The sequence below is a fragment of the Furipterus horrens genome, unplaced genomic scaffold, assembly GCF_987537825.1.
Source record: "Furipterus horrens unplaced genomic scaffold, mFurHor1.1.pri manual_scaffold_3, whole genome shotgun sequence".
Taxonomy (NCBI): domain Eukaryota; kingdom Metazoa; phylum Chordata; class Mammalia; order Chiroptera; family Furipteridae; genus Furipterus; species Furipterus horrens.
Window position 1 is genome coordinate 25,119,682 of NW_028327173.1, and position 143,263 is coordinate 25,262,944.

At 48.9% G+C, this 143,263-nt stretch overlaps 1 protein-coding gene, 1 long non-coding RNA gene and 1 other non-coding gene across 5 annotated transcripts; 2 read left to right on the forward strand and 1 right to left on the reverse strand.

Moving 5' to 3' along the window:
- Positions 1–214: 214 nt before the first annotated feature.
- On the reverse strand, positions 215–2,348 carry POU3F1 (POU class 3 homeobox 1). Its single transcript, XM_090269156.1, has one exon. It carries the CDS (start codon positions 2,291–2,293, stop codon positions 941–943), a length of 1,353 nt encoding a protein of 450 aa, XP_090125282.1. The 5' UTR covers positions 2,294–2,348; the 3' UTR covers positions 215–940.
- Positions 2,349–2,512: 164 nt separating this feature from the next.
- LOC150014639 (uncharacterized) lies at positions 2,513–66,359 on the forward strand. Of its 3 annotated transcripts, none has more exons than XR_016509674.1 (5): positions 2,513–3,176; positions 35,221–35,324; positions 52,428–52,553; positions 54,680–54,776; positions 66,331–66,359. It is a non-coding gene; the product is annotated as an uncharacterized LOC150014639 (long non-coding RNA). The 3 variants fall into 3 exon arrangements; XR_016509675.1 differs by lacking the exon at positions 2,513–3,176 and adding an exon at positions 28,591–28,713; XR_016509676.1 differs by lacking the exon at positions 35,221–35,324 and having other exon boundaries at positions 2,516–3,176.
- On the forward strand, positions 36,086–36,215 carry LOC150014640 (small nucleolar RNA SNORA50). Its single transcript, XR_016510305.1, has one exon. It is a non-coding gene; the product is annotated as a small nucleolar RNA SNORA50 (small nucleolar RNA).
- Positions 66,360–143,263: the final 76,904 nt, after the last annotated feature.

Here is a 143,263-nt window from a genome sequence, read left to right on the forward strand (position 1 = left end):
AGGGCAGGGCCCCGCGGGGAGCACGGGCCCTGCTTTGCAGTGGTCGGTCTGCAGAGGGGCAGGAGCCCCTTCCCGTCGGGGTGTGCGTGGGAGCGCAGAACCCTACAGCGTGGCCGGAACCGAGCTGGAGCTCGGATAAAACGAAACGAAAATGAGCACTCAAATTTTTTTTGTTAGTTTTTTTGTTTTGTTTTGTTACGCTCTTTGGGGGTAGGGTAGGGAAGAGGAAAAAATAAATTAGGCTAGATTAAAGCTTTGGCTATTTCCTGCTTTTATACACAGACGCGGCTCTCGCGGCCTCCCCTCCGGGGCCCCGATAAATACAGTATACAGCGATTTAAATTAAGGGCGCGGGCGGAGTTAGAAGGACCCCAGGAACCGAGAGGCTCCATGAATAAATAAAAACCGTAAAAAACCAAGCCCGGAGGAAGGGTAAGGGGGATGGGACGCATCCTTATGGGAGAGAAGAGGCAGGGAGCGAATAAAGTGACAGTCCCCCACTCTCGATCCGCAGGCTCTAGTATCCGCGCGGCGGAGAGGGGACGGGGAACTCTCCTCTCTTCGTCCTCTCTCCCTCTCTCCCGGGGAATTCCTAACCCGGTACCGCGTTACCTGTCGCTGTGGGGAGGCCGCTGCCGGGATCCGGCCCCGAACAGCCCGGGGGTCAGGGGCGGGGGTCGTCGAGGGAATGGGGGCAGGGAGCAGGCGGCGGGCAGGATGCCCAGGGTGAGTTGGCGCGGTCCGGAGCTTCCCTTCTCTCCCTCGGGGTTCGGGCGACGCAGCTTTTCCGTCGTCTTCGCGCTCGTTGGAGATGGTCGTCCGGGTGTTTGGTTTTGTTCGAAAGTTTCTGGGCTTTTTGTAAAATCCAAAGCAACCGAACAAAAAGAGTACAGGCCGCGCGGCGCCTCGCCGCGCGCCGGCGGGGGCCCGGCCCGCGGGGTCACTGCACCGAGCCGGGCAGTGTGTGATGGTGGTGGTGGTGCAGCGCTGCAGACGGGGGCGGCGGGGGCGCGGAGGGCGGCGACGCTCCGCCCCCGCCCGGCCCCAGCTCTCCCGGTGCGTAAACATCGTCCATGGGTGGGTGGCCGGCACCGGCCGCGGGGGTCATGCGCTTCTCCTTCTGCCGCCGGTTGCAGAACCAGACGCGCACCACCTCCTTTTCCAGCTGCAGGCTGTCGGCCAGGCCGGTGATCTCGTGCGCCGAGGGCTTGGGGCACTTGAGAAAGTGGCTCTCAAGCGCGCCTTTGACCCCCACCTCGATGGACGTGCGCTTCTTGCGCTTGCGGCCCTGAGCCGCGATTTTGTCCAGGTTGGTGGGGCTGCCGCTGGACGAGTCGGTCTCCTCCAGCCACTTGTTGAGCAGCGGCTTGAGCTTGCACATGTTCTTGAAGCTCAGCTGTAGGGCCTCGAAGCGGCAGATGGTGGTCTGCGAAAACACGTTACCGTACAGTGTGCCCAGCGCCAGCCCCACGTCGGCCTGCGTGAAGCCCAGCTTGATGCGCCGCTGCTTGAATTGCTTGGCGAACTGCTCCAGGTCGTCGGAGCTGGGCGCGTCCTCGTCTGAGTGCTCGCCCACCGACGAGCCACCGCCGCCAGCTCCCGGGTGCAAGTGTGCCGCTGCCGCGTGAAGACTGCCGGCGTGTGCATGTCCGTGTGCGTGTCCGTGGGCACCCAGGTGCGGTGGAGGCGACGGCTCCAGCTGTGCCTCGTGGCCGTCCTCATGCAGTGCGTGGTGCAGGCCCGGCCCCGCGCCACCGCCGCCCGCCGCCAGCATCCCCGCCAGGCCGCTGCCGCCGCCCCCCGGGTAGGCCGCTTGCGCGTACAGCCCGAGCGGCTGGGGTTGGTGGCCCCCGCCGGCCCCTGGCGACGGCGACATAGCCGGGCCCAAGTGGTGCGCCGTGCCGCCCTGCGCCCATGCCGCGCCCGCGTGGGCCGCCCCCTGGTGCACCAGGCGTGCATGGAAACCACCGCCGCCGCCGTCGTCGGCTCGACCAGTGCCGCCGCCGCCCGCCTTGCCGTGTTCCAGGTGCGGGCCGCCAGCCCAGTCGCCGCCGCCGCCTCCTCCCGTGGGAAGCCACTGGGGGTGCGCTAGGCCCACGGGGTGGCCCGCGCCCGCGCCCAGCCACTCGTGGTGCATCAGCTTCTGCACTTCGCGGTACGCGGCCCCCGCGTGCAGCCGCTCGGCGGCCGCCGCTGCTGCCGCTGCCGCCGCGGCGTCTGGGTGCATGAGCGGTCCCGTGCCCCCGGCTCCGCCGCCGGGGCCCCGGGGCAGGTACTGCGCGGTGGTGGCCATGCCGCCCCGCGCCCCGCGCCGCGCCGCGCCGCACCTCGCCGCCGCTCCACTCCGTCTGCGGGCCCTATCACCGCTCTCCGCCGGCTTAAAGCCCAGACCCGCTCAGCGCTCCGGAGCCCCACCCCGCCCGCCGCCCATTGGCTGCCCGCGGAGCCGCCTCCCGCCCCCCCGGCCAGGCCCCCGCCCCCCGCGCCCGCCTGCAGCTGGGCCCTGCAGCCCAGAGCTCGCCATTGGGTCTCGCTCCCGGGGTCCCGCGCGCCGGCCGTGCTGATTGGCAGCTGGGACTTCATTCACGGCTCCCCACCGTCCGCGTACACACTCACGCCCCGGGGGCGCGGCCGCCACGTGGGGAGTGGCGTGGGGGTGGCACTGGGACCGCGCCCCCTCTGGTCCTCGCTGCATGGGCCCCTCTTTCCCGCTGCGCTGGAGGCTCGGAACCCGTAGGGTCCCACTCTCCACGCGAGCTGAATTCCCGCCCGTCTTCTGCCCGAGCGGCCACAGGCGGCGGCGATGACTGAGGGCTCCGGGAGGCGCTCGGGCTCCGAGAAGCTGCTCAGCCCCACGCTCTTCCCCCCGCGGTGCCGCTGTCGGCGGGCTAGGATTCCCGCCGGTGTCGGCGGCTGCGAGCGGGAGGCGGCGTCGGTCCCCGAATCCGTTAACGCGCGGCTGCTCACCTTGCTCGCCTTGCTCCCGCAGTTTACAGCGGGCATAGAGCTGCCCTTTGCGCACCTCTCGGCGCGTCTCCTCTCCCTTCTCTTAGACTCAGCGCCGCAACTGCGCCGACCTCCGTTGCTGTGACAGCGCATGCAGCGCGGGCAAAGTCGGACCCGAGGCGGTTTCAAGCCTCGCGCGGACTCCCCTTCTCCAGGGCACCGCGGCCCAGGTGAGTACTGTGTGGACTGCTCGGGGTGGAACGGTCGGCGGGAGCGATGTAATCAGGACGCGCGGGGTTTCCGGGTTTGGGGAGTGAGAGGTATTCGACTGCAGTTTCAGGGAAAACACCGTGGACAGCAGTGGTGGATACGCTGGGGTCACTGACATCTGTCCCACGCCGCCTTCTCGCTCCTTTCCCTCTCTGCTTGACCGGCTCATTGCCCGGGGTCATGGAGGAGTCACGCTCCGGGAAACTTGCTGTGGGTGAGGAATGGCAGGGACTTGGGGAAGGGCGTCTGCCACTTCACAAATCCAGCAAGCCTGCAGTCCGGGAGCTGTCCAGCCTGCATTGAAGCCCTGGGCTGGATCTAACCCGACTTGCTTGGGCTACTGAAAAGAGTAGGCCTTATAGGAATTCCGGGTGAGGCATGCAATTCGGGTACCTCCTCATCCCTCCCCATTTGAGGACTCTGAAGGATCCAGAGTGTACTCGGACCTCAGCGTTAGCTGGTCTGTGCTTCTAAACCCCACATGGGTTAGAGGCTGAGTGGAGTGAGCTGTGGCCTCCACCTCTTTCTCACACTGAGGTCTGGCTGGCACAGTCTTCCAGTGCTGGCCCACCTCTTTTCTCTCCCTGATCTTGTCTCAAATGGATTCACAGATTTCAGGCCTCTGGCGTCCCAGGTCACAGGACTGAGCTGGGGGTCCAGCAAGGGCTCTACTGGACAAGTCAGAACTGGAATAAAGCCTCAAGATGCGAAGAAGGATGATGGGGCATTTGGTGGTGGCTGCTGTGGGGATGACCCCAAGGTTGGCTGGGGCAGAGTCCACAGTGACAAGGGTCATCCTGGGCACAGGTTCTGCTCACCCAGGCTCTGGCACCCTATAGGACCAGCCAAAGGCTGGTTCCCAAGGGATGGAGTGGACAGGGCAAGGTCCTTGTCCAGCACTGTTCTGAGCAGGCTTCTTAGGTATCACCCTCACTGTAAGAGCTGTGTCTGAATCTAGCTAGGGATGCTGAGCTTTCTTGGACTCTGGCCCAGGAAATGGTCAGCTTGAATCACCTTTCCTTCATAAAATCATAAAGCAGCAGACCTCCTGGTCCGCTTGCCTTCCGAGGCTGGGAATCCTGTCGTGAAGCCTCATTTCATGCCAGCCCTAATCAGACCTGCATGACATTGAAGCTTCAGCTTTCAACCTGGACCTGTACTGTCCTGGGCAAGGATAACTTTGGTTCATCTTTCTAGCTCTTGCTTTTCCTACCTAAATTGGGAATAACAGTGCTGTAGGCAGCCTGCCTGTCTCACTACAGTAAGTCAGAAGGTGGTGCAAGACAATGGAGGTGAAGGGATCTCAGAAAGGGCTTTTGCTCTGCTTGTTTCTGTAGATAGTACTCAGTGAATAGGCAAGTTATTCCCCTGCTCTAACTAAATCCCAGTTTCCTCATTCGTAGAGTGGGGTTATGGAGGTTTGGGCCAGCTGACCTCTCAAGGCCCTTCCAGCTCTGATGGCCTGTGATCTTATGAATCTGTCTCAGTTTCTGCTGGAGGAAGGAAAATGTCTGGACAGTGGTCAGGTGTTGTGATGTCCAGTCTTTGGAATTGTCACTGAGACTTGAATAATGATGGCACAGGGCTCTACCAAGTACTTTTCATTCATTATTTTAGTTACATCTCTCAGCCCTCTGAGAGTGCACTGAGATTGTTATCACCCGTGCATAGCTGAAAGAACTGAGGCTGGTCCAAGGGCACAGAACCTCCTCATCATTCTCCCCAGTGGGATGGGCAAGGGTGCCTGTGGAGGCAGTGGCCTTGGCCATCGGAGCAGAGAGAGCCCACTGCCTGATCTCTGGTAGCTCTCTGGAAGAAAGCCAGGGCCGGCTGGAGCTCCTAAGCTGGGTTCCCAGGTCTGTGCTGAATTGAGAGGTGTCTGCAGCAAAGCCAGGCTCCTAGGTTACCGGCTTGTCAGTCAGCAAATCTCAGTCCCTATTCCTTTACTCCCATGAGCAGCCCTGTGACTTTGTGCTAGTTGCTTTGCCTGTCAGAGCCTTAGTTTCTTCATCTTAGAACAGGAACAGTAATTCCTGCTTCTCAGGATTGCCCTGAAGTTCCAAGGATGAAGCAAAGCATGCCATTTAGATGCCCTCTTAATGTTAGATGCTGTCCCTGGGGTTAGCAGCAGTGTGAACTAGGAAAGGATGACATCCCTTTGTCTGCTTTGGAAGTTTTAGATCCTCTACAATGATAAGGGTTTGGTCTTGAGTCAAAATTTTCTTGTATTTGAGAGTTTCATTCCTCAGGAAGTTTCTACATCCTCTTGGCTCTTGCTCCCAGAGATTCCGTGTGGGGCACCGGGGACTGTGGCATGGCCATTGGCAGAGACCCCTGCTGCAGGACAAACCCTTCTATCCTGGAGCCCTGTTCTCACAGACCCTGGGGAGAATTTGGAACACAAAAGTCAAGACACCCAGCTAATCCACACAGACATAGATTGGTTTAGACATGTGAGCAAATGTATGTACACACACACACACACACACACACATTCAGTTACACACATGCACTTTAGCCCAGGGACAAACATACAGATTCACAATAGGGACACACAGACTTGCACCATTAGGTAGGATATTTATAGATATTTATATTCATGCAAACCAACACACAATGATAATGTAGGCATGTGGTTAAGCAGGAACATACACAGAACCTACACATAGGCTGAAATAGGCTCAAGTAGGCATTCCTTCTTCAGCGACACAGAAATACAGGAGACCTACAGGCCCTTTGGGTCACAAGCATGGAGCCTCTCAACTGGTGTGCCAATTCACACAAATAGGCACACCCTTGTGTTCACACACATGAGCATAGAGCCAGCCACGGGCATTCACCATCTGCCCCAAACTGCACAGACACAAGGAGGCCCACCTTGCACATTGTGTAGACACACATACATGCACCTACACCCTGTAGGAACTATAACATCTGCACAGGGGATCAGAAGCAGAGTTTGGTCCATGTGGTTCAGCACTAGTCCCAAGGAAGCAGGAAAGCCCATTCTTTTCATATTTTTTCCCTCCCCTTGTCCGTGAGGGCAGCCAGGCCACCGCCAGTCTCAGAGGCTCCTAGGCCTCTCTCTCCAGCGGGGCCCCTGCCCAGCCCACCCCCAGGCCAGGAGCTTCCAGGGCTTTCCCAGAGTGGCTCAGCCTCCTCCAGGCTCTGGAGTGTGACCGAGCGCCTGCTCATTTGACACAGGTCACCGAGCCTCCAGCAGATGGGGCCCTCACTGTGGGGGGTCTCTGGGCCAGAGGGGTTTCAGGGGGAGGCTCTGTAGGGATGAATGGAAACTACACAAGCTCCAGCCTCACATCCTCTCTCTGCAGAGCCCCGAGTTACAGACACAAACCTCTGCCATCTACGTTCACCTTCCCTCCTGAGAGATTCAGAAAGGGCCTCTGGAACACAGCCACACTCTCCATCAGCACCCTTCGGCCACATATGCACTATGATAATCCAGACACACACCCCAGACAGGAGAGCCTGTGCAACGGTGTGCAGAGCAACATTTGGGAGGGAAGAGGGGGCAGCTGGGTCTGGCTGCCTTCTCCCTCTGGCCTGTGAGCCCCTGCACTGCGGTGTCTTGTCAGTTGGTCAGTGGGGACCTGGAGCCCAGGAATCGCTGAGAGCAGATGCAGTTGCAGACTGAAGGCCTTTTTAGTTCTGGGGAAAGACAGGCTCCAGGGCACTCCACTTGGATTCCTTGAAGTCAGGAGTGCTGAGAATAGCTAAAGAGAGGGAGATGGGAGCCCATGGGGAAGGCCGCTGGAGGATCTGGTGTCTTTAGGATGGCCTCCTGTGTGCTTGGGCTTTGAGTCTTTGGCCAAGGCTCGGGGCAGGGACAGGATGGCAGCTCTCGCAGCTCACAGCCTTTCCCTTCTGCCAGTCTTCCCCTCATGCCCTAGATCCTGCATTTTCAGAGTGTCAAGAGATCTAAGTTCCATCTTGGCTCAGACTCAGGCCTGCTGGATGACACTGAACCAGCCTCAGCCTCGTAATCCCTGTCAGCCTCAACATCCTCATCTGTAAGCTGGGCAGGATGGTCTCTGTTGGTTTCTTGTGAAGGCGGGGTGAGATCTCTGCCCAGATGGAAACTTGGAAAGGGAAAGTGTGGCTTGGTTTTTCTCCCCAGCTGCCTGGGGTGAGTAAGAGGCTATGTGAGCAGGATCAGAACCTGCCTGCTCCCCCAACCAGTTCTTGCTAAGCTGTGTCAGGAGTGACCACGCCCATACCCTGTTGTTCTGGACTGGAATGTGTTTTTGACTGGAAGAGTCTGGCAGGGTCCCGGCTGTCATAGATTCCCACGTGGGGCGGCACCGGGGTCTTCTTGTCTATCGGCTGCCTTGGTGCAGGTCGGTGTCAGCTCAACAGATTCATAGTACTCACCACCATCTAGAAAGTTCTTCCACGTGGGATGTGATTGTTGTTCTGAGCTTTCCAGTCCCCATCTACGCTCCCTCTAAACTCAGATCCTTCAGGGGTTTGTACCTCTTCTGTCTTTCTTGTGCTCAAAAGAGCCTGCAATAGAGGAGCAGAGTAGGAAGGGCAGTGCTGCGTTTGGCAGAGGAGAAAGAAGCCGTCTCCCTTCTTTAATCTAAAGTTCCCTGTCTCTGTCTTGCTGAAGGGAAGGTGAGCTGGAAGGTGAAGTATCTCTTAGGGATGAACCTTTCTTTGCATTTTCCCTCCTCTGCCTCAGTCCCTAGGCCTATGGTGGAGGTCGGGGTCCTCCAAGAGCATCAGTAGAATATTCAAATGAGAGGTGGCCAGTTGCTCTTGAAATTTACTTTCATTTTTAGCAGAATGGCAGCCTCTGAGCTGGTGTTAATGCCCACAATCCGGTTATGCAGAACACGCTCTCTGCAAATCGGTAAATCATTAGTGGGATTAATCACTCTGAAAGGCTGGGGCTAGGTTTGAGGGGCTTTTTTTTTTTTTGAACACTTTTTATCTAGATGACTGTAAAATTCACCACCACAGGGTGGGGTGGGAGCAGCGAGTGATAATTTAAGTCCTCGCCACCATCATTAGAAGAGGCCTTCCTGGGCTGGTGCTGACTTTGTGTCCCAATGATGATGGGGGGGGCATGGGGGGGCAGCTTGGGTGGGGTGGGAGGGGGAGTTCTCATGCTTTTGTGTGTGGTACAAGGTTCATAGTAGTGTGTTGGGGGTTTGCGGTGCATACATGGTGATTCTACGTTAGCATGCTTGCATGGGTTCCTGTGTTTGTACTTTATAGATGCCCAGAAGTATTTGTGTGCTTTTGTCAGGGTGTGAGTGCCTCGTTTGCATTAATGTGTGCGTTAGTATTTGTAACTGTGTCAGACAGTGAGGGCTTCCTTTTGAGAGTGGTTTTAAAGACCACCCCCCCAGGTAGCTCTTGAGGGGAAGTAGGTAGAAATAGAGGGAAGTCCCAATAGGACCTGCGGGGGGAGTGGCTCAAGGTTAATTTACATATTCATGAGCCATGCCTCCCAGCTCCCCTCCAGAAGAGACTGAGTCTAGTGGAGGCTCTCACTGGAACACCTCTCACTCCCCTACCTCAGGTCTAATGGCTGCCTCCTCCATAAGCCAGGACATCCAGCACCCCATGGTTCCTGAACCCCAATTTCTGCATCACTCCTTATAGGAGCTGTGTGGCCATGAGGGAGAAACCTCTTTTTCCTTCCATGTCCGGGATGCCGCTATGAGGGCTCTTGGGGAAGGAAGGTCATTCTTCCAGCCAGGACCAAGCTGATGAATGGGACTGTGTCCCATTTTATGTCCACATAGGGCCAGCTTCCTAATTCCTCTTTCTCTCTAGCTTAATGCAGCCTAGCTTTGGAGCAGTAATTACCTTCAAATGACCCAGTAGTGACATTCTTTGGTTACTGACCAGAGATATGACTCCCCTCCAGTCCCAGAGTATAGGATTTGAGGTAGGACTTAGTGGGCCTGGTCCTTACATCAAAAATCGCTCCTTCCTCTTATCTGCCCCCTTCCCCTCCAGTCCCCTCGCCTCCTGCAGGGTCAGTTCGGGTAGCTTGGGCATTACTATTAACCTCTCCACAGATGGCACGGATGCCCTGTACTCCTGTTCACGTGCCTCATCCACTGCCCCACAGCATTGGCCTTCTTCCTCTCCGTGCAGTAGCCTAGAGTCAGGGAGAAGATGTAGCTCCTTGACCGTCACAGGTTGGGAGAGTCTGGAGAGAGCTGGCTGGGCTCCATGCTTGCTTTCCTCAGCCTTCTTGGGGGTAGCAGGTGGAGGGTGAAAGAGGAAAGGAAGATTTAGGAATTATATTTTCCCAGGGACCTCTTAGCATCTTTATGTATCTCTGGTGGCAGACATCTGTTTGAGCTTAGGGTAGCATCTGCCTGGGCTGGAGACAACATCTGTTGGAGGCTGGGACACCTGGCTGAGCCCAGCTCATTATCTGGCCCTGGGACAACTTCCGTCTGGGTCCAGGACATGTGTCTGAACCTGACACAGCATCTGTCCCAGCCTGGTGCAACATCTTCCTGGCCTGGGGGCAATGTCTTTTGGAGCCCTGGACATCTGTCTGACTTGGGGATGTCTGCTGAGCCTGGAACAATACCTGTCTGAGCCTGGGGGTGGACTTGTCATTGCAGATAAAATTACCCTTGAGTCTCAACTTTGGTTTGTGGCTGAGAACAGAGCATTTGCCACACTTACCACCTTGCTCTCCTTTCTACCAGGAAAGGGCTTTTAGGTACAGTGCCTCAGTTTACCTCCAGTTGTAAGCCTACTGGCCTGCTTGCTTTGGGCACCTCAAGAAAGAGCCAAAGCCTACACCCCATCAGCTCCAGGAAACCAAAGTGAGAAGAATGCATCAGGGGAGCAGATAGGTCATAAAATCTAGGGACTGGTTTAGGACAATTCTCCCTTCTTCCAGTCCCTTTGTTGAGTCAAGTCTGAATGTTCCCCTAAGACACAACTCAGACATGGCACTTGCCTCCTGGGAAGCCTTCCATTGCTCCCTGTTGTGTATATCATCAGGTCCAGAGCCCCCAGTGTTCCTGCCCCTGTCTACTCTTAGAATCCAGTGGCACAGAGCTTTTATTCCCATGAACACACCAGGCCCTCATGACTCCCTGTCTTTGCACATGCAATTCCCTCTCTTCAGAATGCCCTTTCTCCCCTCATACATCCTTCAAGTTCTGCTTCAGGGGTCACCTGCTCTGAGAGGTCTTCTTGCTCCCTGTCTGGACTAAGCCAACGCCTCTGTCTTGTTTTCACACTGTCTTGTGAAGACACCTGTGTCAGCATTTATAGGCCCGTGTGATCATTACCCTTTGTGTGTCTGTCTCTCCCATGGGACTGTGAGCTCTTGGGGGCAGTTGGCTCTGTATTATCTCCGTCTCCCAACACCCAGCCCAATTCCTGTCTATAGTGGCACCAATAAAGAATACCTGTTGAGCCCTGGCTGGTGTGGCTCAGTGGATTGAGTTGCTGGCCTGTGAACCAAAAGCTCACTGGTAAGATTTCCAGTCTGGGCACATGCCTGGGTTGCAGGCCGGTCCCCGGCAACCACACATTGATGTTTACCTCCCTATCTTTCTCCCTCCCTTCCCCTCTCTCTAAAAATAAATAAATAAAATATTAAAAAATTTGATATCAACCTGTCGATTGACCACATGGTTGTGCCACTGTGATCTCATTTCCTTCTTCTTCTTCTTCTTCTTAAATGGGTTGAGGGAGATACTGGCTTTCAGTCTCAAAAGAAGCAAGCTTCAGAGAAGAGGCCATGTCTTCTTATTCATACCTGGTGGGTTGACAGAAGCCAAAGGGAGCTGGCAATGGGCCCAGAGCTCTCTGGGCAACGGCCTTTTGGAACTGCTTCTGCCCACGTTCATTATCAGTGACCAGGATGGAGGTGTGCAGGATCCAAGGATTTGATGCATTTGCTGCTGACAGGAGCAGGGAAGAGCCACGGAGGTCAGGAGCAGCACTGAATACAGACATAACAGCCTCTCTGGGGGCTGTGGGGATGGGACTCAATCTAAGAAAGAGAACCTCTATCTGGGTCCAAGCCCAGCTCCTTGAGGGCAGGTGGGAGCATTGAGGCCTGGCTTAGCTTGTGTGGAAATGTTCCAGGATTCCTAGGTTTGCTCTTCCTGCCAGAGAGAGAGACTCATGTAAGTTGTTATTAATACAAATGTCATGTCCGGAGAAAATTGCTGACCCTGGTCAGGACTACCTGGCGCCTGGCCAGGTTTGGAGGAACACAGATTCCCAGGAGAGCATATGGAGAGAGAGGCCAAGTAGGGCAGGGTACAGAACCATAGGAGGCAGCTGAGATGTGAATACTGGTGTTTATTCCCCAAATAGAAATAGCTTTATTTTTTTTGCTGATGATAAAAGCAATACAGCTGTGGCTGATGTGGCTCAATGGATTGAGTGCCGGCCTGCTAACCAAAGGGTCACTGGTTTGATTCCCAGTCGGGGCACATGCCTGGGTTGCAGTCCAGGTCCCTGGCTGGGGGCGCACATTGATATTTCTTTCCCTCTCTTTCTCCCTCCCTTCCCCTCTCTCTAAAAATAAATAAGTAAAATCTTAAAAGTGCATTAAAAAAAGAAAAAGCAATACAAGTTCATATGTCAAAATTCTTTTTTTTAAAAAAAATTTATTGATTGATTTTGAGAGAGAGAGAGAGAGAGAGAGATATCAATTTGTTGTTCCACTTATGCATTCATTGGATGATTCTTGTATGTGCCTTGACCAGGAATCGAACCCACAACCTTAGCATATGGGGACGGTGCTCTAACCAACTGAGCTATGTGGGCAGGGCTCAAAATTCTTTACCTTAGAAATACATGAAACAGAAAGTGGAAGTTCTTCCTCAATTTCTCTGCCTTGCTCCTCATAACTACCTCCTATTGGCTGTGTCTTTCCAGAACTTGTTTGTATGGACACACACTATTTAATAATAATGGCTAGGATTTATTGAGTGCTTACTATGTACAGGAATTGTGTTAAGTGCTTCTATCTGGGTTTACACATGCCATCCTCACCAAAACATGGGGAGTGTGATGGAAACTATTATTCCCATTTTACAAATGATGAAACTGAGGCTCACTGGTGATATTAATAATAGTAGCCCACACATTTTGTGTACTTATTATGTGCCAGGTACCATTCTAAGTACCTGACATGTTATTTCTGTTAATGCCTATGGAAGCTAGTGGGTAAGAGAATACCTGGCAGGTAGTAGACAGTCAATAAGTGGTGGTTGGTACTCCCAACTTGGAAGTTGGAGAATCTCACATGAAGAATCTGGGATCAGTGGGTCCCTAGATGGGGGTGGGGCTATTGTCCCAAACCTCCTGAGCTGCAGGCAGCCACCCCAGTGAGTGCCTGGAGATGCTAACTCAGCAGTGAAAGATGTAAATTCCTACCTTGGTTTGTATGTGATTTACACGTATTTATTTATGTGTGTCTTTGATTAATGGCAAAGTGCCTTGGTGATTTTTCTGCCAGGCTACAGGGCCCTGCAGAGCCATGGCTCAGGTGAACTGGCTGCAGGTTCTGAGTGTGCACGTGTGGGGACTATTGGGTGGGGTGTAAGTGACAGCTGTGGGGAGGTGGATGGTGGCCAGAGGGTTGAGTAGTGGGCAGACTGGAGCCTGGGATTCTGGAGTGGGTGATTTGGGCAGCTGGTGTGAGTGGGGGGTGTCTGTCAGCAGATGCCATGGTCCTGCTAAGTGGCTAGGTTAGGGTCAGAGCTGCAGGCACCGAGTGAGTGACTGGTGGGCCTATAGGCGGCCATGATCTTAGAGAAGCCGGGATGCCGGTAAAGCTTTCTAGGTAGAAACTCAGACCCAATGAACCAGGAGAGGATCTGGGGTCCAGGGTAGGACACGTGGTGGTGGTGAGGGCTTACAAACAAGGGAGAAGCTCAGAGGCAGGAAGGGGCCTCCCTCCAGAGCCCCTCCGCCTGGGCAGCCCAGGGCAGGAACCCCCTGCTTGGGTGCTCTGGGATAGGGAGTGCTCTCTGCAATTAAGGCCTTGGGAAAATTTGCCAATCAGCAAGAATATTCTGTCTGTGCTGGCTGTGCCCAGCCCTGTGCCTGGCACCATGGGGAGACCAGTCCCAGCCTGCAAACCTTGGCAGGGGAGCTGGTGAGATAAGGAGGGAAGGGCAGGCTCTGACCTTGATTGAAGATGCATGCCTGGCACCACACAGCACTTTCATCCATAATCTCCTTTGATCCTCACCAGGATCAAAGGCAGTGGCTGTCTTATCTTCTTATTACAGAGAAGGAAGCAGAGACTCAGAGAGCTGCAGTGACTTGCCCAAGGTCACACAGCAAGTGAGTGGAAGAGTCCAGATTTGAATGCAGCTCTATCTCATTTCATAACCCAAGCACTTGGCCAGTTTATTCTGCTTTGGCCAGGGGTAAAACAAGGAAAATACCTCCCTTGCTTATTTGTTGTGGGGGTTAAATGAGCTCAAGTGTGTAGGCAACTGAGCATGGTGGCTGGCACACAACAAGTGCTCAATAAAAAGTTTTTTTCCTCTTAAAAGTGTTAGAGCTAGGATTCTCAAGTCCTGGTCCAGTGGCTTCTACTGGTATAGTGATTCTTGCCAAAGCTAGTTGTGAACAGGATATCTATGTGGATTAGGAAAGCCCTTGTCATGCATGGATACTGGTGGCCATTAGCATATGGAAGGGATCATCTGCCAGGCCAGAGCCCTATTGGCTCTGGGTTGACTGGTTAGAATTGTCTGGATGTTGGATGTGTGTGTGTGTGTGTGTGTGTGTGTGTGTGTGTGTGTGTGTTTGTAGACACTTGGTAAGTGTCCTTTACTGGGGAAGGAGAGACAACTTGGGGGTGGGGGTTGCTCTGTCAGCAGGCAGTGTTCAGAGCCCTTTCTCATTTCCAGTGGCAGAGATCTGAATCAAGTAAGGGGGTGAACCATGTGAAAATGTGAGGGAAATCACTCCTGGCAGAGGGAACAGCAAGCGCAAAGGCCCTGGGTAGGCATAAACTTAATGTCAACATTGTCTTAATAGAGCTAATATTGATTTATATCTTGTAGTCTTTGAAGTAGAGGAGCTAAGTGGGTGTAGGATTTATTCACTCAGTCATTCATTCATACATCACGTCAACAAGTATATAGTACCCACTTGGTGCCGGACACTATCCTAGGTGCTGATGGCTCACATTTACTGAGTGCTTACTAGGTTTCTAAACATTTCACATATATTAATTCATCTAATCTTCACAACAATACAAGGGGCTGGGGAAGCTGGGCTCCCTTTGATTCCTCCAGTCTCTTCCTATGTCCCAGCCACCTTGGGGCACCCAATGTCTGCCACCCACAAAGACCAGGATCCCCACAATGGGGGAGGTGTGGTGTCCCAAAAACATCACAGCTCCAGAGTCTTTTGTGTCCTGGCTTGACCCTGCCCAGGATCAGTCCCTGAGCCTTCTGGAAGACACCAGTAGACTGAAACTAGACAGGATGGGGTGCCCAGGTTGACCCCATCCAGCTAGGCCTGCCTCAGAGCTTCCTCTCCCTGGGGGTTCCCAGCCACATTTTCCCTGTCTGCTTTCTTCCATTTAGCTCCTGGTCCCCCTCCAGGCCCCTGCATAGCTCCATCCTATGGGCTCTGTTCAGAGAGCCTAGTCATAGCTCAGGGCAGAGGCTCTCCGCAAGGAGAAAAGAAGGGTCTGTACCTGTGGTCTGATGAGACTGTCTCAAAACACTCCCTGTGCTTTGCTAACTCTGCTGGAGGCAGCAGGGGCAGTACTTACCCTGCTTGGCTCCCTCTGACCTTTCCTTACGAATGAACGAATGAACAGCAGTGCACAGGCCTTAGCCAGGGTGAGCTTCTTGGTTTCTGGCCACCCAGCCATGCCCATGACTTGGAGTTCTCACTCTCAGCTGCAGGAACAGGGATGGAGAACAGGAAATAGAAAAGTTGTTAAAAATTCAGGGGCCAAGGAAGGAGCCCAGCTCTTCAGTCAGTCTTTGGTAAATAGAGAAACCCAGCAAAGGGTGTTTTCTGGGTGGGATGAAGGAAAAGGAAGATCTTGTATGGATGGGCTATGCTCACCTGGAAACTGTGACTCCATCTGTCTTCCCATCCATCTGTCCATCAGTCCATCCATCCATCCATCCATCTGCTGACTGAATGCCTAACACAGCCACCAGTTCAGTTGTACTTATCGAGCATGTATGTTGAAGAGCTGGTCAGTGCTTATACATTTGTAACGCTTCCATTTTTGTATTTCCTCTCTCCACATGGTTCTTAGAGAAGCTCCCTGAGAAGCGGGGACCCCAAGATTCTGTCCTTGCTGTGGGTTGTCAGCAGTTGCCTGGCTTGGGCACCCTGGGGGACCAGGGTCGAGGGGATTTTGCCTGCTGGTCCCACCCCTGCTGGGCCCGGCCTGGAACCCTCACAGTGATCCAGCCTGGAGTATGCCCCGCTGCTCCAGGGGCAGGGCCTCGCTGCCTGGCAGGCTGCCTGCACTGCTGCAGGGGCTCTGGGCCCCCTGCCAGCTCCAGGCTTCGGAGCGGTGAGGTTGAGTCACCGCTGAACCTCCCCTCACTGCTGTAGTAAACAAACAGGCTGGGAACCAGGGTCTAGGGGGCTGCTGTGCTGGCAGCAGCAGGAGCCTCCTGGGGCTCAGAGGGGCGGGTGGGCAAATTTTGAGCTGACCTGCTGCTGTGGTCACTCTTTCTGCCCTCCTCCTTGCCCAGGACAGACCTGTGAGGTGGCTCTGAGCTGCCCTGGTGGGAGGTGAAGCTCAGAAGGAGGGGCCATAGACAAAAACCCAGAGAGGAGGTGGGGGGGATAGAGGGAGGGATGGAGAGAAGGAGGGAGGTGAGAGAAGGAAGATTCAAAGGGCTGAGAAGAGAAGGGGCAGGGAGGGAAGTCCGGGGCAAGGGGAGAAAACAGTGGGCCCAGGGAACAGCTCTTCCAAAGGCAGGAAGTCTGGAGCTTAATAACAGCCCCCTCCTATGTGGATGGCACCCCACAGTGAACAAAACTTTTCCACTTGCTTAAGCTCATTCAAGCCTCACAATAGCTGGGCTGAGCTGGGATTGGAGTCTTCCAGCAGGATGGGGGCAGGGATGGGCCCCTTTGTGGGGAGTAGTGGGGGAGGGGCAGCTGCAAAGCTGGGACTGGAACCCGAGGGCTGACTGTGAGATGGGTCCCATCTGTGGGGGGTAGAGAGGGATTTCGGGACAGAGCCCCCAGCTGGGCCCGCTTCCTCTGGGGCTGAAACTTCCCCGGCTGGGCTGAGGCTACGGAGGGACACGGCTGGCCTGTGCTTGGTGCTCCTGCTGCCAGGACATCATCGCTCCTCTTCCCTACCTATTGTCCCCTTTCTCCTGTCCCCTAGCTGCCTGTTTGCAGGAGTGTGGGCTGTTGAGTGCTCAGAGGAATTGCCCTTGGTGGAAAGAGGGCAGATACCTTGCCCAATGTTGTGCCCACTCCATGAGGGCAGCCTGCATCCAATGGCTGGTCAGTTGGTAGGGCGTGTGCAAAGGCCAGGTCCCCTTGCTTCAGCTTGGTGCACTTCTGAAGGGCTGTCCCAGCTGCGAGCTCTCTGTGGACTGGGAGAGGGGCGGAGGCGTTGGGTGTGACTGCATTGCACATCGGTTTCTCCCTTTGCCCAACGTTGCTTCCTTCTCTTTGCTGTTGGTCCTGAGAGTGCTCACCAATACATTGCCTTCATGCAAATCTCATAGTCTCAGGGCATTTCCAGGGAATCTGACCTATGACACTGACCCCAGCCATTGGGTCCCAGCTAAGTTTCAGCGCAACTGCCCCCACACCCCCATCTTTGTTTTCTTCCTAATCCTCACCCTCATCTCTAACTCTAAACCTCTCTTTTCCACACCCGGCAGCGGCCTCATCCCTGGTCTTTCTGTTCTCACTCCTGCCCCTCTGAGCGGTGCTGTCCAGCACAGTAACCACACGCAGCCCGCGGGCACCTGAACTGTGAATGGTCCAAACTGAGATGAGCTGCAGGTATAAAATAGGCACTGGGTTTCGAAGACTTGGTATGAAAAAAAGAATGTAAAATATCTCTAACATTTTTTATATAGATGACACATTGAAATGATAATATTTTGGGTGAAATAAAATATATTATTAAGATTAATTTAATCTATTTCCTTACCTTTAAAAATCCTCACCTGAGGATATGTTTATTGATTTTAGAGAGTTGAGGGAGTGGGCGGAGAGAGAAACATCCATGTGAGGGAGAAACAACGATTGGTTGCCTCCCATATGCACCCCGACCTGGGATTGAACCTGCAACCCAGGCATGAGCTCTGACTGGGGATCGAACCTGCAACCTTTTGGTGTACAGGATGACACTCCAACCAGCAGAGCCACCTGGCCAGGGCTCTTGACCTTCTTTGATGTGACCATTAGAAAACTTTAAGTTATATGCATGGCTTATGTCATATTTCCATCAGACAGTGCTGCTCTAGGGTCCATTATTTACACAGCAGCCAGAGGGAGCTTATAAAATCTTGGTTCGATCATGTCTCTCTTCTGTTCACAATCCTTTAAATGCTCCCACCTCACACAGGGTAAAAGCCAAGTCTTTACCATGGCTTTTAAGGCCCTGCATGATCCACTCTCTTGTTTTCTTGCTGATCTTCCCTCCTACCATCCTCTTTCTTGTTCCCTTATTCCAGCCACACGGACCACCCTGCCATTCTTTAAACTCTCGAAGGTCATTCCTAGCTCAGGGACTTTGCACTTGCTGTTCCGTCTGCCAGGAGTGATTCCCTCACCTCTTCACATGCTCACTCCTTCATTTGATTGAGATTTCTTCTCAAATGTCCCCTGCACAGGGTGGCCTTTTCTGTCTACCTTGCTAAAATAGATGCCTCTCAGTTCCTCTCAATCTCTTGGGTAGGGAGCATTTATATTCTTATGTAACGTTACGTTATCTATCAATTGTTTAAGGTTTGATTGTTTTCCCGATTAGAATGTAAACTTCAGGAAGTTAAGCTTTGGTTTGTCTTATTCTCTGAAATAGTCCCCATGCCTAGAACTAGGACTGGAATAGAATAGGTGGTCAGTAAATATTGGTCAAGTGACTGAATCTTACAAATGAAAAACTGAGACCCAGAAAGATGAAATTGTACCCAGGATTACACAGCTAGGCAGGGACAGAGCTGGAAATGGCTTGGGACTGTCTCAGGCCAAATGTACAGGCTGCCACTATAGGTACTGTCTGCAGCCTCTTTCCTTCCCTTTGGTCCCATCACGCAGGAAACACAGGTGTCACCTGGGGCAGAGGGGACCTGGCTGTAGAGAGACAGTAGTCTTCGTTTTTCTGGTATCTCTCATTTTCTGAGTGTTGGAGCCTTCCATGCAGAAGGACCCAGCTGCCAGTTGGTTCTTCATTCCTCTGTGCACCCAGATGCACCAGCCCAAAAAGGACCTGGGATGGGAGTGGGTGGAAACAGGGTAACTGTGGGAGAATAAGCGTGTGGTCTTCCCAGGCTAAGCCAAAGACACTCTCTGCCTAATGTTGAGTTTAGGGCACAGGGAGGAGGTCACGGCCATGAGTAAGGAGACAAAACTTCACAGAAGACAATGAAAGGGAGAGAGAAGAACCCTGGAAACCTCACCTGGGGGCTGGAGCAAATTGCAGAGTCCTCAGCCCAGAAAGCCACCTTGGGGTCTCTGCTGCTTTGGCACTCGGGGCAGGCAGCTCAGGCTTTGTGGAGTTTGCCTTTCACCCGCTGCTCACCCACTTGCCCACCACGATGCGGGCAGGAGCACTTTCTGGGCTCTGACCACATTCCCTCCCTACTGTATTCAGACGAGGCACCTTGTTCAGAATGAGCAGGACTTTGGAGCCTGGGATGCTAGTCTGCCTTTTGTCTGCTTGGCAAACACCTATCCATTTCTCAAGTCCCAGCTCAAATGTCCTCTCCCTAGCCCAGAGCCCTCTGGCTCTCAGGTGGAGTTAGTCCCGCCCTCCTCTGAACACCCCATAGGCTCATTGTTCCTACCAGTATATAAGCACTTATCGTTTGTTTTATAGTTATTTTCTTGTATCACAATCTCTTCTACTAGACTGCAAGATCCTTGAGGGCAAGCCTGTCTTACTCATTTCTGTGTTTTCAGCCTAAGGCTTGGTAGTGAATAGACCTTTCACCACCACCATCATCTTAACCACCACCACCACCTCCACCATCACCACCATCACTACCACTGTCACCAACATCACTAACCACTAACCCCCCCCATCATCATTATCATTATCATTGTACTTGGTGTTTACTGATGTGTTCTGGCATGTACTAAATGCTTCCCCAGAAGCAGACCATTTAATTCTCACCATGATCCTACACAATAGGGCAGGAGTTTTATCCGCCCCATTGCACATTTGAGGAAACCGAGACTCAGTGAGGCTCCTAGGGTGGCATGACTGAAAGTGCAGAGCCAGGGCTTAAACCCCTATCTTCCAACTCTAAGGCCAGAGTTTCCTTTGCTTTCTGTGGCCAAACGTTGAAATGACCTGCTTTCCTCTGCTGGCAACAGTTCAGGTGAGTCTGCAGGCAGCCAGGGGGAGCTGGATGGTGGAGGAAAGAGCCCAGTGGTTCCTGTGGCTGAAGCTCAGAGTGTGTGCAGGGCTCAGAAGAGGTGGAGGTGGAACAGTCAGAGGGACCAGGTCAGGGAGGGCCTGGGGCAGATGGTGAGTTGGACTTGGGCTTCAGTAAGTCTGAGATGCTTATGAGGCATCAACATGGAGATGCCCTGTGGGCAGTTGGATCTGTGGGTCTGGAGCTTGAGAGAAAGCTGCCCTGGGGAAGGAGGTCTTGGGTTGTTGTTGGCATAGAGACAGTTAAATCTGTGGGAGCAGGGCAGGCCCAGGGGAGTGTGTAGCATGAGAAGAGGAAATATCAGGAAGAGAACTCTGAGGACCCCTTAATTTAAAGGGTTGGATGATGAAAAAGAGTTGGTGAAGGACCCTCAGAGGGACAAACAGAAGGCAGAAGATCCAGAACAGACGGCTGCTACCAAAACCTCAAGGGGACTCCATGAGCTTCGTGGAATGAATGAATGAATGAGTGCAGGTGGAAAGGATTGGTGAGCCCCCAAGCTCTGGGCTTGTGCTTCTCCACTGATGATCCAGAGTCAAGGCTCTTTTCCTCTCCCCAGGACACACTACACTGCTCTTTCCTCTTTCCTCTTGGACCTGCCCTCTGCTCACCCTTTCCTAAGGGAGCAAAGATAGGATTACTGTTCCTACATCATAAGTAGGGCAACTGAGGCAGAGGGGACCAGAGCCACACAGGCACCCTGGGTCTTAGTGCAGGTGCATTCCAGGGAAGGGACAGCATTTCTGGACAGGGGGCTACCAGAGGAGTGGGGTGTCTTGGAGTCTTTTCAGATCCCACTTCTGGCCTGGAAATCCTACAGGCACTTAGAGGGCTCTTGGAGACCACCTGGTTTAAGCCCCTTATTTTATTGATGGGAAAACTGAGGCCCAGGGAAGGAGAAACTTGCCCAAGTGCATAGTCATAGAAAGAATAATACTGAGCTGCCATTTATCGAACACCTACTATAGGCATCTTTCACATCTTTTTTTGTTTGTTTGTTTATTCCCACCATCCCCTTCGTAGTCTCTGATTTTGCAGATGAAGAATCAGAGGTTCAGAGGGATCAAGTGATTTGTCTGAAGTCACGTGGCAGATGGGCCTGGGATAGGATTCAGACCCAACTCTGTTTGACACCAAAGCTTGGGTTGTTCCTCTGCCTTCCGTGCCTCCCAAATCCCCAGATCTCCTGCATCCTGGGCCAGATTTTCTCTATGGGCCACAGCTTCTGCAGAACCCAGGCAGAGGCTGAGGAGAGAAATGACAGTGAGTGAAATGGAGGGAGCACCAGGGTCTGGCCTTGAGTGTTGGATGTGCACGAAGCAAATGGGAGAAGAAAGAGAGGGCTTCCCTCCACCCCTACCCCATCACCCAGCCAGGCAGGCCCCCAGCAGCCTGGCTTTTTCCCTCCCTGGGGGCTGGAGCTGCCTCCCGCCTCTGCCTGCCCGCCAGATCAGGGGCAGAACTGGCTTCATGTATTATTAATAGCACTGCCAGCCTTCCTGTTTTCACGCTGATAACCTGCTGGGGAGGGCAGGTGGGAGGGAGGGAGCAAGGTGGCAAACCCTGGAGCTTCGAGGGCCCCTCCCCCCTTAGCAGAGCAGCTCTGCGGGGGCTGGCCCTGCCCCAAGTCTCTGAAGTTGGTTTCTGGAGCTTTCCTCATCTGAGCCCACAGGAGGGGACCAGGGCCCCAGAGGGAATTCATGTGGGAGGCTGGAACGTGTGGCTCTGGGAAGGGCCCCTCCCTCCCTTCTCCGTCTAGGATACCAAGGGCTCAGATTACCTGGCTTCCCCAGAGGCAGATATGCTCACATCCTGAAGGCCACCGGGATCATGAAGGCCACCAGGATCAGGACTGTGAATTTAGGTGGTGTGTGTGTGTGTGTGTGTGTGAGAGAGAGAGTGTGATTGGCTCCCAAGGTTCCCTGGGGCAGGGATCTCTGCAGTCCAGCCACCCATGCCCTTCGGGCCACATCTGAGCTGGTCTCTCCCTGTCCCTACCCCATACCCAATCTTTTTCCCTTCTGGGCCCAATTTGAGGGCTCAGGGCAGGGTAGAGATGCAGCTATCCCTGTTGGGGATTAAAGTAGTCTGGGGTGGACAGAGGCCATCCCTTTTGAGCCAGTCTACACCTGTATGCGACCCTGGCTGGTTTGGCTCAGTGGATTGAGCGTCGGCCTGCGAGCTAAGTGTCGCTGGTTCGATCTTCCAGTCAGGGCACATCAGAGAAGGAAAACTCTGATTCCAAAAAACCTCCGCTGCCTTGCGGCATACCTCTTCAGGGGAAAGGCTAAGGGAGTAAACCCCGACAGAAAATCCGGAGCCGGAGTCCCTAAGGCGGTTTGACGTTGTAGTCAACACCGGCAACTCCTGCGGCGCACCTGAAGCCAAGCTGTATTGACTTCGTCTTTCCCTTGGACCCTTCAGCTGCGAAGAGAGGGGGGGTCTGCTGCATGGGCAACAGCAGACCCTCCATATCACCCTGCCCAGGCTCTGTAGCTTCAGCTTCACTGGAGAGGACACTCCAGCGTCATCGCAAGATGTCGATTCAACACGGGAGGAGACAGACACCGTGTCACTCCCGAGTCGGACTGCACAGCCATTCTCGGCGGTGCAGATAGACTCTTAAGAAGCTACACCATCGTCTCTCGAGACGGGCGGCTGCCAACGACGACAACACCTGTATGGGCCTACAAGTGCCATTGTGCATCTCTTCCCAATTTCTTGTTCAGTGATGTCACTGTGGTTGTTTGATATTAACTTCACAGAAATTGGCAAATGCTGCAAATCAGGGTCCCCCCACCACAGAGCTCAGTATTAGACTTCTACTAGCACAGTCCTAAGACTGTTCTTCTCTAACCTTGAACATGCCTGTATTCTGCCTTAACTGCTGCCCAGGCTGTTCCCTGGAAGTCCTTTCTCATCCCCTTTGCTTGTCAATTTTCATTAACAATAATAAAAGCAATAATAACAACGGCTAACATTTATTGTATGCTTATTAATTATGTTCTGGGTCTGTTGGAAGAACATTGCAAATTCAATTCATGTCATCTCATAGCCATCTAATGAGTAGACTATATTATTTCCATTTTACAGGTGAAGTAATTGAGGCGCAGAGAGGTTGAGGAACACTTGAGGTCACACAGCTGGTAAGTGGCAGAGCTGAGGCCCATATGTGGCTCTGTGGATCTCTGCTGCCAGCTCCTCTATTGCCTCGGCGTGGCTGCGAGGGCTGCTTGTGGGTACTTCCTGCAGGAGTCTTTCTGGCAGTCCTGGCATCCAGGCCTCCCTGGCTGACTTCCTCTGTCATCTCCCAGGGGCTGTGCTTTGAACACATGAAATTCTTCTTCCCAAGTCTGAATTTCTCCGGCCTGTGGCCTGGGAGCCCCTTGAGTGCAGTGCCTGGGTCTGATCCATCTGGTGCCCCCAGTACCTGGCCCAGGAGCAAGTACTGAGGGCGCTTGCTGAACGAACCACTCACAGGTAATCGCAGTGCCTGGCACACTGCACATGCTCATACGGACACTGCTTCGTAAGGGGCAGTGTGGTTGTTAGAGACTAGCTCCACCGCCCACCAAGTTTGCATCAGTGCCTTCCTTAGGCCGGGCCCTGTGCTAGGAGCTGTGGGTTACAGTGGCAAGCAAAACAGACCAAAATCTTTGCCCTTTTGGAACTTATGTTCTAGTGGGGGAGTCATACAACAACAAGAAAAAGAAATAAAGTATAAAGAAAGCGTTTACTGATTTGCACTAAGGAGGAAAAAAACCAATAGAGCAGGGAAGGGGGATAGGAAGTATCCAGGGGATGTTGAAATTTTGCTGGGTAAGGAACCTGTCAGATTTCTCTGAAAATGTGACATTATGGAAGTGAGGGAGCAAGCTGTGCTGCTTATTAGGGGAAGAGCCTTCTAGGCAGTGCAAAGGTCCTGAGGCAGGGACTTGCTGGACATGCTGGAGCAACAACAAGGAGGCCAGTGTGCTTGGGGTGGGGTGAATGGAGGGAACAATAGGTCAAAGAGTTATTGGAGTCAAGAGAAGCAGGTGGAGGAAAAGAAAGGGCTAATGGGAGTAATGGGGGAGGATGCACAGAGAGGGTTATGAGGGTCAGCAGCTTTTTCCTCTGCCCGGGGGAGGGACAGCTGTGAGGGGAAGGAGCAGAAAAAGGCTTTCTGTAGCTAAAAACACTCTTGCAGCTCTTGAATGGGTCCTTGGGCCCTTGTGCACCCAGGTGAAACGTAGAATTGCCTCAATTTCTCCTCTAGACTCCTACCAGTTACTCTCCTGTCCTGACCACAAGAAGACCTTGACCTCAGGGAACTGCTGGTCTGAGTTTCTGCTGCCCCTCTCTGCCTGCCACCCTGCATCTCAGGGTCCACTTACTCCATGGGGTCAGGTTCATTAGATGCCAACCTCTGAACTGGCCACCCCTGAAGCTCCTGCTTTCCAGCTGTTCTCCGCTGTGTTCCTGAGGTCCGGCTTTCAGGCACAGCCTGCCCGAGAATGATGCAGTTATCTTCCCAAAGATGGCGAGAGATCCAGGCTCTGGAGAGACCGGCCTTACAGGAATGAGTGGTGAAGAAAGAAGGAGCCTGGCTGAGGGGATGGTAGCAGGATTGTGGGTTCAGTGAGCACAGCGGATGCTGCAGGGGTCTCCCACCTCTCAGGAGTCTAGGACGACTGAGTGGAGGCGGTGCCTGTGCAGGTGATGTGGGCTGGATTTATTTGTCCAATGCAGCTCTGCACCCCAGAGCCCTAAGTGCTCAGCATCGTAAATAAAACCCACCTAATAAATCTCCCCTGTAAATTTTCTGCGTAGAATTTCATTACTCGTCTCGTTTCCAGTCACTAGGTTTTAGTCCAATTTGGAGTTGTCCTGATGACTGTGTAAATCACGCCTGTGCTTTGGGGAGTATGAACTCCGGGGAGAAATCATGCCTGGGCTGTCGGGTGACAGCTTGAGCTTGAAGATCAGGACCCCGAGTGGTTGCCTGTGGGGTGTCGGCTGTTTGAACGGAACTCCTGCTGTTCTCCTCGCCCTGGAAAACGGAATGGAACTAATGTTAACAGAGCACCTCATGTGTGTCAGGAATTGACACACTTCTAGCATCTTCACACAAGCTCCACAAAGTAGGAGTTATGTCTTTATCTTACAGAATGGGACTGAGGCTCAGAGAAAGCAAGTTATGTGCCCAAGGCAACACAGCTTAGCTGGTTTGTAACTGGCTAGTTTGGCTTTGAGCCCAGGTTTATCTGACTTCACGTTCACTGCGTTCACTGGCTCTCTGTTTCATGGATGGAGGAGACCATGGAGAACTTAGCACAGTGCCACTCCTGTGAAGCGCTCCTTGGTCATTAGCTGGAGTTACCCTTTGTCATCCACTGGCCTTTCATGACTCTTCGTCTGCTGTGCTGCATCACACATGGCTTCCTGGGCTTTCCATTCAGAGCCCTTTGCACACTTGTAGTTATACATCTAGTTCTGTGATTGTCGGGTTATTATCTTTCTTCCCTTTTAAAATGTAAGCTCCATGAGAGTAGCAGCTACACCCCCTTGACTTACCAGTGCCTTTCCAGCACCTGGTACATATTCAGCGCATAATAGGTGATGGATAGATTTTTTATTGAATGGATGAATGAAATAATAAATGAATGAAGTAGGCACGCCAGAGGGAGGCATTGGAGGAGATGTTGATATGTTCATACCTCCACTGCGCAGGTCAGTTAGACTCCCAAAGGCCAGTGAATGTCTGAGTGGGCAGGGGAGATTCTGGAGCTTCATGTTCAGGCTCCGAGACAGCACTGATCTTAGCTTCCATCCTAACTTCAACCTGCAACCGCAGACCCAACTCAGCCTCCAACCCCAGCCTCAATCCCCTAACCCATTTCCAGTGCTGATTTCAGCCCCAACCTTCCCTTTCCAGCTCTAACTTCAGTCTCAATTCCAACCTATCATAGGCTCAATCTTAATCTTAATCTTAATCTTAGCCCCAACCCTACTTCAATCTCAAAATTAGCATCAGTCTCAGCCCCAATTTGAACGCAGATCCAACTCCAACCTTAGCTTTCAAACCAGACCTCAGCTGAACTTTAGCACCAACCCCGGCCTCGGCCCCATCCTAAATCTAATCTCAACATGAATTTCAACCACAATCTCATTGCCAATTTCAGTCCATTTCTAGCTCCAACCTCAACCTCAATAGCACTAGCCTGTCCTTGGGAAGGCACTGACCCCACCTCACATGTGGGCAAGGATCAGCCATGGTCACAGATGCTGGTTGTCCTGAAGGCCTGCCATCCCTTCCCCCACCTGCCTTAGAAAGGCTCCCTGTGGGAACTCAGTGATAATTTCTCATACATGTATCCTGGTTACAGTTTACAAACCACATCCATGTCCATCAGCCCGCCAGCTCCTCTCACAGCTTGGGAAGACGTATGCATTTCTTTAAGTTATAGAGGAGGAAGTGAAGGTGACATAGTGCTTTAGCTGGTTCGTGGCAAAGGGGGTGCTATAACCCAGCTCTTCTGACTCTGAGTTCCAAGCTGTCCCCAGTTCTTCCATCTGCAAGGAAGATGCAGTGGCTCCTAATGCTGTGCTGTGTGTGTGTGACAGCAGGGGCCCCTTGCTATGACCCCCAACACCCTGGGGTGGTCTCCATGAAGGGATGTGACAGGCAATCTGTGTTTCCCACTTTGAGTTCAGAAGAGCCTGAAGGGAGAGAAAGTGAGCGATACCGAGGATGCCAGAGTGTGGGTAGGTGTGTGGAGTTAGGGCCTAGGAGGAAACAGAAATCACCTCAGATGATCTACCTGCAGAGACTGTAATGGATCTGCGACTTACAAGGCATGGTGGAGTTCAGGAAGCAACAAGAGAGGGTGGCAGTAGTTGGAAGCCCTCACCATGTCTAGGGCTGATGGACAAGGGGAGGAGAGGGTGTTGTTATTGCAGCCCAGTGAGGGCTGGTGCAGGGGAGGTCTTGGGATGCCGGTGAAGGTGAGTCATGGAGAAACACAGCTAACAATGTTGCCCAGGAGAGAGGGAGTGGGGAAGGAATCCCCAACCTCCCACCCCGCCCTCCCTGTGGTCTCCGCCAATGCCTGCCGCCAGCTGAACCCAACCCGACATGCAGGCCCTGCGGTCCTCTGGGGTCAGCCTCCCAGAGCGCAGAGCAGGGCTGAGAAGGGCAGGGGCTGAATCTGGAGCAGGGGATCAAGCAGAGAATAAACAGCACAAGGGGGAGAGACCGAGGAGCAGGTGGTCAGGGAGAGACAGAGGAAGGGGAATGGTGAGAGGTGGAGAGCGTGTGAGAGACAGAGAGAAAGGGCTCAGCCTGTTTGTCTGGGCAGGTCTGCTGAACCCAAATCCAGCTCGTCTGCATCTCCTCAAATAAACTTCTGGGAAGTGAATGCCCAGAGCTGGCAGAGTGCAGAGAAGTCAGCAAATATGTGCGCGGTGAATTCCAAGTCTTCTGTTCCCAGCTCCTGGGAGGAGCAGCAGAGCCTGGGGTGTCCTCGCTCTCCCCACCGGACCCCCCATCTTACTGCTCCGATCCTGGGGAGTGACCTCCACCACGGGCATATGGAAATCAGGGGAGAATCTCTCCCCTGCAGGCCTGAGGTCCAGGGGAATACAAGTAACTGAGGAGTGAAGCTGGTCTCCAGGGCTGACACAAGTCTTCGCATGCATGACTTGATGGCGTCCTCCCAACACCTCCGGGAGGCACGCTGGGTGGGGACAGTTGTTCCATATTATAGGTGAGGAAACTGAGACTGATAGGGAAGGACTTTCCCAAGGCTGGGTTCTGAGTCAGTAGTAGAGCTTCGATTGGCCCAGGCTGAGCTTGAACTCTGACCTCACATGGAGCCTTACCCCAGGTCCAGGCTGGCCCTGAACTTGGCCTCGGACTGAGCCTCACACGACCTGGGCCAGGAGGTCAGACAGGCCCAGCCTGCCCTTGAGTGCTTGCATACTAATGCTGCTGTGGACAGACTCCTCCAATACCCTCGAGGCTTGGAATTTTTCCTAAAGAAACTTCTACTAAAGGGAGATATGTGAAACTGCTTCTTCCTGAAACGCTTGTTCTGTGCTGGGCACCATGCTAAGCCCTTTGCATGAATTATCTCATTTAAGCCACTCAACAACTTATAAGTTTGGTACTGTCATCATTCTCATCTTATAAATGAAGAAAGTGGGTCTGAGAGGTTACACAGCTTCTACAGTGTCCCACAGCCAGTACGTGGTAGAGCTCAAATTCGAACCCAGGTCTCTCTGACTGTAGGTTTCCAGGGTTATACTGCACTGCCTAACAGAGAGCAGAAGTGCTGGCTCTTCCCTCTTCTTTGAAAAACGAACACTACATATCTCACTAGGAGGGGCCACAAGTCAGCTTGGAGGGCCTGGCTCCCAGGTCTTCTGCCTTGCCCAGCTATGGCCTGTGATGAAGGACACAGGAGAGAGTGGTCTTCCTCAACCCCCAGGGGAAGGGGAGGGATCCAGAGGACCTGTGAGTCATGGAAGGAACATTCCCAGTCTTGCACAGGACAAAATATCTGTAGTCATTACACACGTGGGCACAGTCCACCAGGTATGGGCATGAGTACAAGGGGACACCCCCCAAAACTGGAATTATCCTTTGAAGGATGAGCCCCTTGTGGTACAGGCTTCCCCCACTAGGTGAGTGTTCTAGAAGCCCATCTGTATCAGTATACTGGCTGGCGTTGTTGTGAGAGGCTGTGTTCAGCTTCAGTGAATTTTTTTTTTTTTTGCAGACCCTTTCAATGCATTTTTTTGTTTCATGATTGGTGATTTATGAGCACACCTGGCCACACTGCGCTGAGTGTTCAGCTTTTGACCAAAGATGACATGACCCCTCCCGTGCTCCACCTGCCAGAGACGGATGATTAAGGTTGGTTGAGGCCCTGGGCGCAGAAGAAAATATTGATCCCCTTAAAAAAAGAGACACAGGGAAAATAAAATACATGTTAACTATATTTTATGCAGTGTAGTAATGGAACCAAACTTGGTGTCATTAGAAAAAAGTGTAAAGTTGGGGTTTTGCGGGGCCCTTCAGGAGTTGGGGCCCGGGCACATGCCCGGTGCACCCGCTGTTAAATCTGCCTCTGCCACCAACCCTATTAACCTGATTTTGCCCCAGCGACTTTCTTTTTAGTTTCCCCAGATGAAGAAAGTCCTCAAAGGGAAACATTTTGCTGATGTGGAAGAGGTGAAACAAAAAAAGGCAGAAGCTCTAAAAGGCATCAAAATTGACAAGTTCAAAAACTGTTTTGAGCAGTGGGAAAAAATGTCTAGTTAGGTGTATTGCATCCAGTGGGTAGTACTTCGAAGGTGACTGAAGTTTAAACATGTAAGAATAAAAACACAAATTTTTATACATGAATTCTGTTTTTTGGGTCCCTCTTTTTATTAGTCAGGGCTCTCCAGAAAAACAAGCAATATATATGGAAACAAATTCACTATGAGGGATTGGCTCATGTGATTATGAAGGCTGAAAAGTCCCATGATGTGCTGCTTGCAAGGTGGAGGCCCAGGGGAGCCTGCGGTCTAAGTAAGTCCCAGTCCAAGTCTGGAGGGAGGTCTGAGAACCAGCAGACCCTCCCATCTGGGGTGCCAAATTGTTACAGAGTCCCTGGGCTGCTCCAATTGAAAACAAACCCACAGGCTCTTTAGTTAGGGGTCCGATTGCGCGCCGCCAAAATTATAACTCTGAAAATTATAGTTGAGTGAAAAGAAAATTGTTTATTTAACAGTTACACATATCCTTGCCTCCCCTCTACCAAACCTAGCCAGTTTTAGGGGGGGTCAGAAACACCATTTCCCTACTTCCTAGGCACAGTTCAGCTTTACCAGCAGCTGCCAATCACTCAATCTGATTGGGGAGGGCCTTTCTGTGCTGTGGTGCCCTCCAGCTCTCAATGCAGGACCGCCTGGATTCTCAGCCTCCTTGCAAACTGTCTTCTTCCTGCAAACCGCGTGGATCTCCTCTCCTTCTCCAGAGCACCTCTGCGAACACCCACCAGCGAGGGAGACAGCCCCAGAGCGTGCCCCCCCTAAAGTGTTCGCAGCTGCCTATATATCCCTGACTGCATCCTCTGACACAGTGGGTGTTGCCAATAGTTCTGACCATTCACAGAACCCCACGTAGGCTCTGTGTGCTTTCCATACCATCCCCTGGTTCAAGACTCCTCCCATCCACTTGAGGCCTTGGAAGCATCCAAGCAATTTTACATAATGAAAGACACCAGCCATCAGCCTCAGGCATGTGGAGGCATTCTGAAAGCTGCTTCCTTCTCCCCATCCCCCAGCCACAAACTTCGGGGATTTTTGGACTCCCCTGTTTCTGTAACAGTGTGAGTCCTAGTAGAAATCTGAAGGCCCAAGAACCAGGAAGGGTGGTGTCTGAGGGCAGGAGAATATGGATGTCTGAGCTCAAGCAGAGAGCAAATTCACCCTTCCTCTGCCTTTTTGTTCTTTTCAGGACCTCAGTGGACTGGGTGAGGCCCACCTGTGCTGGTGAGGGCCACCCTCTCTAATCTGCCAACTTAAATGCTAATCTCTCTGGAAATGTCCTCAGAGACATACCTAAAATTATGTTTTACCAGCTATCTAGGCATCCCTAAGCCCAGTCAAATGGACACATGACATTAGCCATCACAGCATGCTACACGCCTGTGAGAGAAGGTGCTGGATGTGTATAAGGAGTCTCTCCCTACACTCCCAGTGCCATGCACAGGGCTAGGCACATGAATGATCAATTAAAGCCCCAGCTCAGAACTGTGGGGAGGACATAGGCAAAGGGTACTTTCCAGGAATTTTGGGCTAGGGAGAGCCCAGGTCTCCTGCAGCATCTATTCCCCCAAGCCCCTTCCTGGGTCTCCCTGTACATCTATACCTCTCTTCTTGTGTCCCTTGCCCTAGAAGTTCCCAGGAAGGAGAAAGAGGATCAAAACCCTCACCCTTGCACCCATAGGACAGTCTGAGATGTGGAGATGCTGAACCCAGACACCTGGCATCTCTGTGATTCTGGGCAAGCTCCTTGCCCTCTCTGGGCCTGTATCCTCCCATGCAAAGGGAAGCAGTGATTTTCCCATCGGCCTTCCAGCTCTGAGTCCTGCAGCATCTTCTCATTTTGCTCCACCCCTCCCATCTCCAACCTCTGGGCAGAGACTCTGGCCATGGTGCTGAAGGTGTCCGCGGCCTCCACAGGGGCTGGGAGCCCTGGAGGTGAACAACATACCCATCTCGGGATATGCGATGACAGAGAAAAACTACCCTAACTGAACATGTGCTATGTACCAACTTTTCTGCTGTTCCCTTTACATGTATTGTCACAGTGACTGATCGCAGAGGAAGAGATTATTATGGGAAACTGAGCTTCAGAAGCTGTGGGTTGCACACCTTCCAGGAAGCAGAAAGCTGCTCTTCTGATTTTGGGTTTCAAGTAGCCCTGGTTCCCAGAGATGGTCCTGGGACAATTAAGGGAAGCTGAGAAAACAGTGACATGCAGAAATGGTTGATAAAACTGTGAAGGAACGTCTGTTGGCATTGGTTCTGAGCCTGCGGCCAGAGATGAATGATTGAAGCACCAGGCTTGTTAAAGCGAGAGCACATTTGATTTCTCTCCCCTGCACTGCATGCGATTTTGCTGGAGGGAAGTTAGCAATCAGCTAATTGACATTGAATTAACCATGAAACTCAGCCCGTGCCTTCTCTCTGAAGCGCTCTCCAGCAAGACTTTATCAAGGCTTTGAATTATTGATTATTACTTATAGCTCTGATGGGGTGATTTCCTTTTTATTTGTTTTCATGTTGGGTGTCCTTCATAAGTGTCCCTGAGAGTGGGAGACACCCAGATGGTAATGTTCCTTACCAGAGGGCTGAGGCGTGGGAGGTGGTGAGGAGGCCAAGTCCAGAGAGGACAGGTCTGAATAGTCCATCCTGCCCCAGAAAAATAAGCCTGTATTTGTTAAACTATGGCACTTTTGTGTTTTGTTTTTGCTGCTGTCACTGTAGCAAATCCTAGCCTAACCTGACTAATTGGGGCCTTGAAGGTTGGAGTCCTTCCTGATACCTCATGATACCAAGTTTAGAGCCTGAATGAGCTGTGTTCCCTCCCCCTAAGCTCTATCTGTAAGGACTCTTACTGGACATCTATTTCAACACCTTCAGATACCTGAATTCTTCCACAACATCTAAACCCGTGGCTTTTTGGGCTCTGCTTGCAAATTCTTTCAACAGGAAAATCAGTTTGTCCTGAGGCAGTCTTTTAAAAAGTGCTCAGCTCTGACTTTCACCCTTGGAAGTGTCTGCCACTGCCCACTGGTCTGGGCTCTCTCGGCCCCATGGAGCCCCACAGAGCAGCTGTATTCTTCTTGTCCCATAACAGTCCTTCGTGAATCTTAAATTAGATATCTGAGGCCTCTTCTCTTCTAGACCAAACATCTTTTCAGCTCTTCCTTTTAAGTCTAGATCTCACATCCCCTCTTCAACTTGGTCTTCTCTTTTGTTGGGAATTCGATATGTTTGGAAGTATCTGAAAATACAATACCTGAAACTGGATACAGCACTCCAGACATGGCTTGAGAATGGTCCAACTAAACAGAAATATCACCTTCTTCAGGATGGATATTAGATCTTTAATGATGTAGCCCAGACTGGGTGAATAGCTTTGTTCTATAGCAGACACATTTACTTCTTATTGAATTTGTGTGCTCCTCGTATTTCCCACTTCCTTGTGGCTGTACGGGGCCATGTGATCAATCTGGCCAGTGGTCTGTGAGTTGAATTTATATGTGACACTCTGGAATGAAATGCTGAAGCACTGGTAAGTGACATGCCAGCTCTTTTTGCTGGCTTCGAGGACCTGGAAGCCATGTGTCTCAGACAGTGTGTGATAAGACAAGCAGCCTCAGACCTCTGAGTCACCGCTGGAAAGGCAGCTGTCCTGAAGAGCTGCTGGACCTACAGTGGGCTTTGTTTGAGCAGAAATAAACTTTCATGTGTTAAGTCAGTGACATTTTTGCTGTAGTGTTGCTGTTACTGTAGCACAGCCTAGCCAAACCTGACTAACAGACCCACCATGCTGCTCACTCACCATGCTGCCTGCTTTCAGTCTCTCTTGTCACCTATGTAACACAGCAGGTGAATCCTGTCCTTCTTTGACTAGACCTTGCAGTGCTTCGTATCTATCCATCCATATCTATCCACTCTGAGCTTCTTCAGGTTAGTGAGCAAGTTTTATTCTTTGTATCTCTCCCAGGGCTGGTGGGCAACACAGAGGGCATTAGTATTTGTAGGAGGAAGAGAGTAAGAAAAGGAATTCCATTGAGATGGAGGCAGAAAATATCATCTTCAGAATGAGGCAGTGCAGAATCGAATCTCTTCTTCCCTCATTGACCAGCTGTGTACCTCTTGACTAGTTACTCATTCTCTATGCATTTCTATCAAATAGAGGTAGTAGCCCCAGTGTTTCAGAATTTGAGTATGTAATAATATATTTTATTAAAAGTGCCTGACACAGTGTTTGTTGGAAGTAAGTGCTGCAGAAGTCATCCTCAGTGTCACCATCACTGTCATCATCAGTGAGATCAGGGGAAGTTGTAGCCGCATCCATCCAGCTGGGAAGTAGAGAGGAGTGTCATCCAGGAAGGGTCTTAGCCCAAGGTGGTACCAGGTGGAGATTTTTCAGATAAAGGACCAAGGAGACCCTCATGGGTTCAGGGCCAGAGAGCCCTCTGAGGATGCTCACACCCCCATGCCTCCTGCCCCTTCCTCACTGGTCTTTCACTCAAAGATATGTCTAGCCTGAGGTGCAGCTTGTCATATGTCTCTGGTTGGTTCCTCTAGGACAACTGTGCTTGGTTCTAGCCCAAACCTGGGCGAGGTGAGGGCATAGTGAAGAGCCATGTCTCTCTTCTGGCAGGTGTTCAGTGTGCAGGGGAGGGCGGGCAGCCTCTGGACAGATGCCACATTAGAGATGGGCTGCACACGTGGGCAGATGTCATCTAAAGATGGTGTTGGTGTGTCATACACACAGGTCACCCCAGACAAACATCACTGCAAAGGCACATTATTTTGGATGCCCAATGAGCTTGTGGAAGAAGAGAAGAGCGGGAGCTTATATTTTTTTGAGTTATATGTCCAAGCTTTAATACTCACAATTCCATGAGATAAGGATCATTATTCACATTTGAGAGAGAAGGAAACTGAGGCTTAGTAAGTGTTTCAGCTGGGAAATGAGTCCAGGTTTGCTTGACTTCAAAGCCTCTCCTCTTTTTAATAACAATCTAACTCCCAAGACTTGTCCTCTGCTCAATCTTTTGCTGTCTTTCACCTTGAAAAATATATAGTTTCCTTCGCTCCTTGAAATAGTTCAGAATCACCAGGCACTGTAGTATGTTCTGACCCTCAGTTTCCCCTCCTAAAAATGGTGATAATAATAACGCCTACCTCTTAGGATTGTTCTGAAAATTAATTGGGTTAACATACATAGATCATTTAGCACAGAGTTAGCATTATTTAAGTATCAGTCATTAATATAATAATGGCTCACATATATGGAATAGTATGTTTATTATGTCTCAGGCATGGTGCTAAGTGCTTGTTGCATTTCATTGAACCCTCAAAATGGCCCTTAGGACAGGGGTTCGTACCCTCATTTTCTGTTGGGAAAATTGAGAGTTAAGAGAAGTTAAGTGGATTATCCAAGTTTACACACTGAGGAAGTGGCCGTGCAGGAGTCTGAGTCTTGGTCACTTGAGGCTGAGCTGCATGAGGTCAGAGTAAGGAATGACATAGGAGTAACTTGCATGTGGTTATTACATGTCTGGCACAGTGCTCATGTGTATATAATCTCAACATCCAAAAGTTCTGTAATGAGCTGGATTTTTCACACATGAAGTTTAGAGTAAATAGAGGTGGGTAACTTACTCAAGATCTCAAAGCCAGGAAACTGCAGTCTGGGGACCTGAGCCCAGGTTGTTCAAAGCCCTGGCACCTAGCCATGTAATCACCTTAATATCTGGGAACATATAGGTATTATGTGTCCTACAACTATAATGTGGTACTTGGATTAAAAACTGTTTGCAAAATGCATACTGAAAACAAAAGGACTCAGGAAGTTTTACAAGGAAGGGCTACATCAAGATGTATTAGGTAAAGGCCAATGCAAGAGGTAGGTGTTGAATTGCTGGCCTCCCAAAGGCTCCAGGTGGTTTGAGCAGGTCACAACCAGTTTGATTCAGCTTCATCCAGTCTTGGCCAGCTCCACACATCTGAGCTGGCCCCAACAGGCCTGTCTTGATTTGAGCCAGCTTAAACCAGTTAGATCTAGTGGCAGCCGTTTGGGATCAGCCTGAACTGCATTGACCTAGTTTGGGCCTGTTTGTCTCTTTAGGTTGACTTTCCATTCAGCCTTAGAGTTTTGACTCCCTGTGGACATTCTTCTCTTGGACTCCCTGGTTGGGTGGCTTTGGTTGGGACACTAGCGAGAGAGAAAGTGTAAGTAAATTATTAACCTTACAGTGGCCTGCTCTTGGACTCTTGGGGGTCTGCAGCTGGAAGACCTCAGCTAGTGGGTTCTGGCTTGGCCAACTCTGCCAGAGCACCCCCTCTTCCATTTCTCTTCCTTCTCTGTCCCCATAGAATCTCCTTCCCGCATGCTCTCCCCACACTTCCCTGTCCTAGAAGTAGACTTTTCCTTCCATTTCTCTTTGAAGGTGCAAACCCAGGGTATCTTATGTCCCTACGCGGTGGGGCTTATCTGGGATGGCAGGGATCATGTGTGGATGGGCCCCCCTGTACTGGGTGACTGAGAGTGTTACTCACTTCATTCTCAGGCCCTGAACCAGATGTGACTTGCGCCACTACACTGGCAATTCAATTAAACATTGATGTGCGTGGGGGCTGGGGAAGAAGGTGCGCAGAAAAGGCAGGTGCTGGCTAATGGGACGCCACATTGCATTATCATCCTGCAGGAACCATGCCCCTTTAGGGAATGAGTACCAAACAGACCTGGGGATGGGACCTCCTTGCAGGCTGGACCCCAGCCCTGGGCTTGCTGCTCTGCTGGGGCTGGCCTGGCCTGGGTGGCAATGGAGCTGCGGGACAGGTGAGATGCAGGAAGAGGTGGAAATCCAGCACCGCCGGGACCTGCACCTCCCCCTTCCCTGTGAGTGCCATGCTGCAGGCTGTGCGTATGCTGGTTAGAGAAGGGGGTGCCACCTGGTTGGGAGTTTGTCTCCTTAGAATTAGAAGAAAGTAAGCACTGCCTTTGAACCTGATGTGTCTTGTTTGTAGCTTCACGGGCCAAGCAACAGTGCTAGAGCCCCAGTTATAACTGGGGCTCTTCAGCTCTCAACTGAACTGCTCTTTTAAAAACAAGGTATATTAAAAAAAAAAAAAAAGAATTAGAAGAAAGTTGTCTAATGCACTTACCCACGGTCATGCGAAGATTTACAGCAGGCCAGCCGGCGCTCCCGCCACAGACCTCTGGGGTCCATTCTGGGCATGGAGAGGGAGGAGGGCAGAGAGAAGGTGGGTCTTCTGCCTCCAGGCTGGGGCTTTTCTACCACGCTTTCCACCACCCCTCCCCTGCATTGAGGGCAAACCCTGCTCCCGAGAAGCAGCCCTTCCGTTTGCTCCCTCACAGTTCCATGCTGCCCCTTCCACTTGTTATGAAGCAGGCGATGCCAGGGCTCTCGGTACCCTAGAGGACACTTCCTTGCTTTTCTGTGGGCTTCAGTTCTCCAGGTCCTCTGAGGAGGGAGGGGACCACCAGAGAAGTGGGGTGGGGATGGGCTTATGCATGTTAATCAAGGGGGCGTGGGTCTGAAGGAAATATGTTAGGGATCTACTTTGTCCTAAGGTCAAAGACTGACCTTAGGTGCCCAGGGGACCAACTGACCCCAGAAACTATTATGTGCCCTGACTGCTGACCATACCTAGGGACCATGTGTGCCCAGGAACCAGATGTCCAGGGAATTACTGTGCCTGTGGAATGACTATGGCCAGGGACCCACTGTGCCCAAGGGCTGACTGTGCCCAGGAACATCCATTTTCAGAGACCCTGTGAGGACTCACTGTGTTTGGACGGGGCTCATCTGTGCCCAGGGAGTGACTTTACTTCCTGCGACCTGGGACTGATTATGCCAGAGAACATCTATACCCAGAGGCTGACTGTACATAGCCTGACTGTGCTCAGAGACTGTTTCAGGGACCAGCTGTGCCCAGAGACTAGCAATGCCCAGTGACTGGCTACGTTCAAGGACAGCTGTACCTGGCAAACCAGCTGAGCCCTGGGATTGGCCCTGCCCAGGGCTGGACTAGACCCAATGATGAACTAACTGTATCTGAAGATCTAAGCCCCATTGTGCCCAGGTACCAGATGTGACTCTTCTACATGGAAGTAGAGTGCTGCCCAGCTGCATGGCACCATGCCAGGGATCTTCTGCCCTCAATGCAGGCAACCTCAGACTCCCCATTTTGGAGCCTGGTGACTAGAGGGGAGGACACAGAGCTATTGAGCACCTATTATGTGTCCGCATATGCTTGGTCCTTCCTCCTGGTTATGTCATTTCACCCCCAGGACAACCCCATGAATTGATGAGGTTCACGGACGTGAAAATTCTTTCCTGGTCTTTCTGACTCCAGAACTCTTAGCTGTGCTGCTATTCTGCCCATAAGGCTATGGGCTTCCCATAAACCATATTGCCTCCCTGAGAGGAGGAGGGAATGGAGGCCTGTCCCATCTTACAAAGGGGAAACTGAAAAAGGAGCAGACCCAGACATCTAGTCAAGAGTTGGCAAGTTCAGCCTGCTCGTGCCAGTGGCCCTGGCTTCGCAGGCAGGAGAAGGGCACTTGGCAGGCCTGGGAGGAAGGGCTTCCTGCAGGATGCATTCCTGGTTGCTGTCTAGGAGGCGGGCAGGCTGGGGTGCGGAGGCCGGCTGCCTCATCACAGACCTTCTTTCATGATGCTCAACAAGGCTGCTTCAGAGCCCAGACTCGGCTGTGCAAACACGCACATCTGGGCTGCTGGCTGGAGCAGGGCAGCGGAACTCCCCACAGCTGGCCAGCTGCTCCTGACCTTCTGGACAAAGGGAGCTCTGGCCCTGTGGGGGCTTCCAGGGAACTTGTGGCTCCGGAGGGTACAGCCCTTACCCAGCCCTCCACAGAGAGCACCCCTCTCTGGCTGCCGCCTGTCATTTCCATCAGGACTGGAACTCTGATGCTGACAGCATTTCCTGCTTAGGGCCATGCTCTTCTTCTCCCTCTTGGGCCAACACCCAGCCAGGACAGGGGAGACTAGAACAAAGGCCGCAGGCAGAAGGGGACTTGAGCTGTGGGCACAGAAGCCTCTGAGCAGCTGTCCCAGTCTAACCCCCATCCTCACGGAGCTTATAGCTTCGTGGAGGAGAAAGTCACAAATCAAATAATTGCAAAAAACAATTGTGAATGACAACAAACTCTCACATTCTGTTTTTCCAATTCTAGGCCCTGTTTTTGGTACCCTACATATTTTAACTCATTTCATCCTAATAACAACCCTATGAGGGAGATACTGTTATTATTCCCATTTTACAGATTAGGCAACTGAGGCACTGAGAGGTTAAGTAACTTGCCCAAGGTCACAGAGCTAGTAAGTGGCAGACCCAGAATTTGAACTCTGGCAGTGTGCATTCTTAACAATGATGCATATTTACAAATCTCTATAAGGGCAGTGACAGGGAGTTGAGGTGGTGAGTGGGGACGTCATTGTGGGGGTAGGGGAATAGGGTTTGAGTTAAGGAAGATCACTTTGGCTGCTGGGTGGAGGGCAGATATGAGGGTCTAGACTAGAGGCCTTCACATAGAGAGATGACGGCAATTAGGGCAGGGCAGTGGGTGTGGGGCAGAGAGGACAGATTTGGAGAATGGTGGTACCAGGCAACTGAGTGGGTGTGAGAGGGAGGGGGAGGGTAGAGTTGAAGACTACATCCTGTGTTTGCAGAATGAGCTAGTTTGGTCCCAGGTGCCCTCTTCACCTGCCTGGCAGGACCACCTTGCCTCTCCTGCCTTGGGGAAGAGGGGGTGGCTTGTGGGGCCTGCTTTGGACCTCCTGTCGCTGTTGCTTTCCCACTGCCAGGAGCATCTCTGAGGTTCAGGGGGAGAGAAGGTGCGTGGTCCAGCACAGGAAGCCCTGAATTGGCATCGAGCAGGATTTAAATCCTGGCTCCTCCTCTGACAAGCTGTGAGACTGTGAGAGAATCTCAATTTCTTCTGGAATTGGGGAAAGGATGCCTCCCTCTCAGGGCCCATGTGAGACCGTGGAGGTGAAAGCCGACTGCCAAGGCAAAGGGCTGGGGAGCAGTTCTTGACTGCTGTTCCATAGCATCATTTGAGGCTCCCTTTCCTGTGACAGGGAGGACTCAGGAGGTCTGGACACTACTCTCTGAAATGTCATGTGATGCTGGCATGCATTCTACATGGGGCCTCCATCTCCTGTTCTGGACCGTGACCTGCAGGGGAAGTCGAAGTGCTGGGGTCATCCTGCCAGGTGGGTGGAGAGAGCTCTGCTGCCTGAGATTAGCACCTGGAGTGGAGCTGACCAGAAAGGGCATTTCTCGTTCATGCCAGTTCTTTTCCTCACTTAACAAGTGTTTAATTGAGCATCTACTAAGTGCCAGGCCCCATCCAGGGAGCTGCAATATAGTGATGAAACGAGGTCTGCAAAGTACCCCCAAAGCTCACTTTACAGTGGAGGCTGTGGGTGGGTATAGTACCAAGTAAAACACATCAACAAAGAGGATTGCAACAAGCTGTGCTCTGAAGACAAAAACTCCCAGTGACGTGAGAGAGTGATATCCAGGGACAGTCAGCGGAGGCCCCCTAAGTGGCCACAGGTGAGCTGAGACCTGGCTGATGAGAAGAAGCCAGCCTAGAGAAGCTGAGGGGACCACTGGTCAGCTTAGGTGACGAGTGAGAAAGCAGGAGTGTGGTAGCAGAGGCCTGGAGAGGTGGGAGAAGGGCCAGCTCTTGTTGGGCTTTGCAGGCCCTTTTAAGGGGTGTGAACTTTACTTAAGAGCAATGGGAAGCCTTTGAAAGGATTAAAGTCAGTGCATAATCCGATGCACTGGTTTTAAAGGTTACTTTAGTTGCCATGCAGAGAACAGATTGAATGGAGAAAAGAATTGTGATGGCTGCCCATCCATCTCCGGCTCCCACTTCTGCCACAGTTACCATGCACCCCACCTCCCCGCCCCAGAGGACCCCTCCTACCCTGCCTCATCAATTTAGGCATTACCTGCTCTCCATGTGCCCCTATCCCTCTTCCAGACCAGGGGCTCCTATGTGCCATGGCCCTCAGAGAGCACCAAGACTCCTGAGGCAGAGGTCTTGCTGGCTGACTCAGGCAGGCTAGGCTGGAAACCTACAGGTAGGGACCCAAGGGCAGGGACAAGTGGGCGTGGGCCTGGCTGCCCTGCCTGCCTCCACCCAACGTGCAGGGCAGGCCCCCGCCCCCACCCCACATGGGGCTTTTGAATTAAAAAGTCTTAACTTTTTCTTTTAAATGGCAGCTCTGTGTACTGTACATGGTAATTAATACATTAGCATTTATGCAAAATACCATCACAGCCAGGCTGGTATGTCAGCTGCCTTCCTGAGCTGCAAAAATGTGAGCGCCCCGAGGTACCTCAGACAGGCTCCCGCCCCTAGCAGACAGCTCCATTTGACCTGCGCCATTCGCTAGCATGTCTCAGGGAACGTGTCTGCAGGTGTGTACCTGTGCACGCCGGCCAGTGTATATGCTTCCTCTTGAGAGGGCCGGTGGGTATGCATATGTGTCCTTGAGTGTTTGTGCACACATGCTGCCTGTGTTCATATGAGTGTGTGCCTGTGTCTGTGAATACCTGTATTTTAGGCTGGATATGACTGCATATGAGTGTGGTTTTATACATGTGCATCTCTGAAATGTGTGTGTACATTTCTGTGTGTCTACATGCATGTCTGTGGATCTGTGTATTTGTGACTGGGATGTGTACATGAACGTATGTGTCAGTGCATGCCTGTATGCACTTGCACATGTGCGCCAGGGTATGTGTGTGTGTGTGTGTTGTGCACATCTGTGTGGGTTATGCCTGCATGTACACATGTGCACAAATATTTAAGTTGATGTTTATATGTGTACATCAGTGGACACTCATGTATAAGTGTTTATGTATGAGTCATTAGACACCCTGCGGGGTCTGCTATTTGTGTATGTATGTCTGTGTGTCAGTGGGACGATGTGTGTTTCTGTATGTGTTTGGATATACTCATGTTCATTTCTGTAGATGTTGAAGTGTGTGTGTGTGCATGTTGTATGAAGTGCTTACTGAAGTGGATCTGAAATGAACCTGTAATGCAGTGGAAGGAACAGCCCACTGGAAACAGTGACATCAGTGACATCAGGGTTTAAACCTTGCCTCCACCCTTTGCTAGCTCTGCGACCTTGTGACAATCTCTCTACCTCTTTGCCCCTCAGTTTACCCACCTGTAAAATGGACTGATGAAGCCTACCTTTCCTGTAACAACAATAATGAATATTCACTGGGCACTGGATGCCCTGCAGTTGAGGAGCTCAGGCTACAGGGGGAATGATGAACCCACAAACAGGCAGTGACCAGCAAGGTCAATAGGATGAAAGCACAGGGCATTTTGGGGACCGTCGTTCAACTCTGAGTAGTTGACAGGGATGGAGAGGAGTTAGGGATAGTTTCTCTAAGGCGGTGGTGGCTGAGCGGAATCTTGGAGGATGAGTAGGACAGTTCACCAGAGGAAGATGCTGAGGAGAGTGAGCCGGCAAGGAGCGCAGACATGGAGCCGTGACACAGCCTGACCCATCTTAAGTGGTGGCTGGAGACCAGGAGCGAGTTGCTGGAAAGGGGGAGCTGGAGGAGATCATCTGTGCATATGGAGGGCAGTGGGGAGCCAGTGAAGGCCTTTAAGAAGGAGAGCGTCAGGGTCAGAGCCGAAACATCACTCTACCATCTGCAGGGAGGAAGGACTAGAGAGGGAGGCAGGACAGAGACTGTATCACAAAAGACCTTGAGTGTCAGGCTAAGGAGCATAGATTCCCCTGTAGGTGATGTGGAGCCATAGAAGGCCTTTAAGCAGAGGAATGGCTGGTGAGTTTTGTGTTGCATAGAAATCACCCTGGGTACTCAATAGTGGATTCTGACCGAGGGAGGGCAGGGCTAAGGACAGAGAGGCCAGCAATGGGGTCTCTTGTGGCTTCGTTTGGGGTAATGACTCTCCGCCCTGCCTCTCAGATGTATGTTAAAGAAGGGGTACCAAGCCTTTTTAAGTTAAGAGATGCACAGAGCAGGCAACAGGGACCCTGGTTTTGACCCTGTGCTCTGCCATATCTTGCTCTGTGACCTTGGCTTGGCCAAGTCAATGAACTTCTGAGACTTTATAAGTGGTGCTTGGGTAAGGAGACCCACAGGATGTGTTCCAGGAAGAAAGGGAGGATGTTGGGAAGGACTTTGTTTCACTCACTGCCTTGGGGGAGGAGAGGCCCCTTAGGGCGTGGGAGGGCCAGGAGTGGTGTGTGTGTGTGTGTGTGTGTGTGTGTGTGTGTGTGTGTGTGTGTGTGTGTGTGTGTGTGACAGCCTCCCTCCTTCCCTCTCATTGTCAGGAGGGTGAGGACGAGGACAAGGACGAGCTCATGTATTTTCATGCTGTGGCCTCGACACTCAGCCCCACAGTCCCAGCTCACAGAGGCTGGGAGGCTGCTCTGGGGTGGGCTGACCTCGCCTGCAAGCAGACACTCTGCTATTGTTCAAAATGGAATTGGTCCCAGGAAGGCTGGAGCCTGCGAAAACTGCTATGAATTTTGCAAAACAGCTTGGAGGCGGTAAAACATGTCAGAAGAATCAAATGCGGAAATCCCTGTTTAGAAGCTGCACTCTGGACAGGCATGAGGTGCCTGGAGAAAGGATGGGACAGCGGGTCCAGCCCCCAATCTCACTCCCCAGTAGTGTGCTGGGGGGGGGGGGGTGGCGGTTTGCCCAGCCCATGCAGAGGGGAGATGGCCCTGAAGCTCCCAGGACTCAACTTCCATCCCGGTCGTCTGGCCTCCCCATCCTTTCTCAATATACCCATACTTTTTTTTTTCTTTTGAAAGCAGCTTTTTATTTCATAAAAAAGATACGGATGCTCATTGCAAAAAATTCAGACAATATTGAAAAGTTCAAAGAGAAATGAAAAAACCACCTCAGATTTCACCATCCAGAGATAACCACATAACATTTTGGCGAGCGTCCTTCCAGACTCTATCCATGCATAAATATACACAAATCGACTCCACGTATGCAATCCTACCCTGAGCAAGATCAGACGGCACATGCTGTTCTGTCACCTGTTTTTCCCCCACTCAGCAATATGTCATGGACACCCTTCATGTCAATACATATAGATCCACCTCGTAGTTTTAATGCCTGCATTACATGTATGGCTAACCCTCACTTTACTTACCCAGTCCCCAGCCGATGGCAATATGTATTCCCAATTGTTTTGCTCTTATAAAACAATTCTACAGTCAACGTCAATGTACATATATCTTTGTGCATTTCATTCATTCATTCATTCATTCATGCTACAAATATTTATGGAGTGTATTCTACATACCAGCCCTGTGCCAGACTGGGGATAGAAATGACGAATAAAACAACATGGCCGGTCCCTGCTTTTATCGAGTTTGTGATGGAGTGGGAAGACAGGACATCCAGCCCCTGTCAGCAGGGCTCACAGCAACTTTTTGCAATGGGTTTATGGCTTAAGCATTTATACAGATAACTATCCAATTAACAGGTGACATGGAGTACAAAGGAAAAGTACCTATAGTATGAAAGAAATGTATAGTCTGTGAGAGAGTAAGAAAAGGGAAGGTAACTTAGACTTGGGAGGCAGGGAGGGCTTCCCTGAGGAGGTGACATTCAGGTTGACAGAAGAGTATACAAAAGGCAGGGGAAGAAGGGGGAAAGAATGGGTGGGCATAAAGGGGAACTAAAAGAAGATTTCACTTAGAGGGAGAAGCATTTCAATTATGAACATACAGAAAATTCCTAAAAATGAAATTGTTGGGTCAGGGAGTAAGCAGAGTTTGCATTTAGTCACATATTGTAAATTGCTTTCCACAAAGGTTTTACAAATTTACAGTCCCATAAGAGGTATATAGGGGATTGTCATGAAGATTCAGCAAGAGTAGTGCACAGGGCTGGTGACTGCTGTTGCCATTATTATTATAATTATCTTTGCCAATCTAATTGGTGAAAAATGATATCTCATCTTGGTTCTTAACCATGTCTCTTTGCAACTCAGCAGGAAATTGATCTGTTGGGGGAAATGAACTATCTTTCTTTCTTAAGTCACCTTTGTCAGACACCTTCCTGTGCCCCTCGGAGAGGGAGGAAATGTCCAGGATCTCTGGCCAGTAGTCTTATCCTCCCAGCAAAGGTTCTGGGACTTAGGGGTGACTCCTAATTCCATGTGGCCCTGGGTTTCCAAAGGCAGCTGCCAATCAGAGAGTAGGGTGGCTTGAAATCTGTGTAGGATGGGCAGGATGCCCATGGGGAGGGACCTGCAGAGAGGTGGGGGCCCTGGGGGCAGAATCCACATGCTGTTAGGGGTACTTAGAGATCCCAGGTGCTCCTGGATGATATTAATGCCACTATATGAATATTAACAGCATGGCCATTAATATTAATGACAACAATAAACAAGTGTGAGGATTATTTTTAAAGAGGGTTGCTGCTCCAGCTGTTGCCTCCCTTCATTAAGAAGCTTCTGAGGTTCTCTGCCTTCCTCTCCCCAGACCGTGGGCAAGACTCAGTGGCATCCTCATGACCTCTACTTGGGCAGGGACTGGACCAAAGGGCACTTCCAGCACTTTGGGGTGAAGGAGATCAATGCAGAAGACCCTGACCTGTGCAAGGTGCTCTGCGCCATGTGAGCGTTGTGGGGCAGGGAGGGATGAATCGGCTTGTGTACGGGCAGTCAGCTGTGAAGACTCCACTTCTGACCCTCTCTCTTGGGCATAGGGCCCAGCCGTTCACATCCCCAGTGGAGTGTGGGAAGGGGGCTTGCAAGGGGCCAATCTCTTACAAAGGTGGCTGCAGGAATTACTGTGCTAAAGTGGTCATGAATTATAGAAAGGAAGAGGGGGGTAGGAAGGCCCAGAATATCATATGTGTAAATAAACCAGAGTGGCGGCCAGACATAAAAGCCAGCCACCAAGCTCTTGTACCCACAGCGCCCCTTCTCCTGCCGACCCACTTGTGCCAAGTACCACAACGAGTTGCTTACAACCTCTTTCTTCAAAGGATTTGTTAATAACTCAATGACGGAACATCTAAAGGGGAAAAATATTTCTCTTTATAGTAGGAGATAATTGTCCCAGGAAAAAAAAAAACACAACAAACCTTTAATTACAACTCACATGGAGAAAGCTTGATTTGTGGGCCGAGCCCAAATGCTGAGGAGCTGGATGTAAAATATTTGTAATATTTAGGGAACCTAGAGTTTTACATAAAAGTAAACAGCATTGCCTGAAGGCACAATTTCCAGCAACACAATAAAATGTGCAGTGAATTTATGGCGGCCATCCATTAGCTCTTACCAAGGCAACGTCGCCCCTATCTGTCGTCCATCATTATAATAGAGGGTTAATGCACCGAATTTACATAAAAAAGTCATATTGTCTGCATGAATTATTTACACTCGAAGCTGTTTTTACAGCTTGGTTTCAAGCTGGATTCTGGGAGAGATTCTGCCAGTAAATTACTCTGTGGAGACCTGGCTCTATAACTGTGCGGAGCCGGCAATGAAAAGAAAGGAAAATGGGCAGGCCCTGGCGGGTCGTTGTGCCGATGCCTCTCGGGTGGGGGCTGGAGGAGTGCGTGGGGGCTTTCGGAGGCTGTTGGACCTTTTGCTGCAGACGGGGCTCTGTCTCTGGGGCTGGGGCTTTCCGTTTGCTACCCAGCTGCCCGTGTGGGCAAAGCTGGTTTGGGCCCACGGAACCAGAGATCTCCAGAGGTGTCCGAGGGCTCTTGGTGGCTGAAGTCAGAGGTCTTTTAGGGATCGGGGTCCTAGGGAGGGAGAGGAGCTGCTGTGTCTGTTGGAGCAGGAGTCTAGCTCACCAGTGTGAGCATTGTAACCTCCTTGTCCCCGTTGTGCAGATGGGAAGAATGAGACCTCAAGAGGCACCTACTCAGGAAGCAGAAAGCCCACTTATCCCAATGCGCCTGGGAGATGTGAACTGTATGGACGCTTCAGGCTTGGGAGGGGGTGGGGTTGGGATGGGGCGTCCCTGGGAGGACAAACAGAGAGTCCTCAGGCCTCTTGTCTCAGTCCTCAGGTTTTCTGGGACCTTCAGTGAATTGAACTAAGGCAGTTTTAGTGGTTGGGCTGGGACAAGCTGTTTTATGGCACTGGGTTCTTACATTCTCTTTCCTTTGGGATGTGGGGTGCTGCGGAGAACTGCCCCTACTTATAGGTGATTTGGAGTTGTGGGAGGCTGGTCATTCATTGGAAACACACCTGAATTTTTAATTCCATGCCAGCTGTGTGGCCTTGGGCAAGCCTCCTGGGGACTCAGTTTCCTCATCTGTAAGATGGGGTTTCTATTCCCTACTATCCCAGGCCCCCTTCTCCTCAAAATGATGAGAGGGTCAAAGGTGATAGCACATCTGGGAGGTGTGTGATGTGTTGCAAGCAAGGCCACAGGTGGCAGGGGTCAGCAATGGGGAGTCTGGAGGTTAGGGTGAGTAAAGGGACCTGAAGAGTGCAAGACAGACCGATGGAGAGAGAAGGCCAGACAGTGAGACACAAAGACATAAAAGAATCCCAGGGAGAAACAAAGAGCAAACATACAGAAACAAAATAAAGGAAGGGACATGGAGAGGAGGGCAGGGGTTCCCAGGGGAGAAAAGAGTCGGGCGAACTCAGGGTGTCCTGGAGTCCCGAGGATGTTTTCCTGGCCAGTGAAAGGGTTAGCAGAACAGGGTCTATCTTGGGGCCAGGACTACGCCTTGCCTGGACCCTCTGTCTGCATCCAGGCCAAGAAGTACCTGGGCTTCTTTCTGGCCTGTGGGTTCCTCTGCTTTTCTATAGCCCAAGGAAGCCTGAGCAGAATGCCCTGCTCCTCCCCCCATCCCCCAGCACCTGCGATGGGCATGTGATTGTCGCTGCTGCACTCCCAGGTCTCCGGCTCCTGGAGCAGCCATCACAGGTCCCAGGGGCCCTGAGACAACAAATGACTCCCGGCTGACGGGTTGCTGGCTGCCTCCTGCCTGCCAGCGCGTTGTGCTACACTCCTCAGATAATCACGGAAGGCCAGGGAGCCCCTCCTGCCCGTGGTGCTGTGATTTAAACCAAAACTTTGCTTTGCATCCATCCCCTGGAGAAGCCAGATTTATATTATAAATTTCTCTGTCTTCCTGGGAGCATGCACACACACATGCACAGACTCACACCTGCATACACACATTGCAAAGTCCCCATGCGTGAATACTTGCACACAAACGTGTCCATCCCGTCTGCAAAACACATGAGTACACATTCACATATGACCCTTTTATATGCACACACATGCCATCTGAGGAATTCTTGGCCACAAGTTAGGGTGGGAGAAAAATGTGGAGGTGGCTGGAATAGCTGGGACCTGTGGGGTGGGTGGGAGAGGGCGATGTGGGCAAACAGTGCTGAAATTTTAAGAATCTCTCCAAACCCCACCCCATCTTGTTGCCTGGAAGAGGGGAAGGAGTGAATGTGTGAAGGTGGGTGTCTGCATGTGTGTTCCTGTGCACAAGACTGTGTGCTTATCTGTGGGTGTTCACAAGTGTGGGTGCCTTTGCTGGGTGCTGAGGTTGATGGTCTATGGACAGGGTGGGCCTGGAGTCACGCCCACTGTGTCGTTGGCCTGCTGCTGGCCTTGAGGGAACTTGTGTCTCTCTCTGGTTTAGTTCCTTCTGGCTACTGAGGGTCCTGCCAATTCTGACTCTAGTCTCTTTGTGTGATCAGGAGGGTGCGTGTCTCTTACATCTGAGTGAGCTGGGCTTGGGTGTGTGTGTGTCTGTGTGTGTTTGTGCTGAGTATGCCTACGTGCATGTTCATGCTTATGTGTGTTGTAGGTGTTTGTGTGTGCATGTGTGGGTGTGTGAGTGTACTTCTCATAGCAGAGGATGCCCATGTGCCTATGCTTGTGTTGAGTCTAGTGTGAGTGTGACGGTATGTTTGGGAAATAGTCTGTGGGTGTGTTTTACTTAGTGAAAAAATTCGAGGTGAGGGCAAGAGGCCATCCTTCCTTAAAATCGCACTCCTTTCCCCTTCTTACTCCTTCTCTGCTTTAATCTTTTCCATAACATTGATCACCACTGAACATACTATACATTTACTTAGAGTAGACCCCCTTTTCCATGGGGGATGCATTCCAAGACCCCAGTGGATGCCGAAAGCCCCGGATAGTACTGAAACCGATATATACTATGTTTTCTTGACCATATATATATGCATTATGGCCTTTCTTTGGCCTCTCTGAATGGCCAGCATCGCTACTCTTCCGCTTTGGGGCGATTATTAAGTAAAATATGGGTCACTTGAACAGAAGCACTGCGATACCATGACAGTCGATCTGATAACTGCAGCTGCTGGCAGAGGGTGTGCGCAGCATGGATGTGCCGGACACAGGGCTGTTTCAAAACAGCATGCAGTTTGAAACCTGTAAGTTATTTATTTCTGGAATTTTCCATTTAATATTTTTGGACCACGGTTGAGCACGGATAACTGAACCTGTGGAAAGCAAAACCTCATATAAGGGGGGACTACTGTATTTATTTTGTTCATGGTTTCCCTTTTCCCTGCCAGAGTGTGAACTCTGTGAGGGCAGGAATTGCAGCTGTGTTGTTCACGTCCGTATCCCCACTATTAGGACAATCTCTGGCACACAGTGGCATTGGGAATGTTCAATGAATATTTATTGAGTGAATGAATGAATGAATGAAAAACTGTGTCACCTTCTTCAAGAGTTCCCTTAGGTGCCACTATTTAGTCCCCCTAAAAATGTGGTTAATCATAAAACACCGTTTGCAGACCGGTAGGAGTTGATATCACCAAAGTGCAGAAAATACATGGAAAGCAAGGTGAAAGGGGAAGTTACTTGTAAAGAAAGAGAATGTTGCTTATCTTTGATGGCGTTCTGAGGATGGACGAGCAGATTTTAGGGTGCCAGGAAGGGAGATGGAGAAGACGGAGCAAAGGCCGTAGGTTTAGACAGTATAAGGAGAAATCATATTGGCTGGAAGAGGCAGTGCTTAATCAATATTTATTAAATGAGTGGATGGCTTTCTGTCTGTGGAGTGAGGGTAGAAGTGGACTTGTGTGAATCTTTTATTTTATTCTTTAATGAATAGTCTTGTAAAGTGAGTGCTCGTGATGGTGTGACTGTCAAGGGCTGTGTTTCGATCATGGGGTGATTGTGTTTGGGAAGAGAGTGAGCTTGCACCAAAACTCTGTCCTCTGAGGCCCAGGGGGCAGTTCTGATGGGGGCTTCAGGCTCTGGGCACCCTGCCTGGACACTGTGAAGGGTTTGCAAACAGATCCATGGATGGCCTCCTTCAGATTCGCTAGGAATCATTTCCTTGACTGGCTGCCCCCTTGGTGGCCACAGGCCTGAGCCCCAGCCCTGGCAGCTTCCTGGGTTCACTCCCTCCTTTCCTCGTGGGCAGACCTGGACCCCAGGCTTAAGGAAGGGTGAGGACTGGTGGTCTGTGGTGGACAGCCATGCTGGGTGGCTGGACTCAGAATCTAAATAGTCTGGACACATGATTGGGAAAAGGGGCTTTGGGGCGTCCCTTGGGCAGGTGGGGATCCTGGTAATTAGGGGTCTAGGAGGCAGCGGGCAGTTCAGAGGCATCAGGGCTCTGCAGCAGGTGACTGGGTCCTGATGAAGGGCTGGGGAAGAGGGTCCAGGCTGGCCTTGTGCTTCGGAGTCAAGGGCCCAGGTGTCAAGAAGTGCAGGATGTGCATGTAGAGGTCAAGCCACTGATCCCAGTCTTCAGGGAGCAATGGGGTCTGTGCCTCAGTCCAGTCCTTTTTATGTGAAGGTGATGGGCACAGAGCTGCTGGGAGATGGGGATGAGGAATGCCAATGCCTGTGGATGACAGTATCAGGATCCAAAAGGCACTCAACCAAGTGGACTTCGGGCCGATGTCCATAAAGCAAGTGCAGTAGGGCCAGAGACAAAGGCCCCCCTTTAGGCCAATATTTATGAAATAATGCTTACTGTTGAGAGTTTGGTGTTTAGGGTCAGACAGAGCTCTGCTTAGCTTTCACCTTTTCAGCTGTGTGATCCTGGAAAGTCCACTTAACCTTTCTGAATCCCAGTTTCTTCGTAGGCAAAATGGGGCTACTTTTTATTTTATAGTGGGATTGGAAGGACTAAACTGTTATTACTATTTTTATTATTTTATTTAAAAAATCTTCACTGGTCCAGGAAGGGAAGCCTTCCTTGACAGGAATTCACATAATAAAGACCCAGGGTTGTGGCTGATGTCAAAGTCGTGTGACATCTGTGACAGAGAAGAAGGCAGTGATCCCTGGAGCCAACATAGGTTCGCCAGGGCCAGGCAAATCTTCTCAGTCCCGGACAGCTTAATGGCTGGTGGATGAAGAAAATGAGCTTGAGTGGAGTGGAGCAGAATGTATTTATTGAGCACCTGCTGTGTGCCAGATACTTTAATACATTGTCTTAATCTTCACAAGCACTGGACGTGACAGTCTTCATTTTGCAGATGGGCAACTGAACCTCCAGGAAGTTAAATGACGGGCACAAGACCAGTGGAGCTGGGATTCAAGCCTGGATCCATTTGATCCTTTCTGCAATATCACGCTGCCTCCTAAGACACAGGCCAGGGTCTTTCATGACTCTTGAAGTCATGATAGTGGCTGTTTGGGCACAGAGGGGACTCCCATCTGGCTGAACAATAGCCATAGAGTATTCATATAAGTGGAACCAGGTCAGTCTGTGAAGGTCTTTAGCAGCTGCTGTGGGGCTCTGCCTTCTACCCTGTTCTGACCAATATATACCCAAGGATCCAGAAGAAGACATGAGGGGGGCAGGTCTATGACAGTAGGAGATGGTAGCACAAAGAGAAAGGACAGAGAAAAAGTCAGAGAGTAGAATGAAGACCCAGAAGGATCTCAATGAGCTGGAGTGAGAAAGTGATGAAATGTCACAGGGATAAATGCTGGGACCCATTTCGGCTACAGAAAAACTTGTAGAGAGGAGCAGCAGCTCAAGAGAAAGAGATTTAGTAGTCATGGGCCATTAAATTCAGTATGAGTCAGCAGGATATATTAATAGAGGTATGAGGTTTGGGACAAGGGAGGAAGACCACCATCCTGACTTGGCCTGGGCAGTCACTATTTTTTGTATTTGAAGGTCATGGGCACTTTTATTTTTTTTCAGATCTTTCTCTGTGTGTTTTTTTTTTTTTTTTTTTCTTTTCTTTTTTTTTGGCAGGGGTGCAGGCAGGGTTCTTGGAGGAGCAGAGCCCTTCTGGAGTTTGACCCTTAGATTTCATCCAGAGCAGCCCTCTATGTCACGCTGCCCTCATTTGGGGGAGATGGAAGTTCTGATCCCTGAATGTTCTGAAGCTGGGAGAGGTCCTGGTCCCCTTGGCCACTGGCCAGGTGTAGCCCCCACCCCTTAACCCCACCTTCCCATCTGTCTTCTTCCTGTCTGGGAGCCCTTATTCTGGTGGTCAGTGGTTTGCCAGAGGCTGGCAGGGCTGCTCCTCCTGTGTGGGAGGCGGGGAGGCACAGAGAGCCTTGTGGTTGCTCACAGCAGGGCTGGATCCCCACATGAGCTGGGGTGCCACCTGCCAAGCTGAATTCGGCACGGGAAGTGAATGTCTGGCTCAAAGGTGTACTGTTTAATTGGGAGGTTCTGTTCCCTCTGAAATGCACTTCTGGCAGCTGCGGTGAAGTGAAGCTGTTGAGCTTCCCTCTCATGCCGGAATCACAGCCACTTTTTCCTGAGAAAGAAGCAAGGCTGCAGACAGTTTTACCCATTAAATACTTCCTTTCCTCTTAAATCTGTTTTTGTAAAAAAAAAATTTTTCATGAACGGAAAAGTAAAATGGATGATACTGAAAATAAACAGGGCATTTGTGATAGGAAGATTAAAGCAGATTGTTGGGGGTGGGGGTGGGGGTTGGCTACACCCCCTGTTTCTGTACACAGGCTGCTCATAGCCTGTTGAGGATGGGAGTAAGAAGTGTTTGTGACTCTGTCACCTCCCAGCCCACAGGAGCTGTCTTCTCCAAGTGTCTTGGGGATTCACTTGGGAAGGGAACTATATATATTTATCAGGAGCCTACTAAGTGCTGGGCCTGTGATATGGGTGAGCTCATTCATCATCATAACCACCCTGGGGGATATGACCCATTTTTAGATAGGAAAAGTTGAGGCTCAGATGGATTAAGCTCAACCAGTCAGGGCTGTAGAGAGCTGGGATTTGAACCTCCATCTATCTGATCTCAGACATCACCCTCTTTGCTCTATACTTTATTACCCTGAGCAGTTGTGTATGGAGCTGGGGATGTGAAAGGAGGCGGAGGCAGCTGAGAAGAAAGAAGATGCAGAGACATCAGCCAGCTCTGAGGAGAGGACATTCTACCTGGTGACGTAAAACAAGACACTGACCACTGTGAGTGAACTAAGCCCCAGCTGCTGGGTTCTGATAAATATGGGTGATTTGAGGGAGGATGTGGGGTGTGGATGGGTTTGGTTTTACAACCAGGATGGGCTTTCTGGAGGTGGAGGGCTCTGGAAGTTGAATGAATGTGAGGGGATGGCCTTGCTGCAGCGGAAGCAAAGGCAGGAAGGGCAAGAGCTAGGCTTGCATGTGAGGAGGTAAGTCAGGGTGGGGCAGTGATGGTTGTGGGGAGAATATAAGTGTTGACATGGAAGGGGGGTGGTCAGGTGGGCATGTGTGTTGCAAAGAAAGAGCCCTGAGCTGGAAGGCAGGTATCTGGGTCTTGTCCTGGCTCTGCCACTGACTTGCTGTGTGATCTTGGGCAAGTCCCTTTCCCTCTCTGGGCCTTAGATTTTCTGTCCCTAAAATGATGGACTTGAACTAATGATCCTTACAGCGTCCCATGAAGAGAGAAGGTGATGATAGAGTGCAGAAGGTCTTCTTCGCATTAGAATAATGAAATGTTAGAGCTAAAAGGACTAATCTATTGAACCATCTTACTTTATGGCTTAAAGGATAAAGTATGTAGAGGAGGGAGATGGGGGAGAGAAGAAAAGGCATTTCAGGCAGAGGAGATAGCATGAGCAAAGGCATGAATGGAGACAGGACGTTTGTTTGGTGGTGTTGAAGAATAAATAACAACGTGGGTAGAGGAAGAGCTAAGTGATCAAACGGGCGAGGGAGATGCCACCAGACGTGGGAGGCCCAAGGGGCTTTGATTCCATCCTCTGGGTTGTGGGAAGCCATTGAAGGGATGGGACACACTCAGAGGGGCAGTTTTGAAAGATCACGTTGGCAGCTTCCTCGATGATAAATTTGACAGGAGCTAAGGGTGGGTCTGGTCCAGGGACGAGTGTGGAAAGACATTAGGAAGCTACGCTGTCAGCACAGTGAGAGATGGTGACCATCTGAGGCAGGGAGCAGAGTGGGTATTTTGAGGCGCATCGGTTCCAGAGGAACCAGGAAGTGGAATAGATAGGACTTGGTGATCAATTAAATGTGGGAGGTGAGTGGCAGGGAGAGTCAGGGACACCCAGGTTCCTGGCTTGGTGATATTCACTGAGACAAGAAACACAGGAGGAGGGATAGGTGTTTTTGAGAAAGCTGATGAATTCAGTATGGATTTGGTGAGTCTGAGGCATCCACGGAACATGTACGTAATCCTTTTTTCTTTCATTTATTTATTCACTCATTATTTATTGGGTCCCTACCATGTGCCAGGCAGAGCTGGACCCTGCCCTCCTGGAGCTGTCGTTCTAGAGGGCATTCAGAAAGTTTCCCTAAGCTGAATCCCGATCTGCTGAATTCCTACCCACCGGTTTTCTTCTGCTCTTTAGGACCTCTCAGGAGTCTACTGTCCTTCAGGGATCAGAAACCAGTGAGCATGGCTCCCCACTTCGCCTCTGGTTCAGGGAGTGTGGAGCTGTGGAGAGAATGTGAACTTTAGAATATTGTAAAGAAGTGAATTTTAGCCCGAGTGCCTTTCTGTATGGTCTCATTTATAAGTGGGTTTAATAAAACCTCTCATACAGGCAGTGGTGTGCCGGAGTTGGTGCCTTCTTGCTTTTTGCTTTGATGTTCACTATTAATATTAGTTTTAGGTATACAGCCTAGTGGTTAGACGTTTATATAACTTACAAAGTGATTCCCCTGTTAAGTCTAGTACCCACCTGGCACCATAAATAGTTATCACTGCACTATTGACTCTATGTTCTATGCTGCGCTCCTGTAGAACTAATTGAGGACATCTCTTCTCAACTCTGTGTTCAGTGACATCCCAGTGCTAGCTAGCAGCTGCCTGTGGTAGGAGTTATTCACACCACAGACATAGGGCTCGCTTTTTCCTCCAGAGTGCTGGCTGGTGAGTACTTACTGGCATACCACCGCTTACACTGTTAAGGTTAGCGTGATGGTGCTGAGCACCTGGCACCCAGCACGTACGTATGCACACACAGGAGGTACCACATAGTGTGACCACCTTCTCTTGTGACATTTCCCTCGTAGGCGAAAACTGTTGTTTCCTTTGTTCAGAGTAACAACTTCCCTTCAACCAGGGACTGTCCCCTCTCTTTTATCAGATGACGCGGTTCCAGTGAAAGCTGCCATCTTCCCACTTCCCTTGGCCTCGACGGAGGGCTGAAGTCAAAAGCATGAGGATTTTGGAGTCTTGCGAATGTAGGTTTGAATCTTGGCTCTGCCTCCTGCTACCTGTGTAATAACCCTGGACAAGTTATTTAATCACTCTGAACCTCAATTAAGCCACCTGTAAACTGAGGATGGCCGTGCCTCCCTCATTAAGTTGCTGTGAAGATGAAGTGAGGTAATGGGTGTGTGGGTGTGCAAGGACCTGGCATCGAGGCGGCAGTTTCAGCGAAAGCTTGACCAGTGCTGGCCTCCTCCCACTAAAACAGTCCAGTATGGACTTGGGAGACTGCTCTGGCAATGGGGGGAGGAGGTGGGGGCAGGGTGGGAGGAATTAGGGCTGCATGCTTCCTGGTGGAACATGTAGGCCGGGAGAGGCTGTGGGCCACAGGACCCTCCAAATGTATTCCGAGTGCAGTGGAGGGGAGCTCCCCAGGCCGCAGTTCACCTGCAGATCACCAGATAGACTCCTCTCATCAGCTCGGCTCGTGGCTTTCTGGGGCGGCTGTGGCAGCCTGGGCTGAGCTGATTTACCACCCCAGCCCCAAGCAGATTAAATCTCCCAGAGTCATTTGAATTTTACCCGGCCTTGTCACACAAATCTTAGAAACTGCTGTCTGGCAAGAAAACTTTGTACTTTTTGGAGGAAGTCTCAGAGCTCTAGAAACTGAGGTGAAGTAGGAAAAAGGAGGTGGTGCCTGGGGGTTTCTGCATCATCAGGTCAGGCCTGAGCTGGGGAGTGAAGGAGTAAGGTATGTGTGTGAGTGTGTCAGTGTGTGTGTGTGTGTGTGTGTGTGTGTGTGTGTGAAAGAGAGAGGGTGGGGAGAGAACTTGTAGAGGCCTCTGGGGCAATGTCATCATGTTGTCTCCGGCTGTGTGACATAGAGCAAGTCACTTAACCTCTCTGAGTCTCAGACAATTGTGACAGTCAAAAGAAATAGATTGTTTAAAGTGTTTTAATCAGTTCTGTGATTATTAATTGGGAAGAACAAATGAATCATTATATAAATAAGTTACATATGGCCATGGTCGCCATGTGTTGAGCAGAGAGTAAGGTCTCTGGGGCTGAAAAAGAGGGAACACATTATCAGAGGCCTGGGCTTGACTTGGGTCTTAAAGGAAGCCTAATGCCCAGAAAAGTGAAGCAGAAGAGATTGTAGTGCAATCAAGGTTGTCAATTCCCCATCCAACCCCAACTGTGAGTGCATGTGGCTCTGGAGATGAATCCTGATTGGTTTCGCCAGTCAGAATAATCCACCCACCCCTGCCTTGGCATATTGGTTGATTGTAAACCAATCAGTACGCATATTCCCCTGGTCATGGGGCTCAGTTTAGGATGGCCCAATCAGACAGAGGCTCAGGACTTTTGTTAGATGGCTGAGGAACGACATCCAATCTTTCTGTCTGTATTTGAATAAAGCAGCATGTGGTCCTAATTCCTGGCAGGCATTTGGTGACTAGGACACGATGCAAATCTATTGTCAACATAGGGAGATAGGAAGAGCCTGGAAAACCACAGGAAAATGGCGTCCCAGCCCTGCTCAAACTGTGCCTGAAGCCTGTTGCATTTGGACTATTTAGTCAAGGGAGCTAATAAATCCAGTTTTTAAACCAGTTAGGATTTCATTTTCGTATTCCTTGCAACTAAAAGCTGATGAAAGGGCTGGTGAAGGGCTCTGTGACAGTAATCTGGGGAGGGAGACCTGTGCGGTATTAGGCAGCCATTGGTGAGGAGAATGTCTTGGCTGCAGTAGGGGGCAGGCGGGGGTGTGTGATGGGCAGGGGCAGCAGGTGGCTGCAGGAAATAAGGCTAAAAGGAAGTTTGTGGTTGAATGATGGAAGGGCTCAGACACAAGTTTAAGAATTTGGGCTTGATTCTGTTGGTAATGGGGAATAATTGAAGATTGTGAACAGCAGAGAGGGAGTGACAGAGTGACGGGAACAGTGCTATCTTGGGAAGATCAACCTAAGAATGGGATATGGATGAGATTGGAAGGGGAATTTGGGGGCTGAAACTTAAAAAAGAAAAGATCATTTACTGATACTGTGTACAGTGTATATATTATCTCACTTAATCCTTCCAACAACCCCTCTTTCTATTTTTTAAAACTGTGTTTCAAAGATCCGGGGTAACTTGACCAGATCACATAGTTAGTAAGTGGCAGTCAGCACTTGAACACAGATCATCTGACTTCAAAGCTTGTACTCAAACTCCTTACTTTTGTGATAAAACAGGTGACAAAGTAATATGGGCTAGATTAGAATAGTGGTCATAGGAATGGAAAGGATAGACAATAGACATTAGGTTGGTGAAATCCTAGATATATTCTTATTAGAGTAAGAAACTAGACCAGGGTAGCTGTTGTTATCAATGTTTCAAAAAAAGGCTTTCCCTAAAGTACTAGACATTGTAATTAGACAAGAAGATGAAATAAAAAGTATAAATATTGGGCAAAGAAAGCAAATAATCATAGTTTTCTGATAAGATGATTATTTATTTGGAAAACCCAATGTCCTCAAGACAATTAAAAGATAGTTTTATAAAATAACCAGTAACAAAACAATGAATAAAAACAAATAGTTTTTAAAATTTATAAAATGACTATCTAGAAGGTAAAATAAAAGGCTTCGTCCACAATGTTAAGAGTAAAACAATAAATGGCACACAAGTTACCTGGAAATAAAATTTATAATAAATATATAAAATTTACATGAAGAAAACGGGAACATTTTTCTGAGAGATGTTAAAGACTTGAATAAATCTGACATATACCTAGTTCTTGAGTGGAAAGATTGAATACTATAAGGATGTCAATTCTCCTTAAATGAATGTACAAAATTAAGCAATACAATCAAGACCCCAACAGGATTCTTTTTTTTATTTTTTAATTTGACAAAATTATTATAAAACCAATCTGGGAGAATAAAAAATCAGAGTAATCAGGAAAATTTGGAAAAAAAAGATGAATATTTACTCTATCAAATATTAAAAGGTTTTATAAAAGGACACTAATTAAAATTCTATGTAAGAATGACAGATCATTGGTACAGAATAGAGTCCTAGAAATGGATCCAAGGATTTAAGGGAATTTAATATGTGATAAAATGGTGTTTCTATTGAGCTGGGGAAATACGGGCTATTTTATAAATGATGTTGGGATAATGAGCCAGCATTACAACACAAGCTGGTTTTCTACCTTATTCCAATAAGACCAAGCCACAAAGACTGTAGAGATATAAATAAGAATGGATAATTTGGTCATCTTAAGGTGGAGACGGTCATTTTATGTATGATGTGATATCTAGAAACCATAAAAGACTGATACATTTAGATATATAAAAATTAAAATTCTAATATCTTAAAGACCATTAAAATGAAAGTAAAAAAGAGAGAAAACATATATGACAGACAAATGTTTAATCTGATCTCAAATGTACAAAGACCTCTTACAACTCATTCAGAAACATGTAATTATCTCATTAGAAAAACGGGTAAAGGACATGAACAGGCTATTCACAAAGAAAATCATTACAAATGACCCAAACACATGAAAAGATATTCATTTACTCTCACTAATCTAAGCAATGCCAATAAAAATGAGTGTCATTTGCCTTCTGTCGATTTGGCCAAACGTTAAAACCCAGGGTTGGCGAGGGTGTGGGCAGACAGGTGCTGGAGCACTGCTGATGGGAAGCACATTGTCGTAAGTTTTCTGAAGGGCAGACTGACAAAATTAGAAATAGCGTACTTTTATTGCAGCAATCGCATTTGTAGGATTTTATACTAAGGAGATAATTGCAAAAATGAGCAAGGAGATGTGCACATGGCTATTTATCACAATATTGTTTAGGAGAATAAAATCTTGACAACATTCTAAATGATCAATAAAGACCCACTTAAAGTATGATACATAAATACAATGAAATACTATGGAGGCATTAAAATAATTTTGTAGAGTTCTATTTATTGACATAGAAAGATGCCTGTGACATATTGTTGAAAGGAAAAGTAGGTGTCAGTGAGAACAGTATGTATAATACAATCCCTCGTCTACAAAATTATATACATAGATTTCTATGTGTATATATGCATGGAGATATGTCTGGAAGGCTGTTCACCAAAATGCTAGGAGTGGTTCTGTCTGGGAGGTAGGATTTGGGGTGATTTTTACTTTCTTTTTTGTAAGTATTGATTTGATTTCTTTAAAATAATGAGGATATGTTTTTCAATCAGAACAAATAATAACACTCTTTTCATTTTGGAAATCTGATAAATATTAAATAAGAGGAATCAGCACATGGTGATTTAATAGATGTGGGTAAGGAGTCAAGATGAAAGCCAAGGATTTGATTCTTATGCATGGTGGGAGCCCCAGCAGGAGCTGGTTCTGGAGGAATGGGGAGCGCTGGCTTGTGGCAGCTGGGCGGGTGGGCAGCAAGGGCTGTGACTTAGGAGACTGATCACCGAGGCAGAGGCCAGGGATGTCTTTTCCCAAGGACCAAGCTGTGGATGAGATCTCAGAGGGAAGGAGTGCTTCAGCAGGCACAGGAGTGGGCCGAACGGGGATCTGGACCTTAGCCACGTTTATGAGATACAAGTAGTAACAGGAGGAGTGGTCAGGAAGATGAGGGCTGGCCAGAGGCATAGAAATCCCCTGTCTCAAAATTCCATGGGGGCGGGGGCGAGTTTCCAGAGAAAGGTCAACCATAGCTAATGCTGCAAAGGCACTGAGACCAAGGAGGGGGCACAGGACTTGACAAACAGGAGTTTGTTTGGTGACTTCAGAAAGGGCAGTTTTGCAGGGAGACTGTGTGTGTGTGTGTGGCGGTGGGGGGTGGGGCTGGGGACAGTTTGCCATGGGAGAAAGGAGGATTATAGCTTGGGGGAGCAGATCTGAGGGAAAGAGACTGAGCCACCCTGCCTGCTCCCCACCACAGGCAGGCATCACTAATCATTCTGCCAAGGCCAGAGGAAGCCCCAACATTTTTCTCCCAACATCCAGGCCAGGGAGCCATAGCAGTTTAATGGACTCGGCCAGTGAGAGAACATGTTTTCCATGCCTGGGCTTGAACACATACTTGCAGCATGATGAGAAGGAAGACATGGAAGCAGGGATCAAAGGCACAGAAGAGAGGAGGCCTCGCGAATCCAGGGCCTCCCAGTGCAGGTGTGGACAATGGCCCCGGTCCCGGAAGACTTCTGGGCCTGGAGCCCAGGATTGCTGGAGAGCTCTGTCTGTGAATCTGAGGTGACGAGATGTTAAGAACAAATTTATGCTTTGGGCGATGCTGTGAAAAGAGCCCAACTGGGTGTCAATTACTAGTTGATGGACAGATATTTGGGGGCTCAGTATGGGCCACCATCTGGCCGTCCAGGGAAGGCTGAGCAGGAACCCCATTGTCTGGAACACCTGGCATAGAGGGTATCTGCCTGAGGGTTCCAGTGCAGGGCTGGAGAGCAGAATAAGGAACCGAAGCTCCATCGTGGCTTGTTGAGAGGACTTTCAGGAAAGACAGTCAGTGTGATTCAGCTGCTGTGTCTCCAATGGTGTTTTGATCGCATAAGTGGGAGCATGGGGTCTGGATATAGAAGGTGAAGGCTCCTCTGCACTCCAGCAGCCAGAGCTTGTCTGCAGTAGTGGGGGAGCACAGACATGTGGACAGAACTCACCTACAGAAATTGACCAGGATGGGTAGAGGCTCAGGCGTTATGTCCAATCCAGGAGAAATGCTTGAAGCAACTCAGGCCAAGGACATTTGCTTTTAACTTACTGAACCAGTGTTTCCTAAAACAGCTCCTTGGAGTCCTAGTTTCTTGAGGTTGTTCTATGGAAAAGGGTTTTGTGAGCAAATATGTTCATGAACTGCAGCACCCGCAGCTCAGTGCGCGTGTGCTCGGGAAAGGCTCTGAGAAGTCCCGCAGCGGAGAAACTTCAACATAAAAAATTTTCAAACTTATTCAGCCACAGAAACTTTTTACATTTTATACCAATTTAGCTCCTGCAGGACTAGTGATTGACCTGGGGCAGAGGGAGTGACACGTGCCATGTGGTCCCCAAGGAAGTGTTTGCGCTGATGTGGGGATGTTGCAGAGACAAATTTTGGCTCAGTTCAAGAAGGAACTTTGCAACAATTACAAGTGTTTTAACCATAACAGAGGCAGGAAAGGAATTCCAGTCCCTGGAGGCTTCCTTAAGCAGAGTGTGAACTCGTCAGGGATACTGCAGAGGGGAGCCAGGCTCCACGTGGGTACCATCATTGATTTCTGGGGTCTCACGAGCCCTGGCAGAGGGGCTCTTTGCCTAAACAGAGGTGGTACTGTTCCCTTGGAGCCTGTCGCCTGGCTTGTATTGCTGCATACTTGGCCCAAGAATACTTGGGATGCTTGAAATGAACAGCCTGTGAAGGTAAGATGTGAACACATAAATATTCTCATTAAGTCCCAAATACACATCCCAAACTTTACATAACAGGAGCAGCAGCTGGAGACGCCCACAGCCCTAATTGCTTTTCTATACTAAGAGAACATCCTCTCTCCAGCTCCGCTTCTTCCATTCATTTAGGTAATTACTGGAAGGAGCCAGCTGTGGCAGACGGGCAGACAGGCGGGTTTGTAACACCACTGAATGGGTGCCACCATGAGCATGGGTTGCCATGGGGAACTGGAACCTCTCAGCTTTCTTCACGGGATGTGTGGCCTAAGGATGGGAGGCCAGCCTGTCCTGATCCCAATGGGCCCCGGCTGAGCTGCCGGGTCAGGATTAGTCACCTTCTGGGGACTTGACCAGAATGATTCAGGGCAGCAGAAAGGACCCAGGACCAGGTACAGGCATGGGGGTGGAAATGGACAGGACACGGGGACTGATTGATCAACCACAGCCGTTGACCTCAGAACTCACAGCTGGGTGGGAAGCAGCCACAGCAGGGAAAGGGCTGGCATTGAGGCAAACTTTCAGGACTGAAGTACCGAGGACAGAGAGATGGACTCTGGCTTGGGGGAGGTCATTGGAGACTTCTTGGAATAAGACACATCAGGACTGGGCCTTGGAAGTGAGTGTGAGCCAGCAAGGCAGGTGTCCTCTGCCGCCGGGGTAGTCCCTTCTACAAGATTGCGCCCAGGTTACTGTGGACTTCTAGGCCCCCAAAGTGACACCTAGTTTGTCTCCTTGCCTCTTGGTCTTTAGTAACCACTCAGGACTCATGAGGACACTCTTGAGGTTTCATGAAGGGTGTCCCAAGCATGGACCCAGGCCCTTGGTGGTTGGCCAGGGTGGGTGACCTCGATTGGTAAGGTGTGAGCTCTCTTCGGAGAGGCTGTGGCCCAGGCGCCCTACCCACCAGGCTTCCCGTGGGTGGCGAGTGAAACTTTTCCTCCTGGTTCCCTCCCAGAAGCCAGCTCCGTTCCCTCAACCCCAAGTGGCGGCTCCCTGGGCCGGAAACAATGTGCTTTCTCCATGCCTGGGAGTGGAAGTCAGCAGTTTGGCACCGTCTGGCTGGCAGCCTCCACCGGCTTCCTTTGGCACTTTATTGGCAAAGGCGGTGACATTTCTTTCAGTTGGGTGGGTGGAGCTGTTATGCAAACTCCCGCTCTCCTTATTCACCAGATGAATATTCATGACTCAGGCAATCTGTAGCAGCCAGACTTTCCTGAGGGCGGCAGCTTTTCTTCTCTTCCTCCCTCTCTTTTTCTCTCTCCTTCTCTCCTTCCCAGCTCTTTGGAAAGCTGGAGTGCAGCTATATTTAATTTACAAATACGGAGCTATTTAGCTTGCCTTTTGAGATGCAGGCATTGGAGAGGAGGTGCTGGCAATGGGAACAGTGGTTGAGGACATTTGGTCCCTGACCCTAAGCGACCAGGCCCCAGAGTCAGCACCTGGACCCCCATCTTGGGAAGCCTCATGGGTATTGGACTCCCTTTGAGCTTGGCATCTTGGCGCCCACATGCCTGACAGTGCAGCAGCTTGTGCCACCCATTCCACCCTGGCCCCTGAGGTCAACATGGAAATTCCAAGGCCCCGATGAGGTTTTCCCACTCAATGCATGGGCCAGGCCCCACTCCCCTGCCCCTGCCTCCCATGCTCTCCTGTTTTCCAAAACCCACCAGACCCTACTCCAAGCCCTAGACCAAAGCCCAGAAGGCACTGGGGTGTTCCCTTGTCATTGCTTTCCTAGAGAAGAAATCAGTCCCTACTTGAGGTCCGATTCCTTGGGGACACACCTGCTCCCTTTCTAGAAAGGATGGCTACCTAGCTTCCTTTGCGTTTTTCCACAGAGGCACCAGGAACTCTGGCAGAGGGGTCAGAATTTCCAGAATTTGCCTGGGAATCTGGCCTTAGCAAGGATGTGCTCGTGTATGGCTTATGTGTGTGTGTGTATGTAAATATTTACACACAGCTTTAGTGAGTCTGTATGCCTACATCTATGTTCAAGTGTTTGAGTGTGTGTCTGTATGTGTAAGGGCGTGAATGTGTATGTGGTGGGAAGTCTGGGAATGTCTGCATATGCGAATGCGCCTCTCCAGTTAGAGTCGCATGTGCATCTCTGTGGGTCTGGGGGTGCTGTGAGTGAGGATGCTCCTGGGGAGGGGGTGGAGGTTTGTGTGTGAGTATATGTGTATGTGAGTGTGCATGTGTGAGCTGTAGGTCTATGTCAAGTGTGTATGTGCCTCTGAGATTCGGGGGTGGCGGGAAGAGGGGAAGGAGTTAGGGTGCAATTCTTCCTGACCTTCATTCCCTCCCAAACCTTTTCCTCTCTTGTGAGGTGGAGGGGGACGTCCCCTCCTTTGCAAGTGTTACAGATTCTATCCAAGGACGGGAACAGAAGGCTTCCCAGCACAGAACGTCCTGAAATTACTTTATAACCCACCCCCCTTGTTTCATCTAATTAAAATAGCAGCATTAGGCTCACCATTCTCCATGCCCACCCCTCAGCCCCAGGGGAGTGGGGGAAGGCAGGCCAGTCTTGTCTGGCCCCCTCTGAGAGCCCCTCCAGCCCTGAGCCAAGGAGCTGTCTTCCAAATCCCCTTGTTCCGCGGCCCATGCTTCAGTGGCAAGAGCCAGCTGCCTCCCTGCCTGCCAGCAACTGCCAAGCTCTTCCAGAACCCACATCCAGGCCCGGCCTCATTTACAAATATGCAAATTTACATCTTTTCTGGTATGCAAATGGAGACATGACAAATAGCTAATTAGGGTCAAAAGAAGCACTCTGAACCAATTAGTTGTAGGGTCAATTCCTTTCTGCTGGGAAGAGACCGGGCCCTCCTGTTCCCCTCCAGGCCCTGGCTTCCATGCCTGCATGCTCTGGCCTGGCCTTTCTGGCTGGGTCTGGGGACGTTCAAAGGGCACAGAAATGGGAGCCGATGCTTGAATCCCCGTCCCACCTCTGACTCCTAGCTGTGTGGCTCTGGACTCACTTGCTCAAGTCCTCAGTCTCTTCCTCTGAGAAATGGAACAAGGATAGTGACTGTCTTGTCTCTAATCCTCTCCCTGGTGTAGTGGGGACTTGAGAGGACTTGGATGTGAACAGCCTTTGGAAACTGTACTAAAATTCCTCTGATGGGCATGTCCCTTGTGCTTTCTGCCCCTGGTTTCATGGCATCATCACATCCACCCTCTGAGTTTGATGAATTAGATGCGGTGAAAGGGTGGCAGTAGGTTTCAGCCTGGATGCCAACTCTGGCCAGTTAGCAATGTCTGCCTGGAGTGCTATGTGCGGAAGGATTCTGAGGCCAAGTCTGGATCCCCACCCAGGAGACTGATCGACTAGTGATGTCTGCTGTGGGCAAGTGATTGGACCCTGGAAGCTTATGTGCTGCATATTTACTGACCCTGAAAGATGGAGCGGGAACCTGGGTCCCAGTCTTGTCTGCTCCCTTGAGTGAGTGACTTATGCTTCCGGAGCTCAACTACGAAGTCTAAAACAGGGGAAAATAAATGCTATGCGTTAGTTATTATAAAGATAAAGCAAGGGAAGGTCAGGCAACATCTCTTTGCCATCTGGGAGCTGATGTGCATATTGAATTGACGTGTCAGTGGGGCAGGTATATTGTCCCATTTCAGAGTTGAGGAGTCCGAGGCCTGCTGAGGATGGGTGACTTGGGTAGAGAGGAAGCCTGCAGCCTTGCCAGGCAGGCCTGCATGGCAGCTGGAGCTGCTCTTGTCTCTGCCACTACAGGATCCTGGCTCCTTCCCCGTCACCCTCTTGCTGATGCCCCAAGCAGGCTGCAACAAGCCCTGCTGGCCTGGCTCCACTTCTGGGTGTAAAATTTGGCTGAGTCGGCACCTGGGAGAATGGGGCAATTGCCATCCTGGAGCCCGGGGCCTGGGCCAGGGCCAGTGGGCAGACAAAGGGGTGGTGGGAGGCCCTGAGCACCAGGGAGCTAGCCAAAGCTTGGCAGCTGGGGCAGGAGAGGACCTGGCTTGAGGACAGCCCGCTCAGGGATGCTGAGAACTGGGACCTGAGGTCCAAACAGAGCCCAGTCATGTTCATATGCCTGGCTGAATGTGCCTTTGCATGTGTGCATGTGACTGAGGATACATCTGGGAACATGTATCCTTATAAAGGTGAGTGTATGCATCACATACCAGTACAAGAATGGGTGCATCCATGTACTTGTGCACATCTGTGTGTTGAGGTATGTCTGCTGTGGGCAAGTATGTCAGTGTATACCTACATATGTGTGCTCTGTGCCCACACATCTGTGTATAAGTGAACTTGCAGGTATACATCTGCCAGTATCTGTGTATGTGTGCCTGTGCGTTTCTGCTTGTTTTTGCGGATGTGCTATTGTACACATCTCTCAATATCTGCACAGGCGTGTCCATATTGGTACATGTGTTAACATCTCTGTATCTGTGGAAGTGGGCCTACATCTTTCTGTTGGCATCACAAAAGCCCCACTATGCGGCCTGCGTGTTCTTCCCAGAGCCTCTGTGCCTCTCTGTGTGTCATACACATCTGTGAGTCTGTCCATGACCACGTGCCAGTTAGTGGCTATGCCCAGATGTTGGTGCATTTCTGGGTGTGCACCTCTACCTGAGAGGATGTTGCGATCCCTTCAGGATGCAGGCACAGCTGCATCAAGGTGAGCAGTGCCAGGTCTTCACTTCAGTCTTTCCCATGTGGCTGGAGCCTCTCGGTGCTCATGTCCCTTTGCTATGTCCGAAGGCAAGCTTTGTTCCCAGGTTCCCAGACCAGACCAGGGCTTGGTGCTTCTGGACGATCTGCCTGCCCTTTGGAACTTATTTATCTCTCCTTTTTCTTTCTCCTTATCTCATTTTCTTTCCTTTTTTTCTATCCTTCCTCCCTCTCTTTTTTTCTCTCCTTTCTTTTTCTTTCCTTCTCGCAACTTCCTTGAAGAGACTTGGCCCTGGGCTGCTGTGGAGGTGACAGATGAGCCTTAGAACCTCACTTCAGCCTCTAGAGAAGGGCTCCCCATGCCTCTCCCCCAAGTGGACTCAGCTACAGAAGCACACACACTCCTGGGGCTCTTTAAATTAAGGTCATTTCACCCTGCACTGCATATTAATAATTGCCCCAGAAGTAATGCAGAGCCAGTACCCCTGACTTTTTCTCCTTTCTTTTTTAGGAGTTCCCTACCGAGCTGGAAGAGAACAGCCCCACCCCCTGCTGGAAGACCCGCTGGCTCCGACGTCAGAGCACCTCCGCCCCAGCACGCCTGTCTGTCTGTCTGTCGACGGCCTCTTCTGCCATGGCTGGACCTTTTCTGGGATTCAACTTGGGGCTCTTTGCTTCCTCTCCATGCTCAGATCCCAGCCTTCCCTGGCTGGGCCTCCCTGCTTCGTTACTGGGGTCACTCCCAGGCAGCCTCACTCTGAGTATGGCTCTTCTCACGTGCTGGTTGTAAATGTCTCTTCTAGTCCACTCTGCAGGGACTGGGTCAGAGTCATCCCTGTCTGCCCCAGGCTCCCCGGCCCAGGGCCTGGCGCGCAGCAGTGTTGGAACAGGAGTGCTGGCGGATGATTCCGGTAAGAAACAAGGTGCTCTTGCTCATATCTTCAATTATCCTCCTTTCTCCTTATAGGTTTCTCCATCCACTGAATGATTTTGGATGGAATTTAAAGCAAACAGATTGATTAAAAGTTGGGAATTGTATAAATAAAAATAAAAACACTTAACACCAATATGGATCATTTGAACTCTAATGTAAAGAAAAAGCATGTTATGATGACATTCTATGGACAATTCCAAATCAGCATGACGTTCTCGGCTGGTCAGTGTGCTGGCTTTGTTCCCCTCTTGTGGGGCCTGTGGCTGGGTGTTCTCCTTGTTGGAATCCTGGCAGGCAGGCATGCGGTGAAGTGTGAACTTGGGCTTCAGGCTTAGAAAAAGCCTGGGTTGAACCTCTCACTTACCAGCTACGTTATAGTTCTGAACTCTGTTTTCTTTTCGGTATAATGGGGACAAAGGACCTACTTCCTCAGGTAGCTGGGGCAATGCCTTGTGAGTATAATTCAAGTTTCAGAATATACCCAGAATCCACTACTTCCTTCTACCTCCACCACATGGCAGCAGGCTGAGCACCATCACCTGGCCCCACTCCCCAGCGGCTTTTTGCTATACTGCAACCATAGTGGTCCTGTTGACATTCAAGTCACATCCCATGATGTGTCTGCTCAAAACCACCAACGGTTCCCATCTCACTTGGAGTAGAAGCCAAGGTCATCACAGGGGCCTCAAGGCCCTACATGATCAACTTCCCTACCTGTCACTCCCTGTCTCCACTATTCTTCCCCATCTCACTTCCCTCTAATTACACTGCCCTCCTGCTATTCTCCCAACGTGTTAGCCACATTCCTGCCCCAGGACCTTTGCGTGTGCTCTGTCCTTTATTGGAATGTTCTTTTTCCACTTATGGCTCCCTCTAACATTCCCCTCAGGTCTTTACTCAAATGTCACCTTCTCTGTGAGGAATTTCCTGCTCTTTCTGACTTATTTTCATCTATGGCACCTATCACATTTTTACTTCTTTATTTTTCTGTGTTTCTTGTCTCTCCCCAAGAGAATGTAAGCTCTTTGAGGGCAGGAATTTTTGTCTTGTTTCCACCCCCGGGAACAGTGCCTGACAAATAATGGGCACTCAATAAATCTTTGTTGAATTGATGAACTGCTCATCATTTTGGAGAGTACCAGAATAACAAAGCTTAGGAGTGGCTGTTTACCAATACAAGCAATCAAAGGTTATCATTCTCCTGCAGCTCTGGAGCTGATTCCTGACCCAGTCTGAGAGTCAACAGTGTGTCCTCAGGGGCCAGCCAGGGGCCGAGCTGCCTGCTCCCTGGCATTCTCTAGCTTTTCTCTCCATACGCCATGGCTGCAAGGGCATCCAAGGCCAAGGTGCTCCTTCCCAGAGGCTCCTACTCAGCTGGGCCTCATCATGGAAGTAAGAGAACTCAGACAAAGGTAGGTGGTCCAGCTGGATGCTGGAGGGCTGGGGGGTGGGTAGCTACTGGAAAGCCTTGGGGTGGGCTCTCAGCCCAGGGAGCAGCATGGACAGACCAAGCATGTAGGGGGTCCCTGGGGGGCAGGGAATGGAGGGCAGTAGAGTGTGACTGGAGTGTGTCAGCCTTACCTGGTGAGAACTTTTGGAAGCCAGGATTGGGTTTGATCCGTCTTTGTCTGCCCTTCTAGAACAGAGCTCAGCCCTCACTAGGTGCCATTAATGTCTGTTGGGTGGTCTGTTCAGCTCAGGAGTCTGGGATATGGGTGGTTTAGTCACCTCCGGGCACAGAAGAAACATGGTGGTGAAGGTTAGACTTGGAGCAGGTCTTGGTCATACCCACCTTCATTTTTAAAGCAGTTTCTTCAAGACGTGGGAGGAGGGGTTGTCCAGAGCTGTGAGATGTGCCCAGGCCAGAATGATCTCCTCAGACCTGACACATTTATGGTTAAGGTGACTTTGCTTGGATTTGAGAACAGACTTTAAAACCCATGGACTTGAGCAGTCAGGTGAAGCCTATGGACCCTCCTCAAACAGCGTGTTTAACTGCATAAAATAAGATGCATAGGATCACAGAGGAACTTCATTGCATCGAACTGGAATCCTAACTGTGGACTCCAGGGGAAAAGGCTGTTATGCTCTTTGACGACAAATATTCCACTCTCTGAAAACAGCACAGACCCTGGCTTCTTCTCCAGCAAACTTTGCCAGGGTGCAGGGGGAGTCAGGGGAAGGTGTTTGTGCATAACTTGGCAGGGTCCTGGGACAGAGTGGGCAGCCATGTCCCACAATGCTCAGAAGGTGGATTTTGGGCCCTGCGGGGGGAGCCACAGGGAGGGAGATGGCTGGGCTGCTGGGGGAAGGGGTGAGCTCCCCATCCCTGGAGGTGGTGAGCTGGAGGCCCATCTTTGAGGGATTCTGGGGGTGGTGGTGTGGGTGATTGCTGCTGGGGGGCGAGGACTGGGATTGATTTAACCCAAGGTCCTTTCAGAGGTGAATCTAGGAGCGACCTGTGACTATCGAATCTTTCCCCTTCACTAAGCCCACAGCCACGCAAGCCGCCCTGGGAATGAGCAAATGGGCACTGCCTGCTGGCTGCTGCTTGCCTGGCCTGAGCAAGGAATTGGCCTCCAAATCCAGGAACTGGCCTTGGTCTTTTGAAGACACTGGACTTCAGGCTGGGTGTCCTTCTTGCTATTCTGAACCTGCCCCCACGAACCATTCCTGGGGGTGGGGGACTGTAAACCCAGGTTCCCTCAGCTGTCTTGAGTTTCAGTTCTGAGGCTATGATGGAGTCTCTCTTTCTTACCTCGGTGGCACCATTGCCCTCCCCCACAGTTTCAAGGCCCTCGGCAGAGCCCAAGAGAGTCTTTGAAACCATCTGGGCCCAACCTGCTGTGGTGTGGATGGGGTAACAGGCCCAGAGAGCAAGGACTTGGCCGAAGTCACAGGACCTCAGGGTGGCAGAGCTGGTTCTGGAATCTCAGTACCCGACTTCTTCTCACTGCTGAGCAGAGGCAGTCCAAGGGGGGCACGACTGCAGGGAGAAGACAGCCTTGGGTCCCCTTTGACAAACACATCATGCTTCCCACCTTATCCACCTCCGTGGGTGGGGAGCTGGGGACCGGTCTATTAGTTTTCTCCTGCTGTCCCCCGAGGGTGCGATTGTCTGTTTTGCATTTTTTCCAGGCTGTAGTTAGACAACTCCTGGTCCTGGGGGGAGCGCGGCAAAGAGAAAATGTCAGGGCGACACGCCGCCAAGATAACATTAGCGAAATATCAAGTCCTTTATGATGTCAGGAGGGATTCCTTCCCGCTGCCGAAGCTGCCTAATGACATCATAAAATAGGCCGGCAGCAGCCGCCGTCCCCCTGAGTCATCAATCAGGCCTGTCTGTGGAGGGCCCCAGCATTTCCGGGGGGGGCACAGGTTTTAAATAAAAGGAGGCCTCAATACAGCTGCACTGTGATGAGCTGAGGGGCTGAAGACACCCACAGACCCCAGAAAGGGTCAGACCCTGGGGGCAGTGCCCCGTCATGGCCGGCCTGGGCAACAGGGGCCGGCAGGGCTCCCGAGGCCCCTCGGAGATCCTGAGCTGTGCCTGCCTGCCGTGGCCCCAGGATGGCTCCCTGGGAGGCTTATGTGAAGCCCAGAGCACTTCCGTGGTGCTGAGTGGGAGGAGGGGGGCCTAAGCCCAGTCTTCCTGTTTGCGGGTATTCTCAGGGACAGACAGGGGCCCCAGGACCAGGAGTCACATATGGAGACAGATGGAGGGGGCCTTTGAGTCCTTTGTCGCTGCTGTGTGCTCCTGCAGGTTTGGCGTGTTTGTGCATGTGTCCGTTTACCTATAGACACCTGTGGGTGTTTGCAACGACTGGGTCGTTCGTGTCTGGTTTACCTGGGTGAGCACACTCATGCCTGCAGCCTACTGCCTGCCTGCCTGCCTGCCTCTGTGTGTCTGAGGCTCTGTCTTGACACCTCTCTACATGTCCACGTGTTTGCGGTTATGTGTGTCAAATGCCCACACATGTGGGCAAGGAGATGTGGAAGGGAACAGGAGGGGTCCCAGAGGGTGAGTGGGGACATGGGACATATGTGTACCAAGCACTTCTCACTACTGTGGGCCGAGAATTTTGTACCTGTATTAGACTCACCCAGGGAGAGAGTAAAACCTACCCCTGCCCCGGTCTCACCTCAGATCAGTTAACTCAGAGTCTCTGCAGACAGGGCCTAGGTTCTGGCATTTTTCAAAGACTCCCCAGGTGATTCTAAGTACAGCCAGAGTTGAGAACCAGGGTGTCTGGGTCCTTGCTGTTCCAGGTGTAGCCCATGAACTGGCACCATCAGCCTCACTTGGGAGCTGAAGAATATCAAGCCCCTCCCAGACCTCCTGAATCATAATCTGCATTCTCCCTCCACTCGCTGTACTTTAATAGGATTCCCAGGTGATCTGTACATCTGTTCACGTTTGAGGAGTGCGAAGTGCTTCTGGCTGCTTTAGATCTGAGTTTCTGATTCAGTAGGTCTGGGGTGGGGCCTAAGAATGTGCTTTTCTAACAAGTTCCCAGGTGATACTGATGCTGATCTGGGACCACACACTGAGCACCGCAGGCTTAGCGGTGGTACAGCAAGGGGGCAGACGGAGTGCAGAGCGAGTGTGCTGGGAGCAGGAAGATGGGGTGGCAGGAGGAGGATGGCTCAGCCTCCCAAGTGGGGCCTGCCGTCATTTTAGGGCCTCAGTTTCCTTGACTCAGGGACCAGTCTAGGGATGAGGGTACTAAAGAGAATAAGGAACGTCAGTTGGTCTCCTGAAAGCTGCTGGCATTTTCCTCCATTTCTGATCCCAGGGAAGCCTCCCCCCTCGCCCCACCATTCTGTTACAAAGAAGGTTCCAGGGCTGAACACCATTCCGGTTTTCCAGAACCTCAGGCCGAAGAAGCACCAGGCTTTCTCAGAGCCCAAGCTATCCAAATGCTCATGTGCTTTCTTCGGGCTCCAGCACACAGTCAGGGCTCAAGAATTGGAGCCTGTGTCTATTTGTTTGCCTGGGACAGTCTCAGTGTGTATTAGTCTCCTTTCATTCTCAAAAGTTTCCATGATAAAGGTTTGGTGAAGTGGATGTGAGGAGGCCCTGAGGGTGGGAGGGGACCAAGCTGCTTCCCACCCCCACCCCCAGCCTCCCTCCCCCCTGGCCTGGCTTCTTGGGTGAAGAGTGGGAGGGAGGAAACTTCCCAGGACACCCAGCCCGATGGAGGTGGTATACTGGGGAGCAGACATCTCCCTCATGGCATACCCAGCCCTCTCTGTCTGTCTGTCCATCTCGTGGGTGGCAGGAGGTAGGGCAGGGGTTGCAGGTGGAGCCTCAGATGGGCAGGCCAGGCTCAGCTGCAGCTCTGTCTTGCCTCCAGCCTGATCTGCAATATCAGCACCTCTTTTACCTGCATCTCTGAGGAGTAACCCGAGGGCTGGGGGAGGAGATAGAGATCAGCCGGAATACCAGAGGTGTGAGGCAGGCATGACCTCACCCAGGGTGTGCCTGCTCTCGGAGCCCTGTCAGGCCACCCTCCCCGCCGGCTCCCAGGCACCCCCCAGGCCGGCTTAGACAACAAGCTCCAGCCGGTCATGGCAGGGGCGTCCCCACGCTCTGGGCTGGGTCCCAGCCAGGTCTCAGGCCAGGAACTGGGTACATCTTCTAGGAGCAGACTGTAGGCTGCCTGGGGGCGACTACTGGGGTCTTTAAGGGAATGCCTGCTCTTCTCTGGCTCCCTGGGGCTGGGGTATTTGAGGGAGCAGCAGGGAGGGAAGGCTGGATTGGGGAGAACAATGCAGGCGTGAAATTGAGTGATAGACTCAACTGTGGTCCAGAATGAAGGAAAGCTGTGACTGCTGACTGACTAAGGGAGGTTGGACACCTGTCTCAGTTTGGGTGGGAGGTGGAGATCAGGAAGAGGAGGTCCAGCTGTGTGGGCTAGCAGGGACACCTACTGTGTGTCAGGCCACGTGATAGTAAGAGCTGATTTGGAAATCAAAGCCAGAAAAGCCCTGAAGAGACTGTGAGAAGTATTCACTGAGCAAAATATATTAAAACACCTCTTGTTAACTTAGTTGAGCCCAGTGTGGTAAGATAGGCTGTCAATGTCAAATCGTTCCCTGTGGGCTGTGAGGGTCTTGGAAATCCTGGGGCAAGGTTTCTAACAGAAAGTATCCCCCACCCCTGAGTGGCTAGAGCAGAAAGGGAGCTAAGCAGTGGCGGTGGGCACTGATCCTGAGCCTGCTATTTCGGGGCTGCCCTTGGATCCCTCCCACTGTCCCAGCTCTGTCCTGTCCCTCAGTGGTTTCCACTTAAACCTGCAAGCACACTCAGGCCCTTCCCACACATGCTCATCGTCCCACTTGGTCTACAACCACACCCACTCCTGATCTTCTGACACTTGTTCCCACCACCTCCATGCACCACTCACAGCCAGGAGAATGGACCTCACCCAGGAGTGTTACCCAAACAGCCACTTGAGACACCTTTTTGTGATGAATAGGTCCACCTGTGAGCTGGCCTATTCTGGCCATGCTCTGTGTCTGTGGGCTCAAGAGGGCCAAACTCAGAAGGGCAGACAGCATTTGCCCCAGTGCCAAGGCCACAACCCCACTCTTCATAGCACCTCCTGGTGGCTGCCTTTCCCAGGCTCGTGGATCCAGGCTGCCGCAGAGCCCCACTTCTTCCGCATGCCTATCTGTATGGGACATGGCTATATCGCAGTGCAGATTCTTGAAGTTTTTTATTCAGGTCGGCAAATGTTTCCTGGGCTTTCCATGGGCCTGGCCCTCTGCTCAACCCTGGATCCAGAGAAAAGTAGAGTAACTCACCTCTTTCAAAGAACTGGGGCAGAGAGATCCTCAGGTTGGCTCCCACTCTGTCCTGGAATTCCACCCTCCCTAGACGCTGCCCACCTGTTCACTCTCCCCTTGGCCCTCACATTTTTCTCTGCTGTGTGACAGTCACATTCCTCCTCCTTCTCCTCCTCATTCTCTTCCATTCCTTTGTTTTCCTGCTTCACACTCACTTTGAATGGATGACATCTGAAATGGCTTGGTCATATCCTCTTGGTCTAAGAGTAGCATCAGGAGTGTGTGGAGAGGCTCAGATTTCCCCTGGCATCTCCCACTCCCTCGCTGTCCAGTTCGGGCTCTGGGGGACACAGAGCCAGGGGGAACCCAGGGCTGGGGTGAAGATTGTCCCCACTGGGTTCTGGGTAAGGCTCTTGGCTTCTCAAAGACCTTGAAGCATGGTGGGAAGTTGACACAGGAAAGAGGGAGAGAGAGAGGAGAGAGGGGAGGGGAGAGGAGGAAAGAAGAGGGAGGAGAAGGAAAAAGAAAGGGTAGAGAAGAGAAAAAAAGAGAGATGGGGAGAGAGGGAGGGACAGAGGAGGGACAAGGAGAGAGAGAGAAAAAGAGAGAGAGAGAAAGAGAGAGAGAGAAACTGGAGTTGAAATCACAAAAACTGAGAAAAATAATAAGGACAAACAGATCAACAGAGAGATTCTGACCCAATCACCAGACACTTCTAAAAAAAAAATTACTCCTTTAAGGGCGGACCTGGGTCTCTCTCAGTGCATGATTGCACAGCCCTAGAATGGTCAGCAGAAAAGGGGGGGCCTGGCTTCGTGCCCTGGACTCTCACTGGCCTTAGCTCCCCTCTGGCTGAGATGGGTCGGGGAGCAGCCTTGAGGAGGAGGTGGCCTGGACAGTGGCAGTGAGGTTCCTTGGAGGGTGGTCCAGTCCTGGAATTTTCCCATCTGCCCTCCAGGGTTCCCTGCCTTGCTCTGATCTTGCCGCCTTCAGCTCAAGCCTTTAGGGAGCTTCGTCAGAGATGGGAAACCAGCTTTGTGGGGAAATTTCGCAAATTCCCAGCAGCCCCACCTCGTGTGGGCAGTCCTCAGCCTTTTCTCAGAGGCTGGATCCTGGGCCTCCTTTTGTGCCCCCTGGTGCCAGCCAGGATCCTATGAACGCCCTTCCTTGTGAGGCTGCCTGGGGTGGGAGTGGAGGCTCAAGATAAAGAGTTTGACCTCTCCTCCTCCCCAGCCGAACTTCCAAGAAGCTCCTGGGCAGTTTCTGATCTGACCCAACCTGCTCTGCAAGCCTCCCTGGGCCCCTCCCCTTTGCCTTGGCCTGGGGGACCACTCCCCAGCCCTAGCCAGGACCAAGGAGTCCTGCTGAGAGCCAGGAGTAGTCTCTATAACTAACAAGGGATGCGGCAACTTCCTTTGTATCCCTTTCTCTCTGTAGCATGTGCTTGCCCCAGGACAGAAGGGCCTTGGCTGCCTCTAGCCTGGTTATCTGATTTGGGGGCTAATGGGGTTTCTGACAGAAAACAATATGGTAATTTCAGAATGTTCCTGATTAGATGAAAATGATATTGCATCAAAGTTACTTCCTTAATTTATTCAGAAAATAACAGAATTTTCTTCTTAGATCCTTAATTAAGCCAGAGCTTCCACAGCTTAGGCAAAGCCGGTGCTAAGCTCCAGGTGTAGGGGACAAAGGCCACTCCTGGCTGAGTCTCCCATGGACTGCCCATGGCTGCAGGGCCAGGGCAGGTCTTTCCCACACAGGCTGCCCGCTCTGCCTGCAGGGAACATTGGCAACACGAGATGACGCTCCTTCCGCTCTGGGTACCAGCGGGGAAGCCATCCTGGAATCATTCCAGTCCCTTCTCATTTTCTCCAACTTCATCCTGTGAGTCCTCAGGGACCCATTGCCATGGGGACTCAGAAACAGGGAAGACACCCAGGGTGTCTTCAAGGCACAGAACAGCCAGGTGGGCATGGATGATGCTGATAGGTCCAGTTATGACCTACACTGAGGTCAGCTTGGGGAGTTTGACACACCCCAAAAGGCTTAACTGAGGGTAGATTTGAGATGTGAACCACCTGGACCTTAGTGATAGGAAGAAGGAAGCTATGGCTACTCTTAGCTGAAGGGGCAAGAGAAGGAGTGACAGAGGGGCCACCTGACAGGGCTGTGGCTATGGGCTATCGCAGCCAGTGTCAGAAAGCAGTGAGTTAGAAAGCAGTGGAGATACAGTCCCAAGCTTTCTCTTTTCCTGCTTCCGGTGCTGCTCAATAGCTGGACTGGACTAGAAGCCATGGGTGGGAGAGCCTGGGTGGTATCCTTCATGTTGGTGGGGCTCATAGGGCACAGATCAGGGCAGAAAATGGATCTGGAGACAGCGAATGGCTAGCATAGCCCCAAGGTGATGCTTCAGAATTTTCTAGCACATTCCTATTCACTTTCCTCCTCACCCTCCCATACTGCTATAAGTTCAGATTCTTGTCTCCAGAAGGGAATGGCTCAGAGAAGTTGAGTGATGTCCCAGAAATCATACAGTAGGAAGGTTATGGATTTGAACTCAGTTCTGCCTCAGTCCACATCTCCCCTGTTGCCTGGGAAATAGAGGTTTGGATGCATAAAGGTGGTAACCTGAGCTGGGAGCTAGGAGAGCCTCCTGGTGTGGCAGCTTCTGCCAGGCTGTGGGGGAATCTCTGCCTACCACTCATGAGTGCCAGTCTGGCGTTCCTTGGGACTTTGCAGACAGTCCACGGCAGACCACCCAGGAAACAAACATTTCTGATTCCGGTGGGACCTCCTGCCTCCGGGTCTGAGGTGAGGGCTGGCTGGGGTCTGCTGGGGCAGGAGCTGGACAAGGAGGCATCACTGCTGAGTTGAGATCATTTTGGAAGGAATTCCTCATCCTGCCAGCCGCCCCCCTCCCCACTTGCCCATGTGCCTGCATCGGCCCCACTCCTATTTTCTCAAGGCACCTGCCCCCACCCCGTGGGGGGGGGGGCACAGAGTTTAGCAGGGAATAAGGTGTGCCCAGTCCTCTGGGCAGTGGAGGAACCTGAGAAGGACTCGTGGAAGCTCCTGACTTTGGATTCTGATGTGGAAAAGGGGCAGAGAGGTCGAGACCAGGGCCCTGACAGAGGACCTCAGGGTGAGGGAAGAGTTTTGAGGGTGGGAGGCTGGTGTGAGCATGAGGAGTGTATTGTAGGCATGTTTGTATGTGCATTTATGTGTGTGCATCCTCATGCATCTGAATATACAAATCTGGGCATATGTGTGCATGAGAATGTGGGGTTGGGGGAGAAGAAGAGGGAAAAGAAGAAGGAAGGAAGGAGGGAGGAAGGAATTTTGGGGGGTCATCAGGGATCAAAGGGGTCAAAGGAAGTGGAATGATGAGGAGGATGATGATGACAGCAACTAATGTTCATATAATACTACATGCCAAGCCTGTTCCAAGCCCTTTATACATATTAACTATTTTAATCCTAACAATCAATTTAAGAGGTAGGTACTATTATTACCCCATTTTATAGATGGAGAAACTGAGGAACAGGGGAAATCAATGATGTGCCCAAATACTAGAGCTATGAGTTGGCCCAGGCCCAAATCTTAACCACCAAGAGGTATTGCTTGTTGGACTTGGAGCTGTGGCCAGGTCTCTGTCTCATGCTCTTTGTCCTCAGCAGGACTTTTGGAGGAGGATGTGCAGTTGATCCCACAAATCCTGAGTATCAGGCAGGTGGTTCCTAACTGAGCCACAGCAAGGGAGTGTCAAAGGAGCTTGGGTTTTGGAGGGCCATTCCTTCTGGGTGGTTGGTGTATGGGATGCCCAGGGGGAGGCAGAGAAGTGAGCAGGGGCGGCTTGTGAAGGGTCTTTGCAGGTCAGGCTAAGGTGTGAGACCTCCATCCTATAGCACAGGTGGTGGGGTTCCTGGAGGAGGTTTCACACAGGAGCATGGCTTGGTCACCCTGGAAGGCTCAGTCTGGCTTCAGTGTGGATTGGAGAGAGACTGGTGAGGCTGGTGAGCAGGGGGGTGCAGTGATCCAGGTGGAGGGGAGATAAGGCCTGGACTGGGGTTGGGTCAGGGGTGGAGATGAGGGGATGCAATTGAGGAGGTAGAAGCCTCAGTATTTGATGGTAGACTTGATGTGGTGGGGGGAGATGAGGGGGAAGGAGCTGTTGAGAATGAATAAGTCCTAGGTTTCTGGGCATCTGGGTGGAGGGAGACCATGGGAGGAGAGCAGCTCCTGCCTTAGCCACCGATCCCTTAGAAGGACAGGGAAGGCTGTGGCCCTGGTAGCCTTGACATGGTGCCCATGAGAGGTGGCAGGGCATTGCCTGGCCCTGGAGAGGTGTGGCTTGTCCCTGGATTTTCTCCCCATGGATACCAGAGGCTGAGGAGGCAGGAGGTCAGAGGCATGGCCTGAACAGACACCAGAGGAAAGGGGGAGGGGGATTTCTCCTTGAATGTTTTTCATTTTCTTCAGGCTTTCTGACTTCTAAACTACTTGCCCAGAGTATTGTACAGAGATAGAGCTATACGTCATTCATTCTTAGATCTCAAATACCAGAGGAGACCTGTGGCTCAATGGTAGGAACTCTCCTCCTGTGGTCATTTGGGAGTTCAAATTCCAACTCTGTAGCTGTGTGTTCTTGGGCAAATCATTCTACCTCTCTGAGCCTTAGTTTCCTCATCTGACAATTAGGAACCATTAAAACACACACCTCACAGGCTTATAGTGAAGATTATGTTGATAGATAAACCACTATACAGCAGTCCTAGTTATGATTATTCAGTTCTGGGCAGGATGACAGGGATCAATGCTTTGGCATTTCTTGTTGCCCAAGTCTCCTAGGAGCCTTTTCCTCTGGTCTCCACTGTCCCCACAGGTAGTGGACACAGCCATTCTTTTGGGACTGGGAGGGAGGAGGTCTGCCAGACAAGAAGGGGGAGGCCTCTCTGGCCAGGGAGGGGCGCGATGAGCCCTTCCTGCCTGGCACCCTTTGTCTGTCAGGCCCCTTCCCATTTCCTGCCCCTGCCTTGCTCCTGCAGTCCTGGAACAAGAGGGCCCACCCAGACACAGGGTGCAGCCCAGGCACCCATCACCCCTGCCTGGGATAGGACCTGGACCTGCCACTTCTCAGCCCTTTCCCTGCTGCAGGCAGTGCCCACCTCAGTCCACCTACTCCCCTCCTCAAGGCAGCGCCTCAGCCCCAAGCAGCACCTGTGCCTACAAGCCCCCATCCTTGAGTTTGCTCAGATGCCCCAAAGGGGATTCTGGGGTCAGGGTGGGGGCCAGCGTTGCTGCGAACCCCTGAGCCTGGTTCCCAAATAAGGCATGATGAGGAGATGGTTGCCTCTCTTCTCCTCCCCTGCCAGCCCCCTGCTCTCGACCCCCTAAGGGGCCTGAGTCTGGGGCTGAGCTCAGTGCCTACCCCAACCCCGACTCGGAGAGTTTGCTGGCAGCAGTGGAGATGACTTTGGTGTAGTTTCTGTGGTTTAATAAGCTACAAAAACGACATTATTTTAAGCCAATCTGGATATAGCACAAAAACTCTCACCCCGTCTGTTCTGTGAAACTCAGATACCCTGACGAGAACACAGCTCACAACCAACTAATACAATATTCTACTGGGCTCGCTGTCAGCGGGCCCCACGCGGGCGCCGGCTCCCCGAGGACCGCCCGGGCGTGCGCGCCGCGGGCCGAGGAGGAAGGAGGCGGACGGCCGAGGTGGGAGCCGCGCTGGGGGTGGTGGTGCTGCCGCTGCCTCTCCTCTCCCGGGGAGACAGGGCTGTCCACGGTCCCTCTGGGCTCCCCGCCCCCTCCACGGGGACGCGGAGAGGAGAGGAGTGCTTCTGGCCTGCTGACAGCAGTTTCACTCCCACAACTTGCATATGTCTGATTCCGAAGCAGGGAAGTGTGTCCAACACACCCAATGCAAAGACAGGTTGTTGAATATTTTTTCTCTCATCACTAAAAAGGATTCCCTGCTGGGTGCAATCAAGATCCATAAACTGCCGGCTTGAGTCGGTGTGAAAGCGGCGCTCCAGCCCCGACTCCCTCGCTGGCGCTAAATGCAGGCTCCGGGCGGAGATGCGCAGACATCCGCTCGCAGTCTGGCCTTGCGACCGGCACTTCCCGGCACAGCAGGCAGTGCGCTTATTTTGGGCTACGCTTCAGTGGATTAACTTTCAGTGTAAAGTTTCGGCGCTCTGGGAATCGTCCTTGTGGCTCTGACTGCCTCCTCTTTCGGTGGTTACCAAGGCTTACCGAGCCAGAGGCAGGAGTAGCTCCAGGCTGGTCACAGGTTCTCAGCAGCGGCTGGGGTCAGCCCGGGGGAAGGCAGGCGGGGCAGGCAGAGGCCCCGCGGGGCTCCTGGCAGCCCCGAGAGACCAGCAGACTAGACCTGCCTCAGGGCCGACTAGAGGCCCAATGCCTAAATCCCGCTGCAGACACTGAATTTGCAGGCTTGGAACATCTTGCAAAGCTCCCTTGAGGGGCTGGTCCTGTGAGAGCCCCCCCCTCTTCTGCCGGTGGTGACAGGTCTGGTCACCTAACCAGCATTCTCCTCCTTGGGCCTCGGGCTCCCTCCCCTCCCCCATTCCAGGAGCACACCCTGGAGGTTGGAATCCTGCTGTTTATGTAAAAGCCAACGCTTTTTCCCTTTCAGTTGCCCCTTTCCGTCCCTCAGGTAAGGAGACTGAGGCAGAAAGGGAAGTGGCAGGGTTTTAACTGGGCCATCAGGGAGTGAGGGGGGAGGAGAGAGGACTCGAGGGAGAGGAGGAAAGAAAACAGGATCAGCCCCAAACTCCTTTCTAATACCTTGGGAAGGAAGAGCTTGGGGTTCTTCCAGAAACTGAGGGGCCCTCCCCCTATGGCCATCCGCTGGGAGATGCGATCAGATCCAGTGATTTAAAACTCTAGTTCCCATGAATTATTAAGGAGCAACTAAAAATGTAATCTACAAAAAAAAAAAAACCCCACCAAAAACAAAAAAAACCAACAACAAAAAAACCCCCTGTCTTCCCTTGGTATTCCATTTTCTGGAGGCATAGGATGTATCATTTAAAACCAGAGTGAACTTCAGAGATAGCACACAGAGTGAAGGGCAGCTTCGCCACAGCGCTGAAGCCCCGTAGGGTGTGGAATCTATTATTCACTCACTAATTTTTTTTTACCCTTTGCTACCCTCTTCCCTCTGGCAACCACCTTACTGTTGTCTGTGTAGGGTGTGGAATCTATTATTCACTCACTCATTTATTCAAAACATAATCAGGGCTGACTTTGTACAACTTACCGGACTGGGGCTGTGGTAGGGAGAAGCGGTCTCTGCCCAGGGAGGGAAAACAGATACATGCCCATTCTTCTGTTTTTCATTTATTAGCACCAACTAGGAGCCAGGCCCCGTGACTGCATGCCAAGCACAAGCAGAGGCAGTCTGGTTGTAAAAAAGAATATGAAAAGGGCTGTGGAGGAGAGAAGGGGGCTTTGGAAGAGGAAGCACTGCCTGGGTCCCCTCCCTCCCATCTTTGAGCCGATGCTTAGTGAGGGCTCCCAGGTCCGAATCCTTCTAAGCTTCCCACTGACTTGCGGAGGCCTGCACAGAAGACATCATTCTACCCCCAAGTTACACCAAGGCAAAACCAAATGATGAGAAAGCAGAAGCATTGAGGCAATTTTGGGGAGCCCTGGGTTGAAAGCACCCCTTCTCTTCTCTCATAGATCATAAATCGCTCTCTCTTTCTCTCAGCCCCTCCCCCACTCCCTCCCGCCCTCCCTCTCTCCAAGAGATCAGCACATTGCAAAGACAGGTTGTTGAATATTTTCTCTCTCATCACTAAGAAGGCCTCCCTGCTGGGTGTAATCAAGAACCATAAACTCGCCTCGCAGCTCCTGTCGGTAGGAACCTAGCCCTGCTTGGCTTGCCTGGCTTCAGATGCGCTCAGGCCAGCCGAGAGTGGTGGTTGGGCTGCTCTCCCAGACGCGTCCCCTCCTGGACGGGCTACAGGAGGCCGGGATGGGTCTCCCAGTGTCTCCACCACCAATGCGGCAATGACTGGGTTTGAATTCTGGGCACCTCTCCTGAAAGGTCAAGAAGGAGAGAAATCGATGCTTGCAGACAAGGAGACAGGGTGTTGACAAGTGCCACGGCACTCCTTCATCTTCATCCTCTGTCCCCAGGTCCCTGGTGGGTGGCGAGAACCGGTAGGAAACCAGAGGCTGGATGGCCTCTAAGGCCTGGCTCGTATATTTCCAACAGGCTGCCCGACCAGGTGGAGTAGTTCCTGTCTGGTTTTCAGAATTGCCCCTTTCACAATGGAAGAGACCTGGTGTTGCTCCAGAAGCCTAGGAACAAGCTGGGCGGCTGGGGATGGCTGGGATGTGAGAGGAGAGGCACCAGGGAAGCTAGGCTGCTGACTGCTTGGCTACTAAGTGTGCTCTTTGTCTGAAAACTCGTTGGCCAGTTGGGGACAGTCTTCAGAGGCGAAGCTGGGGAGGAGCCTTTCCATCTTCGTCTTGACTTTCTGCCTCTGAGATGGCTCTTCAGTGTTACTGCCATTCTGAAACCTTGGGTCACCCCTCCTCTCTGACCTCTCTATGTCCACTGTGACCTTTTCAAAACCCAAATAACTTCTCCCTAAAGCACTTTCATGCTGCCTCATTGTCCACAGAAAATGAGCCCTGGCAAATATTCAAGACGCCCCAATAGTTCTTTCAACACGCCCTGCTCCCATCCCCCAGCTGGTGATCCTTCTGCACACCAGAGCAGTTTCCCAAATGCACTTTGTATTTTCTTACCTCCAGGCCTTTGCATTTGTCATCCACCTGCCAGGGCATGCCCTTCCTTCTTCATCTTTTTAGTGAACTCCCTGTCCTTCAAGGCTCAGGAGAAATGTCCCCTCTTCTAAAGAGCTGTCCCTGACTCCTGGGCAGAGGTAATCTGTGCTCTGTAGGCAATTTGTACAATTCAGCCCTTAACATCTGTACTGTGTCCAGGTCAGTGTCCCCTTCCCTACTGGCCATGAGTTTCTCCTTTAGGTTTGGGACTGGGTCTGATTTAGCACTCTGTGCTACAGGGCCCAAAACCTAGTTTGCTGGGGTGAATAAAATCAGAAGTTTCATCACCAAGTTTCAACACTGCTTTTTGTCTGCACCTGCCTACCTGCATACCTGCATACCTGTGTACTTGTGTGGGCATGTCTTCCCGTCCACACTTGCCCTCTCCATCCTCCCAGATAGAGAGCTCCTTGAGGGCAGGATGTAGCCCTTTTATCTATGAAGGTACAACTGCAAAGAGGCCTCTGGTAAAGATCTGTAGAACTGGGTCTGAATTTTGCTAAAAAGGACCTGCTTACACTCAGCCTGGGAGCTGCAGGAACTCTCTATGCAGGGTTTTGGTTGATGGTGATGGTGTCGCTTCCCATGATGGGGCTGAGAAGTCACTGTGCAGGCCTTGAGTGCTCAGTTTTCATGGGGGGCATCTTCCCAATCCAAGCTTGGAGGGGCTGCTGCTCTGGAATCTGCAGGCTCAGTCCTTGTGCAGGCTCCACAGACCCACATGACTTAGCAGTGGGCCAGCCCTGGGGCTTCTCTCCAGGAGAAAAGGGGCAGCACTTGTGCTACTGCAGCCTCCTTCGCCTCCCTTGGGAGGCCAGGAGCAGAGCTCAGATAAAGCGAGGGTTTCCTCTCAGGCAGATGGCATGCCCACTCCTCCTGCTTTTGCAGAGGCCACAGAGCTATTGCCCACCAGCTTCAGGGCTCTCATAACTCTTTCAAGACAATCACTTTATTTATATGAGTTTGTTTTAAAAAACCCCACAGACGATCCACTGTGGGGACCTCTCCTACTGCCTCAGCTTGATTCTCTCCTATCCTCCGAGTCCATAACTCTTAGTCTTTTGATTCTCCCAGTCCACAAACTATAAAAATCTTATTTCTGTAAGGTCTTTTATGGTTACCAAGATAGTCAATAGTGTCATTTTCATTCATATCATTCTGCAGGGAAGTTAGAGGAAACGAACCAGACAGAGGAGAGCTATAAATAAGGCTCAGCCACGCAGGGCCCCAAGTGGATCCTGCTGCATTCTTTTAAAACGACTCATGCAGAGAACACACACAAAATATACACACATGCACACAAATATGTACACATACGTTCACTTGTGCATAGACAGGTGCACAAGACTAATGCACACAGAGTGCTTGTATGCATGGGGCTTGCACACACACACACACACACACACACACACACACACGCATGTGCATGTATAGCTTACACAGTTTGGCAGGCTTAGAAAAAAAGCCCTCTATGGAATTTGCCTGGCTTTGAAGGGCCGAGAGCAGGCAGCGTCTCTTGTTATGGTGAGATGGGGGGACTGCAGCAGACCAGCCCAGAGAACACATTCCAAAACCATGAACGGCAGGCTTGGGCACCCAGCCACCCATGAGCTCATGTGAGGGAGCTTCAGAATTCCGGCCAGCACAGGAGTCTGTGCTCCAGGCCAAGGGGCAGGAGCAGCCAGTCCTGGGAATGACCAGGCAGCTCTTAAGGCTCCCTCTGACTACCTGTGTCATCTGAGGGCTCAAACCCTTATTCCTGGAGGACAGCCAGACAGGTTCATAATTCTGACTAGCTGCTGCTCAGTTGAACACCTGTCCACAAGACCTGGGAGAGAAAGCCCAGGGCATGATACCAGAGCAGAAAGCCCGTAGTCTCAGGCAGAGGGAGTGTTAGCAAGTCGTTGCTGGAGGGGGGCAGCTCAGACCCAGCCAAGCAAAGATGGAGGGGACAGGTCCAGGCCCGAGGAGGACTGCCCACCTTCCCCAGGTAAGAGTCAGGACTCAGTCCCCGGCCCCTGGAGTAGGTGGGGGAAGGAAGGGGTGGAGTGGCTGGCGCTGGAGAACTGCGTTCTCCTCTGAGAACTCCTGGTTCACTGTGCAGCAGTGCAAAGGAAGGAGCAGCCACTGGAGTCAAGAGGTCTGGGTCCTAGTGTTAGCTCTATTCTGTTGCCCTGTGTGATGTTGAGCAAACACCTACCCATCTCTGAGCCTCTGCACTCCGGTGAGACAGGGAGGGATGAATCTTAGGCCCCTTCTAGTTTTAGAGACGCCGTTGTGGATTAGCTGCACCACAGAACCTCAGGAAAGGAGTATTTCCTTAGTTTCACCATTTGGAAAATGGGGATGATGATTTTTGATGTTGACCACATCTCAAAGATGTTGCGAGGAGGGCTGGGCCAAGGTCCAGGAGTTCAGACGAGCTTACTTGGGAGCTGGTGGGTTTGGAACTTGTAAAGGATTCAGCCCATCAGGAAGCCTGAGGCCCTGAAAAGGCTTCCCTTCTCCAAGCTTTCTCCTCCCTTCTTATTACCACCCCCCACCCCCATGCCCAGCACTCCCCCAAATGCTGAAAAACTGAGAATGGAGGCCAGGGCTCTAAGCTCAAGGCCTTGGAATTCCTCTGTTTCCCCTCCTGCTTTCTTCTAGGGAACTATTAATTGTAATTTAAGCCTCCCAAGTTAAAAGCAGCATGCAGATTTAAGAATTCTTTCATCCCAATTACACATCATTTCTGGCTGTGCTTTAGTGTCAGGCTTTTATCTGTTGTTCTGGGGAATCACTTACCAGTCCGAGCAGCAGGCTCCACACGAATTTCTTCTGATTATGTTTAATGGGAAATGGAGAGTTAACCACCTTGTCTCCCCTGAGCTGTGTAGGCAGTTTTCCCGGCCCTGCCAAAAGCAGCAGGGGAGCAGGAGGGCATGGAACGGGGGAGCCGCAGGGAACTCTGTGTCCTGGAGCGGTCTGTGCAGAGCTTTGAGGGACCTGCGTGGCCCTGGTGGCTAAGGGAGCTTCTACCCGCAATGTCCAGGTGACTCAAGTGCTCTGTTCTGGGCACTGATAGCAGAGCAGTTATTTGTTTACTTGACACACTTCAGAACTATCGGTGTCGACACTGTCACACCCTGAGTTGGTACCATTTTCTCCCTCACCTCAGTGTGTGCCCAGGTGCTAGGGCCCTGACACTCATGTGCACACATGCACACTCTAGAGTGTGCTCAGCCCCTGGACCTGCACTGCTATACTTGCATATAGTCATAAAAGCTTGGGCACACACACACACACTCCAAGAAGCATGTGGAAACACACACATGCACACACAGAAGCAGGCACACACCAGCAGTATGCATACACATGCACACACACTCCAAGAAGCATGCACACATACACACATTTACAGAAGCAGGTGCACACACAGCAGTATGCATACACATTCACACACACACTCCAAGAAGCATGCACACGTGTATACATGCACGCACTTACAGAAGCACTCATGCATATTCACAATCAATACCTCCATACCCAGGGACAAACTATTTGCATAGAGCTCTTATACTTACCTCCAAATACACTCTCAGTTCAGTTTGAGTCTTATTCATTGTCACATGGAGTTTTCTAGGTCTGTCTGCCTGTCTGCCATTCACTGAATTAGGCTGCCATAGAAGCTTGGAGGAGATCTTCTAATGTCAGATGACAGGTTTATAGAGTGAGGTCCCTGTGCCATCGAGCCCCCCTACCATCACCCACTTCCACTGTGTCCCTTAACCCTATCTGTCACACCCAATTGGACTGTACTGTGTCACAGAGCTCAGCTTAGCTGCTCAGTCCTGGGGATGTTACTCTGTAAATCTCAAACTCAACACATCCAAAGTGGAGCTCTAAATCTTCCCCCAAACCTACCTTACCTATAGTATTTCCCCATTGCAGTTCTTGGCAGGTCCTTCCTTGCATTGCTTAGGCCAAAACACTCCAATTCTGATACTGGCTCAATGTGTGGGTTTTCCTCACACCACCAGGCAATTCTCTGACACCAGCTGGATGTCTTACAATTCAACTCAATCTTGACACTATCTACCTAGAGATAGCATCAGATCTCACAGGTTAAGGGCTCAATCCCATGAGACTGCCCCTACCCCTCTTCAGGTGCCACTCAAAGTTGTTGCATGTGTTTTTGACCAATCATCTATAAATCATAGGTTTCCAGAACCAACCCCCTTGGGTTCAATTAATTTGCTAAAGTGGCTCACAGAACTCAAGAAACCAGCTTACTTCCTAGATTACAAGTTTATTATAAAAGAACATAACTTGGGACAAGCCAGATGGAAGACACATGTAGGGCAAGGCATGGGGAAAGGGTGTGGAGCTTCCGTGCCCTTTTGAGCACCACACTCTCAGCAGCTCCATATGTTCCCCAACCCGAAAGCTCTCTGAATCTCTTTATTTGGGGGATTTTATAGAGGCTTCATTAGAGGCATCATTGGTTCAATCATTGGCCATTGGTTGAACTCAATCTCCCCTCTGCGGAGGTGGAGGCTGGGCTGAAAGTTCCAACCCTCTAATCATGTGGTTGGTTTCCCTGGCAACCAGCCCCCTTCCTTAGATTACCTAGGGCTTTCCAAAAGTCATCTCATTGACATAACAAAAGACACCTTAATTGTTCTCACCACTTAGGAAATTCTAAGGGTTTCAGGAACTCTGTGCCAGAAAACAGGAGGAGGCAAGAGAACTGGGGCCTTTATAATTCATTGTCTACCAGATATTGGATATGGGATTCCCTAATGGAAGGGAAGTGACCTTGGGTGAAGAGATGCCTTTTCTGAGGGCAATACTGGAGGAGAGTGACTAAGGTGAATGCCGTGGGCCACAGGATTCCCAGCACTTTTGGGACTGAGTACCTCAGTTCAGAACTGGGGAATCTGGGCACCATACCACAGCATCTACTACACCTTGTTTTTAAAAAAATAATTTTATTTATTAAGTTTTAGAGAGAAGAAAATGGAGGGAGGAAGAGAAGGAGAGAAACATCAATCAGTTGCCTGTTGCGTGCCCCCAACTGGGGACCTGGCCCACAACCCAGGCATGCACCTTGACAGGGACTCAAACCTGTAACCTCTTGGCTGGCAGCCCAGTGCTCAATCCACTGGGCCACACCAGCCAGGGATCCACTACATCTTTTAGCATACCTAAATGAGTAAATGTAACTGTATTATAGTTATGGCTCCAGCTAGAAAATGAGCTCTCCGGTGTTTCCTAAGTGTCTAGAACAGTTTTGATTCAGTGGGCTCTCCATATATGTTTGCTGAATGAGTGAATGAGCCTGCTTGTGATCAATGTCTTGTTTGTCTATGTCTCCAGCCTAATTGGAATCACAATCCCAGTTCTGCCACCAACCAGTTGTGCAACTGTGGGCAAGTTGTCTAACTTCTTGGAGCCTCTGCGTTTTCATCTATAATGGTATAATAGAAGTGCCCTCCTCATGGGGGTTTTAGAGAGGATACAATGAGAGTTAATGCTTGTAAAGCCTGGGACAAAGCTGGTTTAGGGGAGTAAAATTTGCCACCCCAAGATGTGGTTTTTCAGCATAGGGTTATTTTAAAGAAACAAAAGACTCAGGAAGAACCTTGTCCCTCCCCCTAACTGTCTAACAGAATTTAGACAGAGAACCTGCACCAGGAAGGGAGCTATCACCATAGATAACTATCTTGTAATATGAACTAGATGTGGTAGACAGGGAGGAAACTTGCAGTCTATTTGCTAAAATGTCTTTGCATGTCTCATGGTCTCTGTATGGCCCAGCAAACGTTCATTTACCAAATATTTGCTTTTTCCATCTTTCTGTGAATTGCCTTCCTTCCTTTTGAAGACCCCTTCTCTTTAGCTCAAAATGGCAAGTAATCCTAACTCGGCCTAATTGTCTTTGGAATCTCATGTTTATGTAGATTCCCCACACATACATAATTAAATTTGATTTTCTCCTGTTACTCTGTCTCATGTCAATTTAATTCTTAGACCAGCCAGAAGAACTTAGAAGGGTAGAGGAAAAATATTTTTCTTCCCTAAAATTTATTGATTACTGATAATAAATATTATCTGTTGTTAATAATGTTTTAGTGTCTTGGGCTGTCCTTGCTTAGGGTTGCTGCCAGGATTCTGATCAGACTTAAGACAAATCTGAGACCCCAATTGTGGTACCTACTAGTGTACAGGTAGAGGTGGGCTCTGTTTCTGAAACTCTGATTTGCAGAGCTCAATTTTTGGCTAATGAGGGGAGATCTCTGAGCACAAGCCATGGAAATCTCAACATATACTTGAGGGTGTATGTGTGTCTGTATATGTTTGTATGGAGATAATATAAGCAATACTCAAAGCCATACATTCCTAAAGATAACTTGTTTTAGGTATTAGGACCCCATAGGAAGCCAGTGTCAACCTAAGAAATATCCAAACCTGTAGAGAACTTTTATAAGAGTTCATCTGAGTCAAACTGATGATGTATGTCAGGGAACAAGATCTCAAATGCTCTGCAGAATAATAGTTTTGCGGCTTCTTTTATGCATTTGAAATTAAGGTGGGAAAGATAAGATGATTACACAGAGATGGGAGAAAGCAAGGCAGAGATTCGATTATAGGATAGTTAAACAAGATTACGTGCTTCCCTGAAGGTGTTTATGGCTTATTTCAAAGGTGTGTTAACCTAGATGAAACAGTGAACAAGGCTTGCTTAAGGCAAAGATAGACCCGGCATGACTACCCACCATGACCACCCACCATGACCTGCCTAGTTAGGAATTTATGATCAGCTCACTTTGTGAGGTTACTTTCCATAGACCCCCCCCCCCCTTTTTTTTCCATCCACACCAGTCACGAAGTAGGCTCTGGAGAGGTCAAAAGAATTATCTCCCCATCCCTACCTTCTGCTTACTCTTTTCCTTCTGCATAGGCTTCTCCCTCATTTCTCCCCTGAATGAACTTATTCCCAGTCTCCGGTGAGCTCCTTGTGGTCAAATCCAGTGGATGTCTACTTGACGTCAGCAACAACTGATACTGACCACCAAGCTGCATCCTGCGCTGGCTAAGATTACTCTCTGGGTATAGTGCATGCTGTGGTATGGTCTCCCGGCACCTCCCTCAGGACTGAGGTACTCACTCTCCTGGCCAATGGGAGCATTGGTGGCCAACAGCACTCAGCTGAGTCTCTCCCCAAGAATTGTCTTTGGCCCAAGGGAAAGGGCTTTCCCAAGTTTATGCCCCTCCCTGGAGGCAGTTCAAATTCAATGACTGATTATTCTCACCTCATTTGGGGACATTTCTAAAGGGTCATACCTGCGCTAGAGATTGGACTGACTGAGGCCTCTTGCAAATGTTATCAGAGTTCAACTTCTCCTTCTGCCCCGTCCCGTTGCCCTCCCTCATTCACAGGTGGCATTACTGAGATCATTCTCAATAAGCCCTCGGCATGCAAATCTCCATTTTCAATCTGTTTCTAGGAAACCTGACCTACTACAGTTGGTACTTGGAGTAGTTCCTAGGAAACACTCTCAAATGGGAGTTTGGAGTTGCAGCTCCCACTGGCCAGTTGGCAATGAGAAGCCCATCACTGGTGGTGAGTAGAAGTACTAATGGCCTCTGACATGCTCTAGCAGTGCAATTGTTAAATGGTTACCAGTGGTGAACTGGGGATGGCATATGGGTGGAAGGGAACATAGTGGTGGGAGTAGTATCACAGACATGGAGATGCTCAGAGGATGTATTGTGATAATCATAAGGACTATGGAATTAGGTGATTGTTGCTGGTGGCTATCAGAGCTGGAAACAGACAATGAAAGGCTGAGAGGGTAATTAATCACCAATTTAAGGTGAAGTGTGAAATTCAGAGGACCTTCTTGCCATCAGATAAAGAAACTTTCTTCTGAGGCTGGGGGGCAGAAAAAAACTGAAGTCTGGGCCAGGAATTAATTATAAGGGTAGCAGATTTCCAGAGAAAATGGAATTCTCGACAGAGAAAGTTGGGTATGCTTGATCATTCAGGGCCTTGATTGGGAAGGAGTGGAACCCTCACTTTTGGAACAAGGACATAGGGGTTGATGCACTTGAATGTCTTGAAATCCCAAGTCATGCCGAGCTCTCTGAGGCTGCAGAGTGTCCTTTGCCTTCCCCAGGCTTCTAACTTGTAAGATGCCAGGCATCATGTGATGCCCTCACCCCCGACCCCAGGGTCTGCTCCTTCCGGCATCCCACCATGACCCGCCTGTTAGGTCGCTTCCAGACTTAGTGTGCACAAGCAGCAGCGCCGTGGGTAACTGTATTTCTCTCCCACGTTTGACAGTCCCTCTGCCTCTAGTCTCTACTCTACTGCCCCACCTTCCCTGCTGCCACCCAAGGAATCTTCCTAAAACGCATCTCACACTGTCTCTGCCCTGCTCAGCAGCTCTTTTTTGCTTCTGGGTCAAGTCCACTCGCTATGTACGTATTCTTCTCTTTGTACTTGCCATGCACGTTCCCAGAGCTGAGCCCTTGTTTATGTTGTTTCTTTCGCTTGAAAACTCCCTCTCCTTCCTTACTTTACCAGGCCCTTCCCTGTCCCCATTCAGGTGCCACCCGTTGCCTTCTGTGGAAGACATTGTGTCCTCCCAGCTCCCCTCTTCAGGCCTGGCCCCTCTATCCTCAACTGAGAACGCTGGCTCTAAGGGCTCCCAGCTGCATTCCTGTAGGGGCTGGGACTGTCCTCAGCTGCAGAGAGCCACCTTGCCGAAGGCTGTGCGCACTCGGGGGCCAGCCCACAGACAATGCTAGCTGAAGAGGGAAGAAAGGCCCAGATCCCTTGCCTCAATTTGGGACAACTCTGAATCCCCTCTGCCCCGCCACCAGAGCTGCTTCTTGGCTAAGGCCTCAGCTGCAGCCACATTGCCGGTCCAGCCCCAGCTTCCTCACTTCTTTAGCGGTGTGTCTCTTCAGAGCACCTCCTCCCAGCACTCCCAATAAACCTCATGCCACTCTGTTTCAAAGTCTGTTTCGAGAGAACCCAATGGAAAACACCTCCTCCCCCCCAAAACACCTCAAAGTATTCTTAAATCTGTTTACTCTGGGCTCCCTCAGAACCCTGCATATCCATCTGCTATTGTGTATTTTTCACTTATCTGTTGCTGTGTAACAGCCCCCTCACCCCCAGCTTTGTGTTTTCAGATAATCATTGCTTTTGACTGGCCTCACTCAGTTGGGCGGTTCTGCCCGTATGGTGTAGCTTGGTTCACCGGTGTGGCTGCCCTCCACTTGGACCCCCACTGGGACTGAGCCAGGGCCTCACTCGGCCTGGCTTCTAACCATGCAGTGGTCTTCAGTATGGCAGCTGGGCTTCAAGAGGGAAGAGCTGGAAACGACCTTTCCTCTTAAGACCAACTTGGGCTTAGAGAGTTTAGAACCTCACTCTGTTGTATTCTCTTGGTCAAAGTAATTCACAAGGCTTGCCAGATTCAAGGAGAGGGCAAATAGGCTCCACCTGTTGATGGGAAGAGCATTGTCTGTGTCTAGGGATGATGCCCATATTTGGAAACTATCTACTACAGCATATAACAGTCATTATGCTGGGAGTTCCTTGAGTGCAGGGATTCAGCTTTCTGTCCATTGCCCCTAACCAAGGTACTCCTGGGAGTTGTCAGAGATTTTTTATAAAAGTGGGCTCCAGCCCCAATATTCCTCATGCTGTGTTTGGTTCCCATAGGACCTGGGGAGTGGGTAGAGAGGTAGTGGAGCCAAGCCTCAGGCTGTCATTTGCCTCTTTAATTTCTAAGATAGCTCATCCAAATGCTGTCTGGGAGTCTACTTTTGGGCACAGACTCTGCCCCCTGGGGCATGAATGGGGCACATTTTATTCAGCCACATGGTTGTAGAGTACCTGGGATCCAAACACAGCCTTAATAATTAAAGGCCGTCTCTCTTCTCTCTTCTCATTGTACATTTAGAGCATGTGGAAGTCATTAGTGTTGTCAAATATTTCTGGCTATGCACCTGCTGAACACATGGAAGGATTGTACTTCTTGTCCCTCTTGTGGTTGGGTGAAGCCTGGTGATTAATTCTGGCCGATGATTGTGAGTGGAAGTGACTCGTGCTGTATCCGGGCATTGAAGTGCTGTGTGAAGCCCTCTCTAGAGCTCTCTTTCCCTCTGCCTCAGTGACTGGCAATGTTGGAAATTGTGTCTTCTCCATCCGTTAGGTGAGGAGATATGGAGCAGAGCCCCAACCAACTCATGATGTGCACGTGGCATGAGTAAGAAATAATTGTTTTTTAAAGCTACTAAGATTAAGATGAAAAGGTTGTTTATCATGGTAGCATGCATGACTGATACAAGAGTCCCGGCTTGACCCAAGCGGAGCTCACCTTAGCATTCAGGTAAATCTGGAGTGGGTGGGGACAGGGCTCTTGGGAAAGAACTCACTTTCATAGAAGGAGAGGTAGAGGGCACAGTCGTTGTTGAAGTGTGCTACCTAATATAAGAAACTAATACATCAGTACATGTTAGAGTTATAAAGGCTTAATGTTAAAACTGAATGGAATAAATATTCAGCAAGCATTTGAAAGTTTTCTACCCCTTCCTCCTGTAAATACATCTAATCTCTCCCTTCTGCCACCTGCGACCCCCCTCATTCACTACTAGGGATTTGAATAGTTGTCTTAAAGGCAGAGTGAGTGGAATGCCCAGACATTTGCATATGGGATTTCTTTGTTGGTTTTCTTTATACTAGTTCAGCACCTCTCTAGATTTAGTGTGCCTAAAAATTTCTGTTCCTGTCTATATAAATGAACCCATGGATTCTGGCCTGTATGAGTGGTTTAAGAGTTTTTTCAAGGGTTGTTTTGATTATACGCAATTCTTGTCTTATGCACAGACCTCAAAATCTAACCCGTATGTAAAATGAGATTCCATTGTTCAGAACCAAAAGAACTTTGCAAATTTCATGAGATGCTTAGAGCACAAGATGTCAGTAGCTGCTGCTCTTAGCCCGTTATCCACCCATCACCCAAGTCCTGTTGATTTTATATCCACGGTCTTATGCCTTCACTGTCTCTTGCCTGGGTTACTGTGAAAGGCTCTTCCCTGGTCTTTCTTCTTCCGCCCTTGCTGCTTCCAGTTCATTGTCTTCATCACAGCCAACACGATCTTTTCTAAGCACCCGTTTTGTCATGTTACTTTCCTCTTCACAGGCCTTCTGTTTGTCTTACCAGGAAGACCAAAATCTTCAATTGGACCTGAAGGCCCACAGGGCCAGGCTCCTGCTGGCTTTTCCAGCCTCATTTCATGGCAGTCTCCCCCTTTGCCTCCCTGATCCCTCCATGCCCACCTTTCATGCCCTTTCACATCCTTTTCCCCTCATTGCAGAGCCTTGGCCCCTGTTTTATATACCGTCTGCTTGGGCTGTTCTCTCTCTCTCTGCCTAGTCAACTAGGCTCTAGTTCCCTCCATGCCTTAGAACCGAAGACAAACTGACCTAAGGCTCCAGGAAGAGGAGGAAAATTTCCCTTAAAGCTAAATGCTACCTTAAACCTTAGAGAAGAATGTAAGCCAACTTATTATTTGTTCTCGTAATATGGTTTGCCTTCCTTAAGAATATTTATGTCAGTTTGTAATTATACACTAATTTATTTGATGAAAACTTGTTTCTTCCAGTAGAATGTAATTTCTAGGAGAGTGGGGGCCATGATGTCCTTGTGTTTATTGTGTTCCCAGCACATACAATAGATCTGTGCTGCATGAATGATTGAATGGTGCTGACAGTGGTTCAGTGACAGCTACGGTGGCTGTGGCATTGACACCAGTGATGGTGCACCCATTTCTGTGTCTTTTGGGCTAATATTTGCTCTAGTTCTTACCTCGGGCTTATGTGGCCTGAAAAATAGGAATTACCTCCAGATGCGAAAACCAAGATCCAGAGAGTTGACAAGACTAAGGGCCGGTGAGTGGCTGAGCCAGGTCCACAATCCATCCCATAGATTCCAGATATGGAATTCTTTCTCAGACGTGACACTACTTCTGGGCCTTGACTGACAAAACAGGTGATGTTTCCTAAAGTCTCCAGTCTGGTAATTCGTGGGACAGAGACAGCACAGTAACATGTTTTACAAACAGTCCTCTTACCCCTCTTTTTTTCCCCATATTTCTCTTTCTTCTTCCTTTTCCTTGGATTCAAAAGTAATTTTCAGGGGAAGTAAGATAAACATGGGTAAGACATGCTGATAAGCATGCTTAAAATGTTGATGAGAAGGTAAAAAGAAACTGGGTTGAGCACAGCTTCGCCCAACTTGTAGGGCTGGTGAGGACCCATATGCGGTTTTAAGGCCGCAAGCTCAGATTTTGGGAAATGTATTAATGCTGGATTACTGTTTAGTTATCTTGCTGAAGCTCTAGGGCCTGGTCACATCTCTGTGAGTAGAGGGTAAGAATGGGAAGGGACCTTACATTCTCAGTTTCAGTCAGAGGAGGTCAATCCTGGAGTGGAAATGTGAAGGTATAAGGTAGCAATTAGCTTTAAGGGAAATTTTCCTCCTCTTTCTGGAGCCTTGGGTCAGTTTGTCTTGGGTCCTAAGGCATGGAGGTAAGTAGAGCATTATGTTAGTTAAGCTAAGTCCAGCTGCTATAACAGAAATCCTTAACTACTCAATATCTTAACAGAGTAAAAGTTTCTTTCTTGCTTCCAAAATAGATATTCCCAATCACTGGTGACTTTCTTCTAAGTGGCAGTTGAAGGACTCAGGCCCCTTCCATTTTGCGGCTCCCTTATCTTTAACATGTGACTCCCAAGGTCGTCATAGAAGTAGAAAAACAGGTCTCAGCATAGCTTGAGCAGGGAAGTTTAGATCCTGCTCCGGAAGGAAATAACTTTTCACCAAAGGAGCTCCACAAACTATCAATATATATCAGTAGGAACTAGGGGAATACATATAAAGGTGGATCCTGAAAGTTTTGGCCTGGGATGGGGGGTTGGAGTATCAGTTCAGATTAGGGAGTATTTATTGGTATAGGAATACTTTCCTTGGACTCAGGATTTCATGTCTGGCAAGGACACTTGGAGTCAGTGCTAATAAATCTGATCAGATGCTATTGGGTTGTCTCTGTAAAGTTTGGACATGATGATAGTCTGCAGTAAATTAGGTGAAGATACTGGAATTGCCTTGGCAGAGTATTGAGGAAATAGTCAGAGGATTTAGAGATGCATAAGACTTTGAGACCAACCATGTTTTCTGGAAAGGCCTAGAGGGCACCCCCTTCACTAAAGCAATAAGGAATGCGATAGTCAGGGGTTGACAACATCACTGAGGGGCTCAGTGATGGCTGTTCTCAGTGGAGGTGAGTGTTGATGGTAAGAGATGCTGCCATGGAATGGAGCCCAGTGACAATGGGGAGGACAGGATTTTGGAATGGCAGAGACTAGGTGCCAGCAGGTAACTGACAGAGGAAAGGGTGACTTGTTTATCACAGTAAGCAACCAAGCTGGAATGGCAGTGAGGGGCTTGGACCCAAAGGGATCTTGTAACTGAATGCAGGTCTGGCTGCCTGTTGCTTTGAAAGCTGATACTTAAGAGATAGGTGCTGGTGTAAAAGAAAGAGGTTTATTCAAGTACTGGTCACCTGAGAAGATGAGGGACTCATGTCTCAAAGCCCATATTCACATCTCAGTGCAGGCAGAGGTATTTTTAAGGAGGGAGAGGGGAGGCGGAACAAAGAGATCAAGGGAGGGGGTTGAAAAATTCTCTACAGGCAGACGAGCACACTCCATTCTGATAAGGCAAGTGATGGTCCAGTGTGCATCATCCTGGTTTAGTCATCCTGGCTCCATAGTTGAAGGTCAGCAAATCTCCTGGAGTTGGGATGCCTGAAGGTCAGAGTCTATATCTTTTAGAGTTAGTTTCTAGGATTCTTATACAAACATGCTGTTTATTTACAAGCTATATATTAGTCAGACTCAGCATTTACAGAAACAATGTCAAAAGGATGGTTGGGTGGGTTACAATTACCACTGTTACAATTATGCTGATAGCTAGTAGACCATGTTCTTAGGGTCTAGCTATATGGGTAGCCAACAACGTTATTATTTGACTTTCAAATAGGAAAAGATAAAGAGCAGGTGAGCAGAAGGTTTATGACAGTCTCTGCAATAGAAAATAATAAATATTTATTTATTTCCCACATCTGAGCCATTCTTCTAACCCTGAATTCATTGATTGAAGGGCAGGCCAAGTTCCCTTGAGAAAGGACTCTGCAGTATCACTTCAAGTATATATACAGTGAACATTTCCCCAATCTTGCTCCCAAGAGACCTATGGCTATTTTTCAGAGTAACATTAGGGGAAAGAGAGAACATGAAACTCTTCTGAGGATGATTTAGGGTCTGATCTGGAAACCCAAATGCTACAGTGGCTCCCATATGAGAATTGGGGCATATCAAGAACCCTAATTTAATTCTCTCTCACAGTGGCACCAATGGACTCACACACTAACTCTTAGTTCATTTTCCTGGTTTCTGAGTAATAAAGTCTTAGAGGTATGATTAAAATAAATATACTTGGTAGTTGCCCAAACATTGATTCTCTGATCATTATGGTAAGAAGCCCAAGTGGAGGGCTTTAAAAATGCTCTCCAACACATTGGCGAAGGTATGAACCTAAAACCGTTCTATAGTGGCATTTTAGAAATTAGCATTGCTATAACAACTTAAAGAATACAAGGTTGATTTTCCTCATCAGAGTCCTGTTCGAGTCATTGGTATGGTCCCTAAAAACTCAGATTGGTTAAGGATGATGACAGCGGACAACCGTAACACGTCAGAGCCCCAGTTGTAGCTGCTGTGCTGAATGTGGTGTCTTTACTAGAACAAATCAACATAGCCTCCAGCTTTTGAAAGGCAGCATTTGATCTTTTCAATTCACATCAGGAAAAGGGATTAAAAGCAGTTTGTATTCACATGGGAAGGACAGCAATATATGTTCCCTGTCTTGCCCCAAGGCTATGTTAATTTTCTTGCTTTCTGTCACAATATAGTCTAAAAGGACTTTGGTTGTCTTGACATTCCAAAAACATGATGATCCACTATATTGGTGGCATTATTCTCACTGAACTCAATGAACAGGAAGTGGCATGGCCTCTGGATATCCTAGCAAGAGACATACCTGTCAGGAGGAGGGAGATAAGCGCTACAAAGATTTAGGGCTTCATACATTGGTAAAGCTTTTAGAAGTTGCTCCTTGAATCTCCCACCACTAAGAAAGATGCAAAGTGCTTGATAGGCCTCTTTGGAGTTTTGAGGCAGTGCATATACTGTACTTGGAAATAGTGTTCTAACCCATTTTTGGAGAGGCTCAGGAAGTTACCAGTTCTGAATGAGCCCTAGATCAAAAGAGGGTTCAGCAGCAAGTCTGAGATGCAGTGCAACCTGCTCTATTGCTTGGCCATATGACCTGATAACGACAACAGTGTCAGGGGTATCTATGGTAGAGTCTGGAAAGTCTTATTAGGAGAATCACAGGATTAGAGTTATGGAGCAAGGCCATGCCTTTTGTAGCAGAGAACTACTCAATGCTTGAAACCAGTTCCTGGAATGTTCCTAGGCCCTAGCAGAGACCGAGCCCCTGACCATGGATCATCAAGTGACTATATGGCCAGTGCTGCCCACTGTGAGCTCAGTATTACCAGATCTGAGTCGTTAGGTTAGGTAGATGCATCAGCAATCCTTGTATGATGGAAATGGTACATTTGAGTCAGACTTGAACAGGCCAAAGAGACCTAAGTAAGTATACTCACAGGTGGCTTAGTCTCCCATGTCACTTATCTTTGTAGAACAAACAACTTCCTCTTGGCTTTTATCTATCACCATGTGAAAAGATTCCTATGATCAGCTAATGGAGAAGGAAAAATCCTGGGTTGGTTTACAGACGGGTCTGCTCAATATGTTGGTGGCTCTAAAGGACTCTGTTGAGAGAAAAATCTTCCACTAGGTAGATCTTCAAGAAGTATAGTTTGGTTATCAACTTTTTATGGAGGGTGATGTGATCTGAGGTGAGCATACACATAGACCATTAAGCAGATTACTAGGTGACTTGCTTGGCTAATTGGTCAAGGACCCGGAAGTAGGAAGATTGAATGATCAAAATAAGTCTGGGGATAAGAGGTGTGGTTGGCCCCATGGGAATGGACACAAAGTTTTCAGATTTTTGTGTCTCACATTAGTGCTCACTGGAGAGCATCCAGTGTAGATAACGAATTAAATACCTAGGGAACAAGAAGACTCCTAAAGGATACTGTACTTGCAGTGTTTGCAGGATGTGCTCCTGGCTCTGGTTGATGTGGTGGGAGGCAGTTGCTGCTGGCAGACAGGTGAATTGGTGTAAACCCAGAGGTTAGTAGAGAGATGCCTCTTTTAAATGGTCACTCTCAATACCCCATGCTCACTCTAATTAGAGCACACCAGAGTATTTATAAAAGGCTTCTTGCTGACATGTCTCACCTATGTGCTACTTTCCAAACATTACCTTTTTGTTCCAATTCCCTGAAAATTAAAAAAAAAAAGTAATTTACTCTTTGAACCCCCCCCCCCCCCAACAAACCATTGAATGTTTTTGATATCTATTGGATGTCAGCCAGCCTCTCTCCTCAACCACTGACATGTGCATGATGGGCCCATGTAAAGGGTAGCATGGTGGTAGGAATGGAGGTCATGCATAGGCCTAACACCATGGACTCTCTCTCCCCAAGGCTGAGCTAGCTAATAGTTGATATATGTATGACCTGTCAGGAGTAGAGACCAACACTGGGTACTCGTTATGATCTGATCCTATAGAGAATGACCAATCACTTGGTGGCAATGCCCTGTAAGGGACAGCAATTTGTCCTTACTGAGAATGAAAAATACTCTGAATATGGGTTTGTCTTCCCTGTCTGCAGTTCCTATTTCAGTATCACTATCCAAAAGCTTAGAGTATTTGATTTAGTACTGACATGGGATTCCACATAGCGTTGTCTCAGACCAAGGGACCCACTGTACAGCAAAGGAGGTGTGACAATGGACTCATCACATTGGGATTCATTGGTCCTATTGTATATTGTATTGCCTGGAAGCTGCCAGCCTGATAGAATGTTGATGGCCCCTTAAAAACTCAGCAAGCTGGCAGCGTGAGAAATGGTACCCTGCAAGGTTAGGATTCTGTTTTCCAGGACAGAGTATATACATTACACTAATGTCCATTAAGTGCTGTTGTGTTGCAATAGCTAGAATATATGGATCTGAGAACCAATGGGTGAAAGAGAGATTGGACTCTCTTACCATCCCTTCGGGACCAACTTAGGGAAACTTGTACTTCCTGTCCTAGAATCCTAAGGCTGTGAGGGACTTAAGGTCCTGGTTTGTAAGGGTTGAGCTTCTTCCACCAGGGGAAGCAGTAAGGATTCCATTCACACAGGTTCCTAGCTAGTTGTTTTGATTCTTCATGCTAGTAGACCAGTGTACAAAGAAAGGAGCTAGGGTTGCTGCTATATAATGAGTAAGTATAAAACTTTTCTACTTCCCTGTGAACTTTCATCATTCCCCAATTTACCTGTGTTCCTTGAGTTAAAAGTACAGGTTTTGGAGTTGAATAACTTGGGTTCAAGTTTTGACTCCACCATTTCTTAGCTTTGTGATCTTGGGCAAGTTATTTAACCTCCAAACCTTATTTTCCATATTTGTAACATGGAGATAGTCATGTTATTTATCTTGTAGTGTTGTTGTGAGAATTAAATGTAATAAAACACATATCAGCTCGATGTTTGGCACATACCACTCAATAAGTGTTATCAATAATAATTCAATAATCAATAATACTAATACTTATTTTTATCTGTCTAGCAATATCATATATTTCTTATATTCCTTCTACCATATAAGTAAGGTGCCATCATTATTATTCCCAATTTACATATGGGAAAGAGAAGCTTGGATTTTGGTAAAGCTGAGCCAACTTGTCAAGTCTTCTAATCCCCAATCCCCTGCTTCCCATTACTCATTTCATGGAAATCTTAGGTGTAGTTGAATAGGTCCATCCATCCAGCTCAGTAGCAATGTCAAAAGGTGAGACTCAAGTTCTAGGAGAGAGGACATATTGGCCAACTCAGCATCTGTGTGCATGTGTGTGTGTGTGTGTGTGTGTTGAAGGGTAAAGCTAAAATGGTGAAACATCTCTTCTAAATCTCCAAGTCCCCAGGAATCCCTGAGTTATAGAGGGCATATTTCTGCCCTGTCCTTTCAATGCCTTCTGAGCTTGCTTACCTTTATTCATCATTCGGAAAGCTCTATTCAATGGAACTAAATTCAAATGAAAGAGAAAAACATTCTTTCTCCATGAGTCTTTGTATCCCACCATTCAAACCGAGTCGACCAAATGACTCAAGACCTGAGAGAAATCTGAGATCAGAATATGTAGATTTGAATTTAGATTCTGTTACTCCAGGATTCTGAATAATTCTTTTTCTCTCTCTGGGCCCCAGTTTCCGTATCAGCACTGGGTGGGGACCGCTTGTCTGACACTTCATAACTCAATGCTGCACCCACATCTCCTACTTCTACGGGGAAGGAGGGAGGGATTATGGGGCAGTGGCATCAATCCCCTTCCTGGGATGGCTCCTCTGAGCTCTATATTTCTTGGCTAGAGTGACCAGGGAATTTTCCCCTATTGATTGCTTTCTGTAATCGAGCTTAACAAATAGAACTTTCCTCAAATGATTCTTCCAACTAAACTGATAGAAAGCTAACCTTGTTATATTTATTGACAGAACATTGAAATAAATATTATAGGTCTAGAGGGAATGTTTCAGCTCATTGATTTTTTTAAGGAAATAATAAATGGAGCCTATTCCCTTTGGCATATTATGCTGGGAATAATCTAAAAAAATGCTTAGCTTGTTCAACACAGAGTTTAGAAACCCTTCTTCCACTCCCTGTGGAGCAGGATCCCTTTGCATAAATCTGCTCTGGCCCAGACAATCAATTTTCAATTTTAATTATTTTCAAAATTCGTTTATTATTTGCTTGTTCTGTGAGTTGCGAGCTTTGTCTTGTTGTGTCTGCAGCCAGGAGTGGTCAGACCCCTGGCCTGGGTCTAGATGCATAAAAATGATCAGTTCTGTCCACCACAGAGGAAGCTCACCATCCCTCTTCCTAGGGTCCCCTGTTTGAGAACAGGGGTCTGCAAATCTGCCTATTTTTGTAAATAAAGTTTTATTGGAAAACAGCCGCACCCATTTGTTTACATGCTGTCTGTAGCTGTTTTCCGATACAATGACAGAGTTGAGTGGTTGTAACAGAACCCAGACAACCCACAAAGCCTAAAATACTTAGTGTCTAGTTTTTTATACGTTTGCCTACCCTGTTCTAGAGTCTTCTCTCTTCTGCCCTTCTAAATGAGACCAGGATGCTTTATTCACTCTCTTGGGAGATCTCTCCTGGACTGAATGGTTACCATAATAATACTAGCCAATGCCTCTCTAGTGCTCTTCTAGGTCCCTGGCCCTATCCCAAGGCTGTTTTATACATATATGGGTTTCATTTCACCCTCACAGTAACTTGAGGAGTTTTTTGTTTTTGTTTTGAAGATTTTATTTATTTTTAGAGAAAGGGGAAGGGAGGGAGAAAGAGAGGGAGAGAAACATCAATGTGAGAGAGAAACATTGATCAGTTGTCCCTCACATGCCCCCTGACCAGGGACCGAACCTGTAACCCAGGCAAGTGCCCTGACCGGGAATCAAATTGGTGACCTTTCATTTTGTGGGATGGTGCCCAACCAACTAAGCCACACCGGTCAGGACTTAACCCTGTTTTAAAAATGAGGAAAAGAAGACACAGAAAAGTTAAGTAACTCACCTAGGGTCACACGAGTAGAAAACAGCAGGGCTGGGATTTCAATCCAGCCTTCCTGGCTTCAGAAATAGCGTCCGAGATGATGGGTTCTCAGAGAAGGACTAGGTCAATGTTCCTAAAGTACAGACAGGGAAACTGAGGCTGAAGAGGGGTCACAAAGCTGGAAGTAGAATCCAGCTACATGTTCTGGGGACGTATCTTTCTGTTATTATTCTGTCATTCTGCTCAGCTTCCATCCACCAGAGCCAGGCAGGGGAATTCAAAGACCGTATGAGCAGAACCCTCCATCACCTCTCACCCCTCGAAGTCTTGGAGGACTATATTATTCACTGCTTCACTTATTACATTTTTCTCATAGTCATCTGCTCCTTTACTCTTTCATGTTGGTGGAGGAACTTGGTATCTGGCTCAAGGGCTTCTTATCTTGGGTAATTTCAACATTCTTTCCTATCACAGTGATTGCTAAGTACTTATAGTCAGTGATTTGCATGGCCATTAGCAGGCCTTTGGGAAAGGACTTAAATGGCATTACAGACTCATATACAATCAAAGGTTTGGGCTGCATATATGCCAGTCTTTTTCAGTTAAAAATCATTCTTCTTGATCCTTTGTCCTCCCCGGCTATTAGCATATCCTTGATCTGCCATTCAAAACCAGATTGATTGGAGGCGTTTCTACTCCATCATTGTCTCCATGTACTTCCCTCTCATTCACCCTCAACCCACTCTGATCTGGCACCCACCCAGAGCCTGCCAAGAAGACTTTAATGATGCTCACATGGCAAGGGCAGTACTTTCCAGCCTCTATCTTCAGGATTTCTCTTGTCTTTGAAACTATTGACCATTCCCTTCTTGAAATGTTTCTCCCTAGCCGCACTTTCCTGGCTCTCTCTTACCTCTCCAGACATTCTTTCTCAGGATCCTGTTCTGCTTCTGCTTTGTCTGCCCTGTTAAATTTTTAAAAAATATATTTTATTGATTATATTGTTACAGTTGTCCCAATTTCTTTTCCCTTTGTTCCCCTCCACCCAGTGACCCTACCCTCCAGTTGTCCCCCGCTTAGTCCATGCCCATTGGTTGTGCATATAGTTCTTCTCAACATCTTCCTGTCTACTCCACTCCCTCCTACTATGCTTCTTAATTCCTGCACCATCTCCCTCCCTTTCCCCCCTTCCCCCTCCCTGCTGACCTCCCCCCAAAATGTTCCCCATACCTATAATTCTTTTCCCACTCTCATTGCCTACTTAGTTTGCCTTTGTTTCGGTTCCCTACTTTCTGTTGTTGGTTGTTGTGATACAGTTTTCATTTTAATGTTCGTAGTTTTGATCCTCCTTCTCCTAAACAAGTCCCTTTAACATCTCATATAACAGTGGTTTGGATCTAATGAACTACTTCAGTTTTACTTTGTCCTGGAAGCACTTTCTCTGCCCTTCCATGCTGAATCACAACTTCACTAGATAGTAATCATGGTTGTAGGTTTTTGCTTTTCATTACTTTGAATATTTCTTGCCAGTCCCTTCTTGCCTGCAGGGTCTCCTTTGAGAAATCAGCTGATAGTCTTATTGGAATCCCTTTGTACATAATTCTCTTCTTCTCTTTTGCTGCTTTTAAGATTCTCTCTATCTTTAATTTTTGACATTTTGATTATAATGTGTCTTGGTGTGGTTCTCCCTGGGTCCAATTGTTTTGGAACTCTCTGTGCTTCCTGGACCTGTAATTCCATTTCCTTCCCCAAGTTAGGGAAGTTCTGCTTCATTATTTTTTCACATAAATTTTGAATTTCTAGTTCTTCTTTTTCACCTTCTGGCAACCCTATGATTTGGATCTTGGCCCACTTATAGCTGTCCCATAGGTTTCTGAGCCTGTCTTCATTTTCCTCACTTTTCATTTCCTCTTTCTGCACTGGTTGACTGTTTGTTCCTTCCCTATTTTCCGATTTGTTGATTTGAACTCTGGCTTTCCTTCCCTAACAATTTGTTTCGTATGCGTTTTCATTCATTTCAGCAGTACTAGCCTTCATTCCTTCCCCATCTTGTTTAAGATCTGCTATTAGGTCTGTAAGCATTCTTATAACTATAGCTCTGAACTGAGCCTCAGAAAGATTATCTCTCTGCTGGTCTGATAGATCATATATTTGCTGTCTGGTCAGCTGCGTGATTGGGATCTCTATCATGATCCCTGCCATCCTGGCAGTTTTTTGTTTACCTTTCCTTCCTGGGTGGGGCTGTCACACCTCATATGCTATAGGGGGTGGAGCCTTGTGCACTCATCACTATCAGGCAACCCTTCTCACCACACTGTGGCACTTTGTGTGGGGGCGATAGTCCAAGATGTATTTCTGTCCTTCACTCTCTGCTGAGAAACCGGGAGCCTCCTCCTCCATCCCCACGCTCTCCAGCCCTCACAGTCTGAGATAATGGGGGTCGGCCTTCCCCAGCATTGGAATAGTGAGCTGACAGGTTTGGTCTGCAGCCAGAGGTGCTCCCCAGGTGCTTCTCGAGTCCCCTTAAATACGGGTGTCTGTGCTTACCGCAGTCCCGCCGCTATTCACCACAGCAGCCGCTGACAGCACAGCTTGACCTCTCCGCCCCGGCTTCGCCCCTCCTGCCTGTCCAGATGAACACCACTTGTTTATAACTTCATACAGTAGACTTCCATGTAGCTTTATTTTCTGGAACTTCTGGTTATTTCTGGTTTTGCGGTAGTTGTAGTCCTTCTTAGTTGTGGAGGGAGATGGAGCGTGTCAGTCTAGGCCTCCATCTTGGCCGGAAGTCTTTGCCCTGTTAAATTTTAAGTTGCCTGGGGCTGCCTCCTAGGTCCGCTTATTGCACTCAGGGTCAGGTCACAGCTCTGACTACCTATCACTTATCTACCACCCATGATTTCCCAGATCTTAACCAGCTGCCTCAATCTTCTTTCTGGACTTCATTATATGTGTACAACTGGACATCACCTGGAAGCCCCTCAGGTACTTCAAAACCAGCTTCTTAATTCTGAACTCATTACGGTTCCCTCTAAACCTACTCCCTATAAATTACCAATATTTATGAGTTATCTCGCTACCCACCAAGCTGTTGGAGCCCGAGGCTTTTGCTGTCTCATGTCTTATTTAGAACTGGCCCTGTTCTTAAATACCTCACATATATTCTTGCCATCTCACTCTCAATGCAGCTGCCTTAGTTTATGTCTCTATCATCTCTCGCTGGATAATTAACTAGTTAATGAATTCAACAACTATTTATTGCATGTTTCTATGTGCTGCTGGTGGAAGCAGCATCAAGCAAGACAGATGCTGACTTAGTGCTCATGGATTCAGATTCTTAGTAGGGGGAGACCTACAGTAGACAGAAAAGCATATATTTAAAATAATTTCAGGTGATGTTAGTCCTGTGAAGAAAATAGAATTGGGTGATGTAAATGAAAGTCACCAGAGGTAAACCCTTTTAGATTGAGGATTAGGAAGGACTCTCTGAGGAGGTGATATTTGAGCTGAGATCTGGGTGACAAGAAAGACCAGCCATACAATAATGTGTGAGTGTTCCAGGCAGGGGGAGAGCCTGGGATGGAAATAAGCCCGACTGGGGGTCAAGGAACAAAAACAAAACAAGCAAAAGGAAAAAGAGCCAGTGCAGCTGGAGTGGGATGAATTTGGGGATGACCATTAGGACATGCATTTTAAGAGGTAGGTGAAGGTCACATCCTACTGGACCTTATAGGCTGTGGTAGAGAATAGTGATGAGAAGCCTTCAGGAGGGTTTTAAGCAAAGGAGATCTGATTTATAATTTAGAAAGCTTAATCTGGAATTCCATCTAAGACACAGAGGCAAACAAACACAGGAGCCTGTCAAGATGTGGAGACAGAGAAGTATGGCCCAAAAGGGGGAACAGATCAAGGTTCCAGTGGGAGAACTAAGTGACGAGGAGATAGCCAACCTGACAGATGAGGATATAACCAACCTAACAGATGCAAAATTCCAAACACTGCTGATAAAGTTGCTCACAGGCTTGACAGATATGCTTGAGTACAGCAAATGCATAAGAGAAGAAGTGAAGGCTATGCTAAGTGAAATGGAAGAAAATCCACACAAAACCAATGGTGAAGGGAAGGAAACCGGGGTTCAAACCAATGATTTGGAACATAAGGAAGAAAAAAACAGTCAACCAGTACAGAATGAGGAAACAAGAATTGAAAAAAATGAGGAGAGGCTTAGGAACCTCTGGGACAACTTTAAACATGCAAACTTCCAAACCATAGGGATGCCAGAAGGAAAAGAGGAAAAGCAAGAAATTGAAAACTTATGTGTGAAAAAATAAAGGAGGAAAACTTCCCAAATTTTGGGAAGGAAATAGACATATAAGTCCAGGAAGCACAGAGAGTCCCAGGTGAGCTGGACCCAGAGGTGACCACACCAAGACATAACATGATTAAAATGCCAAAAGTGGAAGACAAAGAGAGAATCCTAGAAGCAGCAAGAGAGAAGCGGAGAGTTACCTGCAAAGAGGTGCCTATAAGGCTATCAGCTGATTTCTCAAAAGAAACTTTGCAGACAAGAAGGGACTGGCAAGCATTCAATGTGGTGAAAAGCAAGGACCTGCAACCAAGATTACTCTATCCAGCAAAGCTATCATTTAGAATGGAAGGGTAGATAAAGTTCTTGCCAGACAAGGTAAAGCTAAAAGAGTTCGTCGTCATGAAGCCATTATTATATGAAATGTCAAAGGGAATTACTTAATAAAAAGAAGATCAAAACTATGAACACTAAAATGACAACAAACTCACAACTATCAACAACTAAATCTAAAAAATAAAAACAAAATCCAACTAAGCAAACCAGAATAAGAACAGAATCATAGGTATGGGGATGATTTGGAGGGTTCTCAAGCTGTGAGGGGGAAGGGGAAGAAATGGGAAATGGTGCAGGGATTAAGAAGCATAATTGGTTGGTACAAAATAGATAGGGGGGAAGTTAAGAATAATATAGGAAAGGGTGAAGCCAAAGAACTTATATGTATGACCCATGGACATGAACTAAGGGGGATGGGATTGTTGGAGGGAAGGTGGGTACTGGGCAGAGGGGAACAAAGGGGAAAAAAATTGGAACTACTGTAACAACATAATCAATAAAATATACTTTAAAAAAAGAGGAAGACTGGAGGGTAGGGCCCTGGCTGATGTAGCTCAGTGGATTGAGCACTGACCTGCAAGCCGAAAGGTCACCAGTTCAAAGCCCAGCCTGGGCTGTGGGTCAAGTCCCCAGCTGGGGGTGTGTAAGAGGGAACAGATGGATGTATCCCTTACACATTGATGTTTCTCTCCCTCTCTTCTCTCTTTCTAAAAGTAAATAAATTAAAAAAAAAAAAAAAAGGACTAGAAGGTCCAGGGCACTACTTGCATCTAATACACACAAAAAAGAAAGCTTACTCTGGCTGTTGTGTTAAGAATGGGTTGTACGTGGTCAACTGTGAAGGCATGGAGATGGGGAGGAGGCCATTGCAATAATGTGGCTAGAATGAGGGTGGTAGAAATGGACAGAAAGAGATGTGGTGGAGTCAAGAAATGTTTTGGAGGTAAAGCCATCAGGCTTGCAAATGGATCTGATGTGGGAGGTTGGAGAAAGAAGAAGTGAGGATGCTTCCTCAAGACCACCTCCTCCCTCCCTGCACCTCATTACGGAGAGAAGAGAGACCCCTGGATAAGAATTCTAACCCCATCCCATCCTCATGCTCTGACAACACTGTCTCAGAAAGGGGCTGTGAGTCAAACTCATCTTGCCTGAGGGCAGCCTGGCTTGGAGTTGAGCCAATAGGGTGGGCCCTGATCGTGGACTGAGCCACAAGGAGGGGGTTGAGCACTGCCAGCCTTATTCTCATCCTCCCACCCCCATTGGGCTTTGTCCTGAGAGCAATCAAGCTGAAGAGATCTCAGCTCTCATCCCTGTTGCCCTGTTTGAGCCAGGCAGGTGGCAGGAGACGCTCATCACACAGCTTTGAAGACTGAGGAGTCTGTGGTGTCCACTGGGCTGTGGTTTACACCCCAAGTGGCAGAATGGAAAGGCATCTGGCTCTTTTTTGAGCTTGGGAGACCCTAGGTATCCTAATTCCCTTCTTTGGCCTGTTGGGAAGGATAGATTTGTGCCTCTAGAGGCTAAAAGAGAAAAGAGGAGCTTGGATTTAACTTCACAGAAGCAGGTGAGTCCTCCGTGGGGGAAGGTGGGGATAAAGAGGACGAGGACAATTTTCTAGAATCTTCTTCTTCTTCTTTTATTTTTTTTAAAGATTTTTAAAAAATGAATCACTTTGATTAAATAAGTAGCTGGCCATACAGCCTTTTGTTACTCCAAACTCTTCTATTTATTAAACTTATCTTGTTGCCACTCACCATGCTAGACAATGGGGAAGACCACAGTCGTGCCCCTGCCTTCACAGGAAGGTCGGACAGTGAACAAGAACCAGGTGCCTGTGGTCAGTGCTATGAAGATGACAAATGTGGTGGTCTGGGTGAGGCAGGTAGGAATGGGCAGGTCAGGGAAATTTTTCTCTAAACAGGTGATATTTGAACTGTGACCTAGAGCATGAGAATAAGTAAGACTTTTCATTTTATTTTATTTTATTGTTGAAATGTACAGATTTTTACTTCCAATAAAGTAAATAACAATCTTTAATATCCCACATAAACAAAAAGCTCTTTGGGTGGGAGGGGGTCCTTTTCCACACCCTGCTCTGACTTCACAGGCACCACTGTGACATACCTGCAAGCCCATCCCATATATACAGCGCTGGCGGGGCTGAGATTTTGTCCGTTAGTGCCCAGGAAGCTGATTGTGGTGACCTGTTGGACTAGGACTTGCGAGCTTTGTTCTGTTCTGTTTTGTGTTCTACCATTGTTTTGCATTTTCTTGCTTTTCCTTTATTATTTTTCTTTCTTTTAATTTTTCTTATTTGTTTTTCTTTATCTTTTATTATTTATTTGTTTTTTCATTTTTTTTTAAATTTTTTGTTTTTGTTTTCTTTTTGTTCTCATCTTGTAGCCACCATGGCTAATGACCTTGCAGCCACCGCTGACCTTCAGGAGCACATCATTGGCGATTACATGCTCCTGCGCACCATTGGCAGTGGGTCCTTTGGCCAGGTGTGGTTGGCCACGCACTTGCCAACGGGGACAGAGGTGGCTGTCAAAGCCATTACTCAGTGCTCTGTCAGTGATTATTATAAAGAAGTTGATTGTCATAAGCAACTAAATCACCCCAATATTGCGCAGTTATTTGAGCTGATTACCACCAAAGAGAAAAGTTACCTCTTCATGGAGCATGTCAGCGGAGGGGACTTATTCGAATACTTGGAAAACCTCGGCCCCAGGACCGAGTCAGCAGCCCGACCCATGTTCCGGCAGCTCATATCGGCGGTTGAGTACTGTCACCAGAAGAAAATCGTCCACCGGGACCTGAAGCCAGAGAACATTCTGCTAGACGGTGAGAGGAACCTCAAAATAATAGACTTTGGATTTGCTAGGGACTGTCGGGACTACACACTAACCAGCTTTTGTGGCACCCCGCCCTATATGGCTCCAGAGATCCTCCGGCATGAGAGCTATGACGGCCCGAAGGTGGATGTCTGGAGTCTGGGGGTAGTTTTGTATAGAATGATGGTGGGGGTTCTGCCATTTGAGGGGGACACATATAAGGAGGTGAAGAATAAGATTCTGAGTGGGAAGTTCCGGGTACCAGTCTTTTTATCCGAAGAAGGTCAAAATCTTTTACAAAAATTATTGACTTTCAACCCCAGGGAAAGGCCCTCCCTGGAAGACATACTACAAGACCCTTGGGTCAACATGGGCTGGGGGGAGGAACTAAGGCCCTACAGTGAGCTGCCCTGGGGTGACCTTGACCCCGAGGTGACAGGCATCATGGAAGACATGGGGTTTACAAAAGAAGAGATCCAGAGGTCATTGACCCAAAGGAGATACGACAGGGTCATGGGGACTTACTTAATTCTCAAAACCACGACCACCGGGATGAGGGTCCGCACCATCCGGGTTAGGCCCTGCCCCTCCCCTGTCTCCAGCAGCAGGGGGAATACAGCAGAGCCTGCTGGTCCCTCAAGCTGCCTGCGGTCCAGGACGACTGTTCCCCCAACGGAAGCCAGCCTTGCGCCCAAGAACAGCACTTCCCTACTTGGCTCCCAGGCCAGGATGGCCACCCCCAGCCCCGCCCTCCAGTGTGACCCTGGTGGCTCCCCCACCCCCCCCAGCCACGATAGCACCAGCAACACTGCAGGAGCCCCAGAAGACCCTGCCCTTCCCTCAAGTGGCCTGGGGTTGAGGACCTCTGTTCCCCCACCAGAAACCAGCCTCGCATCCAGGACCAGCACTTCCGTACCCAGCCCCCAGGCCAGGATGGCCACCCCCAGCCCCGCCCTCCAGTGTGACCATGGTGGCTCCCTCCCCACCCCCCACGACAGTGCCAGCAACACTGCAGGAGCCCCAGAAGGACCCACCAATGAGAACCGTGTCCAGGCTGCACAGCCTGATGACAGGAGCCCAGGCTCTCCCTCTGCCCCCAGTCGGGGCTGGCGGGGGGCGGTTCGCAGAGCCTTCAGGAGGTTCTTAAAGTGTATGTGCTGTGGGCCGTCCACTTGCAAGCAGCGGCACAGAAGGAAAAGAGTCACGCCAACATAAGTTTTAAAGTTGTGGACGGCCCACGGCATCCAGAGGAGGACACACACAGCTGTGGGTGAGAGCGGTGCCAGAAGTACACACCGTGTGTGCAGGTGACAGGACCCGGTCCGGTGGACGATGGACATGTGTGAGCTGCCGCAGCGTTCTCCGCACGGGACTCCCACCAGGAGGGGATCCCGCATCTCCATGGACTGTGTTCTCCTGGGGCCTTTCTCCCCTCCCATGCTCCCCTTTGCTCCCATGTTTGTGGTGGTTCTTCATAAAGTTCTTGGTGTTTGCAAATTTTGTAATAAACTTGATGATTAGATCCAGAAAAATGTTTTGGATACTTTGTTTCTCACAGAATTGCACAGAATTGGGGCTGAGCATACTGTGTTTGAGAAGCGTGCAGTGATGTAGTACATATGTGGGCTTTACCACGGGAACTCCCAACAGTTAGGAATGTGGTTTTACAGGGAAAAGGCCCCTGGGTCAGCATGGGCCAGGGGCAGGATCTGGGCATGCTGGGCAGGTTTCCTATGCCAGGGCCCAGCAGGGGGTGAAGCAGGCAGCCGTCTCTGCTGTCAGGCAGCTAGCTGACAGCCTGGGTGCTCTGTGACATCAGCAGGAACCACCTGTCCTGGCCTGTTGGCTTAGATTGCTTCCCTCTGGGCTGGTGTCATTGTCAGGGGGGCTTTTCCTTTCTACAGTCTGACTTGTGAAGCACTGGAGGAAGAGTGCTCCAGGCTGAGGACACAGCCAAGCTCAAGGCCACCAAAGCTCAGTGAGCTGGAGTGAGAGCAGCAGATGTGGCTGCAGATGAAGGGCAGCGCTGGTGGGCTACGGGAAGGATGTGGGCTTTACTCTGAGAACAGTGATCAAACCCGTGGAGGGTATTAAGCAAGGAAGTAATATGATCCAATTTATGTTTTAAAGGTAGTAAATTGTGGTGAATATTCTTCCTCTGCAAACATTTTAATCTATTTCTACATATTATAAGATTATCTACATATAATATGATTCACCAGGCAGGGCAGTTTTTGTTCTAAGCACTTGAAGAAATATGAGTTGGAAACAATGAGTCTTTCTCGCTTTAGTCCTTACCACCCCTGTTCCATGAACACCGAGGAACACAAATTAATTGAATGTTTTATGAAGAAAACCTGACCTGCCTCTGCAGAGCTGATTCGTTGTTCTTCCATCACTGATCAGCTGATGTTCTTGCCCTGGGCATTGAGGAATCTGCCGTGGTCCTTTGATTCATCTGTCCCCCTTCCCTGAGATCCCAGCAGTATATGGCATAGACCTGTGTGTGACTCATCACTTTGCATTTGTCATTCAGTGGTTCCCTTGCCCCCTTGCACTCATCCTCCATTCCTGAGTTCTTGGGGACTGGGAACTATGTTGCTCCCCTTTGTATTTCCCGTCATTATCAGAGAGCCAGGTCTAGAGTAAGTGCTCAGAAAATGGTGGACAGGTGAATCATCAACCCTGTGACTCTACAGGGGACTGTCCCCAATTAGGACACATTGGAGAGTAAAAGGGACTGTGATGAATGATTATACTGTAACAACAGTGTAAAGTTGGACTGAGCTTGAACTGGGATGTATATACCTTGGTGAACACTGTGAAGCATTATGAACAAAATGACGAAGTTTCTAATCCTGGGGATCTTTTAGGAGGCCCTCGTACGCACTGCATTTGCTGGAGCTGCTTTAGCCCGATGGTACTCACAGCATGGGAGATGTCATAATGTACACAATATTTCTAAGTAGCAAGGGCATCCAAGTTAAGTCATATAGACTCACACTTTCACGGGGTAATTTTCTTTTCAATTCTACTTTAATATTTTTAATTATTACAAAAAGAAGTTCTCAATATGGTGCTAGATTATCTTTAGCCCCCCTCAAGCCCCCACTAATCTTCATTTTTCAATGAAAAGTGAACAAACCTCAGAATCAGGACCTTTGAGTAAGAAATGGTACTTGCCAAGGAGCCCTGGTTTCTTTTCTTGGATAATGGTATTAGAAATCAAGATCTGGTTGCTAGGTATGCGCATTGCTTCTAGTCTCATCTGACAGAGGAGGAACATATATGTGTGTACACTACCCTGTGTATTTACCTTGTTTCCCGAAAATAAGAGAGTGTCTTATATTAATTTTGCTCCTAAAGACGCACTAGGTCTTATTTTCAAGGGATATCTTATTTTTCCATGAACAAGCATTCACATTTATTGTTGAACAAAAAAATCAACATTTGTTAGTATACTGTAGTCATGTCATCACAAACATCAGCATAACCAGCCAAACTCTGAATTCCATCAAGAATTTGGGGGGAGCTGTAGCAATGACTGCCGCTAGGTCTCATTTTCAGAGGAGGCCTTATATTTATAAGCTTGAAAAAAATTGCACTAGGTCTTATTTCTGGGGATGTCTTATTTTCGGGGAAACAGGGTATACATATCTATCAAGAGTAACAGTATATGTATCAATACCATAAAGATAGTATAACCATCTATTTCTCTATTAAGCTAAATATGAATTCATACTGGTGTCTCTAATCTGTTTAGACATGGATTATTCTAGATTTTGTCTTGCTTATCTCTAAGCTTCCACTCCAACAGTGAGAAACCTGTTCCGACCGTCTGCCATTCATTTACTTAATTGCCCAATGCCCGTGTGTGTGTACAGCGAATTCAGAATCATTAACCTGTATCTTGTGGAACACAACTTTACCAAGCACAGAACAGCGCTTATGCACAGTTTCTTCCGCTTTCAGTCTTACAGACTCTGTTCATTTCCATGGTTACGTAGTTCAGCACCTTTTCCCTCCATCCTCCTCAGTGAGGTTTTTTTCTCCATACATTTGTAATATGATTGGAATGTTTCTGTTATTCTCTATTTTTTAAAAAAAAATCCTTTTGGTTAGTCATGTTTTATTCTGGATATTTTTTTCAGACCTATATTCCAGTTCATTAACTCTCTCTTTAACTGGGTTTACCATACTATTAAAAACCTTGGGGTTCTTCATTTTGATTATTACATTTTTCAGTTATGTATTTTTCAACTTAGTTCTTTTTAATAGTTTCCAGCTCCCTGTCTGACTTTTCAATTATGCCTACTATCTCTTTAACCATATTAAACATTCTGTGTCTCATGACTTCATTATCTGCATCCCATGTGAATTTGTTTACATTGTATTTTTTTTCTGTGTGTGATCCCTTTGTATTATTTCTCCTTCTGCTTGGTTCAATTTTTATTGAATTCAGAAATTTTATTTGAAAAATAATGTCAGGTAAAGTGAGATCTAAGACGGTCTTCCTCCAGAGAGGATATATTTTTGCTTCCAGCAGGAAGCCAGGCCACTAGAAATCCTGGATTTCTAGGATGGGATTATTTGAAGCAGGACTTCAGCTATTGTAAAGATTTATTTATTTATAGCGTATTGCTCTTTTCCGGGTACCCAAACCAAAGCATGGGGAATTTCCAGGGTTCCCCTTGCTTGGTGTCCTCAGGACTCCGATTTTTGTCTTTCTAACTCAACACTCTCAAAATCTCTGCTCAGCTTCTCAGTCATCTCTTCTGAGACTGACTGGTACCCAATGAATTCTCTAAAAAGAGGTGGTTAGCTCAAATGACCTTTAAGACCCTGAGTATAGGGCACTGAGTTGTTCTTAGACATAGTTCTCATCTATTTCTATTTTAGTCTTGAGAATAAATGTATAACTAGGAAACATTGAGAGCCACTAACTGGTGTGCTAAATTGCATTGTAGACAAATAGAGAATAGGAGAGTCTATGTTAAGTTGGTGCTTATACAGTATAACGAATAAGCACAAAACCGATATATAAAGAACAAATTGGTAAAGGGTGTTGTCTAAGCCATGAATTGGAATGACTGAGGTTTTACACTTTCATATCAGATAGATTCCTTGGTAAGATAGATATGTGCCCCAATGTCACTCAATTTTAATGAAATAATCCCTTTAAATAAATTACATCTTTGTTTATGTTTGAAGTTGGAGAGATACCTCTGTTTTTAGATATATTTTCCCCCGGGCCTTCAGAATTGGACCCAGTTTCCAGTTCCTCACCTTTCCCTTTTTCTATTTTGTGGGTGCTTTGGTGTGGTTAGAATATTAGGCCTAACTTTGTGTCTTGTTAACTATGTGGCATTTTGAGCTCCAGATTCTTCATCAGTAAATTAAGTGAAATGTAGAAATGAAAGTGAAAGCTCATTGAAAGCTGAAAATCACATGTGAATTATGCAGTATTAGTATTTGGGGGGAATGTCATCTGATTGGGAACCTGGACATATTTAGGTTGAAAAGCTCTGGATATGGGAAGATGATAATAGTCTGTTAAAAGGTGACTTAGACTCTTAGAAACCCAAATTGTGATTTTTGTTTATTTCTTTATTTTAATACCTACTCCTCCAGTTACTTATTTAACAAGTAATTACTGAGCATCTTAAATGGATGTGGCACTGTGCTGGATACTGGAATTTGGAGAGAAAATATGCACACAGTTTTTGTCTTTGTCCAGTTTCGTGAGTGATATAAAAATAATCAAACTAATATATGTAAAGTCACAACTATGATAGATACTTTTAAGGAAAGGACTATGTTATTATACGAGTATATAAGGAGGGGATGGAGTACTTTACCTGTTGAATGAAATCAGGGAAAATGTCCTTAAAGAAAGTGATGGTTGCTATGGGACTTAAAGTATAGGAATTATCACAATTCATGGAGGAGAAGGTAAAAAGACTACCATGTGCACAAGTCATAGGACAAAAAGAAGAAAGACATGTTCATTAAAGAAGTCTAGAATGTCTGGAAGGCATGTAGCAAATAGGAAGAGGGGCATCAGATGGGGTTGAGAGATATGCAGGGTCCAGACTGTGGGGCCAAGGTAAAGATTCTGGCCTCCATCCCGAGGACAATGGGGAAACCATTGAAGGAGATGATGTAATAATGAGGATACTGTATCCCAGGATCATTTGGGCAGAGCTGGTCTTAATCAAGCTTCATGTCAGCTTGTTGAACCCTCCATTTCCTATCATTATGTTTACAGAGAAGAGTAACTTAATGTGAATTCTTCACTACAAAGAAGGATTTTTAAATTTATGTCCAGGAATGTATTATCAAAAAGTCACTGTAGGGGTGCCCCTGGGAAAGTATCAAGACTGGGAGCCCCATGCGGGTCAGGTGAAGGAAACAAAGTCTGTAAGACCTGACTGGAAAACTGGGAAAGCTGGGTGCATGCGTGCCTTGATGCTATAGCCCGTGGGCCCCTGTGGGAATCGGGCCATGAGCAAATGCTTTATGTCCTTTGAAGCTTGCCCTGTTCTTTTACCTCGCTTGATGGTTTTATTGTACCAGCAGCAGAGGTTTTAACTTTAACTCAAAATGCACTCACCCTCCCTATATTACAGCCATCTGAAGTCTGTGTGTCCAATACACCCTGACTTGAGGGAGATCTCGTGTTCCTTCAGTTGTTATCCCTGAACAATATCTGTTTTCTGTAATCAGCACTGTTTAACATTGGTTGATGAGCCTTACGTGCATGCTATGTGCCCTTAAGCTTACTGCACTCAATAAAAGACCTTGGAGGAAGGCAATCGAAGCATTTGTCTCTCAGACATCTGCCGACCTTCTCTTCCCTAGCACAAGCTGCCTGAGAAGTCTTCATTTCATCTGCGACACCAGGGGATCTCTGTGGGTCAGGTGTCCCCAACAAGACACTAAATATAATTCCAGATAGCATTAAGAAATCATCAGACTATGTCCATTTACTGAATGAATAAATAGTGGCTATTCTGCTGAAGCCATTAGGATAAAAATAAGCCAAATTTGGCTTCAAGCTAGATCTTTTAACTATTCATTAAGAAAAAACAAAAAACCAAAATATTTGTGACTTCCAGCCAAGATAGAGGCTAGACAGACATACTGCACCTCCCTCCACAACTAAGAAGGAATATAACTGCCTCAAAACTAGAGACAACCATAAGTTCCAGAAAATCAAGCTGCATGGAAGTCCAACAAACAAAGATATAAAGAAGAAATACTCATCCAGACAGGTAGAAGGGGTGGAGCCGGGGTGGAGAGGATGCGGTGTGGTGGTGGCCGCAGCAGTGGCAACAGTGGCAGGCGAGTGGGAAGCGCAGTCACATGTTTTAAAAAGTTGGGAGGGACACCTGGGGAGCCTTCCCAGCACCAGACCAGACTGTGCAGCTCATGGTTCCAGCACCAGGGAAAATAAAGCCCCATTGTTCTGACTGTGCAAACCAGTGGGGGTTGGGTTGGAGGCAGAAACTGCCGGTCTCTCTGCAGAGTCCACTTGTTTAAAGGGCCCCCATGGTCCTAGAACATCTGCAGACCTACCCACTCTGGGAACCACAGCCAGGGCAACAGCTAGAGAAGCTCTGGTCCCATATGGAAATGGGAGAAGTGCCTGGAAAAGGGGCGAGTGCTGAGCAAGTGGCATTGTTCCCTCTCAGACCCCCCCCCCCAACGTAGAATCTTCTAAATATCCATTTTCTGACTATGATACTTTGGAAACTGACTCCATAGAAAGACATCCTCTTGTGTAACTCCACACCCAGCCATCTTCCTACCTCTAATGACCAACCTTAGCAAACAGAGACCAAGAGCAGTAATGTCTTCAGAGACCAGACAGGTAATAAGTGAAGTGGGTGTTGTGGGGACTATGGAGAGTTTACGCTCCACTTGAAGGGTGGGAGTCCAGGTGGGGAGCAGCCCCTTCTCAGCTCCAGCAGATTGTTGACAGGTGGGAAGTTAAACTTGATATTGTTGGAGCTTCTGAGTTTTCAAGAAAATTCAGAGATCTGGAATTTTATGTGAAATTTTCTGAACCTGAAATGTTGGCAACTAAGTCATTTAACAAAAAAATACCAATGTGGGTCAAACAAAGCTACAGGATACCTTTGGCTCATGGGTGGCCAGTTTGTGATGCCTGATATAGAATCACAAAGGGACCTGGGGCATAGTTGGGTCTAACAATAGCCAGGTGCACCAACTAATGCTGAATGCAAATAAAAAGCACTAGGAAACATGTACAATTTAATGTTGCTGTGTTCCCAACCTACCAGGTAGACTTCACTATTCACAGTTGCAGAAGATGAAAGTGCTCGCGACTTTTCATTTGAACTAAATACTGAACAATATCCAGTGTCTCTATTAACATCAATTCATTAGTTGATGGTTAAACACAAAATATGTTATCCCTATTCTCATATATATGCATACTCATTCATTCATTCATTCATTCATTCATCAAGCTCCTATGGTTACTCTGTAAGACACAACCCTGGCTCTGTGTCAGGTTAAAAATGACCTACCATATTAGTCCAGAGAAAATAGGTACTGTAAGAGCTATGAACAAAGAGCTGCATAATTGAAGCAGAAAGATAATATTGATTGCCTTTAGGGCATCTGGGAAGGCTTCAGAGAGGAGGTAACATTTTTGATCTGAGCCTTGAAGGATGGGTGAGTGGAGAGGAAGTAGGTTTCAGTTAGGATTCTTATGTGCAAGTAATAGAACTAACTCCACATAATTAATCAATAGGAGGCTGGGAGACCAGGCCTGGGAAAGGCAGGAATTAAGGAGGCTTTGGAAATCTGGGATTCAGAAAGTGAGAAGCTGAGAAGCTGGTTCTCAGTAAGAACAGATGGGAGAAGACCTGACTGCTGATGTCCAGGTGATTTCTGTCACTATCGAAACTAACCTCCGAGTGACCCTGTGATTCTAGTGGCAATTCCTCAAGATTCAGAGTCTTGGAAGACAGTGACTGACTGGACAGCTTTAGGTCACGCCTCCCCCCAAGTCCCTCCAAGTGATAAAGGATACAACTCTTTGTATGTGCATAGCTGGCCATGAGCTGTGGACAGTGGACTCGAGGGATTACTTTCTGCCATGATTGGTGCAACGATGACTGTTTCCAGCCCATTCTCACTAATGAGGAGCGCACCCCCCAATTCTCCAGGCTGAGCAGTTCTGTGACGGGGCAGTGCAAGGGCCTGAGAGGACTGCAGGCTCCACGAGGTGAGATGTGTGGCAGAGATCAAGGAAGGAGGCTGTACTGACCTCACTTTCCACTGGAGCCAGTCACTGTGTGCTTCTGCCTCTGCTCCACAATGAGGCACATGCTGCAACCAGGGGCACAGTGGCTTCCTGTGTTCAACTGGACACTGTGCTTTGTTCCAGTCTCAGACTTTGTTCCGCTTGGAACAACTGGAAAAAGAAAGGCTTATTTCCTAAAGATAAGCACCTTTTAGTTCTACTTATAAAATGAATGAACAAAACTTAAAAGTAATTTAATTAGTATAGAAGCAATCTAATAATAAATTGATTAAATAAATTTTTGTACACGTAATAAACTATATCCAGATTGCAAAACAGCATGGCTATTCCAAACCTATTAAAAATTTTACACACACACACACACATACACACACACACAGAAAAATGACTGGAAGAATATATTCCCAAATGCTAATGATTATCTCTGGGTATTACGATTTGGGGTTTTATTTTCTTCTTTTTGATTATCTTGTCTTTTCTATAGTTTCCATAATAAACATGAAATACTTTTTAATTAGACAGAGGTTTTCTTAGAAAAATAAACTTGGTGAGTACAATTGTCATTATGGTGAATAAGCTACCTTTCTGCTATCAGTCATGAGAATCAGCTGAGCATATACTGAGTGACATGTAGCACGGGTCTGCACAAGGCCAAGAAGATGGCTGAGAGATGGATTGGAGGATATCTCTACTGTCCCCAAGTTGCCTTTTCTTGCTCCTACCAGGGAGAGCCATCTGCTTCGCAGTCCCTTTTCCGGGGTGAGGAGATCGGTTCGTCTAGTCTCTGTCAGTCTGAGGTCCGTGTCTCTGCCTTGCTCAGTGATTTCGCCCATGAGATTTAGGACATTTTTACCATAATATTTATTCAGTTTTATGGCTTTAAATATAACACTTACCTCTAATAATCAATATTGATTTAACTATAATATCTTATTTATAGACACAGCCCTCTGGTTTGCATATGGACTCAAACTGTAATGCAACAGAAATAAGCCACTCACTCCTCTGGGCCTGGGCCAGCAATGGAGAAACTATCAGCATCTGATGAATGGTTCTGAGGCCAATACCAAGTTGGGGGTTTTTATGATGTCCACTTCTCCCTACTCCCTCCAAAGTGGCTGCTCCCCACCAGCCAGAGCCACCCTGGGGCTGAGGATGCCTGTTTGTTTCATACAACATAATTGTCAGTCTTCAGGAGTTGAGCATTGTCACTGACCTCATTGAAGGGCACTTACAACCAGTTCTTGGTGGAAATGCAAATATAAAGAGGACCTTGAGGGAAAGAGAAATAGAAGTATTAAAGGATAAGGAGGGCCTGGGAAAGTAGGGACTCGCCCCCTCCCACCCAAGTGACCCTGGTAGGACTGTGGGTTTCTAGAGGTTACTACTGTTGTTAAAATTAGTGTTGAAGGAAATGTGTTGGCAGCACAGATGGCAGCTGCCCCTTGTAGGGGCAGGTGGCTTGCCTGGCAACCTTGGCCCAGTGTGACAGAGGTCCATGAGGAAGGGCTGAAACAGCTGAACTTACAGCCTGGAGAAGAGAAGACTGAGAGACACTGGTGAAGGAGATGACCAACTCTTGTTTAACAAAGGGATTGTGCCTTCCAGTGACCAGAACACAATGTCCATTGCTCAGAACAGCCTCCTCTACCTTTTGAGGTTCCTGAATATCTCCATTGGTATTTGGTGAGTATGGTGCAGATTTATTATTTATCCCCTGCAACTCCTAAACACACACCTACCCCACAACATCCATTCACCCTTCTGCTGAAACTGGCTCAACAAGATCTATGGCCAGACCTTTCCAATCAGAGCATCTCTTGCCCTTGATTGCAAATTAGTTCAGGACTTTTGGAAGAGCTACCAGAAGAGCCTGGTTCTCTTTCATGTACTAGAACCCAAGAGGATGCAGTGGCTGGTGCTGCTTCAGTCATTTTGCCATCATGTGGAGCTTGAAAAAAAGCCAACATAGATGAAGTGAGCTGAGAGATACCTTGCAAGAGATGCCCACAATTTCCTCCATACATACAACCTCTCTTAGGGAACTCTCCTCCCCATTTCCATATAGTACTAGACAGCATGTGACCTTTATTCTTATCACAAATAATTTGATTGGGGTGAACACCTAACACAATCTGACCAATCGGATTTTTTTTTCTCCTAGGTACTTGGAGCTGAGACATTAGGGACTAAATCAGTAAGATGGTATTGGGCACTAAACCAAAAAGTCATGTAGATGGATGCTCCTGCTTCTCATTTGCTCTTGGGACATACCCCATGCACATGCAAGTCAGAGCTACAGGAGAGCACAGAGAAGCAGACATAATAATTATGGTAATAATGTTTTGGTTGCCTATTGCTAGGTAACAGACCAGCCCAAAGCTTAGTGGTTTAAAACAACTTATTATTATCTCTCACGATTCTGTGGGTTGACTAGACTTGGCTAGATGGTTTCACTGAGGGTCTCTCATGCTGTCCTCATCAGAATGTGGCTGGGCAGGTGTCACCTGAAAGCTCAGCTGGGTTGGGTGTCCAAGATGGTGTGTGCGCTGGCTAGCAGTTGTTGCTGGCTGTAGGCTAGGAACTCTGCGGCGGCTGTTTCATGTGACCTGTCCCTGTGGCGTGGGCTTCTCACCATGTGGTGGCTGGGTTCTAAGTGGGATGTCCTAAGTGCAAGTGTCTGAAGAGAAAGGAGGCAAATGCTGCCAGTCTTCTTAAAGACTAGATCTGGAGCTGGCATACTGTCACTCCTACCCTATTCTATTGTTCCAGCAGTCACAGGCCAACCTAGATCCAAGGGGCAGAAGGAATAGAATTCACCTCTAGATGCAGAAATGTCAGTGGTAAAGGGAGGGAAGGACTCAATGTTGACCATATTAGAGACAGCTAGTACAAATAATACTTTCTAACAGAAACAACTACTAATAATTGTTCAAAGCGCCATTCTAAGTGTTTTACGTGCACTATTTCTTTAACCCTTAAGACAATTGTATTATTACCCAAATTTTATAGATGAGGACATTGAGATGTGGAGAAGACAAATTATAAAGGATGTTTTAGTGTCAAGAAGCGTAACATCCAACTAAAAAGTGTTTAAACACTATGCCCATTTATGATCTCACTTAACAGGGATACAAGGAGGTAAGGCAATGCAGGGAAAGTGCAGCTGGCGGCTCAAAAATCTCAAGTTTCCTCCCAGCTTTTCACTCTGCAACCCTCAGAATGTGGGTAGCAGCCAATAGTCTCCTCTTGTCTGGGCAAGATGACTGCAGCAGCTGACTCACACTTGCTCACAGATGAGTGGGCCAGGGGTACACACCTGGCCAAGCTGGACCAATCAATGGCAACAAGCTCGCAGGGCCACATCTAAGGCCAGGAGGGAGGGATAGCTTCTCCTTGTGTCTTTTTCTTTGATTGAGCATCCTGCAGACTTTTCTTTCTATGTCATTGCCCAGAACTGGGATAAACCAACCACTGGCAAAGGGGAATAAGATACCCAAGACTGGTTTAAGTCAGTCATGATGGATTCCTTGGGCTGGACTCAATGCTGCCTGATTTCTGAACAAACTTGTTCTGTTGGCAAGGAAGAAAGTGGTGGGGGGATAGCTATTGTATAGGCAGCCAACAGTTTGTATCATGTGTATCTTCAAGAAGCAAAGAGAAGGGCCTTTGTTCCTAAGGTTACAGTTCCACTTTTGGAGCTCTTGTGGGCTAGATGCACTGCTTCCTATCCATGAGCATGTCTATGAGATTGCCTGTCATATCCTGACAACCAACTCTTTTTTATTTAAGCTAACTTGAGTGGGTTTCTAATCTTGGCCAAATGTATTATGCCTACAACAAGCACTGAGACACTTTGAGATATATTTGTTTCACAATTCTCTAGGATAAAATTTTCTAGAATGTTGTATAATTGAACAGAATACTTGTGCCTGCTGGGCATCAGACTTGCAGTAAGTAGACCTGAGACTTAATTCATGATGTTAACACTGGGTTGGTGTTGCCTGGTGTGCTTGCTACCATTACTTCTTCCTGAATCCATGGCAGTCATTGCCAGTTAACTACAGCAATCCTTCCCACTGAACCCAGATGTGGCTTCAGAATACATCCTAGCAAGATGCTCAAAGCCAGCCAATGGTAGCAGTTGATATGGGAGATGAAATCCATTGTCACTGCTGTTCTAAGTGGCTCTAGCACTGCAAAGCCTCTTCCCTTCTCTAGGCCTGGGTTACCCCACATTAACAAAGGAGGTTATACTGGAACTGAGCCTCTTCTCATTTTACTATTTCAAATTCTATCTTCAGGCTTGATATAGCCCATGGTCTAAGGTCACACCATAGGAGAACCAAGCAGGTCAATGAGATACCCTTGAGAGTAGGTAATAGGTATAGACCAGTAATGTTTTAGTTAGTAGGGATACTTGGTCACTTCACAGGATTCTAGAGAATGCAGAGACTTTGAAGTTCCCAGCCCCATAGTGTCACCGAAAGGAATCCACAGAGGCAGCTGGACTCTGTTGCTTTATGAGGATTCTATGGGCAGAGCTGTGGACAAGAGAAAAACCTCTATTCAAAGTCTGTCCCTACTTCTTACTAGCTGTGTAACCTTAGGATGGTTATCTGATCATTCTGGGCCTCAGTTTCTTTATCTGCAAAATGATAACAATTTACCTTTTTTATAGTAAAGATTAAATAAGATTATGCATGAAAAGCAGCCAGCTGGGTACCTGGTACATGAGAAGTACTAAATGGTAGCTAGTATTGTCTGCAGTTTGGGGGGATTTTTCCATGTTTTTAGGGTAAAGCAATCCTTTCTCACATCCAGAGTCCAAGCGGGTCTCTTTGCCTGAGTCCAGGGCAGGCAGGAGGACAGTCTGTCAAGATGGTGGGAAGAGCCCCACGACTTACTATTTCAGCTAGACTCTGAGCAGACCCACAGTGTCCCATGAGGCTCACTTAGAGGACAGTCCCATGGTAGGACTGGAAATATGAAGCTCATCCCAGAGAAGATCCATGCAGGGGACTCTGTTCTTTTTCTTTAGACCACCGAAAGGCGCTGCCAGGCAGAGAGAGCGAGCACCTCGCTGCAGCCCTGGAGAGCGGGGAGGGACCTCAGAAGGTGCTGTGCCGGGATGCGGATCCTGATGCTCACAGCGGGCCCACCGTCCACAGGTCCAAAGCTTGGTGAGCAGGGCTCTGCCCACTGTTCTCTTCTCACTTCACACCAGTGGCTCTTGACTCTGTCTGAATACAAGAATCACACAGCAGCTTTCTAAAGGAACTACTTCCTGACCCCACCCATGAAAACACTGCTGACCCAGTCGGTCATGGGGGGAAGGGGCAAGCGCAGATTCCCCATATACTACTCTCATGTTCTTCCTTTTCCTTGCATTTTTGGAGTAGGTTTTGCTTCCTTAAAACCTAAGGGCCCATGCATTGGAGGTACCTGGAGTTTCTATGCCCTGACATGGGGGCCTTAGTCTCTTCTAGGGGTGGCATCATGCCAACTAAGGGTTGGCACACATAGGCCTTAGCTCTGACTCCAGTTTCTTTGTGGTTCTGGCCATGTCAGCCAGGTACAGCTGGTGAAGAAGCCCCTTGTCATCTCTGTGCGTGGTGTTGCTTGGTGGCTCAGACTCTCAGAACATTGGGGACATTTGTGCCCCTTCTCCCCACCCGCAGGGCATCAAGAAGCTCACAGGGTGCCTTGCTGCCTCTGGCCGCCCCCTGGACTGGGTGATGGGGGCCAGCTCAGGGAAAGCAAACAACTGGTAAAGACCTAGACTCTCACTATGGCACTTCTGATACCCAGGAGTTTTCAGGAGGCACTGACAGTTGCTGGTGGGGCTGGGGGGGCAGGTAGAGGGAGAGGGAAATACATTTTTAAAGATAACCTGGAGGCAAATATAATATTTATACTTATTTATCCTCAGAGCTCACTCGCAAGGCCCCAGACATGTCTAATGAGCAGGAATTGCAAAATGGCCACGAATCCTACTTGTTTACCTTTGCACAGTCTCTGAGCAGTCACACGGACCCAGATTTTTCAACAGTGTGACCGCTGCAGGCAAAACGGCTGTAAGGAACACCGGGACGTGCATGAGCCTCAACTCCCAGAGGCACTGAGCCACAAAACTGCCGATGCAGGAAAATAAGGCGCTCCACTCCACCCCCCAACTTGACAGAACACAGAGCATCCACAAATACACATGTGAGTCCACGTGACATACACATGCACATGTATGGGCAAGTGTGCACACACACACATGGTGAAGCACACAGTGACTGGTTGTCCCTCACGGGCCTGCAGGCACATCCCTGTCCAAATTCACACACACTCTTCAAAGCAGGTATAACATATGGTTCATCTGGACAGAATATTCCCTGAGTGGGGTCCTGTTCTGCATGAGGACTCCTATCAACTCTGCTCATGCTGGACACCAATGATCATAAATAACATCTGAAGGGCCTTGCTATGTATAAAGTCAACAGGATTAATAAAGACCAGCACAATCTGCTCTGGAATAAAGTGACATGCAGTTTACTATATGGTTAACTCAAGCATCTATGCACAGTGCATATTTATAGAAATATGTATGTGATGCATGCAAAGAGAAAAATAGATAGGGAAGCCCCTAGCTAACGGGAGTGTGTCTGTCCTGGTCTCTGACTCCCCAGGCTGGGTCAAGTCTGCTGTTAGAAGTTGTCAGTCACTGATGTTCCTTTGCAAAGAAGCACTTATTAGAGTGGTTGTTCTATCTCTGTGATATTAGTTGTTCCTGTCTGTGGTACCCTGGCCTGTGAGCCTTGTGAGGAAGGGCCAGTCTCTTTGCTCATCACTATACTCTGAGTGCCCGGAATATGGCAGGTGCTCTGTAAATAGACAGTTGGACTTGAATAAAGTCATGGTCCTTTCCTTCTGTTGATTCTCCTCTGCTACTTAACAATCAGGTCTCACACCTTGGCACCCAGAGGGTCACTTCTTTTAATACTAACTTCAGAGAATTCCCAGGCTTGGTCTGAAAAGTTCACATTTCAAATATAGCACTGGGGTCCACTATATTTCTAACAGAAATTTTCCTCCTCTGTGCTGCTGTCGGCCTGTTTATCTGGAGAAATACCATCTCTTTGTTCACCTGGGGTCTTGGTCTGTCTACAAATTCCTTTTCTAATGGTTGAATTGTGGCTGGACTGACTGGGCTGTGGGGGCAGGGGACACAGTTTGGAGCATCATAACCAGTTCAGGTTTTCACAGGACCATGTCATTTCCAGATAGAGTCTGACCTGAAAAATATTTTTATGGAAGGAATTCCGTGTTTTGAAAGCCATGGTCTGGAGTCTTCATCTACAACCATTGCATTGGGTCAAGCCTGACCAGTTTTGCTACAAGTCAAGAGGGGAGGGGACGTTGGCAGGACCAGTCTCCTGACTGATCAGCTAAGAACAGCAATTTGTTCTGACCTACTCATTATGCTAATTTCTATCAAAATGCTTGCTCTGGCTTTGAGGTGGCTGTCCCCTTAACGCCAAAGGAAAAGAAAGCAGCAGTTTCCTAGATGCCATTGACTATTTTAACAACTTGGGAGTGTCTTTGATGAACAGCTGGTTTTGCTGACTAATTACTGTTTAAAAGAAGAGTTTCTGGCTGGCAGCTCCCAAACCCACATCATCCTTTTTTGGCATAATGCTTCCAATGCATAACTGGCTTATAAACCCACGTATTAAGATATCTCATTTCTTTACACGACTATCACCAATGTCATGGGTGAGTGAGAAAATCCTTGATTCGGACACTGTCTCCTTTCATCTCCTTTACGAGATGCATAAAACAATGATGACAGCCACAACACTTGTGGGTCCAGTCCTGCTGAGTGGCCCTGGCCCCTGGGTTCCAGTGACACTACCTCCCCCTCCTCCACCTGTGTCTCTCCAATCTAGAGGTGACAGTGGCTTCCTGTTAGCCTCTGGTCACCTCACTGCCTCCTGGTTGGGTTTCACCTTCTCTACCACCTATGTAACTAATTCCCTGCATTAAATTCCTTCTGGTGTAAATTCTGAAGGCAGTTTCTGTTTTCCTGGTTAGATTTTTACTCATACAATCATTTTTGGAGTTCAAGTTGGGCTGGGGTCTGATTTGAAAAGGAAAGGATCTGTTGAAAACAATTGGTCTCATGAGTTGCTTACGTGCACCCCAGACCATCGCCCTCACCACCCCAGCTCAGGATGCCACCTTGGAAGGGCTCTTCTTTTTTTCCTTAAGAAAAAATCTTATTTATTTTTAGAGAGAGAGAAGGAAGAGAGAAAGAGAGGGAGAGAAACATTGATGTGGGTCCACTAGCTCCTCTCATGGGTTCTGAGAGCTGGTCAAAGCCCCAGGGACCCAGGCTGCATGGGGCCCTCCAGCAATTCTCTCTCTGTTCAGTCTCTTCTTCTGCCGTGTCCCCAAGATTTTAGCTAGGCTCTACCTGGCTCAGCCCACGCAGCTTGGAAACCCCCAAATTCCACAAACACCCCCTTGGTCCAGACAGTGGTTCCCCCATCATCCAGCAGAATAAAGAGGCAGGAGGTTACCACAGGGACCTTTGGAAATGGGAACCAACAGCAGCCCTCACACCAGGCACCAAAATCTCGGACTAGCAAAAACAAAAGCATGTTTGTCCCAAGGAGCTGGTGATCATGGTCACCTCCTGGCCAGGGAGCAGTGAACTTCACAGGATGCTTCTTGCTCCAGCCTTCCCAGGGACAGGGCCCTCCTTGATGCTTGGGGAGCTGACCTTTCCAAGACGGGTGGGGTGGGGGAGAATGCTGCAGCTGGGCCCCAACCCTTGCCCTCTCACCCTCCCCGGCTTGAGCCAGAGCCGGAAGGACGGCTTCCAACAGTGACTCGGCCCTCATCTCCCCATGGCTGGCCGGCCACGTGGGGCCAGGCAGGGCCTCTGTAGCTGGCTGCTTTGCTTCCGAAGCTCTGGATCCACTGTTTGGGTTTTCTCCCCTCCCCCCAACTCCCACTAGCATTTTACTTTGGAAGTTTTCAAACTTAGAGACAAGCTGAAAGAACAGTTCGATTACTATCCATAAGTCATCCATCTAGAGTCAGCATTTGTTAACATTTTGCCATATTTGCTACATCTCTCTCTTTTTGGTATAGAATTTGAAAACAAGCCATAGACATCACGGCACCTCACCCCTAAATACTTACCATGCTTCTCCTGAGAATAAGGATATTCTTCTTCATATCCACATTTCCACTGTTGCACAAGAGAAAATTAACAATAATTCCATAGCATACATTTCCAGTTTATAGTCATATTTCGCAATCGTCCTAAAATGCTTTTTAGAGTTGTTTTTTTAAAACATTTTTTGAAGGAGAATCCAATCCAGGTATGTTTTTCATTTGATCTTTTAAAATTTGTGACAGTTCTCTTAGCTTTTCTTTTTCCTTCTTATCACATTAACTTTTAAAGAGGGGAGGCTAGTTTTCTTATAGGAAATTCTAGGTGTTAAACTTATCTGATTGTTTCCTCCTGGTATCTTTTAACTTGTTTCTCTTTCTCCCATTTATCCTGAAACTGGAAGTTAGTTCTAGATGTTTAATTAGATTCACATTAAACATTGTTCACAAGAATATTCCTATATTATAGATGAAGAACCAAGACTCAGAGCTGGGAAGAAATGAATGTTTGTTGAGCAACTACTGTGGGCCAGGCGTGGGGCCAGGTATTTTCCATCTGTGTAATGACACCCACGTCATGTAGGGGGGGCGGTCTGGGGAGTTAAGTGGCTTGTCTGAGGTCACGAAGTCAATTAAGTAGCAGAGTTAACTTCACACTCAGTTTGTCTTATTCCCAGTCCTAAGTTCTTTTGGCCCAACTACACTGTCCTTTCTCCCTGGACCCCGTCTTCAGGGTTCTGCTTATCCAGTGGATGAACTAGTCTGCTGCTCAGATCATGTGTGCTGGGCAAGCCTGGTGAGCTCATCCTCCAGGAGGCCCTGAGCAGTGACTTAGAGACGTTGGGTGCTGAGTCCAGCCTTTGAAGAAGATGCTTTTGGTCAGCTGGGGCCAGGGTAGAAGCGGGATGGATGAGTGGGCATAACTTCTGCCTCTCTCTAGACCGCAAGCGCAGTTGGAACAGGTGTGGTGGGGAGGCCTGAGGAGGTCCTCTCAACCCTGGGACTCCAAAGCACCGGTCACAAACCTAGAGTCTAAGCAGAAGGCATTTGGGGAAACTGAGGCCCAAACGGAGGCAGAGGCTACGTCAGGTTACACAGCCAGTCAGAGGCGCAACTGGGAGTGAAGCGCAGGTGAGTCTGGCTCCGGGGCAGTGATTTTTGCATAGTTTCCATTCTGTCTCCTTCATTGTTGATGTAATTCCTTCTTGGAGTGGGGAAGGGTCTGGAGCAGGAGAGCTAGCAGGAGGGTGAGATGATGGGGGTGGAGGCAGGCAGAGGATATTAACTGCCTGAGAGTGGGGCCCCCAAGGCAACCGAGGGTGTGGGGTACGGGCAGTGTCTATGCATCTCTGTGTGTGTGTGTCTTAGGAGGAGCCTCAAAGATGTGTGTTCCTGACGTCACTGTGTCTTCCTGGGAGACACCGGGACAGCTCTCATTCGGTCCATCCCTGGTGCCTTGATTAGACCTGGGACTCTGACATCAGCCTCCTCATGGATCTCTAGCTTCCAACTTTATCACCCTTTTCAAAACACCCTCTAGCCAGGTCATCCCTGTTCAAACCCTTGTATCAGTTAGCTATTGTCTAACCAAATATAGTGGCTTAAAAGAACCACACTTTTAGTTTATGATTCTATTGGTCAAATGGGTGCTCGTTCTGGTCTAGACCAGCTTGGCTGACCTGGGCTCTATCACATGTCGGCTGGCAGGTTGACTGGTGGTTGCTGGTGGCTGCATGATCCAGGATGGTTCTAACTGGGGCAGGGCTCTGCTAAGACACCTCATTTCTTCTCCGTGTTGTTTCTGAGGCTTGTTTCTTGCTGTGTTCCAAGAACAGAAAGAGGGCAAGCGCCGGTACGTGAGCACTTGACAAACCTCTGCTTGCACCCCCTTTGCTAAAGCAAGCACGTGGCCATGCCCAGCTGTAATGGGGAGACTGGGTGGAGAAACAGACTGCGCCTCATTATGAGCAGGGACAACTTGTCACCATTTTCACAGTCTACCACAACCTTGCACGAGTCCCACGTGTCCTCAGGATAAAACTCTTTAGCTCGTACTCTATGCCCTCTGTGATCTGTTCCCAAACTGCCTTCCTTTTATCTACCTCGTACAAGTCTTGGGCTGTCTTAATCCCAGAATCTCACTATTTTCAAAGCACCTTTCCTCCTCCAAGCCTTCGCATATGCTGTCCCCGCTGCCTGGGATGTCTCTCCACTACCATCCCCACTTCATGCCTGTTCATGGCTCAAGGTCCAGCTCCAACGCTGTCTTTTCCTAGAAGCCCTTCCACCTCCTCTGTGCCCGGATGCATCCTCATTTCCAGATCTCTGAGCTTTCCTCGGGTCTCTGTCGCAGCCCTTCTTTCCTGTCGTCTGGGAGCAGAAGCATTGCTCATGGCTATAGGCCGAGGGCTCTGGAGTCAGGACGCCCAGGTTGAGTCCTAGCTCCGTCACTCACTGTGTGACTTTGCACACGCCACTTCCCCTCTCTAAGCTTTGGTGTCCTCATTTATAAGAAAAGGGGGGAAATAATGGTCCTGCCTTCATAAGGCTGTTTTACAAACCCAGGAATGCTCACACGAGGTGCCGGGCAGGGTGAATGAATTCCCACTGGCTGCAAGCACTTTGCGAACAGAGACCATGTTGGTTACACCTCCTCCCTAGACCCAGCACATGGCTTGACACAGAGCAGCTGGGGGAGATCCTGATGATCATTTTTGTGAATTGACATCTCCCTCAGATAATAATGGGTCCTAAAGATGCCGCACATGTGGGACTTACCTGGGTTTTGGCTTTTTCGTTTCATCCGTTAGTGTGGGACAAGCCCGAGCTAGGCCCACAGCCAGCAGTGAAGTAGATGCTAATAATATCATTATATGCTGAATAATTAACTGTCATTTAAATATTCATATGTTGTTGGGGCAAGGCTTTTTATCAGCATCTGGGGATGTGTTGGCAGAGGAAGGAGATGGATGTCAGCAAAGCTGACTCTGCCTGTGAAGGGCGACCCGGGGTCCAGAGAGAGCTGTTGGGGTGGCCACCAGACAGTCAGCTAATATATAACTGCAATATCCCCACGTGATAAACTGCAATTTCATAAATGCTTGATGCATATGGGCGAACCTAAAACAATATTGGAAGCATTAATTTCGTTTGACTAATGCTTATCTATATTTTATTCTGTTCCATCTTTAAAGAGTCCTTCTTTCTTTCCTGCTAAGGGAGGAGATGCCAGAGACCTGTGAAGGGGCTGGAGCAGAGGGGAGCAGAGGGGCGCAGAGGGGACCAGAGGCCTTTCCCTGTTCTGTGCCCTGAGCTGCAGGCATGGGCTCTGGGCATGTGTGCTGGGCTGTCCCTGAGCCTTGGAGCCCTGCCTTGGGGAGTTCTGCTTTTGGCTCTTCGGAAGAAGAACTCAGGCTCCCAGCTGAGGCCAGGGGAGGGTGGTCTTGGCCAGGTGGCCTGAAGCTGTTGTAGATTCCCCCCATGTTTCTATTAGGAATGAGCCTAGAGGGCTGCCTGCAGGGAGACGTTTGGGAAGGCAGGGGCTGTTACAAAGCAACTACCCCACAGTGGGGAAAGAGGAAAACAGGGGACGGGGTGGAGGGTGAGAGGAAGTTGAGGGAGAAGGAAAAGAGGTTGGAGGAGGATGACGAGAAGGAAGGAGAGCAAAAGCCAGGAACAGGGGAAGGAGCCAGAAGAGGCTGGTGACAGGGTGAGCTGGCTGCCCTGGCAGGAGGGAGGCAGCCTGGTCTGGGGTTAACAGCAAGGCCCGGACTTGGACAGTCCGGGCTTGGGTTCTGGCTGGGTCTCTGATTAGATACGTGACCTGGGGAATGATGCTCATCTTCTCTAAACCTTAGTCTTCCATTTGTAAAATGGGAGAGACAGTAGTACATAACCGATGCATCATGAGTTGTCTCTTTCTGCATAAATTCTAACAAATTAACACAAACTTCATGGATTTAAATGATACCTTTCTCACCGTTTCCGTGGGTCAGGAGTTTGGGCACAGCTTAGCTGGGACACCTGAAGGACTCACTGGTGACAGTCAAGGTTTCAGTGGGATGTGTTCTCAGGGAGAGGCACAACAGGGAGGAATCTGCTCCCAAGCTCACTCGGATTGTTGGCAGAATTTATTTCTTTGTCTGTCTGGGCCAAAGGCTCTAGCTTCTTGCTGGTGGTCTGTAGGAGGTGCCCCTTGTCTCCTAGATGTCACCCAGAATTGCTGACCACATGGGCTTCTCCAATATGGCTGCTTCCTTCATCAAGCCTGCAAGGAGAGTCTTCATCCCAGCCTGCAAAGGTAGAGTCTTACATGATGTGACATGATCATGGGAGTGACATCCATCCTCTTTGCCATGTTCCGTTGGTTAGAAACAAGTCGACAGCATGAGGGCATGAACACCAGGAGATGGGAGCACCTTCGAGTCTGCGCAGCACACCTGATGGTGACAGCTTGCATCTATTCAGTGCCAGACACTGTTCTAAGTGCTTTTCACGAACTATGTCTTTTGATCTTCAGAACAACCCCATGATGTGCTATCATTATCACTCTTGTACTGATGAAGAAATGGCAACACCAGAGGTTAAGTAACAGCTGTATCGTTAGTAGCAGGTAGAGTCTGCACGCGAGCCATGCACTCTGGGTCTAGGCCTTAGCCTCTTAGCCATGATGAGACCCAGTCTCACAGGGCTGCCTGTGAAGAGAATGCACAGAACATGCCATGTACAGGTCCTGGTACAAGGCCTGATAAACGTTACCCCCCCCGCCCCCCCCGCCCAATAAATTGTTTGTGGCTCAGCCTTCTTTGGCGGCCTCTGCTTGCCCCCTACACCCACGTGGAGGCTGGAACAACAAGTGCTTCACATCCCCAGAATGGCTGGAGCCAGGCCCCGGTGTACAGGAGAGCAACATGGGGAGATGGAAGAATGACACTGTGTGTGTTTCCTTTTCTGGAACCACTCCCAGCCCAAAGCTATTGACCTCTCAGGCCTCAGCTTAAAAGTCACTTGTTTCCTATTCCTGCTGTAACAAATTACTATAAATTTTGTGGCTTGAAGCAACACAAATTTATTATCTTATAGTCAGAAGTCTGGTCTCACTGCCATAATGAAGGTGTTGGCAGGGCTGTATTCTTTGAAATGATCTAGGGGAGAACCTGGTCCTGATCTTTTTTTTTCTCCCCTTTCTCAGTTTCTAGAGACCATCTGCATTTCTTGGCTTGTGGCACCTTTCTCCATCTTCAAAGTCAGCAATGGCCAATTCAGTCTTTCTTACACTGCCTCACTCTGATATTGACTCTTCTTTTGCCTCTTGATTCCACTGTTAAGGACCCTTGTGATTATACTTGGCCCACCCAGATAATCCAGAACAATCTCTACTTTAAAGTCAGCTGATTAGCAAACTTAATTCCATCTGCAACTATAGTTCCCCATTTGCCACATAGCATACTCACAGTTTTGGAGATTAGGACATTGTTATGGGCTAAATGTTTGTGTCCCCACTCCCCAAGTTTATATGTTGAAATCCCAGTGCAATAGTATTAGGGGTCTCTGGAAGGCAATTAGAATTACATGAGGTCATGAGGGTGGAGGCCTAATGAATGGTATTAGTGCCCTTTTACCACGTGAGGGCACAGTGAGAAGACAGTGTCAACGAACCAGAAAGTAGACCTTCGCCAGACACTGAGTCTGTCAGCACCAACATCTTGGTCTTCCAGCCTCCAGAACTGAGAAATAAATTTCTGTTGTTTAATCCACACAGTCTATGTTATTTTCTTATAGTAGCCCAAACAAATGAAGACAGACAGGGATACCTTTTTTGGGGGGGAGGCAGTCTTCTGCCCACCACACTTCCTTAGGGGGTCCAAGTTGGGTGCCCAGTTCCCATCTGGCCTTCTTCACTTCTCCATTACCCCCTTTATTTAGCCTCTTTCCAGGGATCTCAAATTCACACGCCCTTAGGGGCCAGGAGTTTATATAAATGAATTCTCTGAGTGTAAGATAATGAGTGGTGGCACTGTGGCAAAAGGAAACCTGTTTCAAACTAAAAAATTTTAAAACATTGTGCTGCCAAGTAAAACCGTCTGTGGCCATATTCAGCCTGCAGGCTGCCAGTGTGCTTTCAGGGGTCCTGTTAGACTAGGAGCGTCTGTGATTGGAGCTGGGCTGCAGGGAAGCCAGCATCTCAGTGAGAGGCAGAGGCTCACCCCAGGTGGCCCTGGCAGGGCCAGCTCTCCTCCTCCTCTTCCTCCTCTGGGCCAGTGCAGCCTGTACTGGGCACCTGTCAGCCCCCCTTGGGCTCTCCTAGCCAGGTGCTTGCACGGGGCATGACCTGCACACTTCCTGTGGTCTTGTCCATGTACCTCATATAGTGTGTGACCCATAACACACATGTGGACTAGATATTAGTTGAGTGTGTGCTTAAAAGGGACCCAGTGCCTTATTGCTTTCTCTCACCCTGTTCAGGGATATGTGACCTCCTTCCAAAGAGCTCAGATTCTCTTGACAGTCACCAGCCATGTACTCAGGCACGGAGCGTGTGTAGGTGTATGTGCGTGTATGCACATGCATCAGTCATGAGCTTCAGTGACTCGGAACCCAACATCTCTGAACGTTTGCAGGACATCACCATGACCTGTGACCCAAAGGCCGGGGCCAGGGGCTGGCACCCAGAGGGGGTTTCTGACTGTTATTGCTGCTACCCCAGCTGCTTCCTTCCCATTCTCTCCCCCTACCCCTTACATTGGAGGTTCCCTGGAGGTCGGGCCTGGTGTAATTACAGGGTATCTGCTGCCTCCCTATAAATCTAATAGACTTTTTGGCCTTGTCAGATTAAAACTTACCTATCAGCCCGCCGCAGTCCTCTAGATCTCCCTAAATCTGTACTTGGAAGAGAATTTATGGTCAGGAATTGCATTTTGCAAAATGATTAAAGTTGCCAAACAGCCATAAAAAGTTGCAGGAGGAGATAGGGTTTTTTTGAAAGTCTGCTTAATTTATAAGGGGTGGAAGGTTTATTGTCATTTAGAGTCCACGGCAAGGCAGCGATGGAGCGTTCGGCGGCCGCTGTGCACAGCTGCTCTCGCTTTATGCCTTTTACATGTTTTTAAATTGCCCTGTTTGAATCTGGCCTTCTGCAGCAGCTGAACCACCCCAGTGGCTCGGTTTGCAGGAGGGTGGCTGTCCTCCCCTGCCCACGGATGCTTAGCCCAACTCATCCCCACTGCCCCCCACCCCCTCCACACTCACCTTCCCCGAAGCATTTCTAGCTGATCTCACCACATGCTGACCGCTTCATCCCATTCCACAGTCCTGGGCTGGCTCCTCAAAACATTAACCAATACTCACATGTCTGAAGGCTTTTACGTTTATAGCTGATTTCACAGGTAGCATCTTAGTACTTATCCCTCCAGATTAAATGATTAAATGAGATGAAACACATAAAGCTCTAAACACAAGGCTGCTACCTAGTGAGCTAATAGATAGACTTAGGGATCCCATCTGTGGACCACCTTTGAGGGGCCTGGACCTCTGCTCTGAGCTTCACATGCATCCATACATACGCTCTTCACCACCACCCTATGAGGTGGCTGTTAGTTGTGCCTGTGTTTTAGGAAGCTTAAAGAACTTCAGTTCAAGGTCATGCAAGACATGCTCAGTGAACAGTAGCTATTATTTTTAGTGCTGTTAAGGCAGGAGCCTTATCTCTTTTGCTCCCAGCTTGGCATATAATAGGTGGTCAATAAATGCTGCTGAATGAAAGCATGCATGAATCATTCTGTTGTCATGACTGGTCTCATGCTTCTCCCCCACCCCCCAGCCCCCAGTACAAGGATCAGACTTTGTTTACCTTTTGTCCAACCCAAGTACTGAGCCCAGCGGTGGGCACAAATGGTGGCTATTTACATTATTGAAAAATGATGGAATCAATTTAATTCTCACAACAACCACCCCACGAGGAAGGTATTAGGCATTCCATCTTGCAGAGGAGGAATTGGAAGCTAAGAGGGAATTTGACACCCACTCAAATCACGCTCATAGTGGCAGAGCCAGGCTTTTGAATTCCAAGTTCAGTGTTGTATGTGAGTGTGTGTGTTTAACCACAGCCCAGCTGCCCACCTGTTAGGCTCTTGGGGTAAGCTCAGAAATTTTCCTTTTTCATCATTATCATATTTGGTATTTATTAAATACCTATTACTCACCAGCTCCCAATACCATGCCAAATAATCCTTCCAACATACTTACAAGATCTATATTATTTGCCTCATTTTATAGATGTTGGAAACCGAGGCTTAAAGAGGTTGAGCAGCAACAGGCTGAGCTGAAACTCAAGCCAGGGTGCATGTGACTCCAAAGGCGAGCAATTGTAGAACAGGGTGATAATTGCTCTAATGAGGGAAGATCTCCAAGCCCAGCCTGGCAGGGGGCAGAGAGTGTTGGGAAGGCTTCTTAGAGAAGGTGATTTGTAAACCAACGTTTGGAGAGTAGAAATTTGCCAGGTAAACAGTAGGGAATCGTCTTCCAGGTGGAGGGACCAGCGTGGAGGCAAGAAAGGTCAAGGCGGGTTGAAGAATATGAATGTTTTAGTCTGGTCAGATGCATTCCTGAATTTTCTTGCCTCATTCCTAACTCTGCTTCCCTGAGTTGCAGAGATGTTCAAGGTAGGGGAGGAACAGGCAGGCTGTGTGCCAGCTTCTCCCCACAGTCCCTGTCAGCTCCACCCACACTCCCTCTTCTCTCTTCTGGGGTCGGGTCGCTCATCTCCTTTGAGCATCAGGGAAGTGGAGAGCTGCCTGATGCTGGCCTGTGGTGGATAAACCGGGCCTCGCTTGGATTCGGTCCAGTGCTCTTAAGCTTGCTTCTGTCCCTCCATCCACCTTTTAGGGATTCCCTCTGCCTCCCCACTGCCAGGACATGACAAATGAAGGACCCTCCTTTTCTGCTTTTCTTGCCTCTCAGATGTTCCAAGATCTGAAGGCCAAAGACTTCTCCGGGCTCTTTGCTCATTTATTCATTCATTAAACAAATATTTTTTGAGTACCTCCTATGTTCTGGGTATTATTCTAGGGGCTGAACACAGCAGACAGGCCATTGCCCTCATGGGTAAACAAGATGATTTTAGAGAGTGACATGTGTCTTGGTGTCAGTAAAGTAAGCTGGTGTGATAGGGAGTGACTAAGGGTGTGTGTGTGCGTGCTGCTTTGGTTGGCATGTAGGGAAATCTGCTCCAGAAAGGGGACATCTGAACCAATATTTTAATGAGAAGAAGCCAAATGAAGGGAGAATATCCTGCACCGAGGGAGCAAGAAGTGCAGTGGCCTTGAGGAAAGAATGAGCTCTACCAACTCAAGGAATGAGGCTGGAGCTTGGAGAGTGAGGGGCAGTTGTAGGTGGCCAGGAGGGAGGGGTGGGCAGAAGTCAGATCACGCAGAGGCTCATGGGCCATGGTCACACTTTAGATTCTACCCTGTAAATGCAGCGAGAAGGTCTTGATGGATTGAATCAGGGGAGAAACATGAGCCGATTTACATTTGTAGAGGATCTGCCTTTCGTGTTGGGAACAGGGAATAGATGTCTAGACAGCTACAAATCCTAACCTGCACCAGACTCTTCTCCAGTTATACTGTATTCTGTTGTTCCTCTGGGTCTCGGCATCTGCAAATCCTCTGGCAAGAAAGCCTTTCTCTTTACCTCTTAGGGAGTTCGGTTTACTCTTTAGGACTCGGCTCTCGAAAACCCTCCTGGGACACCCACTCCCCCACAGGCAGGATAAATTCATGTTCTCATTGCCATTACCCAGTTCTGGACACCATGGTGTCTGTTTCCGAGTCTCTCTCCCCACTGGGCAGGGAGCTCCTCAGGCACCAGGACGATGGCTGTCTTAGCTGGGAGAGCCAGGGCCCCGCCCACAGCCCGGCCCAGTGTGGCCGCCTGACAAATGCTTTCTGGTTGACAAGAACTCTCTGAGCACCCAAGTCCTTGACAAAGCGCTAGGTGAGCAAGCATCCTTTGTTTAAATAGATAATAAGATTAGAAGTATAGAAACATACTATTTACCATAATATTTACACTAAACCTATACTTATGAGGAATTTTGACCTCTGGAGGTCATGTTTCTAAGTATTTACTAAAAGCAGCAATAGTCTGTGACAGTCAAAATTTGAATAGTTATCTCTCAAGGTCTGTTCTCTTGTTACCTTGAGACTGTGGATGCTTGTTAAAGAAGAATACATTTGTTAAAATACTTCTTGTAAATACTTGTGCATGAAAGAACTCTCTTGTTAGAATATATCCTGTAAGTAATCAGTTAGTTCACAGTTGTAAACCTGTGTTTCTCACTGAATGCTGCAAAGGCTGACTGATTTGGTTCTAATTAACCTACTGGTATAGAAGAACTGTGCGTTTTCTTCTTAAGCTAGGAACACATTTAAAATCTGTCTTCCTCGTTTGAGACTTATGCAAATAAAAACTAAAGAATTTTGAAATGATGCAGGGTCTCACTCTCTACCACCCGTACGCTGGGTGAGAACAAGGGCCCAGGAGCCGCATTTGCTGAAGCAGCCCCAGCCTGTCCCACCTGCCGAAGAGCAGGCATCAAACGCTTGTTGATGGGAGAACAGGTGAGCTTTTGACACTCCCAGGTCAGGACTCCCTAGATATCTCAACCACCCGTGCCCCCACCATGTCCAGAGTGTGGCCTTGATTGAGGCTTATGAATTTTACTGCAGGGGGGCATCTAGCTCACCCCCAGACCACCCTGGGCACTGAGCTGCCTACACACTATAGTCTCCAAGAATTGCTTGCAGGGGCAGCCCTGTGGGCAGGGCACAGATTGGGCTATGTGTGCCAGGCCTGGGACCTCTGGGGATATGCTCAGAACCGTGTCCCAAGGTGTGCATTCATGATCACTGCGAGGTGCAGCTTTGAGATACGGGAAAACAACTGGATAACTGACATGTGCAGCTGTCCCTACACTATTGGGTGAAGATGCTAAGAACAACTTATTTAGGTTCTTTGAGCTTCACTTTTCTCATCTGTGAAATGGGGGTCATTATACACGTCAGGTGATTCTCCAAAGCCCAGTGGCCCGATTGACTGCTGACTGCCTTCGTCCTTTTTTGGCCTTTAGCATCTGAGCAGAGAAACAAGAAAAGGGGTCTGTCCTAATCTGGTTAAATCCCATGACTGCTTTATTCAGACATCTCAGAGCCCAATGTGATGGCAGGTTTCAAGGCCAGACCAGAGTTTCTAGCCCTGAAGTCCAGTGCAGATAACCCAAGAGTCTGCGTGGAGTGAGCACAGCCACTACAGGACTTGTTCCTCGCTTCACCCCTCCAGGTTGAAGGCAGCCTTGCAGGTGGCTCTGTGTGATTGGATTCCAAATGGTGACCCATCCCTCTCAATTGATGATGTTGAATTTTACCTCCCATTGCCTCTCCTGCAATATCCATCCATTCCACTAATGGTCACCCGCACCTACCATGTGCAAGTACTGTGCCAGCATTGGGGATACATGAGAAAAAGACAGACGAGTCCCTGCCTGCAGGCGGCCTGCATTACAGTGGGGAAAGGTGGAAGCTTTGGGTTGGGACCCACAGGCAGCTGGGGAGGGCGAGGTTGAGAAAGTCTCATTCCAAGGCCCACAGGCTTTAGACACCCGTGCCTAAAGTCAACGTCCAGCTTCTAGTCTGACCCTGAAATACCCACCTTTCAAGACTCTGAGAGAATAAATGAAGGTAATGTTTATATAGTGTCTGGCATAGTGCTGGGAGCGGGAGATGCCTTCGTTTGTCCAGGCATAGGTCTTGTGTCTGCCTTCCTGGGTCTTCCTCCCTGCCCTGAGGTTCAGGCAGAGCAGGAAGTGAGAGATGCTTTTTGTGCTCAGGGCTGAAGGTGAACCACTTTTTTTAAAAGATTTTATTTTTGAAGGTAGTTTTAGGTGCCCAGCAAAATGAAAAGGAAGGTACAGAGACTTCCCAGACAACCCTGCCCCCACCCAGCTAGCCTTCTCCATTATCAACATTCCCCACGAGTGTGGTACATTTGCTACAGCTGATGAACCTGCACTGACATGTCATCGTCACCCAAAGTCCATAGTTGACATTAGGGTCACTCTTGGTGGTGCACATTTTCTGAGTTTGGACAAATGTATAATGATACATATCCATCATGGTAGTATCCTGAAGAGCAATTCCACTGTCCTAAACATCTCCTGTGGCAGAGCTACATCTCTGGGCTCTGCAACAGCCTGCGGGGGGAGGCAGTGCAACAGGAGGATGGGACATGATGAGCTCTTGGGGGGAAGGATGCCTGGTGCCTCCGTCCTGGAGGCCAACACTGAAGCAGTGGAAGGCAGGGCCCGGCCTGGGCTCACCTGAAGAACAAGCAAAAGGAGGAAGACATGGTTAGACCAGAATGAAAGGACAAGCCAGAGAGAGCAAAAAACAGGGAAAACATTTAGCATCCACTTTACCAAGTCCCACCAAAGAGCCATGGCCTCTCTCAGTGTCGTCCAGCCAAGTGACTGTTCTGGAACCGATGAGGCCCCAGCTTGAAACCCCCAACCAGCCAAGTGGAGGATGGCCTTGTTGTCCATCATAAAAATCAATGGTTCCTTTGCTAAGTGGTCAATATTTATTTGGCTTTAGGATTGTTTAATTCAATGCATCAATTAAAGATAGTGTAATGTCTGCTCTGGTCTTCAGGCCCGGCTTCTGTGTGTCGTTACCTCATCTGTTTGAGATCACTCACGTCCTTACGTCTCTGCTCCTTTGTCCCCTTGCATAACTCAAGGACAGGAGTAATTGACGTGAAACTTTTAAAAATTAATTTCACTGCATATGCCACTGAGGGGGAGTGCAAGTCCTCCCAGCCATTTATAACGTCACGGTGATTGGTCCTGACAAAACAATACCTTAAAAACTCACCAAAGTAAATTATGGCCCGAGCAAATGGCTGCTCTGCGGCGGGGCCGGAGGCTTGGAGGGGAGCCAGGCAAAAACAAAGTAATGTGCTTTTGATATTAATAACAGAGATGATATTGATCTGCAAGCTAGTGTCACTTCTCCACTCTGGCGAGGAGATTGCTCCCGGCATTTAGTCCACTGAAAGCCACTTTCCATGCAGGCCATTTAATTTTGTGAGTCTTTAATTATGTGAAATGGAGTCTAGTTAAAGGGCCAGGTCCCAGTTTTGCCGGGTGGAGACGTGGGCTGTGATTCAGGAAGCTGTCAGAAATGAATATAACTCAATTCTTAGATCTGCAAATGCAGTTGTCTTTCTAAATGTTTATTTCATCTCTGTACTTCTCTGGCCCGGTGCCACCGTGCATCAGGACAGACACAGCCTCTGATTACAGGACCACATTTTTCAAAGGACCTGAAGTTAATGTGCCTGTTTTCTGCATAATAAAAGTCATAACTCACGGGGGCCGCCAACGCCTCTCTCGTGAAAGGGGGCCTGGGCAGGCTGCAGGACCGTGCATCCCAGCCCAGGCAACTGCGCGTGCTGTGCCTGCCCTGATTTTGGATGTTCAGTCTCCTTATGGAGCTGCAACAGACCGCACTGGCAGACCACAAATCAGACCACAGGCCAGTCCGTGGGTCAGAGTACGTATCGGATCATGCAGAGGTTCAGAAGACAGATCGGAGAGAAACCCACACATCACACCACAGAGCAGACCATGACTCCTGATTAAGGAGTCAGGAAATATTGTCACTATAGCTCATGTCTTGTGTTCATATGAGTACCTACCCTTCCTGTGGTCCAATTGGTCAATTCTCTTTCTGCTTTTCTCTTAGACATAAATGTGGCCCTTCATATCCATGTTTATATGTTCCTCCAAAGGAACCCTTTCATGTAGACATATACTTGCATGCATACTTACACACACACACACACACACACACACACACACACACCCTGCAGAATCTCTCTTGGACTCTGCTTTACAATCATTCCTTGTGTGAGCTGCTCTGCCCCATTTCCAGATACATCTCTCCTGAGCCTGACTGAGGGCTGTCCTTTTGGAATGCATCTTGAACACTGAGAGTTGAGCCTGTCTGGGTGTCCTGGGGCTGTTGTGGCTGCTGCCTAGGTGTTACATTGCAGGAACTATCTTGGGGGTATTCAGAAGAGCCCCACTGCCTCCTGGCCCTATCACACTTTCCTGTCCCCTGGCCCAGAGCACTGTATTACAAAGAGGGGTCAGTACAGAATAGCAGTCTCATATGTAGAACTCAGGTCTCAACAGGCCCACCTTTCCAGAACATGGCCAAGGGTCAGGAGCTAAGCTCATCAGAACCACAGAGACAAGATGCCACAGAATCAACACACTCACAAGAGGATGCAACAGAACCTCACCCAGAGCTTCTTTCTCTTTCTGTTTTGATGATCTCTATTATTGTTCGTCCAGCCTATGGAGGACTTAGAAGCAGAAAGAAGAGATGCAGAATAACTTCTAGGATCCAAAGCACCCAGAGCTGCAGAAAAATCACAGCTGAAAGTGAGGGAGGAGAGAAAAACCCTAAAAGTAGACAAATGAACTGAATGCAGTGAGGTTTTTCAGAGTGAATTTCATAGCATAACATGAGGGACAGAGGTGTATGCTCAAATGTATTTAGGAAACACTGGATTAAAGAGAGCCAGACAGGTCTCTTGGCTGTAGGAGATTCCAGTGCCCTTAATATGCTAATATGCACTGTGCATCTCTAAGGGCAACAGGGCTAGAATTCAATTTTTTCCAAACTTAGTTACCCATGAATATCTTTTTCTCACTTAGCCCTCATCCCAGAGGATTTTGAGAGGTTAGTTTCAACTGAACACACTCCAGGAAATACTGATATATCACGGGTGATGTTTGTACTGGCAACTGTCGTAGACGCCGTCCGTTTTCTAAGAATGCAAGAAGGATCCCTGGGTGAATTCGTATCACCAACCTTGTGGTTAACATCTGAATGTGATAACTGGTTGCACTGCAGAGACTTGTGACCCCCATATTGTTTTTGGGATATGGCAGCCTTTGGTTCTTCTTGAAGAAACAGGTATTTGGAGATCCACCACTCCCCAACTTT

Bases quoted from the DNA above. Each gene is read 5' to 3' on its own strand.
- POU3F1 (XM_090269156.1), bottom strand. From the start codon at position 2,293: ATGGCCACCACCGCGCAGTACCTGCCCCGGGGCCCCGGCGGCGGAGCC.